A 113,752-nucleotide genomic window follows, 5' to 3' on the forward strand; every position below is an offset into this window, starting at 1 on the left:
GTAATCCTGTTATACCCAAAATAGCTCACATTTTTTAATGCAGCATTAAGTGTATTGGACTGTTACAAACACTGATTTGATTTTTGAGAGCAGGCAAAGGAAGAAGATGATAAAATTTACAATTTAAATCTCTGAGTGTATGCTCAGAGAACAGCCTGGTTAACAAATGGTATTTCCTTCTTAGAAATGAGAACTTGATCAGACTTTTTGATGTTTTCTTCTCATTTTTAGTGCAATGAGTCTAAAATCCTTCTGATTGTGCCATTTAGGGGACCACAAAAATACCGTGCTCATTCTCAGTAATGTCAAAGACTTCCGCTGTTCATTTTGCAGACAGAGAACTTTTTCCAATTTACACACTAAACAGACTTGGGTATTCAAAAAATCAAATTAACTTTGATTCTTGTGGTGGTGGTGGTAGGGCTTCAGTTCCAGAATAAAGTTTCTAGGCACTATTTTTACTTTTTTGTGTGTGTGTGATTTTGATTAAACCTATGTTTAGTTGAGGGCATCAACAATGATTTTGTTTCTGGCCTGCTCCTGTTCCCTATTTGTATTTGCTGTTTGGTGACTTCTGCCTTTCCCCCACCTTTGTCGGTGTTTCAGAAGAGCACAGTAAGTTACAGGATAAAACCCGGGCAAGGAAAACAACTTGACCAGATCAACTTGCTGTCCGAAGTTATGTTACCAGCCAAAATTTTATGAGTCCGCTGCTATGATGAAGTGGCAAGCTGAGGTGATTGAGTGTAAGTAAATGACAAATGTATAGGAGCATAAATATCACAGTTTCTGTCTTCTATTAGCTGGGTAATCTCCAGTAGGGAACGCCAAGCCCCACAAAGCATTCATTTTCCCTTGGTGAACCCCAGTACTGTTTCAGTTTTAGGCAAGACACAGTCTCACCCCTTGCTTTGTCCTTGCCCTGCTTCCAGAGGGAATTGGAGGCATGAATTGGGAAGAGGCTGCAGGGTGCTGCAGTAGTTCTCACTGTCCTTTTCCAAGATTAGCACGTATCTGCTGGATATTACACAATGCATGAGCCATCCTGGAGTACAAATACAGGTGCAAAGACAGAAAGGACTGGAAAGCACTTCTGCTGTACAGTGCTTTTAAAACCCTAATACACGTGTACATAGAAGAACACAGAACCAGAGACGACATTATGTAATGCAGAAGATCAGGAAGTGCTAAAGTTACACTCTGGCTGCTGTCTGGTAGTTTGTCATTGCTGTCAGATACACGCTACCACCTAGAAAAACAGAAGGAACTGGCTTAGGACAGATACTAAACTAAAAGCTATAGAAATATTAATCTCTTGTAAGTAAATTAAAACTTGAATGGCAATATACATGTAAGTGAGAAACTTTCTTCTATTTCATTATAAAACAGTCCTACCTTGCATTTAGGAAAAGCTAAAAGAGGTCAGAATTCTTCCATTCCAATATTTGGTAATTTCCATTTAGCCATTTTACAAAAAATATCTTCCAAGATGACAAAGCAAATTTGATTTCCAGGGGTGTATGGCAATACATTAATTTTCATTAATGTTATTCTTACCCTCATAAATATATACACTTATCTGAATGCATAAAAGTTATGTTGGAATTGTACTGCCTATTTGGCATGTAAAGTAAAATAGTCAACAATTTTGATAACTACTTTTCCCATCTGTGACATAAACAGATTATCATTATCTCAGTCCTGAGAAACATGAATGCATAGTTTTAATGTGGATGAATTTTCATTCATGCATTCATTCATTCATTCTTAGTTTAATATTTTTAGGACCACAAATCTTTCCTACCTTTTCTTCTGCTTTTGTTAATACAAAATATGAAATAGGCAAACAATAGACATCTTGGTGTTTTCTGCTTGTCTATGGATGTACTCCTTCATACACAAACGTAGTTAAGCTGTTAGGAGCAGTATAGCAGTTTTCCATCTCTAGGATCAACAATCCCATGACATCTTCCACATTATCCAATGCAATTATACCAAAATGAAGCTCTGCATCTTAGATGTACTCTCCACATGCTAGCTCCTTCAAAAGAGGTAAAGCTTAGCATCCCAAAACCAAAAGAGCAACTCAGAGAAGTGCTGGTGTGGCAGCAGCCCCTGATGCTCATGTAAAACCCGTGACATAACAGATCCTGCTGGTTCCATTGGCATTTCTGCCTTCTAATCCTCCTGCCGGTAGCTTCTGGGATCTCCTCTGTGAAGCTGGAAGTGCAGGTGATTCTCAGAGCCTACAAAATAAGGTCAGCTGAAATTGCGATGTTCAGTGTCTACAGTCATTGAGAATACTCAGTTCATACAGCTCTGAGGGCACCGTTCAGTTTAGGTTCTGTAATTTAGGTTCTGTAACACTGAAAATGTTTTTTCCTTTGTGCTGAATTTACTTTGAAAGAGGCTTTAGAAATAAAAATCTCACCCGAACAAGTAATGCTAAATAAATCATAGTTACATATGCAAATAAACTGATTGCACTTGGCTGCACAACTGATTGACAAATTACACTGAAAATGTCTTTTTAAACTTGCAGCTACAAGTCTGCCTCCAGGCTAGTCTTTTCACTTAAGCACAAAGACATTACTTTGCTACTACCTGCCATCCATTTGGAAACTAAAATCACGTAAATTACAATTACATGCTCACTTAGATGTGCAATTGCTCATTTTTACACATGCAATATGGATATTGTCTTTCATAAATGTTTTATGTTTTCTTGAACTGTATCTACTAGAGCCAGTAAGTGCGATTGTGTGATCTGCAGACTTCACGAGCACAAATGTTAAAAAAATAAATAATAATCTATTAGTTCACCTAGTTGAAGCTATATTTTTCTTTATATGTGAATTTTGCTCACACCAATGCAAGCTTTATTTTTTCTACTTTGCTATATATAATTATTTTCTCACAAATAAATCTGTCATTGTTTCTTCAAATTAATCACTGTGTATATCGGATATTTGAGAGCACAGTGGCTAATCAACATGTAATGTAAGAACATAACATCACAGGAAGTAGGAATTTCTACTAGGGTGGAACCAGCACCAGGAAAACTGGGAGGGACTGGACAAAGTGGAAAAAGAAAACATTCACTTATGTTTTCAGTTGCCACAGTCAGGAGCAGGATGCTCTCTAAGCACAGGCAAAGTATGACAGCGGGTTGCTGGGCTCTACAAAATGGCTGTGGTCCAGTGCTCCCTCTCTGCCTATGGCAGAAAGCAGGAAAGCTGGTCACGCTGCTACTGCTGGTACTGCCAAGTCACGGGTGGCAACGTGTGAGGTGATAACTGTTCCTGCTGGGATGGTCAGTGCCTCAAAACAGCCATTGCCAGCCCTAATATTCCCATCTTCCCAGCAGGACCAGGAGCAACAAGCTTTCAAAATAGCTGTCGCACACAACTTCTTTCCACTTCATGCCCTATTTCTGCTCCTGCCAGTTCTCCTTCCATTATACACTGACAGCAGCAGCACAGCCTACAGCCCCTGTGAAATATACGTGTAAGGTCTTTACTGTTTAATTTGTCCTTAGTGTATTTAACCCTGCAAAAATACTAGAAGGCTATATGAGACTACATCACTGTCTGTGTATCATTTTGATACATCAACCACAGGAAAAATTGTGCTGATTGTGTGGAAATCTGTTTTGCAGTGCTTGACACACTTACAAAAGCACAACAGCCCTATGAGAAACTGTACCTTCATCTTTGTTGCCTCATTGATTTTTCTGTCAGGAGCTGTTCTGGAGTAGCAGGAGATATTTAATATTTATTTGTACATACATATTAGTAATTAGTGCTGATTTAGGTAAGGGAGATGGTTGACATGAGTAAAGAAGTAATTGTTTTACATGATAATCTTGGAAGAATAGATGACATGAGTCAGAAGAAACATGTCTGAGTATAATACACTTGGAAGAAATGACTTCAAGTCATATCAAAATGGCAGCAAGTGGGTTAGCATCAGTGTAAGAATGAGATGGTGCACTGTGCACCAGGAAATGAGCTGGAAGATGGTGTGTTATGAGACAAGGCTCCAAGAACACAACATCTTTATCTATCAGCCTCTACTTCAGGGACAGTATCCAATTCCACATACCTGATTTCAGAAAAACAAAATTCAGGGGTTGCAGCAAAGAAAAAACAAGATGCTTGGTGAAACAAACAAACACGTCTTTATATATAAAAACTAAGATTTTAAGTATTAACAATAGATATTAGTAATTGAATGACTAATTTAATTTATTGAAATGCCTATATATACCTATATATACCTGCTATATATGTAATGAAGTTGTATACTCAGTGTTACCTATTCTGAATCTCTGGAGTCAGTAAATGTTATGTTATATATATATATATATATATATATATATATACAACATAATATATATAAATACATACATATAAATATATATAATATAAATATATAAATATAAATATTTATTATATATATATATATATATATATATATATATATATATATATATATATATAATATGTGTATATATATGCATTAAAAAAAAAAGGATTTTAAATTAAGATCGTGTACTTAAGTAACAAATAAGGTGACTACCTGGAATGGAGGAAATTAACAACAGTGAATTTTAGTCTGCCTCCTTGGTAGTTAGGCCTTATCCACTGTTGCCGTTGATCACATGCTGCAACAAAAATATATTTAAATTTCAAAACCCTGCAGGACACCGTCACTTGTGTGCCTGAGAAGCTGGTGGCAGCTCCCTGGTGCCCTGTACCTGTGTGAGGGGCTGGTGCAGGTTGGCACGGGCAGTTTCCAGGCTCACAAAACACCTGCCTGCTTTCTCCAGCCTCTGGATTTTGCTTTTCTGTCTGGATGGCTGTAGTTAGGGAGGATGAGTCACTCATTTTCTCCTTATTTCTACTGTTAACCTGTAATACCTGAGGAATGAGAACTTCATTTTGTAGGGGGGATGAGTGACTCGAGGAGCAAACAGACTGCGTTTCTGAACGAGTGGGAGACCCCATTAGCTGCCAGCACCCCGAGGCAGCACCATATGAAGAAACCCTTTCTGTTCAGCCACATCCAGACTCCAACTGACCCCAAACCTTGCTTTTTATTGTCACCACGGCAACCTGGCCAGAAGCCGGGGGGGTGTACACACGCCCCACTCCCTCCCACCCGGGGCCGGAGTTCTGCCCCCCGACCGGCCTCGGGCCACCGTTCAACGGCTGGCGGCGACCCCACAGCTGGCTGTGGGAGCACCGTGGGGCCGGGGGCGCTGCCTGAGGCGAGGGGCGAGGGGAACTGCTCCGGGGGGCGGCCACAGCCCGGCTGGGCATCCCCAGGGGGCCCGTGGCCCGAAGGGGAGCCGGGGATTAGGGATGGCGGCTGGGCTGGGGCAGGCTGAGGTGGTGCTGGGGACAGCGTGGGTCCTGGGGGGCTGTGGGGTCAGGCTGAAACAAGGAGCCCCTCGGGGCAAGGTGGGGTGGTCTCTGTTCTGTACTTGTGTGCCCACCTCGGCGCTTGGGGATTTTTTTATAAGATTTTTATTAGTGCTCTTTTAGGGAAGCATTGAGCCATCCTGGCCCTGTGGGGGACATGTTTGTGAGCTGGTTGCTGAGAATGCCCAGCTTCTTCAGATGCTCAAAAAGTAATCATACAGAAATCCTCCTAGACCTTAGTGCTTCTGCAGAGGGCTTCCTTCATGATGGGCCTTCATCTCTGGAGATGAAAAAAAGGAAATAACTTGGGAGAAAAAATGTGGGCTTCTCTTGGCAAGGGGAAGGCCTGGGGCTGCAGCAGGTGCCCCAGTGGCAATAGCCTCTCCTGAAGGCAGTTTGTTTCTCAGCTATTAGAGCTGATTTCTCACCACTTTTCTTGATTTTACTAGGACGTTATATTGCTAGGATAATTACTAGGATATTGTATAAATCCAGATCACGCTAGATTATTTGTTGAGAGCTCATCTAGCCTCCTCCTACTGAAAGGTCTTAAAAAGGAGGATGTGGAACTATTTCAATACCTTAATGGATTTCACCCTTTCCCAAACATACTTCTCATATATATTTTTTCTTCTTCTGCCTGTTTTGGGAGTATGTGGCTTCCTAGACATTGTCCCCTCCGAAATCTGGGAGCGGAGATGAGGGGGAGAAGGAGAATTGTGTTGCTTTGTCATCACTACAAGTCATCTTGTTTCCATCTACAGGAGAAAGCTGAAAAAAATGCAGGTCTCCTTCACTGGAGAAGCTACCCAGTCTCTTACACATTTTTTGCTGTTCTGAAAAAGTGTGTGCATGTCATTTACAACCAGGATATGGAGGAAAGCTTGTATTTTTTTCATCTTCTGATGCAGCAAACATTACTGTATTGCTTTATGTGGAAATGTAGTCTCTAGGATAAATGTAGTTTAAATAAGCATTCCTAATCTGGATAAAATGAAATTTATCTTCCAGGTCAGTAGTCTCAGTTCATTCACCTGCAAGAATTTTCCTTGTTGCTTTGACTACAGCTTTCAAGCCCTTCTTTTTAAGTTGAGAAGGTAGGGAAAACAGGGAATCAGATCTGTGTTTTTTTTTTTCTTTTTTTTTTTCCTCTCGTTTCAGTTTAATTGTTTTAATTCAGACGGTAACTGACAGTTGGTTTGCTAGATCTGGATGCATTCAAATTGTGTATGTTGGAAAACTTACTTGAAAATAATAAAAGATCAATGTTCAAAAGATTGTAATGTACTAAATGAACAGATTATTTTTTTTTTATAGTGCAGAGACCATATGAAATGAGAGGGAATACTGACTGATTCATATTTTAAATAACCTAACTTTTACTTTCTGTTCCATATCAGAATCGGATAATATCTCTATAGTTTCCCTTCTTGAACTTTATCGTTTCCTTTGAATCTTTTTTTCTTGTTGTTGTTGTTTTTGCAATTCTTTGTGTTATAAAGTCTTTTTGGAAAAAAATGTATTTCAGTACTGTTATTAGTATATGTGCTATTATGTATATGTGCTGGTTGTTGTTTTAGTGGCAAGGAGAAGGACTAAACACTATTTAAGAGTAGCCATTTATTTACAATGGCAAACCTCGGCGGCTTTTGGTGTTTCTATAGCAGCTAAATTGAGTAGGAAGATGCAAATCTGTATTAATTTAACTAAACCAGACAGAAAAAAACAATTATGGAAGTACACATATGTACATATAGGGAACATAGCCAGCAGACTGTAAAGGGTAGACCAATGTTAATTAATTCACCCCCGCTTTGATTAAGTTAACTGTTAGAAAATGCCTGTGTTTCCATTGTGTGTCCTCATCTTCTGACATACCTACAAAAAGTCTTATTGAGAAGCAGCTATGGCAGCTCAGTTGGAGGGAAAAATGAGGGAAATGTCTGATTATGTCTTTGCAAATTTTATCCAGTGCCTTTTGTTATCTAAGAAAGGTTCTGTTAGGGCATGCTTTTCTTTCCTGCCTGATTACTTAATAAATAGTATATGCTCTTGTCTCACGTGACTAACAAATGGTAGACAGATCTTCTCTCGTAACATCCATATGTGAAGCTGAATACTTTGTGTTGATTTCTGCTGCTTTTTTAAAGTGTGGCGCTTCAAAATGCTAAAGGGAGCTAAAAAGTTTGTTGGTAAATCCCTTCAGCCAGCACGACCTGTGCGTCATTTGCCTTCAAAACAAGGTGAGTAACTCACAAAGCCAAAACTCTTATTTAAAGAAATAAGAATGGTGTGTAAGGTTTCTTGTCTTTTTCATTATTATATTTATTTATTTATTTTACTGCTTTGTTCACAATACAGTGATGCATAACTGTTGTGCTCTGTGTTGGTCTCACTACATCACCTCTGTGATAAAATCTGATTTTAAAGTACATCAGGTTTATGCAGAACTCTTCTTGGTGTTACTTTTATAGTTTGGCATCTGAATTTCTAGCATACTTCAGGAAGCTCAATCAGTCTTACCTATTAGATTTAGATTTCTTGGGTTAGTTGACTCCTGTTGAAAACATTAAATATGCATAAGTTAACAAATGGATTGTTTAATTCTATTGCAAATACAAAGTACTGCACCATACCATTGTTATCAGGCCTTCATAAAAGTTTTTTTTTCTATGTCTGACAAAGACCACACAGTATTTATATAAGATGTATGTGTTATATATTTTTTTAAAATTATCTGTTTATGCCTCTTTGATATTACATATTACAGCTGTTATTAAGTTAGAAATCTTTGGTAGCTAGAGAAATAATGCCAGCATTGCTGATGTGGACAGAAGCTCAGTGGCATCATAAACTTTTACTTCAAATTTGTGGAAGAAATAGAAAGTTCTATGATGACATTCATGGAACTTTTAACATGTGAATAGATGCCTGTAAAATCTCCTTGCAGTTGGATTTCATCCTGCTTGCAGGTATCATAGAGTAGAGTCTAGTTACAATATTTTTATCTTAATGTTTTCTTTTATCTTCACCAGCATCAACAATTACTTTCGAGTTTCAGACTGAGTTACCTAGCAACAGTCAAGTATGTTTGCAGAGTAAGGTTGACTGGGTGAGTACTGAGTAAATACTAAATGATGAAGTTGATGAAAGAGTGTGTTCTGGAGTGCCATAAATTGGAGGTCAGCTAATCCTTTATGTTAGCAAATTAAAGGTAGGGGGTATTTCCCCAACTAGCGATGTCCTTGAATCTGTATGTTATAAAACTGAAGCATTAGAAGTGTTTAACAAGAACTGAGACTTTGAAGAGTTCCTCAGTATTTGTGTAGTACCTAAAAAATACATCTTATGAATTACTTATTTTTGAAAGTCTGTGTGGCTTTTGTTTCATCTTCACTGAATTTAAGAGAGAGCTCTTTTAAAGTACACAGAGTCAGTCTTTCTTCAGTCTGTGTAAAGAATAATACCAGAAATATATATACATATGAGTTAGCACAGGCAGAAATTAATTTGAGGCAGCAAACTCAGAAAACTAGGTATTTAAATTGTGTGTGTGTTCTGAGTTCAGTTTCACTGGCTGTGCCGGACTGGGCTACAAATGGGGCTTAGCATTCAAAAAATGAAAGAGCTCTAGTGCTTTACTGCCCCCAAATAATTGGTTTTAGTACAAAATGTCTTTCATACATGAAATTGGTTGTAGCTGTTTGCTGCAAACTGAAGTTTGTAGTATTACAACTGCAGTGCTTAATGTTCTGTAGTCTGAAGTTGATTTTCTGTTGATAACTGCTTTGAATGTCTCTCAGAGCATACTAGAAGTGTTGAATTATTTTGTTTTATTTATTTTATTTATTTTTTGTAGGGCCTGTTCCTTCATCTTTTGTTTGAGTAACAGATTAATTATCCAATTGTCCTTTTATGTATTGTGTGAAGCTTCTGGAAGATGCCTTTGGCTTTCTTTTTTCTTTCCTTTTTTTGGGTGTGTGTGTGTTAAACTCAAGGTGTTGGCAGACAATTTTACAAACTCTAGAATTACTACAGCTACATATTTATCTTTGATCACAGGGAGGGAAATGAACTGTTACACTTGTCTCTTGAGCAATGTGGCTGTAGGAGAACAAACACTTAGAATGTCCTGGGGGCAGCAATGCTGTAGAACTGAATTTCAGTTTTATCAGTGTTTGGCTACACGTAGCTACACACTGCGTTTCTTTGATGATGGTAGAGGTTTTTTTGTTCTTTAATTTCAACTTTTTTCTCCGGCATAAGATTCTGAGAAGGCTTTTAAATAATGCTCACTGTCAGCGGTTTTGTAGGTACTTCCAAATACCAGCTGATTCGTAAGTACCCAGTGAACTTGTTGATTTTAGTTGACAGGCAGCATTAGACTAGAGGCTGGCATAGAAGCTTCACAGAATGATTTTCTTAGAAAGGACTATGCAATAGCCAGTTCTGAAGATACCAAGACCTGAATCATGATGGCATGCAAATTGGTGTCTTGCCAAATGTTCTCCTGTGTTTTAAAAAACATCAGTGACCATCTGAGAAGGCTGTGTGCTGTTACGCATTTGCTTTTGTCTGCTGATATGGTTCCCATTCCTAGAGCAAGATACATATTTCACTTCAAGAACCTGTTCTTCAAAATTATAATTCTATTAAAGGTGGTTTAAATCTTTTGGCAGGATAGTAATAGTGCTCTGTCTGTGCAATCATAAATCTTTAATTTTCCTTATCCCTTTTCACCCTTCCCCCAGTGCATTTCCTTTTACACAAGATAAAGGAGCACACCGCAAGGTACCAAACAGGAATATGTTGACGTAACACTTCATATTACTAAATGGTCTTAAGTAGTACTGTCCTGTTAAATATCAGAGAATAAATATTCAAGTTGGCATAGATTAGGATACAGGAAAATTAGTTTAGCTTTGCAAGGCTTGGTGAAAGATGAAGTAAAAAATAAAGCAAATTGTATTTGCCACTAACGTTGATAGATTTTAGAAAAATAAGCTGTAGAAATAAAAATAAGCCAGCTCTGACAAATGAGGTACCTAAAGCAGTGAAGGAACTAGGAAGAATATGGCAACAAGCTGCTTTACTCAGGGGTATTTAATGTGGACACTTAAAGCTGTTTAGATACCTGCCAGGAAAAAATAAAATAAAAAAAAAACACAACACATCATTATTGCACATCAGGAGGTATAACATAAACTCTGAGTAATCTAAAGAACAGTGAATTACAGTATTAAAGCTGCCATCCAAGGAACTTATTACTGTCTAAGTTCTAGGAATGTAGAGGATATCTACTATTAAAAATGAGTACAGTGACAGTGCTTGTGTAGAAGGTATTAGCCTTGATTCTATGCAATTTCCAGTCAGTTTTCTAGTACAGGAGGCATTTTAGTAATAAGACTGCAGCAATTTTTCTGTTTCATGTGGATGAATGGAATCAAACTGTTCTGTAGTCAGTTTTTGAGTAGTCAGAACAGGTAACTGTGAATGAAACAATTTAAATTTGTTAGATTTAACAACAAAATTAGTTGAGAGATATAGCCTATGGAAAATTTCCAGGTATTCATGTGCCACAATGCAAGTAATATAGAAGTTTGGGCCGTCTCTACAGGTGCTGCTTGCAACAAATTCTAGCTGTGAAACTACCTTTTGCTTTTGTACAGTTTTACCACCCAAACTGATACTCAGTGGGTGGAAGTGTCTGAGCATCTGGATGGGACTTCTCCTGCATCTTGTACAGTGAATAAAGCAAAGAATTCTTTTTATTCCTTTATGGCATGCAAATAATTTTCAAAGAAAAGATCTGGAGAGTGTTGAGTCGGCTACCTCATGTCTTTTGGAGGTAGAGAGAAAGGCTTGAAAAGCCAACAGTCAGTATCAGTTCTAACTTGCTACTCCTTAAATACCATTTTAAAATGATGTTGAGCTTCAGAAAGACATGCACTGCTCAAGGGGTATTCCTTATAGATAAACTCCATTCTTCATAGATTTATTTTGGATGAGAACGTGTTTGGGAGCGTTCTTGTGAGTGATAGTCAAATATTTAAGTTTTGGGTTGAAAACCAAAAACAGTATAAATCTTGATATTATAAAGCAGTTGGCAGAGTTGGGAGTGTGGTGCAGGAAGAAAGACAAATCTGTTGTGGTGACGTCTCACACATTGCTGTTAATTATGCATGCCTTTTTCTTGTATTAATGCATTCTTTGAGAATGTATTAATACTCTTTCCTTTATTGTACTTGGGAAGGTTTCCCTTTTTAATATCTAAGACTCACCAAGACTGGTTGAACATTACAAAGCAGTTAGAATTAGCAGTATGTGTCTCTATTAGCTGGATCATCTGAAATTCCTAAATGTTTCAGATATGTTGTTTTTTTTTTCTTCCCCAGAAGTTTTAGACAAATCAGGAAAAGATAACTGTCAACCACAGAAGTGGAAGTATGAGCAGAGTGGTGATAAGCTGATATTCTAGAAATATTTTACCATTTCACAGTTCCTACTCTCTGACTGTACTGTGGTCAGCTCACCATGAAAGCTAGGTAGTGCAGTTAAGATACAAATGTTGACTGCTATCTCTGCCCAGAAAATTAGCTTTGCTTTTGACAAATGTAGGTGTTGGAGAGAAAGTGAAACAATGCCTGTCCTTATTTGTGTGTAACCAATAGTAACAAATGTCCTACAGGTTCACAGGAAACCTCTCAGACATTTTGCATTAACTCTATTCCTATTTACAGTTCTTTTCTGCATCTGGACGAGACCATCACCTTTCATCCATCACCTGTTATTAATAACTACAGTTCTGATTGTGGTTTAATTTGTGCAAACCTGTTTCCATAAAGAGGATAGTTATGAAATTATGAAAAGTAAAACAAAAACAACAAAAACCCAACCCTGAATCCTCTTTTTTTTTTTTTTTTTTTTTTTTCATGTTCACAGAAAGTGTAAAAGGTCTAAGATCTTGGCAGCTGGTAAAAGAAAAAAATTAGAATGCTAAAACTCTGCTATAACTTCTTTCAACTAAGAAACCCAGAAACATATATCCTCATTTTAATAACTTCAACAAGTTTCATAACATGTTGGTCAAATATATTAAAAAAAAAAAAGTTTACATAACTTTTTCTTTCCTGTTTTAGTTACCTGAAATGACTGAAATGCAGATCTTAACTCAAAACACGATGCCTTGTCAACCAAACCAGCATGAATTAGAGACAAAAAAAGGTAAAATATTGCAAGCAGGTCATTGTCAGATTTGTATTTTCTGGGTGGAAGACAAAGGAAATTTGCTGCATATTATTTTTTTCTGATTTGAGAGTTTGTCTTCCTTCTATACAATATGCGAATGTTATGAAACTTGACTGTTTTTCATGCGACATTCCAAAGTGTAAAACTTGGCCATAACTGAGGTGGGAAACCTCCAATGGTAGACTTGGCTTGTATATAAAGATGTGTCTGGGCAATGTTTTGGGAGTTCCTGTCTTGTAAAAATTGAGCATAAACATTTTTTCACGCAAGTCCTGGTTTTGTATAAGGTGCTTCTGTGTGTGGAAGTACAGGCCTGATTTGCATCCTCTGATCTGTTGCAGAGGGTCAGTCCTCTGCTGTCCTCAACAATCTTTAAGATTATGGCATGCAAGTCATTTAAGAATTTAAGACTTTGGCTTCTTCCTGCTCTTACTACAGTGCTTCTGAAGTACTAATATTCTGATGGCTAGAAATCACTTACTTTCTTCCATGATTTAGTCCCATCAAGTTTATTCTTTTGTCAACACTGTCCTTAAGGTTTGTTCCTCTTTTTTTCAGTGCGACTCTTTTCTTTCTGTACTGCTTGTCACTCAGTAGTCATAAAACATACTTTTTTTTTTTTTTTCTTGGTCACGGTTTGGTAGGATAAAGCCAAATGTTTACTTTTTGTTCATTAAGGTATGTTCTCAGATTCCAAAATTATTCTCACAGCTGTCATCTGCACCATTTTGCTGTTTAATTCTTCATTCTTAAACATAACACAGGAACTGAGATAGTGATCCATATTAGGTCATCCATTCACTGAGATAATTTTTTCTCTGAATGTATGCACATAAACAGGCATCTAAATTCTTCACTTGTAATCTACAGTCCTTCAGCCTGGAGACATCACTTGTTCTGTTCTTAATACTCAAGAATTGAAAGAATTATGTTAAATTCTACTGAGTCTTTCCTGTTTTTCCTCAGTCTGAGTTTATTGTCACCCAGGTTCTTGAACCGTAATTCTCCGCTGATGTGTGTTACTGACTTTAAGGTAAGGTTATTAATTTCGATCCTGGTAAATAAAATTACCTGCTCTTTAGATCTAACTTGAATCATAGAATCATAAAATGATAGGTTATCCCAAGTTGGAAGCAGTCCATCAGGATCATCAAGTCCAACTCCTAGCTCCACACAGCACCACCCAAAAATCAGACCATGTGTCTGAGAGTGCTGTCCAAATGTTTCTTGAGCTCAGAGCTGTGACCACGTCCCTGGGGAGCCTGTCCCAGTGCCCGACCACCCTCTGGGTGCAGAACCTTTCCCTAACCCCCAGCCTGACCCTCCCCTGTCCCAGCTCCATGCCGTTCCCTCGGGTCCTGTCACTGTCCCCAGAGAGCAGAGCTCAGCGCCTGCCCTTCCGCTCCCCTCGTGAGGGAGCTGCAGGCCACCGTGAGGCCTCCCCTCAGCCTGCTCTGCTCGGGGCTGAGCAAACCAAGGGACCTCAGCTACTCCTTGCAAATCTTCCCCTCCTGACCTTTCACCATATTTGTAGTCCTCCTTTAGATGCTCTTTAATAGCTTTATGTTCTTCTTATAATGTGGTACCCAAGACTGTACAGTTCTGTGCTGGATTTGGCGATTTCTGTCTGATGGTGCGGGCTTTCTGATCTCATTGATTTTGCTTGTGTGTAGAGACTATTCTGTTTTACAAGATCTTAATTTGTTTCTCATCAGATCCTGGTCTTTATAAGCCATCACTTTTTCAGCCTTTTGTTAAATGTTGTTATCCATTCCTTCAGAGTAACACAATTTTAGAGGTCCACTTTTTCAGCTACTGCCTATAAATGTCTCCTTATTTCTTTTTTCTTTTTTTTTTTTTTTTTCCCTCTCCTGCATCACAGTGTGTAATTTCCACTGCAACTCATTTTTTATGGAGTTTTACATTTTTAGCTGTACCTATAGCTGTCACCTAGGATAAGAAGTAAAGTTTGTCCCTTCCTTGCCTCATATGTTTAAAGTATGAGCCATGGGTAGATATATCTGAGGCTGTGCTAGAGATAGTGGTACAAACTTGAGTTCTAACATGCTCATTCTAAGCAAATCCCTTAACTGCTGTTGAGTCTGTAAAACTCTCAGAACTATTTCACTGGTACAAATTTGTTTGCCAGTTTATGTATGGCAGATTTCGTATTTTTTTTAATTGTTGAAAGACAACCAAGTAAAAGCTCCAAGAAGAGAGTGACTTGGGTCTTGTTACCTGTCTCACAGAAATGTGGCACTTTGGCGTAGGTTACAAAGAGACATACAAAGAGATTGTCTTCTAGGGCTTAAAAAACAACTTGCGGTTATAATTAGAACAAGCTATAGGGAGTCTGTCTGTTGCATAAAATTGGATTCACTTTTTTGTGTTCCTTTGTATTAAAGCAACAAACCTTTATTAGCTTGGAATAGTCCTCCTGATTAACTAAGTCAGTTTAATAGAAGTAAGAGCGAGATGCTCTGTAATTTACTACAAACGTCCAATGTCAGACTTAAATTAGTATTGCTTTTAATACTGATTTTTACATACATACATACAGCATTTCCATCCTTTTAATGAGAAGCCAGATCAGTTCTCTGAATTCCAAACTTGAGTGGATTAAATGTTAACATTGAACTTAATTGTGTGTATTCACAGAAAGGATCAAATACAGCAGAGATTTCCTTCTGGAGTTGTCAAGTGTTTCACTCTCTCAGAAGAAGCCAGAGTTTCTGCCTGATCATCCAATTGTACTTGAAAAACCGGTAAGTGTGTTTTTCCTGTTAAGTTACAAAAAAACAGTCATGGAGGTTTTCACTAGCCATTTCTTATCTTGTTAAGTCTTACTGTTTGCAAGGTCTGCTTTTAAACTTTTTACTCTGCTTTGCGTTGTATGTGCATAAGCCCCACCTGCATATGTCAGTTTATCATACAGATGAAAATAACTGAGTTCTCTGATTCTACTCCGCTGCAAATGGGGATGTAAATTATAAACCATTATTAGCCAGGATTTTGTTATGTAACAGCATGAAGTGTATCACTTAGCTATGGTTCTTGGTGTCTTCAGCACAAACTATGGGTAGATGAACAGGAAACCAAAGTGACGTGGTAATAAGCATTTATGACCTTCTGTAAAAATGTTTTTTATTATCCTGTTTTTTATTATTTTGATGTGCTGTTTTAATAGAAAACTCTTTTCAACTTGTAGCTATGCAGAAATATTAATACTGTCTTTCTTTAGTTGGTCCTTTTATTCTCTGTCTTCTGAAATGGACAGGTCATTTCTTCAGATCATGGTTTCTGGTGGTCTCCATGTACAGCTACGTTAAGACTTTTAGGTGTCAAGTCAGTTGCTATTGCAGCTATATTTTGTCTTTTTTTTCCTTCTTTTGCCTGACATAGCACATACCAGTAATTGTTCTCCTTGTAAAGTATTTTATTTTTTGTGGGTGTTTGTTGTTGTTGTACAGTTTTCCTAGGTACACTTCTATACAGTGTCGCTAGTCAGGGTCAGAATTTTCTTTTTCCCCTTCAATTTCATTTAAGGAAGTGGTCTAAATAAATCTCGTGAGAATTCCTGTTGTCATATACTGAAATAAAAATTTTGTGGTATGCATGTGCCCTGCCCAACTAGTCACTTTCTATTAAAAATTTTTAAGTACTTGGGGATGTGAAGTTGTTCTATATGGGAATCCAGGTATAAGAACCTGAATAGAACAGCAGCTGAATCCTATCCAAGGAATGCCTTTACTCTGCCTGTTGTGAGTTAAACATCAGTTGGCAGCAAAACATCACAGCTGCTTGCTCACTGCTCCCCAGTGAAATGGGAAGGGCAAAAGAATTGGAAGGGAAAAAGTGAGAAAATTCGTGGGTTGAGATAAAGGCAGTTTGCTATGTAAAGCCAAAGCTGTGAGCACAAACAAAACAAAATATTTATTCACTACTTCCCATCAGTAGGCAGATGTTTAGCTATTTCTAGAAAGGGCTTCTTCATGCATAATGGCTATTTAGGAAGACAGATGCCATCTCTCTGAATGTGTCTGTTCATGTACCTGTCCCCCACCTCCCACCAGCTTTGCTGAATGTGACATAATGTGGTAGGGAATATCCCTTGGACCAGGTCGGGGCTGTTATCCAGGATGAGGCAGGCCTCTGCCAACTTCTTGTGCACCCTCAGCATACTTGTGGGGTGGCAGGTTGAGAAACAGAGGGCTGTGATGGTGTGTAAGCATTGCTCAGCAATAGCTTTAACAACCACAAATCCAAACCAGCACTGTACCAGCTACTGTGAAGAAAATTGACTCTCTCCCAGCCAAAAGCAGTACATCTGTCAACTAATAGATCCTACTTTCAGGTCTCAGAGGTTACTGTGAAAAGGTGCATGTTTAACTTTAAAATAAGGAGTAATAAAGTACATTTCAAAATCAGAAGAAAAAAATAAGCATTTTAAGTGACAGGCAAAGACCTGCATTATTTCCTCTTCTGCGTTGACTGCTTCTATTGGAAAACAGTGATAAGACTTAAATGAAATATAAAATTGATTTTTCAGCATGGAAATAGAAGAGACTTTGGTCTGATCAGAGTGTGGGAATCATTGGTGTGTAGGTCCCCTTACAATAGTGACACTGAGTAAGCAATTTTTCTATCCAAGTGGGGATTTATCTCAAATAAGAATGCTCAGAGCCCAATATCCCATAAACGGATTGAGCCTGTTAAAGATTTTTTTTAGTGCTTCTTAAAATGTATGAATGGGAGAAAAGCATTTCATACTTCTCGACCATGTAATCTGAGAAAGTACCTGGAACTGAAGAAGTAAAGATAAATTCAAAACTATTTTAGCCAGTAAAGTGAAGGAATTTAGTCAGTGATTTCAGTCTCCTTCTCATGCAAAGGTGTGAAAGCTGTGTCTCACTTTAGATCTTACAGAATGTCTAAGTCTAAATATATGTGTTTTTAAGTTCCCATTAGTTTAAAAAAAATAATTCTTACTCGTAGCATTTGTGATTTCTAGAAGAATGGGAGAGACACAGACTGATTTTAAGGAGCGCACTGCAAGACAGTTTACTTAAACTGAACAGTAAATGGTGTTCAATTATTTCATTATCCATCCTCAGCCCTCTTCACTTGAGTTTCCTTCATGCAGCAGACCCTGTAATTACATGCAAAAATTCCCTAGTGTTAAATGATCCCACAGCACTCATTTTTCTATGTAGAAATCAGAGGGATTGATGAGATGCATGTATAAATTAAATAAATGATGTTTAAAAGGGTCAGAAGGAGCCCTCCAAATACCTGATGAGAAACATGCAATACTGCAGCACATCAGTAGCTTGTATTTCAGGAGCAGGTGGCTATCAAGAGTTTGCTGCTGAGTTGAATAGTTAAATAGCTTTTACCCATCTTAAAACTTTTGGTCATGACTGAAGTATATGCCCATATATAAGTGAAAGCCATAATTTCCGATGGAGGAAGCTTCCTAGAATGACTTTTACAAGGGAGATGTGTTGTTACAGTTAGTTACCTGCGGGTTACATTTGTCCCTAAAGGCGCTGTCTTTTTTTGAGAGATAGGATCAGCCCTACATGTACATAGCTCAGCATCTGCGTTGTACTGACATAACCGTGTTGACAAATTATGCCAGGAAGATTTCAGATCAAGTCTCCACTGCTAATGGAAGTAGAACAGTTTGAATGCCCCACCCCTGGAAGTGTTCATGGCCAGGCTGGATGGGGCCTTGGGCAACCTCAAGTGGAAGGTGTTCCTGCCCATGGCAGGGGAGTTGGAATTAGGTGGTCTTTAAGATCATTTCCAATCTAAGCCATTCTATGAATTAATCTGAAAAATATCAAGTTGCTAAATGTATATGGAGTAGAAAAGGCTTATAAAAGTAGACTTGTGGAAACTTGGTTGAAATGATCTCTTATTGCTGAACTAACTTGAGGGTTTGTTTGTCTTGCAGGAATACAGCAACCCTTTTGACATATGCAAGAAGTGACAGGTGGTTTGGAAGATGAGAAATCCGTCAGTGAAGGAGCTACATATAATGTAGAAATTCAAGATTCTTAAAGGTGCCTAGAGATGAAAACAGGACCTTACAAAATCTGTGGAAATGCCTGTTTCTATCTGTAATTTCCAGAATGCTCTAAAAGGCAAACTACTTTGTAGTACCTGAGGTGGTCATACAGTTGCAGTGAAAATAAATTATTTTACACTTTGGTGTGACAGATTTTTTTTTCTGCATTTGTGTTATATAGCTATATGGTTTGTCTCACCATAAACTTTAAACCAGTACTTGACTGAGGCTTCTTGCTTGCTCCTGACTTCCTTTCTTACCAGTAATGATGGAACAACAAATACTGCATCAAATCTCAAATGTGTTAGGATATGCAGTCTTCTTTTTTTCTTTTTTTTTTTTTTCCTTTTTGTCAGAACTTCACTTGCTTTCTCTCTTCACTTGAAATCTCTCTGTTGACAGAGGAGATTCCTTAATATTCTGTGGATGCACACAGTCTTTCAAGGTATGGAGTACCTTGTTGCTAACAGTTTCCCTAAAATGAGAACTCTTCTTCCCACAGGTCAGAACACAGGAACTAGCTAAGCACTGTGTTTCTTGAAGCTCGTTGTAAATAATTGCCCAGTGTTCTTGACTTTTCAAAGAGGAAGCAATGGGGCAGCATTGAGGAACAAGACAGGTTTTCATCACTTGTGTCAGTAAACTGTATACCAGAACATAGCAGATGCTGTAATTTATTTTTGTTCAATTAGAACAGTATTTAAAAGTGATAGGACTAGTTCATTGCTTTACAGCACCCTTCAGTTAACAAGCATCAATAATTGTTATTTTGTGCAAATGTAGTCATCTTCGAAACCTGCATTCAGACCTGCAGTAACATACTTTGGGTGGTGAAAGCAATTTTTAAACTTCTGTGGCAAATAGAAGCTAAATCAGATTATGTTGAATAGTGACTGCAACAGTGCAGAAAACTTTCACGTTGACTTTGATAGACCCTTGATCTTTTCCTAGAAGTATGGAATTACGGTAATAAACTAGTTGTCTTTTTTTTATTTAATATATATATATAATATTTAGCATTAATTGTTAATTAAAATAAGCTTGCAAATATGTTCTGTTTGTGTACTGTTTGCAAGTGTGCTGGTTTAATACCAGCAGGTAGCTGAGCTCCACCACTCTGCTCTCACTCCACCTCCGTAAAAGGACAAGGGTAGGAAATAGGATGAAAAAAAGCGCGTGGGTTGAGATAAGGGCAGGGATATGACTCACCAATTATTGTCACAGGCAAAACAGCATAGGAAGATTAATGTAATTTACCGTGTATTGATAACAGACTAGAACAGTGAGAAGTAAAAGCAAATTCAAAACAACTTTCCCCCATTCACCCCCTTCTACTACCACCCCACAAGTGAGTGGCGCAGGGGAACAGGGGAATGGGGGCTGTGGTCAGTCCCTGACGCTTCATCTCTGTGGCTCTTTCATGGTCCATCTCTACCCCTGCTCCACGTGGGGTCCCTCCCACGGGATGCCGTCCTTCCCAAACTGAGCCTGCAGGGGCTGCCCAGAGGCAGCAGCTCTTCAAGCACTGCTCCCACACGGCTCCGTCCCACAGGGTCCATCCCCCAGGAGCAAACTGCTCCAGCACGGGTCCCCCACGGGTGGGTGGCAGCTCCCCCCAGCCCCCCTGCTCCTGTGGGGGCTCTCCATGGGCCGCAGCCTCCTCCAGGACACGTCCACCTGCTCCACCATGTGTTTGGAGCTGTCTGGAGCCGGCTCTGATCTAACATGGGGCAGCTGCTGGGCTCTGCTCACAGAGGCCACCCCTGCAGCCCCCCTGCTACCAAAACCTATCAGGTAAACCTGATGGGTAAGTAATGTTACAAAGAATGTTTGTTTGTTTATTTTTAATCACTGGTAGTCTCTTATAGTCCTGTGGGTCTTTTCCCCCAGTATGCATCGAAGGTAATTTCTGTCTGTTGCTCTCTCAAAACTCTCAAATGACAGAAACTTTTCAAACTTGTTCTTGTGAATGATTCATTCAAGGGTTTGTTCGCCAGCAAGCAAATGGAGACCTTTTATTAGGAGGACTTGTGGCCTACTCGAGTGTCTTTCTCTCCTCTAGCACCTGTTTGACACGAAGTTCCAAGGAGATAATTTCTTACAACTGAAAAGTAAAACCATGACAAACCTGAGTGTACCATGTCAGTTTTCTCTTAACAAATGAGCCTGCATCACTGTATTTTCTTTCTTGCTAGATCAGTAGTGACAAGAAACCATATAGTACAAGAGGCTGACATCATGGCATGGTAAATAAATCAGCCAGACCTTCAGGAAAGTGAGGAGTTTTACTTTGCTACAGAGGAGAAAGATTTAAACTCATCAGTGATCTGTCATTTCGGAGTGTAATATGGCTATCGGAGTGCCTTTTCAGGATAAGCAAATTTGCTGGATCACGCAGTATCTCTGTACATAACATTGTCTGTGTCATTAAAGGAACCAGTGATGGAAAAGAAAGCAGCAGCTGATACTAATTCAGTATGGGAAAGTTTTGGACTCAGAAACATTTACTTTTGCTGAGATGCTGTAAGATTTAAAGCTGAAATTTGGATCAAACATGTACACGTAAGTTGAGGTGTGTAGCCATCACTCTCTGACACCCATGTTTGCTCAGAGAACCAAAGCTGCATTGACTTTGTTGCCCAAGGGTTTGATTCAGTTGCCTAAAGGCAGACATCTATGCCTTGTGAGTCAGGTAAGATAGCTGAAGGAGCACCATGAGGCTGGTGTATATGACACACAGCCTATAGGAAACTTGTGTCCTCAGCTAGGAGCTGGAGGCAAGGCGGGATGCCCAAGCTCACCTGCACTACATGCTTTTGTTTAGGCAATTATTTTTAACTCAGAACACCACTGATAAGATGCTTTGGTTACATGCAAGTATCTAAGTGTGACACCTTTCTGAATTTTGGGCTCAGTCCAGTCCACAGCTTCTGGATTACAGAACCATACTGCAATGAAGATTGCCTCTTTTTAGTCTAAATTCCCGAGTTTTAATTACATGTGTCAGCGTGATATCTGAGGTGAAATATAAATGGAGAAACACTACAGGGAAGAAGATATTTTATTGAATGTGACTTTCGAGTTATTTTTGGGTACTGTTTGTAACCAGGGACTGCTAGGTGAGTGGAGAGAGTGGTATTTTAGTGTGTAGAGCTTGCCAACCTGTCACAGAGGTGTGAGATTGGCACCTGAGCAGTACACACACCACCCAGCCCAGGGACGAAAAGCAAGAAGTTGACAGGTGCAAAGAGACAACAGCAAGTCTCGTTAGGGAAGAAAACATTTCTGCTTCCAGGATTGTGGTTGTGTGTGCTGTAGTAGCAGTTTCTCTAATGACTTCTCAGTGCAGTGCCAGTGTTAGGAGCTGATCTAACAGAAGAATTTGCAGAATGCCTAAGACATTGTGTTCAAAGCACTTCAGCTTTGAAACATTAGATCTGCAGATGCAAAGCAGCTAGGCACACAGGCACACATTTCCTCTTGTGAGGAAGGGGAGAGGGCAGGGGCAATAGGGGCTGTGAAAAGAAAATGACATTGCCTTGGTTTTTGTCTTGGGCAGAAAATTTCCTGAATGAGTGTATTAACAAAAAAAGTTGTCCCAACATTTATTCTCTTAATTAATGACTTACAGCTTCCCTGAAGCATCAGACATTTATGAAAATATGTGTTCACGTTTATGCCTGTTTCTTCTGTAAAAGGAAAAAACAACAGCATTAAGTAACCATTGTTTATTAATACAAGACTAAAAGTATTCACAAATACTTGGTCACGCCAATCAAGATGCACTTTTCTGTGATAGCTTGTCTGGACTAAATGTACACCATAAACAATTTAGCATAGTTGTCTTATTTAAGTTTTTACAATGCATTATTTCACTGAACTAGCCACAGCAATAGAAGGCAATAAACATGTTATTTTCCACATTTTAAAATGGAAAAGATCGCATCCATAATATTGAGCAGTATCACATGATAAATCTCTAACCTAGCACACCTGTATACTGCTAAATTGGTGTTACTGTAATGAAAAACACAACACGACTGACGTTACTTGGAGCCACAGCTTCTAGTTGTTGTTGAGGACCCACCACGATGCTGAAAGAGAGAATAATTCATTTATTTGTTTGCATAAGCAGTATTTCTTTTTCTACCTCAAGTAAAAATCCTAAATAAAGTAGCTATAATGTATATATCCCTGCTGGTTAAAGAAATGTTCATTATATATGCAATTCTATGATAGCTGTATACTTAAGAACAAAACTTCTCCATATAAAGGAAGAGTAGATTGGCCTGAAGCAACTTCATCAATTAACAGGTGTGCAGGTGATTATACTAGGTCATGGTTCCTATTAACTGACAGTAAATAAATTTGCTTTAGGATCTAACAGTCCTGAAAGCACACGTCTTCCTGAGTCATTCTTAGCCAGGTAAGCATTCATTAGGATTAATCAGAGGAGTACAGACTCGGGTTGTAGCTTTTGTTGAGTCAGATTTGGATTGTCATGTAGAACTGAGTCAGTTCTTACTTACCAAGATGCATGAAAAGGTGTGTTGCATCTGAGCTACAGTAAATCTGTTCGGAGAATAGAGCCTACCTATGTACTCATTGAACAGGTTGTTTTGTTTTTTCTTCCTGATTTTACGATGATACCAGTTTACTATGTCTAAAACTCTTCCATAAAACCCACTTGTAGCATTGCAGCGAGCATTTGATGCTTCACAAGCACATGCTGACTGTCACATACAAATATGGTTTGTATATCTTAGGTATGGAAAATACTTCCCCCCCCCCAGAAAAACCCCACAGCACCACCAAACAAACAAGCAAAAATATCCGATAGATATCCACAGAGACTTCTACATTATCTATAATCTACAAAGCTGTGAAAACAGCTGCGAGCACATCACTCTGCGCTGCGCCACCCCATAAGGAGCCAAGGTTGGGAAATGGCGTTTCTATGGCAACTGGCAGGATGCAAAGCTGGGGACCGAAATCCTTCTTAGCAGGCAGGGGGCATGCTCTTTTGAATTCAATTTCAGACACCCCTGTATTTAGTCATTTATAAATGATGCATACATTTTATTTTATATTAATTGGATTTTCCCTTTCGCTAAGCAAACCACTCCTGGTCATACCCAGTCTGGCTCTTGGACACAAAGATGTGGTAAAGTGCTGCATTTTTTCCTATAGCCAAGTTTCTCTTAAATCCATCAATTTCCCACTAAGACATAAGATTTGAGGGGATTCTTGGTTCATTAAGTGCAATCCCTTGCTACTGCAGGAACCCCTGACATATAATTGCAGGCTCATGAATTCTGAAAATTTCTTGGCATTTTTTTATTATATATATATAAAGGAAACCTTTAGTATAGGACTAGATATTTATTTTTATTTTTAATTATGTGGATTTTTATTATTTTTCATTTAGGCTGTAGTCAGACATATTGGAAATCAGGGCCCTGCAGTGTGTCTCTTACCTACCATCTCTCTGAAAAGGAAGATGCTGTATGCTCACTGGTTTGCATTGGAAATAATAATCTCAAATCTTTAACACCCTGCTTTTCCAAATTAGTTTTTTTGTTTGTTTGTTTTGTTCTGTTTTTCTCACCACACTTTATGATAGCAGGAAAGATGTACAGTAAATTGGTTAGTAAGTATCAATTATAAACAACTAAGGCTCCCTTCTATCATTGTAAATACGATTAAACTGAGTCTTTATCAAGAGACATTTTTTTGCCTGAAAATCTTGAATTGGGCCTATTTACTATTCACCAATAGTGTTGCATATTCTAGATGTTTTCTTAAATAGAATGTGCAATTGTAATACTTTGCACTGTATGAAAAAAACATTGTGGGTTTTATTCTTGCTGATGCATTTTATGTCTCTCTGCTTAAAATAAATAATAATAATAATAATTAAAAAAAACATTTGGAGTCCCTTTCTCTTGCATATTTTACAAAACTAAGGGTGGTATTATGCAGTAAATATGCACAAGGAACGCAATAGTATAACAGAACTCTTCATACACAATAAATAAAATATTGTGGAAAAAAAAAAGATATTTACCAGGGACTAGCATTGTTGTAATGAGCTCTGGAGTTTCCAAGAAGTCCACGTTACTTCTCTGGAATGTCTTGCTGTAATTCGTTTGAAGGTGGCTAAATCATTGTAAAAATGAGAATATACCAAATTTGAATGGACTAAATATATTTATGTGCATCAGATTTGTTAAAATTCATGCCGTAAGATAGATTTTGTGTTCCAAAAGTTAGACAGTGATGGCAGTGGGAGAGGAGATCACGTTATATGCAATGAAAGAACATGTCATTCTTGCATGTTATGTTAAAAAAGCATTTTTTTTCTGTACTGTTAACTGTTACTCTGATGTTCACCTCTTGGTTTTGACCCAGTATAGCAGTCCTTGTTCCAAATGTGTTGACCTGAAAGACTTCAGTCTTTCTGTCAGTAACCTTACCTGTCTTGAACTGGGGCTGTGCTCAGAAGGGAAGATACTAAAGCTTCTCCATCTGATTTCAGAACAGGGCAGATTTAGGACCTTATGGTTGGTTTTTATTTTTACTTTTTTAATATTAGTTATGGAAAATCTTTTTGTCTCCACTCATTTTCTTAGCTATCTGCCTGCTGCAGGCTAGAAATCAGCTGGTAAGATTTTAGATTACCACAACTTAATCCTTCAGTCCCTAAGAGACATTTTGAGAATCTGTCTGATAAGATTTTATGCTGTGGATTTGGGAGACCTGGGCAGAGCTAATGATTGCTCACATGCTCACATGTGCTGCAGGGTGGTGGTGCACCTCCTCACTCCTTCGTTGGCCCCTGTTGCATCCCGTGTTATCACCACTGAACTATGCTGAAGTTGTTTCCCTACTCGTCTCTGATCAGCTACTACCCATCTGATGCTGTACCTTTCTCTATTCACTTTCAGACTTTTTCTGTCTGGAACTGGCTGTGTCTCTCTGCTGATTTTATCTATGACCTTCAGTATAATAGAAATTGAAGTGGTTTCTCTTTTTTTTTTTTTTTTCTCTCCTGAAGTGTTGTATATTCAGCAAGAGATTGATTGGCAGTAGTTAATTCATATTCAGTTCTTTTACGCAATTGCTCTCTAACCTTCAAAACTTTCCCTCTCCCTCTAAACCCAACAAAACAAAACCCACACAACTTACCTATTCCAGGCATTGCTGTTCTCCCAGAACTCATAAACAATGAAGCGGGAATCATTTGGAAGTTTCTGTATGGAAACACTAGGAAATGGAGGGCAGAACAAATTGAGTCAAGTGTAACAGAGCTATTGCACATATGCATCTTTTCCCACGTGCCTTAAGAGTATGAATCAAATACAGGGATTTTTGAAAGAAAAATGCAACAAAACAACAATTGAACACTTCATGAATTTTGAGAAGAAAGCTGCAAATTATCTGAGCTTTTTTTTTTTTTAAAAAAAAAAAAACATTATGAGATTTTAAAGGGTACTTTCATGGCTTTTTATTTATTAACTTTTAATACTAGTAACTTTTATGATGGACTCATTTATGAAGCTCATTTTTCATATTGCTCCATTAGTGTCATTTATCCAAAGCAATGCCAATCAGTAATACGGAAAATTAATCAGACAACTGGTTCAAAGTAAATCAACTTATATAGCCCATTGCACGTAGAGAACAGTTCAAGGAGGTTTAGAGAGTGACTTGTGCACCTCCACTGAGGATTTACTTTGTGAAGTTTGCCCTGTTCTGTGAGGGGTACCCTAGGTGCCTTGGAAGCAAATAGCAGCAGAGAATAAAGACAGGTCGATGTCTATGGAAGATAAGCTATGAAAATAATAACTTTTGCTATTATTTACTTGTTTTTATGCTATTCAGGTTATTTATCATGAGTAAAAGGTGACCCATTAAATACTTCTCATCCTCTACACAGAATCATCCTGCTTATTATCCTGAGCATATGAGCTTTATTACATGTAGGGTAGTTATGCATTTGGGTACTCAAAGTGGTGTTTAGATGTATAGCACAATAAACATATATATGTATTTCTCCGAGTACCCGAGATTTCTCTGATCTTGCTACTGATGTGCTTGAAAACTGGTCTCTGATTATGTTTAACACCATAATATGTAATGAATTTATAGGAATGACTAGATTTTTCCTGCTATATGCAAAAGTACATTGTAAAATATCAAAAATTATCAAGAACTGTTGGGGAAAAAAAAATCATGTCAAAAGCATAAACTCAAAACCAACCAGTAGGTGGCATTGCAGACTTACCAAATGCCTGTAAACTTCGGAAGGAAAGTAAGTTTTTGCCATCGTTTATTAAGTTGTATTCTGAAGTGGTGTAAGCTCTCTCCCTGACAGGTCTGCATCGCTGCAGCGTTTTGTTGGATGCTCATTTTCAGAAGGATGGCGAGTGTCGGTCTTTGTTCTTCCAGCTAACTTTTATTTTTCTGGTTTGTGTGAACACTACTGATACGATCATCGTAAGCGTGATGATCTCGTAGCAGTAAGACGCACAAATTAGGGATGTGGCAGGCAGCCACTGAAGCCTTTGAATATATAGGAACCATATTGTGTACACACTATAAAAATATCTATTTCATCGTGGTCTACATAGTCATAGTGGTACACATAGTGGAAATGCGTATGTTAGTAGCTTTCTCAAGTCTGTTAAATTTAGAAATTCAGTACAGTGGTGAGTCACTGAAACTTATTCTTAACTCAGTTCTAATATTTTCGTTCATTCTAAAAGGAACAAAGCAAAAATACACTTTGTTTTAATGAAAATTTTGCTTTTTATTTTTTTTCATTCTTTATTATGAATGATATTTTATTTTATTTTTAATGACAACTTAAGGGAAAGATATTGAAAGCTTCCAAGCAAAGAAGTGGCAAACAAATTGCTACATTGCTCACTTACCAGGTGAGCACAAATGCTGGATGGCAAATACAGTTTTCCAGTAAAGGTGAAACCTTAGGAGCTTCCAGAAGCTGTGAACTGGCAACCTGCAGAGCCTTTAAAAATTTTGTAGTATCTTCGGTATATCCTGTATGGCTTTGGTGGGGGGATTGTACACAGAAGCAGGATTTTTTTCACAGCAAGATTCAACATTTTTGAACATTTTCTGATGAAAGTTCACATATCTGCTTCAACATCCCTTTCTGATTTTTGGTGTCTTTGAAAAGTTCTGTCTTAATACACATGCATAACCAGCCAGGAAAGAAGATACTACAGGTTCTTCATTAATAATCCATCTTTGCTTAAAGGTTATTCAAGAAAATAGATTATATCCCTGTGTTTGGCCCCAGGAGAGTAGCATTGTACTTACTGCAAGCAGCCGCCCTGAGCAGAAGCAGACTCCACGTACTGCTTCAGAGCAAGACGAAATTCCTCGATTTCCTCTTCTACCACTGACATTTGACGTTGAACAATCATTATGTGCTGGTGCAAAAATAAATAAATAAATAACATAGATAAATAACATATGTATATGTATGTATATTGCCATATCATCCTATGACACCCTTATACTTTAAACTAAGAAAAGTCTACTACAAAACAACAGAAAATGAAATTATCAAAGAAAACCCACAGAAGTTCCTTTGAAGTTTGCAGTCCCTGTTTTAGACCTAAAATAGAGAAGCAGAATTGCTTGTGGGATTGGCAGTACAGAAGACCTATTTATACTGAATAATTGTGATTATTATTTAGCTGTCATAAGTAGTTTACACACTGATTCAACCACTGAAGCTTGTTAACTTTACCAATGAAGTATATAAAGAAAGTCCATGTGCTTCCTAATTAGCACATCTTGACCTTTTGCACACATTTTGACTCATTTCTGCTTTGATTTTCAATACTGTTGTCTCACGGATTTCACAAGCAATCTGTCTAGCAATATTGTATAATCTCTTTTGGCTCTGAAATTTCAAAAATATTCAAATACATTAGCGCTCCTATATTCAGGGCTTTGAACCTAACAAAATGCAAATCAAATGCATTTGAAAAAATATCCAAAATAGATGATCCATAAAATTCCTTATTTTATCACAGAGTTACAAAGTTGTGGGGTCTCCTCCTTGGAGCCCTTCAGCAGCCGCCTGGACGTGGTGCTGGGCACCCTGCTCTGGGTGTCCCTGCTTGGGCACAGGTGGCACCAGGTGGCTCCAGAGGGCCCTGCCAGCCTCAGCCATCCTGGGATTTTATGTTTATTGCTTTATGCTTGATGCTCTCCCATCCTTCTTGATAAGGTTTCCTATGGCAGATTTGGCAGGAAGGGAGACTGTACTATATTTGAAGTATGTATGTAGTATTAGATGATCAGGAGCAGAGAAGCTTAAATCTCATAGACTCTTTTGCCAAATCTGGTAAATCTTGCTAATGATGCCTTTTTCCTTTTTACAGAAGCTGAGTTTTTGTCTGATTGTATCCTCTGAAAATAATATAAAAAATAGCATGAGATTTTTGCCTGGGTATTTTAAATTTTATTCTGTTGCCTCTTACACAACGTATTCTGCTGACTAAAATGAATTATTTTTTAACAGAGATAGGGTGAGACTGTCATGTCAATACCTAGCATTGAAAATCAAACATTTATTATCTTGAAGAACACTTACAGATCTTGCATTTTCTTCCAAAACTTCTTCTTCAAATGGCTCAAGCTTTAAGTCCTTACAGGCAAATAAAAAGGAAGAAAAAAAAAGTGTAAGTGCTGAAATACTACAGATGTATTCTAGTCTTAGCTTTTAACAAACTATTCCAGTGCTTAGCTTCTGTTATATATCCAGAAATTATAATTAAATTTCTTCTTTATCAGCTGTAAGCCAAACACAAGCATTGCTGAATCTTGTCCATTTCAGTGGTTAAATTCAACCCAGGCTGTTTGTAAAGTTATTTTTATTTTTATTTTTTTTTATAATGCTGAGTAGGTAGCTTTTCATTTGTAGCTAATCCCCTTGTTCATAAATGTACGTTGGACTTCAGAGAAGAGAGATGTGACATGGAGAGGAGCAAGGATGGTAATTTGAAATAAACTCTCAGCTCCTATTATATCATCAGAAAACTTTATACAAATGAAACTTCTTTATGTGTGTTGTTTATACATGTAAGTAACTACTTTCTAGCATGGAAAACACATTCACAATGCTTCAGGTGAGATTTCTGATCTGATGCCTCTGAGGACAGATGGAGCAGCAGCAAACAGATGCCTTAGTGAGGAAGCAGTGTGCTGGCTGAACACACAACTGGGTGCGTGCTCCATGAGTCAGTGATTCATGCAAACACCATCCAGCACTGCACACAAAATTAACGTTTTTGTACTAGGAACTCACAGTACTCGCTAACCCAGCGACATATGGATGTTCTAGTGCCTGAACCCCACACACAACTATTTGCAATAGCAGCTGGAGCAAAAATCAGTGCTAGTGATGCTTCGCTTCTTCTTGCAAACATTTCTTGTGCCACAAAGATTAAAAAAAATGAGCCTACAGCCGAGTGAGGATTGATTTATCTCAGGTAGCAGGCATTTTGCCGGCACAAATCCCCTACTGGCTGCAAAGCCACCGAGAGGTGGGTGGGTGGAATTAAGATGGACACAGGGACTCCAGCAGCGGCAGCCACACATGAGCTGCTGTGCAGCTGTACCCATCCTGCAGGCCTTGCATCGAACATTAAGGAGTGATGGGGAATTTTGATAGCTCATTTGTCAGCGCAGGCACCTCAGATAGTCCCTGAGGGAAAATGCATATTCCTGTGGTTCTCCTATATTTTCAATGCAAACTTTTTCTGGGGAAAGTTATGGAAAAAAGAAGCAAGGAATGACTCAAGTTGTACTGGAAACTGTCTCTTAGGACAGCGAGATTATATTTTTTCGGTATAACTTTAGAATTTGATGGAAAGAAATGACTTATGAGACTTATTCGTGGTTAAGTTCACCTTTGACAGAAGACAGATTGAGTTAGACAGCACTTTTAAGAGGCAGTTTTCCTTGCTTCTTCTCCTGCTCTTCTTTATCCCCCCCCAAACAAACAAACAACAAAAAAACCTCACCACACAGCGACATAAACCGACTTTTAAAACCTAAGGTAGCAACAAATATGAGTGGAAAAAAGATATTAAATAGACATTTTCTGTACAGACTAATGCTACTCATCCTTTTACAAGCCATTGGAAGCCTTGGTATCATTGGATTAGAGGCGGGTCATTGCCAGACTTCCCAGCATAAGTAAAGGCGACAATATCCTCCAGTCATACAGAAATGTGATATCAGATGTTTATAAATAGTTGTGTCCACGGTGATGCAAAAGGGAAGTGTGTGAAAAGCTGCCAGTGGTAAGACTGTGGTGTATTCCTTGTGGTGAACTCAGTTTCTCATGGTGGGGCTTGTGGATGGGGAATAAGTAGTTATGAAAATGTCCAGTAATTTTTTTTTTCAGATTTTTTTATATAATTTTGATTAAATTCATCAGAAAAACTTTGCCTATGGAGTTGGGTTGAGTTTGTGGAAGGGAAAGCATGCACAAAACCCAAACTTTTGGCTCAAGATTTATGTTTTTATTTCTTTTTTAAATTGGAAGCTACGCTTCCATTTTCAAGTTGTTATGTGTTTTGTAGGAAGGGTTAAAATCCCTCAAAGCAAAATAAAATGCTTATTTTTAAATTTGCCATTTTGTTTTGTCAAAATGAGTTATTTTTGTTTTTATCTAGAAAACCAAAAAATTAGTTAATCTCATAGCTTTACATGGAGCCTGAGCTTTATCTTGTATTTTAGCTTTTTTCTTCCAAACTGTGTTACTCAGGCGACAAACTTAACTATCCCTGAATGATGTTTTTGTATGTTATTACTGTTACATGCATGGAGTGTGCTTTGTATACATACAGTATGTGCACATACAACATTAAAGACACTTGACAATTTGTCAACTCCAAAAATAAGTGCTGTAAATATTTAGTAGATCGTGCTCTCACGAAACAGGAATGAAGAAGGTAAAAGGAAAATGTAGGCATATAATGAATGTTAGCTCACTTAGGTAGTGTTGAAGTTTCAGGCATTATTGATTGGGAAGATTGTCACTGGGATGTTGACAAGCATTTGTGGTTTCAGGATTGCACCATAAATTTTTACTGAGAGTGAGCGAACAACCAGAAGAACAGAAATGCACACCTTCTTTTCCAGCCTGTCAATCAGCTTCTGGAGTCTGTTTATCTGGGTCATCCACTGGCTGTCTTCCTCAGTCCAGCCTTTGTAAAACACAAATGATGAAGAGTAAAATATTACTAAATGCTGGAACGTAGTATATTCATTTATTTTGTAGAAATGTTTAACTTAGCTTGCAAATTATTTTGTTTCTCAAAAGAATGTGCTGCAATTATTTCAGTGTTCATTTTGGTGTAACTAAGGCAAAGCATGATTTTGTCTGTATGAATGATTTTCTTTCTTCTTAAGATACAGTAGAAATCCAACACAGAAAGAAAACTGCATGCTGATGTTACTCTGGGCTGATGTTTCCCTGGGCTGCATTAGGCAAAGTATCACAAGCAAGTCAACGGAGGTGATCCTACCCCTCTGCTCAGCACTGGTAAGGCCACACCTGCAGGAGTGTGTCCAGTTCTGGGGGCCTCCAGTACAAGAGAGACCTGGACATACTGGAGAGAGTCCAGCAAAGGGCCATGAAGATGATGAAGGGCCTGGAGCAGCTCTCCTAGAAGGAAAGGGGCTGGGACTGCTCAGCCTGGGGAAGAGGAGGCCCAGGGGATCTCATCACTGTCTGCACATCCCTGAGGGGAGGGTGCAGGGAGGACGGAGCCATGCTGTGATTATTTTCAAATATATCCCACAGATGCTGCATCAGATTTTTTTTTGTATAACCTTTAACAATTTAATAAATGAAATACTTCTTTTCCTTCAGATTTTGTATTTTCCTTTTCTGTTTCTCATTTGTTCCCCTCAGCTGGGATGTAAGTCATCCCATGAGAATTTGCTTCTGTATAAGTTATGTCCTCACTGTTTCTCTCTTATCTACAGGCTATAAATATTACCTAAGAAATGCTGGCTCAACCACCAGCCCCAAAACAATATCCCAATTTGGCCCCTATTTACATATATATATTTTTTTTTTGCTTCATATCTTTGGCTACATTTATTTTCCCTACAGTTTGAGTTAATATCTCCTGTATTAAATTGAAGGTTTCTGCCAGTAAAGCACCTGAATGAGTTCGCACATCTATATTAAAGCTTTGAGAGGAAGATAAACATATATTTTTCTCTGTGTGTGTGTTTATGCATATGTTTTGTATATATTTAAAATGCGACATGCTTTACCTGTGTTAAAATGAGGGCTGTTTGGCGATAGGCTGTTGTTCCTTTGCAGCCTTCGAGCTGAGCGTTTTTCTGGCCACTGAACTGAGAGCACCTCTGGTTTTGTTGGACCTTGTCTACACAGAAACACAAGACAGTTCATAAGGTAATGTGTGTGGGAGAGCATGTCTCCTCTTTTTGTTTTCAGAAATATGTTTTAACATCCTTGTATCTGCTCCTTTAAATTAAAAAAGGACACAGAACTACTGAGGCTACTGAATTCTTTTCTAGATTTTCACTACAAATAATCACTTCTGTTTTTAATGACTTTAATGACTAGACTAGATCACTAGGCATTAAAGATGGGAAAAAAAGGGAAGGTTATGTTGTCCTAAACCTATCTTTTAGGGAAGGAAAACTTGAGGTCTGACAGTGATGTGGTTCTTCCCCAGCCTGAGGAGCCAGTCCTCCAGTGTCTTCTTGTGGTTCATGAGTTTTCTCTCACCTCTGCAGTGGAACTGGGATCATAAGAGGAGCTGAACATGAGAGATGAACTTTAAATTGAGAAGATTTAACTATATTAAGGAGATATTTTAGGATGGTACTTGCTGCAGCACACGAACAGGATAAAATCTCTTAACTGTAAGCCAAATTATGGCAGTTCCCCAGTGTGAAGACTCTTAAATTAGCTTAGGAGTGCCTTAGTGGGTCAGACAGTTTGCCCCTCAGTTAAGTTAAGCATAATTAAAGATGATTTTACAAAAGGTCTCAGGCATCTGCAGTACAAAATAACCCCATTTTCTCCAAAATAGCTGTAGTTAAAGTTCTGACTCTGTCTGGCTTTTCTATTGCTACCTCAGAAAATGGGGATTATATTTGGCTCAAAAGTATCACAGTTCCTTATCCTATACACGCAAGTTGGTGGGTTGAGTTACAAAGATACTTCCCACACTTTTTTCTAGATACTTTTTCTACAGGGACTATCCTAAAAGGCAAGTCAGAGAAGAAGCCTGTGATTACTGCAGAGGATGGTTAAGCTCTAGCTCTGAACTGGCCATTAGAGACTTCTTTCTCTCCTACCAAGTGTGTGGGGAGCCTAGAAAGAAGTACACATGAATAGATGGGTACTTATACTGTGCATACCCTGTACACCCCCATCCTCCAAAACCTGCTTGATCCTGTGGTCAAGCTGCCAGCACAAAACCCCACCCAGCATGTCATCCATGTACTTCAGAAACCTCATATCCAACAGCAAAGCAATCAAGAAAATGTCATTTCCAATAAAAAGCTTTGTGTTTTGAAACATACGAAGCACTGAGTTCTTCTTTGCCCTTGAAAAAACAGTTTGTACTTTGCTTTCACTATCATCTTAAACTATAACATACCAAGGAAAACAAATCCATGAAGCCAAGTTCTTACAAATTCTCATCTATGAGGTGATGCTATTAAATTCAGCTAAACCTGTATATAGATTGCGCAGGTGATGGAGAAATTATAGACTTAAGTGTAAACCAATATTGTAGGCCCCATGTTACAGCAAGACGCTGGCTGTTTCTCAATGTTGGACTGTTGTGCAAACAGGATTGAAAAAAAAAAAAAAAACACAAAACAACAACATAAAGCTGGAAGAAGCAAACAAGGAGGCAGTCAATGATGTTGGTAATTTCAGAGCTCTTCACCTTGCATTGCTCTGGTTTCTGCATTTGATACGAAATAGTCAATGGATTTTACAAGAAGTCAAAGGAGGTAGGGTGCAACAAAATGATCTCACTCAGCAGTTTCTCAGTTCTACATGCAGCCCACTATAGGATCAGAGTGGAAACTGTCTATTCAATTTGAGGAAAACTCCTATTACTATCAATGAGTTCCATTGTGGAATAAAAAATATCCTAATTTCTCTGGTGATTCCCTACATCAGGGTGCTGGATGAAACATTAAATGGTCTCGGAGGTTGGTGGTGACCCCACTCACCCCTCGTGCCCATCACTGCAGTTTGCTGACCTTTCCTGCCGAGTCTGCTCCTCCGTGGTCTCCATGGCACACTCCAAGGAGGTCTGGAGGGACTGAAGCTGGTTCAGTGTCTCCTTCAGAAGAAAGCGAGTCACAAACTGCTCCAAATTAGAAGCTTCCTGATAGTCCTAAAAATTGAATTAAAAAAAGAAAAAAAGAAAAAAAGAAAAAAAGAAAAAAAGAAAAAAGAGAAAAAGAAAAAAGAAAAAAGGAAAAAAAGAAAAAAGGAAAAAAAAAAAAAGGAAAAGGTAAGGATCTGCCTACTGTTAGAAATATGAGAGGAAAGATTCAGGTTTAGTTCAGAAAGGAGGCAGCTGGATGTTTTGGTGTTTATACATGCAAACTGCACAGGCAACCTGTATGCTTATGGATGAAAAGATCTCTGAATTTTCAGGTACGGATGCTGAATCCACCCAAGCTCAGAGAGGCCCAGGTACACACTTCCACAACATTGTTTCTACTAAAAAAAAGTCTACCTTTCTTGCACATTTCCTAACTCCAGTTGATTGCAGTACCACATTACTTCTTAAGTATGGAAAAAACAAGATATGACTGACAGCTATAGAAGTGAATTTAAAATTTTTATTCACATTGACTCTTGTAAAAAGCCATTTATCTAGTCAAGTGGCCTGTCTCTCTCCCATTGATTACAGGAAGATGCTTTGAGCAGGACACGTGTTGAGGGATGCTGCCTTGAAGTGCACCAGCAGTTTGGCTCAAGGACTGCCAGTGCCAGAAATAGCGTCTTTTGAATGTTGCAGTCCTTGACAGACTTTTGTTCCTGTAATTTGCTTAATTATTTTTGAAACTGTATATCTACATATTTCATAATTATATGAAATGTGTCTAAGTGTTCTTTCAGTTGAAACTTGCTTATTATTGTACCTATATTTATCAGTCTGTAATGTTTCTTTGTACAACTACATTTTCAGTATATTTAATGTGTTCAAAAATATTTGTGCCTATTTTGCTTATATAATTAGATAGAGGTTTTGCCCTTGTAATTATTCTTTGATAGAGATATTTTATTTCTGGCGGAACTGAGAAGTTCAGACCGGTCTGTGACTTAAAGCCCTTGTACCTCTTTCACCAGGTTCCTTGTATCCATGATTTCATTTCTTTTTTTCCTTTCCTTTCCTTTCCTTTCCTTTCCTTTCCTTTCCTTTCCTTTCCTTTCCTTTCCTTTCCTTTCCTTTCCTTTCCTTTCCTTTCCTTTCCTTTCCTTTCCTTTCCTTTCCTTTCCTTTCCTTTCCTTTCCTTTCCTTTCCTTTCCTTTCCTTTCCTTTCCTTTCCTTTCCTTTCCTTTCCTTTCCTTTCCTTTCCTTTCCTTTCCTTTCCTTTCCTTTCCTTTCCTTTCCTTTCCTTTCCTTTCCTTTCCTTTCCTTTCCTTTCCTTTCCTTTTTTTTTTTTTTTCTCCCATTCTTCCAGGTTTTCCTCCCTCAGCATTTACAGGCAGTAGAACATTCAGCACAATGATGCCCATCTGGGTTTTTCTTTTAACTTGTTAATGAACCTAGTTTTTGTCTTGTTCTGGGCCAGCGTAAGTCATGCCCTGATTTGAAAGTTTCACTTGATCCCATCAAGATCTGCAACAAAATCAGCTCCATGTTTGAACACAGGCTTAAAACAGAAAAATGTCTTTGAAAAATTCATAGAGCTGCTCTCTCCATCACACAAGGAATCAGATTTTAAGCTCTTCCCTTGTCTTCCCAATGTGAATTACAGCTGAAATGTCTTTCTGACTTTTAGACTTCTCTTTGAATTTGCTTGATTTTTGCATGTACATGTTTGTAATCAGAACACAAATATGGGATGTTTTGAAATTTAAATGTAAAATAAAAGATTGTATGATAATTGCTTCAAAAGCACCTTCTCTCTATTCACAGTACAGGCTATTAAGCTGGTTCTTGCTGCAAGACTGCTACAGAAAACTTACATGTTGAGCCACCCATGAACCATCAGAGTTACTTATGTGACCAGGACCTTCATACTCAGCTATATTTATTTATTCTGCCTTCAAATGAATCAGGTGTGAAGCACTGACTCTATAACCAAAAGAACACCTTGTAAGAACAAGGTGTGTGAATCTGTGTAGTATGAGCAGCTAAGTAAAACCCTGCAGCTGAGATCCCTGTTAAGTTTATTTTCTCAGCTTTCACCAGTGCTTGGAAATGAACAAAACATGATAGAACTGACCGTTTCTTATAAGTTTTTAAATATTAAAGCAATATCACAAGGAGAGGAGGATAATCAGTGTGTCTTAAAATTTTGTGTATCCAAAAAGTAATCCCTACAGATACTTCTTTATAGCTTCCTGCTTGTAGTCATGGGAAGTAAGATACCAGCATGCTGAATTACAGCTTAAATGCACATCATTTTGCAAACTGCTCAGGCAGGCCCTTGCTGATGGGGGATGATATAAACAGTAGCTATGTATTACTTGCCAACACTTGTCTGAAGTTGGCTGCTTCCTAACTACTTCAGAAATGCTTTCCTGCATGTGAAAGCTCTTAATGGATTTTTAATAAGACTGACTTCAGGTTTATGCATACACCAGGATTTAGCCCTTTTTGTTCTGGTTCTGTATTCCTTTAGTTGTATCTTTACAGGCTTCCCTGTGGAAAAGGTCCTTGTGATTTCTGAAAATGGTTTAGGGCTACCTTTTCAGGTGCATAGAGTCTTTATGAAAAGAAAGGTTAGGCAGGATGCTAACATCAACTGTGGGGGTCTAGAATTATCAAAGACTTTTTCCTTTTATTTATATTTTATGAAAATATTGGTGTTTCCAACACATCATACCAGTTGGGCAAATGACTATTCAATATTTTTCTTTAATTACTAAGAGAATTAAAAAAAATAACAATAATTTCTACAGATATCATTTAAATTTCCATTTAACTTTTCATCATATTTACAAACATGGTTAATTCATAGACTGAAACCAGTGGGAATATTTCCATTGCTTTAAATGGGGTGTCTCTGTATACCCCTATCAAAGGGTTCAACAGGCAACATCCGTTCCGCATGGATTTGATGTGGCTCCCATGTAAGTGGGATTTTAAGGTTTGACCACCTTGCTGGTGTCCCAACTCCTACTCAGTGACAGCTAACTACTCCTAATGGTCCTTGTAAAATTCTTTTGTAAAAAAGATTATGCAAGGAAGTACTTTGCATATATAAATCATTAACATTATCATAATTCAAGCCATGGAGGGAAAAAGACTTTCAGTTACAATTCCAATTACATCTCAACTGCAATTCTTAGCAATGAGGAATTACCAACCATGCTTTGTCATTTCACCATTCTCTTTCCTATAGAAAAAGACCTTAATTTCCATTTTGCTAAATGGGCACTCTTACAGCATTTCACCAGATGAAAGAAAATGTTAATTTTGAATTAAGAAAAGTGTGTACCAATTTATTAAGTGTATATTATGTTAGAATCAGCTTAGCTGGCAAGCAGAGCATTTGTATTGTTAGCCTACTGCACTGCCAATTAATAATGGGACACACTGATGGCCTCTGTACATAAACTAGAAAAATGGCCCGTTTCCTGAATGTCATTAACTGTAAATTACAGTTCATTAGCATACACATTATACAGCACAACAGTTTGGGCAGTCCAAATGAAATAAGTCTGTGTTAACATATCGCTCTGGTTGTTGGTTTTACTGATTGTGAATGAATGAGGGCAATTTTCCATATCGCCTTCATCAAGAGACAACTGTGACCTTTGTGAGCAGCTAAGATATGAGTTTCTATTAATGCTAGTGAAAATACATATAATGAATGATTTCCCTGTGGAAAAGGTCACCGTGGTCTTTAAAATTGGCTTACAGCTACCTTAAAAGGTGCAGAAAAGGTTCTCCTTGTACAAAGGCGGAGTAGGCAAGGCTTAGGTGTTTCCTGAGGGAGTTTACATCTCAGAGATGCTACAGATTAAGGGACTCTCTGGATCCTCTTGAGCCCTGGTTCCAGCCCCCAACCTCTTGATAGCCCTGGTGTAGCACTGACCCATTTATCAGAAAAGCAGAAAGCTGAGATGAGGAAGGAGGGGGATGCCTGTGTTCATTTACTTGGGGCAAGCCAACTAAACATGTCTAGAAGAAAGAGAAAACTTAACCCATTTAGAATGGGTGGGATCGGAGGCAAAATCCCCACAAGCTTACTTGTAAAGGCCATCTGGCAGTCATCTAGCCCAGCCTCTGTTCAGAGCAGGGCCAACTTTTAAGCTAGGCTGCTCTGGGCTGTCCAGCTGAGCGCTGAACATCTCTGTGGATGGAGATTTTGCTGTCTCTCTGGGCAGCCTGGTCCAGTGTTGTTCCACCCTCACTGTGAAAATTATTTTCCATACATCTAGTCAGACTTTTCCTTTCTGCAAGCTGTAGCTGTTGCCTCTTGTTCTTTTGCTATGCAGCCCCAAACAATTGTGCTGCCTTCTCCACAGCACTCCTTCAGGTAGAAGAATTATGTCTTCCCTCAGCCTCTTGTCCAGTCTGAACAAATTTAGTTCCCTTGGCCTCTCCTTCCTATATTTGTTTTACTATATATTAGTTTATGTCATATAACACTATTTTACATTTTTGTACCTTATTTGTAGCACTACTTATAGCATTTATTACCGTCATATGGCTGCAATTTTCTATTTCCTATTTTATGTGTCGTATCAAAATAATTTAATAAAAAATTGCTTACATGTCTGTACAGAAAACACCCTCAAGCAACTAAAAAGTTCTTATCATTGAGTCAAAATCAGTAAAGAATAATCTATTTAAATTGTCATTGGTCATAGAAGGGCAGCAGACCTGCCCTGTATGTTTAGAGCCTACATTAATGGGATAGTGCCCCAGGTTATGATTTTAAAATGAGGTTATAAAAGTAAGCAGAGTAGCTGTGCTGAAATGAAGAACAATTCATGCCCTTTTCATTTCATTGTGTTGTCTTATGACTGCACACAAATGCAGCTTTCACAGTATCCTCTTCATAAGAGTGAGTGAATGCATGATATCTCAAACTATTAGGTAGATTCAAATTCAATTTTAAAATGTGGCACAAATGTTACAAGTTTATTAAGGTATTATATTTCAAATAAATTGCATGTTTAAAGTCTGTCTAGAGACATAACAACTTACAATGCTGATGTAAGACCAATGACATATGAATGGCCTCAAGTTGCACCAGGGGAGGTTTAGGTTGGAAATGAGGAGACATTTCTTCTCAGAAAGAGCAGTCAGGCACTGAGACAGGTTGCCCAGTGGAGTCACCGTCCCCGGGGGTGTTCAAAGAAAGGTTGGACGTGGTGCTTAGGGACATGGTCTGGTGACATTGGTAGTGGGGTGGTGGTTGGACCAGATGGTAAGTCTTTGCCAACCCTAATGATTCTATGGTTTTATAAAAAGTATCCACCAGCACTGTCTAACACTCTCCTTTACTGGGATTATTGAAAGGGTAATACAATAGTATCTTTTTACATCTTCTTACAACAATAATATGTACAAAATTCTTGCATGAATAAAAAGTAACTCTTATTTAAATCCTACTAAGACCACCAGGTAGCTTAAAGAAATGTAGCTGTGCTTTTGCTGTGTTTCATATCATCAGGTAGCAGAAATATCTGTAATACTGCTACTGGGAGAAGGTTGTAAGAATAGAAGTGTCAAAGCTGTTGGGGGTTTTGATAGATATTGACAGGAAAATGGCTAGATTTTTTTTTTCCTCCTGCTATGAAGTTATTTCTATGCACTTTCACACTTTCACGCTTAAAGACATGGTTATTAATTTAATTAATATATATATTTTTAAGACTATTAGCATATCTCTACTATCAGGAAAATTTGAACATTGTCTCCTGACCCAGTAAGTATCAAAGATCAAAAAAGATCAAAGGAGTTCCCAAGAGTTTTCATTACACTGATAAGGACCTAGAAAGAGAGGAAAGGGGTGAATCTCTGGAATATGCTTGCACAAGTTCTTAGAATTCATTGCTTGAAGCTTTTTGAGTTAATCTGCGTTTGACTTGACTCACAATAACAATCATTATATTAAATTTTATAGATAGAAAATAGTGTGCAATGAAATTCTAAAATTTCATTTAATAATGTCCCTAGATAAAAATAGCTGTTCAGTCATAGGATCCTCTCTGCCTCCTAGCAGATATATCACTATTCTGATGATATATTTAGCATACATATATATATAGTACTGTCACCAGCATCCTTCTCCTCAGGTAAGTTTACAACAAACAGCTGATAAACAGTAGAGCATATATATTTATGCAAAAAGGATCCAGACTCCAATTCTAACCCCTGGCAAGACTGTATCACAAAAAATTAGGGAATGCAGAGAAATCAACCCATAGAATTTAGGTCATGACATCCATGGTCAAAAGAAAAGATTTGTGGATGGTTCTTTTTAGACTGCATTTAATCAGTTTTATAGCTATATTAGCTGGAAGAAGGAGAATATGAGAACCAACTGTGCCTGCAAAAGGGAACAATTCCTAAAAGACAGATGCAGCAGGAGCTTAGTGACAAGTTAATTTATTACTCTGATATATTGTTGTTACCATTTTCTATCTTTGTTGAGTTTAAAAGGATTGTTGAAAAATTCCCATCAAAATTTTAACTTGCATCAAAGGCATCAGCTTTACTCCACTCTTCAATTTTCTTTTGTTCAAAACTTTTGACAATTCTTCAGGGTTCAGACAAAAAAGTCTAGTCTTTAGGACTTAATGTTTATTCAATATAACAAAGTTTTCTTTAGAATCCTCTCTCCTTATGTAGATGTAACTATGAACACTGTTAATATTTTAAAGGGGATATGCTTGGTCTGATACTACAGCTGAATGATGCACCTGTGAGAAATAGAGAAATTTCTTTGCATGGGCAGTATGTAAGGGTTTCAGATCAATTTTTTTTCCTAGAATGAAAAAAGAACTGGCTTTTATTTTATTTATTTATTTTTACTAAAATTATCTTCTTTTGTTCTTCTTTTGGCCAAAGAATTAACACCCCCCTTTTTTTTTCCCTGTAATGAGGCCAGCTTCTGTCCAGAAGGGTAGGATGTTCCTTCTCAATTCAACTTTGTATTCTTGAGGCTGGCCACTGGCAGTGCAGGTCACATAAAGGCTAATGAGTAGGCAGCCACATCTTTCACTTGCTTCCTGTCTGACTTTCCCTTTGTCTTCTCTGTGAAAACCATGAATTTACAGAAAATCTTTCAACATTCATTCCCCGATGTAGTATTACATAATAAATATTTTGTGAGGTTTTCTAATGTGATATTCAGAAAGGGTTAATTCTTCCTGAAACTCTCTCCTTTGTCTATGATTTTTTAATTGATGTCTTACACCTTCTAGATAATTATGAGATTCAAAACACCTTCTAAAAAATTACAAGAATCAAAACCCCTTGTCACTGTAGCGGAAGGACCTACAATATATGGTAAGTTAAACTAATGTAATGTTAACTGTAATTAAAAGATAGCCTGAAGCAATCAAATATACAAGAAGAATTAACTGTGAGCAGTTAAGAAACGCATTAGGTTGCAGTAATGTATTTTTATCAGTTGCCTTACACTATTAAAAATAGTCATTGCATACTGCCTTATTTCCACAGCTGCTCCCTCTGTCTTGAACTTCACTTGTCTACCTTCAGTCTCTTATGTAATCTTCATCATGAAAAGATTTATCTTTCTTTATAAGGAATAATACAAGGTGCTCCTTTTTGCTCTGCTTTTCACTTCCAATGAAATCTGGTTGCTTTGTCCACTTTAAAACATCAAAATACTAGACAGCTATGGTATTTTAGACTGAAACTGACCTGAAAAAATATAGTGATGAATGTAAGGGACAAATGAACTGGATTCAAAGCAGGATAAGCATGAATAAGCGGGATAAACTAATACCTGCCTGATATTATTCTCAGGTAGCAGGGGTGTAATACAGTTTACATTGATTCTGAAGAAGGTGCATTTGCAAAAAGTGCAATTTCAATGAGACCAAGACTATGATTCTATAAAATCTGATAATAAATTCTAGTCATGGGCAAAAACTGGTGCCAGCTGATTTAACACTAATTTTGATAAAACAAAACAACAACAAAAAAAAAACCAACAATTTGAAACTTCATTTTCACTCAAACAGAATGTTAGACATGGAGTTCTATTGTTGACATTTGCTTATCTATTTTTTTTCTTCACAGTTATTTTGTTTGGGATTATAATTTACATAATAGCTACTGTTACTATTACTCAAATATGCAATTAAAAAAATCAAGGTATTCTGGTTTATAATAGGTATCAACCTACAAAAGAGCAGTGATTTACATAATTACTATAAATGCACCATTGGTTACTAAATTGCATGTCCCTGTATTACTGTTTCAGCTCCTATAATCTTCTCTCTTACTTTGACTGGTTCTTATTTTTAGACTATTCAAGAAGTTTTCCAATAATAAGGCTGCATTGATTTCCTTAGACTTTTTTTTGAGCAAAGCAGAAAAATAAATGACTTCATAGAAGCAAAGAATTAGACTTGCTATGTCTGTCAATGAATGCAGCATCTTGTTCTTGCATAAAACACACTTCCTTTCCTACATTATTATAAGCAACATGTAAAAAGCAGTGTGTTTTGTTTTTCTTTTAATGGTGGTGGTTTTGGTTTTGTTGGTTGGTTGTTTTTGGTTTTGTTGTTTTGTTTTGTTTTTCTTTTTGTCCCAAGTGATTGGCAGACTATTTCAGAACTTGGTTGCTCTAGAAAATAGAATTCATCTTTCATTTCCATCTTTTTTAAGAAATGTTTTACACATTTAAATGCTCGGTATGAAGCAGTCATTTTTGTTGCTGCTTAATAGCTGCTTGCTAGCTCACTGAATCTGGTCCCCAGCTATCAGAGACAGATCATTTGGTCTCCCTCACAGAATTGTTTCAAAGGAGGAAGAAAAGTTCCTCCAAAGAAAAGACTGCAGTTTGAAAAGGAGAAATTTTGCAGCATCCCATCCCTCATTTTGTATGTTTGGCTGCCCTTCCTTTCAATGTAAGTTTGCAGTGCTTTCGTCTCCAAAAGAAAACCTGCAGAACTGTATTTAAAAGAGAACTGTGCACCCAGAGGTCATTTCTTTCTTGATTCAGTTTTGAAAAAGTACTTAGCATCTATTCTGGCCAAAGGACTTTCTGGCTTTCATCTGTGGAGGAAACTTCTTGCTGTACTTTTGAGGAAGAAAAGAGGTATAAGACATGGAATGAAAACAATGAAATAAGGACGATGAAAAGAAGACAAAGAGGTAAAGATTAAGGGGGACTTTTCCAGTATTTGTTTTAAAATAGTCCTATTGTGCTGACAAGTCTGTCCAGGAGGTTGCTATTGTGTTACAGTTCATATAGACGGCAAGTGCCATCTACAGTGTGTGTGTGGGGTGTTCCACATTATTTAAATACTTTTTACCCCGCATTAAAACTATTTTAGAATCTGAGTGAATATGTGTTATGTTGATGAGGCAGCAGTGCCTAAAGTAATATTCTCTTCTTATCTCACTTTTTATGGACTGCATGGAAATGATCAGCCTTGGGCCTAGAACAGAATAGGCTCTAATTAACACATGCTGGCTTTATTGGATTTGCATTTCAGAAAGTTATACAGGGTCAAGCTCCACTCTTACCCACTGGATGAAAGTTTCATTTTATAAGCACCGTTAACTATGAAAGACAGTTGTAATTTACATTTTTTAAAAATATAGGAGCTATTCCATAATTTGCTCTTGGAATTAAAATATCTGATCTAATATGTATACTCAGTATAACATAAGAAACAGCTTAGGTATGAAGCTTTTTATTGCTGAAGGTCAGATCACTCTTACAACAGGTCTAGTGGTCTTAAGTCACTTTGGAGACAGCTCCATGAGTGGTACAGACTGCATTTGTGGGGAAAAAGGAAAAAGCACATGGCCACTTAGGGCTATTCTCCCAAGGAAGCATCTCTGCTGGGGTCAGTTGCTCTCACAATTCCCAATTTCTACTGTTTCACCAACAGGCTGATGGAAAAAGTCTGAATTTTAATTGTCACTCCAGTATGATAAGAGTTGGTACCCTGTATGTCAGGGCCATTGTCATGTCCATGGTAGAGTAATGGGTTAGGAGAGGCTCAAGCCAACAGCCATGGAAATCATGGAGAAGGAAGCATGTCCCATCCTGAAATCCCCCAGCACAGTCACTTGGCCACCTGACACCTGTGATTAGACTTCCAGCAGCACAGATGTATGAAATTGTCTGAAATGGCCCCCGTTCTCTCTAAGACCTCACTGCATGGGTGTTAGTGATGGTGATGGCGACACATGGGAACACATGGGGACCAGGCCTGGCTGGAGAATGACTTCTTGGCAAGGAGGAAGGATGGAGGCAGGAGGACAGGGAAGTGTGCTACAGCTAGTAATAATAAAAAAAAAAAAAAAAAAAAAAAAAGAGAGAGAGAGAGAAAGAAAAAAAAAAAGAAGAAGAAAAAAAAAAAGAACCTAGGATGGGTGTTTTGACTTCTTCTTGTTACAGGAACTGTTGGACCAGGGTAAGCTGTCACCACGTCTTCCTCTGTGTGACATCTCCCCTGGGAAAAATGCTTCAGTAACCTCAGAGCTATTCAGGTACATAAAATGGAGTCTGGTGCCCAGAGAGGGCTTTTTCTACACCTGGGTCTCCTGGAAGTTCTCCTGGAGGTCCTGTGTCCTATTTGCCAGGCTCATGCAAACATCTTGGACATACTGAAGAACCCAGGTATTCTAAATATCACTAGATGCCTCTGTTTAACCCCCGAATACCTCTACATTGTCAACTTCATTTCATATGAAAATGATATTTTTTGTGATTAAATGAACTTTTGCATGTTCACTGAGTCTAGATTAGTTCACTACCATCAGCAGGATGCATTTGCCATAAACTATAGACTACAGGGAATACAAATGATAGAACAAAACTTGTTCTTACTGAGTAACTGACAAATAGCAGCACTTTTATGGCGTGATAACTTACAGAAGAAAGATGCTTTCATCTGTTAGTTTCTGATTTTCAGTATTCACAAGTTGCCCATTGAAGTCAATTGAAACAACATGTCAAGCACCTAGAAATACCTGCTCTATTTTCATCTACGTACCTCTTTACTCAGTGACTGATTGTATGCTGTGAGTTACAATGTTTCTCCTCATAATATTTTTATGTGACTGGAATAAAAATGCAGCTTGTCAAAAGTGATATGTTTATTTGGTTAATGGAAATATTAAGATCAAATATTTTAATTGACTATACTTCTGTGTCTTGTTATAAAAGATGTCAGAAAAAGAAAGAAGCCTTCCAGTGCCTCTGTAAATGTTTGTTGAGTCTTTAAATTTTAATATTTCCTGTATATAAGATGAAGAACAAACAGGAAACACAGAACTATCCCAGCTTGTACTTTGATCAGGAAAATATCAACCTGGCAGGTACAAGAAAAATAAGCGATGAGAAAAATGTCCTCACCACTCCTGGAAAAGCAACTTGCACAGGCTCTCCATCCTGAGGAGAGAAATAATGAAATATTAAATAGCACAAGTTCCTCTAAAAATCCACAGGCGCATTACCCTTCCTTGAATAAAGATAAAACACAAGGGATCAGCACCACAACAGAATGGCTATAGCTACCAGGCATACTCTAGTAAGATGTCTTTTGTATTTAAAGTATGTTGTACACTAATGTAAAGTTTGCAATTACAAAAAAAAAAAAAAAAAAAAAGTATTTTCCCTGCTAGAAGGTGTTCCTTTCTACATCTGCATTTTCTGCCTGCATTTTTAGCTTAGCACCTTGCCTTCAAGCGGCAGAGCACTAGCCATTCATATACCAAGGAGGGTTTCCTGTTCTCCCATCTGATATGCTGGCCTGTAAGTCTTTATCTCAGCAAAAAAGTCTGAAATTTGGATTTTTCTCCCCTCCTACTCATTGTACCACATCAAGCTCTGGGAACATTCACACTTGCTTGAATAAGCCTACCAAAACAGTCAGCTGCTGCTTAGTTTGGTTAGGCTGGAAGGATCTGACCCCAGAATAGCAAAGAAAGCCTGGTTTCAAAGTGTTTTGATATTGCTGGAAGACTGGAATGTTTTGTCCTGCAGATGACTCTGCATATTTTCATTTTTTCAAATATTTTCATTTATCAGATAGTACAGGACTGGAAGACTAGAAAAAAGTTCATTTTAGGAAAGCTGTACTGACAACCTTTTCAAACCACAGAGGTCAATGTAGTACACAGCAATTACACTCTAATTGCCTTGTAGGAGTCAGTTATCTGCTAATCTGTTGGTTCAAAAATATCTACACCTGGAAATAATTTGAAGAAACAGGGCCAATTTGGTTGATCATGATTTAAAACTAAGGGTCTGTAGTTAAGCTGAACTTGAATTGCTCTTTGTGGGAGATTTTTCTGACTTAAGGCTGAACAGGTTGGGAATGTTTGTGAACAAAACCTGAAGTGTTTATTCATCATTGTATATGATTTCCAAGACTCATGGCGACTTAAAAACAAACAAAACTCCACAAGACAATGTGAAGAGTCAAATCTATTTCACGTACAAAGCTCTTTCGGTGTATGCTTTTGTACTAGATTTAAGGATGTGAGTCAAGTAATTTCACACAATTTGGTTTTATCAAATTTAGTTATATGTATGCCAAAAAGTATAGAGACTTTTTTGTTTTAATTTGGGGTTTTATGTCTGGAATAAGGAACACTTATGTATTACATTTTAATATTTTTCAGACATTCTGATCTGCTGTTTAGCTTTTCCTTGAAGACTGACATGTCATCTTTCTCAGGAGTTTCCTTGGAAACGAGCTGAGCAGTTTATTTCAGGCTCCAGATCTGCAGCTGCCTCTAATGCAAAGTATCTACTGAGAACCAGCAATAAAAATTGATTGGAAAGCAGAGATTTCCTATAGGAAGGACTGAGTGGTGATTGTTCATCTGACCATGAACTGGATAAATAAAATGAATAAAATACGAAATTGCTCCTTTTCCTTCTAGATATATAAGACTGCCTATGTGAAATGGTACTTTCTCTGGGAAAGTTTAGCAGAGTCTGACAGAGGCACCAAGGTTTCCCAAATCCATGAAAAGTCAAAGGGGACGGAAAGCACACGGCAACCTTGAAGACTAATTTGTAGTCAGCCTCATGTTCTGCAGAGTGGAGTTCAGGTTCAGTCTGAGCTTTTGCTGTCAACCAAAGGACACAGACATGTATAAATGAAAATGTTTTCTAAATATAGCCAGTATTCTGGTAAAATATTCATCTTTTACTGTGTCTGACAGTATGCATTACCTTTGCATTTTATTGCTGATAATGAGATGTAGTACTGAAACCTCTATATGCCCTTTATTGATTTTGGAAGGACAGGGGCCTGGACTTACCTTTTGGTTTCTAATAGGAGATAATTTGGTCCTAGGAAATTTCATCCTGGTCATTGAAAATGGAGGCAGCCACTCTAGATTTGCCATGTCCTTGTAGCTCTCAAAGTGTGTAGGTCTTCAGTTTTGGGCTTCTCTTCCATATAGGATTCTTCCAGTTAGATTTGATCAGATAAAATCAGATCTGATTTTAGGTGGATGTATTTTTCATTTTTGATCAGTAACTTCAATTAAAGCTTGGAATATTAAAGAAGGGAATTTTAATAGTTGTACTGCAGTGGTTTGATTAGGTAGTCAGGTGTCCTGCTTTCATCTGTGATAGAGTTAATTTTCTTCCTAGTAGCTGGCATCGTGCTGTTCTTGGGATTTAAGATGAAGATAATACTGATAACATGCTGATGTTTTAGTTGTTGCAGAGCAGTGCTTGCACTAAGCCGAGGACTTCTCAGCCTTTCACAGTTCCCTGCCAGTGAAGAGGCTGGGGGTGCACAAGGAGCTAGGAGGGGACAGAGCTAGGACAGCTGGCCCAGACTGGCCAAAGGGATGTCCCATACTATGTGGCACCATGCTGAACAATAAAACTAGGGGAGTTGTCTGGGGTGGGTGGGTGCTGTTCAGGGATGAGTTGGGCATCGGTATGTGGGTGGTGAGCAACTGCATTGTACATCACTTGCTTTGTGTATTCTTTGTGTAAACTGTCTTTATCTCAGCCCATGAATTTTACCTTTGTTCTGGTTCTCTCCCCCATCCCATTGTGAGACTGTGTGGTGCTGAGCTCCCTGCCACGTGAAGCCACAACAGCAGGTTACACAGTATATCTTTTTCAGACATCTCACCTGAGAACTGAGACCCTGTTATGACTGCTCCCAGGACTGAATTGGGAATTTAGTTTCTGTATGAAAACATAGTTGCTGGGTATATCCTTGGCAGAAAGCTCTCCTTTAGAATATTCAAGAACACGTTTCATATTTGGTGTTCACATACTGTGTCTACTAAATGGAATTAAAAGTATTTTTTTTTTTCAGTGTTAGCTTTGCTTTAGTTCTACTGCCCTTAAAGTATAATCAATTGGGATATTCCTGTAAGATAGAAAACTCGTTAAGCTTAAATCTTCAGTCAGGAAGATTAAAAACCTAAAGTTCTTTTCTTCTTTTTTTTGGAGGGGTGGGGGGTGGGGAGGAGGATCCTCAAACAAGTGTAACATTTATTGATATTCCAGATTTTCTTGTCCACTTTCTAGTCAGGCCAATACTTACTTCTTACAACTGATCACTGGGACTCCTCCTCTGTAATTAATTTCTGAAGTAATTCTTAAATGCTGTGCTCTATTTACTTCCAGTAGCTATCATATGATGAGTCCTGCCCTTTAGCAGCATTTTATACATGTGGCTAATCAAGCAATTTTGATTTTTATTCTTGTTGTTGCTGTTTTTTGAATTCTGTGTAGCTTGCATGAACTAATCTGTTCCTCTTTAGCATCCAGCCCAACGAGGCGGTGAGTCAGTGCGCGTTCACTTCATTAGGAATGGAAGATGCACAGTGTGAACTGAGAGACATTCAGCTCACTGGCTAAAGCTCTAAATAAACAAGCTACACTTCCAGGGTTTTATTTCGGCAGTTCATGTAAAATGTATGAGTGCTGTACTCTTGCAAATGCCTGAATGCCAAAGATAACAGCTTCGCTAGAGAAGCACAGCTTTCTCCCCATTGATTGCTGATTGACTGAAGGATACAGACTTTTTCCCCCATGGGATCTCAGCAAATACTTAGGCTAAACTTTTTAGGCTGTTGATGGCTTGCCTTCCAGTCAGTAGCCTTGTGGTGAGGGTAGCCAAGGAAAAAGAGCATATTACCAGAGATCTCTTTAGGTACTTATAATCAGACACCTGCCTGGGATATGGGCATGAGCAGGTATGACCACAGTGAATTGAGCCACTACAGTCCTCTTAAATCTTTTTAAAACTATACTGGAGTCTACATTTAACAATAACACTAATACAATGCCCCAGTATGTCTCCAGGAGTCACTTGCCTACCTAATTTAATGTCAGTTAGTAGCGTAGTTTGGTATTTAATTTTTTTACTGACATTTTCTATTTCAAAAAACTTGGATTATTTTTTCAAATTCAGACTATTTCCAAAAGTTGATAGTACTTTCCCAAATTTGGCCTGGGACATGGAACCCTCTCCGGGTACTACAATATGAAAAACATCCTTCTGATCATTCACAAAGATAATTTTGATTATATCCAAACTATACTTTACAGCTGATACTTGACCATTTTGACAAGCCTTCTCCTCCTGGACTTTGCTACAAAACCAAGTATATTTGGAAGAACTTAAGTATGAATTATCAACTTTGTCTAGATAAAAAAAAAAAAAAGGACACATATTCAACTAAACAAAATGAAAAGACCTCACCATTGTTACTTACCTTCTTTGTTTTGTCCATTGCCTTCAGTATGGTAATGTTTAAGTCTTCCAAGACAGATAGAACATTTTCATACTCTCCTAAGTGCTGGGAAAAATATTCTGAAAGAAGAAACCCAAGTCACCTACTCATGACCTGAAAAATTGATATTTCCTTAAATATCAATTTAATCAATTCTGAAATCAGTTATAATTTTACTGTTACCTATCTAAAAATATAAATTGTGCAAAACTTACAATGAAAGAGATGATTTTACTTTGAAATTTTGTTAATACTTCCCTCAAAACAATTTCTGGAGTACTTAAAAACAAACAAACAAACAAACAAAAAAAACACAACACCAAAATCAGTCTTTCAAATCTTTTCAATTCAATAGATGAATTGCCATATTGACAAAGATTAAAGTATCAGTTTGAGAGCTGAAATAGATCTATTTTCAAAATGCCTACAGTTTATTTCTAAAATGGATTTTTAGTTTAGAAATCTACTTCATAGTTACTAGAAGGAAATTAAGTTTCCATGTATATGTACTAAATCTCATTATATTTACATTATTACAAAAATGAATAACTCTTCTAAAGTCCTTAATGGAGGTGAGATGAAGCCAGGGCTGTTGTGAGTTGGGGTCAGCTAAGACCAGTTGTTTTTCACTGAGAAGTGAAGAGACTGAGTTGGTCAGTTAAGCTTTTGGACCCAGGTATATTTTCAATAAATATAATGCATACGAAATATTTTTAGCAAAAATAATGTAAATAAATAACACATTGTAGAATGTCCTTGTATACCTGTTCCATTTAAAGGATATCTCATCAGCAAGACAATATCATATCATAGGACATAATTCAAGTAGATCAAGAATAGAACACACGCAAAACTGTGTAAAAGTTGTATTTACTAATGTCCTACTTATATTTGTATCTGACTAAAATATCATAAAAGAAAATACAATTTCCTTTTTATAAATAGGGTTTAGCGATTCCACTATGTAAACTAATAAGCTTTTAAAAAGGCACACAAGCACAAAGTAGGTCTGACTGATATTTATGGAATAAATCAGGGCCAAGGAGACATACTATCAGACAGTTAATAGTGTGTGGAAAAAGGGATCTATGTTAATACAAGGAATCTACTAGTCAAGAGAGAAGACCAATGTTGCCTGTAAACACAGGTGATACTAAATCAGAGCATGAGGGAGGAGGAAGTTTGGTATGACACCTGTGAGGCATCTCGGGAGGATACAAACCAGGAAGGTAGCTCAGAGTCAGGGGGTTACACCAAGAGGAAGCAAATCTCATTTGGTCAGTGTCAAGTGAAATACAGCAGAGGGAGGCACAGGAGGGAAGATGTAAGAAAAAAAGAAAGAAAACCATGCTAAAGATAGTGATTGTGTTAGATGAGGCATTTAGACATAGATTGTCTAGACGAAGATGAAAAATAATATCTAAATGACAGATAGGAAGAGCAAGCTTAGATGGGAGCTTTTTGAAATAATGAATAGCATACTTTGAGGCTTTTAAGAGGTCAGAGCGTTTCTCTGGGGAGTCATGAAAGCATGAGGTTTCAGAAGCACTGGTGACAAAACCTGGTATTGCTGAGTGGTTGAATAAAATGATTTAGGGAGAAAATGTGTCGTGCATTAGTATCCTGGAAATGAATCTTTGTTTTGGAGGAGTTATGGAGATGAGTCAGAGAAAGATGGAGACTAAATATGTGTTGGGTAAACTCAGTACCAGATTCACAAATGAGAAACGCCCTAGTGGCAACCTGGGAAAAGATTTACAAGGAAGCTGAAGAGATATCAAGAGGACTGCTGAAGCTGCACATCTTTAATCAAAACAGTCAGAAAACAAAGTCAACGCTGGGCTGAGACCCTGCCAAGCCCTCTGGTGAACTGGTGGTGGGGTGGCGGTACTGAGCAAGCCTCCAGTGCAAAAAACAAACAAACAAACAAACAAAAAAAATCAAACCCAAAGCTGTAAATCATTTGTGGAAAAAGGCCATGTTATTCCTTGGTCAGGCTTGCCTAATTTTGGTCAGGTAGATTCTCAGCTAGCAGAAGTCACTGCAGCCCAATTGACTTTATCAAAGTGATTCTATATTTATAAGCCACACAATGAGATGCCTCTCAGTGGGTTCTTGAGCATGAGCAGAGTCACCTTGTGGGCAAGTAAATGAGCTAGCACTCAAATCTACAGCATTTTCAGCTTTTGAAAGTCTTCAGCATCATTGACCTTGGGAAAATTCAGCAGGCCACTATTTGCCACTTTTCCCAGAAATAGGCTGTTTTTGACAAGTATGACTTTTTTTGACATTTTGTGGGAGGACTTGCAGAAATTTTCTGTGAATTCTTTCCGGCTGCAAGCAGTGCCCCTAAATCACGTGCCGTAAAACCAGGGGGAGAGAAATCAGGGTCTCAGGGAGAAAGCTTCATTACTCACAGCCTGGAACAGGGCACAGAGGTAGGTCAGTGGGCCAAACATGAGGACAATCAAACTGCTGTTCTTACTGGACCGAGTTGGAGGAAAGTTCATTGCTTTCCTCCAGTTGGATATTAATATGGAAATCTTTTTCTTTCAAAATTACCAAAACACTATTACCTTTGAAAACAATGAACTAACTAGAAAAAAATATCCCATATGACAGGGAAACAAGGTAAAGATACCTGTCCTTTCATCAGAACAGAGACAGACATTTTTTAAAGCTCAGCTAATGTGAAGCATGAATTAAGAAAAAATATTTTCAAGGTGCTATCTGCATCTAATGGATGACAGTCTGAAAAATAATAAGCCATCTGCATTCTTCCAGTGTAGTTCTTTCAGTGTAATTTAAATATTTTCTGTCTGAGCTACAAAGGTTAAACAGAAAAAAGTATCATAACACATGGTATGTTCACTTGCACAGGGCTGCTGCTGGCATAGATTATGTTCTTGCTCATCAAGGAACTTACCACAGAGCTCTTCTGTGTCAAGATTGCTGGAAAGATAAAAAGATAGAGGGTTAATGAGCAAAGTAATGTTTTTTGTTTGCATCACCAGAATTTTTTATTTTTTTTTTCCCCCACCTGCACTCTTCTTCTGTGTCTGTCATGCTGGACAGCACAGCTCATTGCTCAGCCCTCCATGCTAAACGAGGGAAAACCCAATGTCTTTCTCCCATTTGTACTCATCACCAGGCAATAGTCCTCCACAAGACAGAGTACAACAAGAGGTCAAAAACAGACACAGCCTCTCACCACAAAATCTTACTAAGTCTTTCTGGCCATACAAAACAGTTTCACCAGTAGTAACTGCAACAAAATGTAGCAGCAAAATTAATCACGTGAAAATAATAATTGTATTGCCATATTGCTAGGAAACACATATAAATATATGATATAAATACATAAATGTATGCAATTATTCTATAAAATTCAAAATTGTTTATTTTACATAGATTTCATCCTGATCAACTTTTAAGCAGTCTTTCTCTCTCAGGTTTTAATAGTCAAAAGATAAACCCTCTGACCTACAGCTCATTTCTGAAAGTTATCATATTGACTTTTTTCCCAGGGAGGAGAAGAAGCTGATTATTAAAGAAACTTAAAAGCATGAATGTCCTTTCTGAATCTTGCTGATGGGTGAATATTGAACGGCTGATTGCACTTAGTATTTTTTCACTTATCTTTTTAATGGGATTTTTTATTGACCTTTAATAAAATGATGACACAGTATTATCTTAAAGTCAATTTCTCCAATGTTAACTTTCATGTATTTGGCTTTTATTCACAAGAAAGACAGAAACAGACAAAAATTGCAGGATCCTGGGTTCTTACAAACTTGCATAGTCAGGGCTATAAAAACTTCTGAGCATTTTTAAGTGATGAAGTAAATGAACCTTTACAAAAACTTTTATTAGCTTAAGGTCATCATCTGAACTGAATTTGTATGGGCCAAGTGGAATGGCTACAAATGGGTCTTGCATCTGTTTTTTCCAACGACCTTGGTGGCAGGTATAGTGGAATTCATAGTCTTTAAGAATCAGTGCTGAAGCTGGGGAACTTAACCTAGGTCAGCAAACTATCTGATGGAAGAAGGGTCTACGAATCCTTAAAGCTGTTCACCATGGGCCACTATGGCATCAATGATCAACCAAATTGCAATCACTTCCAGAACTCAGCAGTCATTTTTGAAACACCCCAGATGTTCACTCCTCAAATGCAGACTGAGATTGTGAAGGCTGGAAAAATACCTGAGTCAAAAAACAGAAGCAAAATGCTACTATTACATGACAGGTTGTTATGTTGCCCACATTTTATTCACTGTCCCTATATTTTCTGCCTCTTCACGTCTTCACGACTTCTCTTTGTACACAACACTTCTGAATTTTCTAATTTGCATCCTGATAGCTGAGTTTAAATCAAATTTTAAAATTGTTAGCCAGTCAAATTTGCTCTCTGTTTTTAAATTTCATATTAAAATCCATTCTGGTCCCCCTTATTCTGCACTATCCTCAGCAGTGTGGTAGTGGTATAGCACCATGATATGGCTCATAGGCTTTCAGCATTACTGTCATCAGAACATCTCTGTTAGTTCCACTGACAAAAGCGATACAGCTGCAAAATGGACTGAAAATGGAAATGTATTTAGATGCTGGATTGGTTTTCATTTGGAATTGGGCACCTGAATAATTAGAAAATTACCATCCAAACTGATTTGTGCAACAGCCTTCAGGAAGCCTGTGACAGAACATAGAAATAACAAAAAGAGCATGGATTTCACTCTAGCAAACTCTCTGTCTTTCCTTTTATATTATAAATATCCTTTGAAGCTCCATTGTTCTTGGCATCCTGTTTGAAGGGGATGCTGTTCTAGGCAGGGACACTATAATTTTGTGTGCCACTGATTATTTCATTCTTTCAGAAATAATAACATGTTTTTTCAAGCAACACAGTTGTGAACAAACTCAGGCATTCTTTTTCTGCACACAAACAACTTTGAGCACCCTGCAGGATGCTACAGAAGCAATTAAATAAGTTTGGAATATATTTAATAGTACAGGAGTGAGGTACACACCAAGGGGCTGTTTCTGCAGCTCAGTACTTACAGTGGGCACCTGTTCGTCACTTCGGTGAGTATATATGCCAAGGATGCTTCTGCTTAGACCTATAATCTGGCAGTGCTGAACATGTAATTTGCAATATTTGCTGGATGACTCACATCCAGGCTCCAGCACTCCACTCTTGATAAGCACCCAAAGCACAGGGCGCAGCCAAATGCATTCACGTCACGTCAGCACAATCATTTTTTCTAAACCTCTGCTCTCAATTTGCTTTCTAACTACTAAATGCAGTCCTTTTACATGTCTGCCTTTTGTTTACAATGCTCTCTACCTAACAACGTGAACCTTTTTATGGGACATATGCCACTGACACAAGGTTGATATTACCTGTAGCTCTGTGGCAGACAGGTAAGCAAATTCACCTGAATGAACTTTGGCCAAAATGCCTGTTTGTGGTACCTCTGGCAGAGGCCCCACACGTAGGCATGCAAACCAGCTGTGAGCACTCCTGGGTTCTGCCCACATTGGTCAGCTGTGGGGTGGGACCAGCCAAAGTGGGAAGGTCAAAGCCACTTGACCCAACCACCAATGCGAACCCAGTGATCCACAGCTCCAGCAGCTGACCCAACACATACTGACCCTGGCATGAAAGGCACCTCTAGGCAGAGGTGCCAGCAGATCTGCGTGTTTTCCCTGGGCCATGAGAGGAGTCACTGCCATGTCTTCAGCACAGGAATGATATGCAGTGTGCACTCTGTCTAGAGCTGTGATACTATTGAAGAATCCAATACTATAAGAAAGATTTTATAAACTAATTTCATTTAGGAAATTCATTGCTACTCCTGTCATAGTTGGAGGAGAATAAAACTTTCTTCTTCAAGTCTACTCTCAAGACTGAGAATGATTGATTTCAGAGGCTTGAACCAACTCTTTTTTTGGTCCCATTTGCATGTCTCTGATAAATTTGGTTTCAGGGAGGGAAGTTGGAAGCTGGCATCTACTATTGTTAAGTAGAAGCATATAATTTGTGAATGAAAGGAATGAAGTGTTACTTAGACTGCGCAAGGGCAGCTGAACAATCATCTGTGGACACTCTCAGCCAAAAAGCTGTATGCTCTTTGCAGGTCTTGCATCCCATTCTGCTTCAAGTCAGCCAAATGAGATAAATGCTCCAACACTGCAGAGAGTATTGTGCAAAGACTTAGAATATGTGCCCTTCCATTTTAAGGATATGCTGCTTCACAGCTCCTTTGCAATACCAAGGACATTTTTTGCTCAGGTTTGCTCAAGGTCTCTTATTATTGGAGGCAAAACTGTCTTCTGCCATTAGGAGGACAAGGCATTGGCATCTTGCCACAGAAAAGGGAGGGGCGGAAGAAGGGGCAAAATGGGGCAGAGCTCCTGGGGCTGATCCCTGGGAAGCCAAATTTCTTGCTTCTGCAAGGACACTGCTGCTCTTCACCCCAGGGCTAACCAGACCGTACACCCTCTGGCCTCTCAAACATAGCAGCCAGCTTGGCTTTCACAGCTCTGACATGGGCAGTGGGGCTGATGGCTGGTTTACTGTCCCATATTTTTCTGTACTAAATAATTATCTAGTTTGCTTATACTTAGCTCCAGACCAAGCAATAACTTCAGAGTTGTCACTTAATGCTCTATGTGTGGCAGGACTACAGGAGAGAATTTATTTTTTTTCCCTGACAAAGCTCACCTAAAAATTCCTTAGTCCGTTACATTAGGCCAGGATACAATGAACTTGTCTAGCCACCTTAATGATCCTAGCCGTATCTCTGTTTTTAAAAGAGTCTTAATAATACTATTAAAAGTTGTGGATACTAAAATCTGTAGAGAACTGTGCAAGGGGTGATTTTTTAACAGATTCTCAGTCACACAGTCCAAAACAGGGAGATTTGAGGCACCATCATGGTGGCTTTTTTGCCACAAACTAGGCAAATTTCAGAGTTGTCACCCTCCAGTAGATGATAATGATGTTTCAACTTCTGATTTTGTTCCAAAATGATTGTTTTACTTTTTTTTTTTTTTTTTTAAACTGAGATTCAACCATTCATTGTTACCCAAAACATAATGTTCCATATCGGTTTATTAAAGTGTTTATAAATGCATGTGTTGATAGAGATACTGAACTGCTGTGGTTCTCTGGGAAACTTGGATTTATGGAAGAGACCAGGCCCTCAAACTACACCAACAATTAAGTAATGAGCTCAATACTAAGACGCTAATGCTGTCTCCTGAAGAACTGATCTGAAATGAAGCATTCTAGGTCAGCTCCATTTAGGTCAGTGCAATTGAAGCTATTCATTACATTTTGGTTTTCCCACTGTGAGCGAGTCTCTTATTTTCTGCAGAAAACTGATTTTTACATTATAAATAACCATTCATATGAAAAATTTCCTAGCAACTCTATTTCCAGCTTTTTTTGTCTGAGCAGAGGATATGTGTTAATATCAGAACTGTGTAAGCCGTTCTCATTAAACTTATTTTGTTCAGTCATGTAATACTAAACTGTATCAGCTCCTTCTGAACAGTATCTGTACTTAATTTTCAACCTTAAATTCTTATCTGTACTTAATTTTCAGACTGATTTCTGAAGCTACTGTCTTGAAAAGTCTGAGAATTAAAGCCAACACCTTGAATTATCTCTTTTAAATAGTAGCAAATACACCTTCCTCACGTCAGTGCTGCACCATGTAAAGATCTAGCTTTAGAAGATGGTCAAAACTTGATGTATTGTTTCCCTCCTGCATTGTTTTTCCCCATGGAATAATTATTTTTTTGAAAAAATACTTTTCACTCTTTTGCAGTTCATGTAATTATAGAGTTTGTCTGTATCTCATGCTGTTTTTTAATAAATCTTTTTTGTTTCCTGATTGTATTTCCAAATTCATTATTTTTTCTGTGTACTTGCATTGGACAGTGATAAATCGTCAACAGCATGAGACCAAAATATGCCTCTCAACTGAAACAAAAGCACATCATCCAAGGGACAGATAATTACTATTCTTAGACTACTGTCAAATTACTGAGGACTCGTCATTATTATCTTTACAACCAGAGTCCTGAGGGAAGTTCTATGGTCCCATATAGCATGCATTTCATTGGAGTTACACTGCTCAGTACTGGGTTGAAGGCTAGTGCAGGTGGATGGGTTCCCATGGTTGCAAGGATAATGCTGACCAACACCTCTATCTCAGGCATCAAGTTGGCATCCTTTTGGAATGTATTGTTAGAGCATATAGTCTCAGCACTTCTCTTTTGCCCCAGTGAAGGAAGTAGAGCTCTGCTTATGAAGACCTGGACAGGAGGAGGGAGGAAGATTCACTTTGGGGCTCAGAGTCCTAAATGTAGACATCCACATATGCAGTGTGTGTCACAGAACCATAGAGTAATTAAGGTTGGAAAAGACCTCCAACATCATCTGGTCCAACCATTTCCCTACCACCAATGTCACCCACCAAACTGTGTCCCTAAACTTCATGTCCAACCTTTCCTTGAACACCCCCAGGGACGGTGACTCCACCACCTCCCTGGGCAACCCATTCCAATGCCTGACTTTTGAGAAGAAATGTCTCCTCATTTCCAACCTGAACCTCCTCTGGTGCAACTTGAGGCCATTCCCTCTAGTCCTATCACTGGTTATCTATGAGAAGCCAACCCCCAGCTCCACACACTTTCCTTTCAGGTAGCTGTAGAGAGCAATAAGGTTTCCCCTGAGCCTCCTCTGCTCCAGACCAAACACCCTCAGTTCCTTCAGCTGCTTCTCACAGGACTTGTGCTCCAGGCCCTGCAACAGCTTCACAGCCCTTCTCTGGACATGCTCCAGGGCCTCGATGTCCTTCTTGTAGTGAGGGGCCCAAAGCCGAACACAGTACTCGAGGTGCGGCCTCACCAGAGCTGAGTAAAGGGGGACGATCATCTCCCTGGTCCTGCTGGATACACTATCCCTGATATAAGTGTCCAGCCTACCCTGCCATACAAAGGAGCCCTGGTGCATTCAATGGAGTGAGTGACTTTTCAGCACACCAGCCAGAAGGAGCTTAATTGGACATAGGCACCTAGTGTTGTTTCAGATGCTCCAGCATCTTTCCCTCACCATTTCCAAGTGCACCTTCTGTGTCATGCTGTCTGCCTTGGGCAGGTGTCTCAGGCTGACTGTGAGATAGACTTAGGCACTCTGCTGACACATACACATGCAATTGTAGATGTGTCTTTATAGTACCAAGTCCCACCCTTCATGTGCAGTGTGATGGACTCTCTCAAATGCCCAGCATCTGCTGGGAGCTGTTGGTGGCCAAAGCTCTCAGTCCCTCACCAAACTTGTCTCTGGTTTGTGAGTATTTTATCTTCTTTAGCTTGTGCCACACACAAAGGCTTAATGCAATACCTGCCTTCAGGAAGTTGTGTGCGCCCCAGGTCTGCCTCAATAGTCCTAGCACACCTTGTAACAAAGACCCTGACGGAGGACTTCATTTTGCCAATGAGAAAAGTGAGAAAAACAAGTTTGATTCCCCACTGATTCATATGAGTCAGTAATCAGCGAAGCATTTATCGCACTATCTCTCCGGCAGTGCTGCAGACTGAATCCCCTCGAGATCTTCTGCATATCTCTTAGTTTGTAACTTTGCCAAATATTCTCATTATCTTCTGACACCTTTTCCCTGAGGATGCCATTATGCAAAAAACAATTTCTATGAAAGTTATGAGTGGGGGGAGGGAAAGCAGAAGGGTAAGAGCAAAAGGGAGATGTACATTTGCAAAGACTGCTAAAACCTATTCACTGAGCCATTAACCATTTCAAGGATTCTTGCTCTGCTGAAACACGGACTTGCCACAGCTGAGAGAATTTGTCAGGGGCAGATTTACCAGGGAAATGAGCTGTAAAAGCATTCACCCCACTAACCCCAAATTTCAAAATTCTCCTGCTTAATTCTAACCATGTATAAAAAAATCTGTGCTAATACTTTCCTCTGTTTTAAGGACAATAATACAGGTAAACAAAATAGATGTACTTCTGCAGAACTACTCTGAAACTGAACTGTGCTCCAATACTCTTGCATAATCAAACTGTTTAGTGTTCAGTAAAGGTAGATGTGAATGACAGTTAATGGAATTTATTAATTGTTGAGAACATGCTAAGCCCACAAGAAAGGATTTTCTGAGTTAGGATGATTGTGTTTAAACAGCTTCTTCAGCAGTATTACAACCCCCAGGTAGTTGCACTGAACATATGCACGATTAGATTTAGAAAACATATGAGTGCTCATAGAAGTACTAAAATATAAACTAGGTAGTAGAAACAATGCACACATTATTGAAATACTTCAAATATCAAGATTATAATAAAAATACCACTTATTTTCCTGATGCAGAAGTAAAAAGGTCTTCAGATCTGGGTTTGGTATTTAATATTATATATTTATTATTTAGTATTGGCATTTAGTAATATGTATTTACTGTTATTTGGTGATATAGTGATTCAAAAGGGCCAAGAAACAAAAGAACAACTGAAATGTCACCAAAAATATTATTTAATATTTTAAAGTTGAAAGTCAGCAAAAGCCAGTCACATTCAATGATTTCTCATCCTAATTAATCTGTAAAATATTCTTGTGCTCCAATTTGCTCCTAAGTATAGTGCTTAGGAGAATATGTAAGAACCACAATACTTAAGGTGGCAAGACAACTCCACTCTTGTCAGCTTTATACTTCCCAAATATTGCCTTTGTAATTTTTATAAAGATAAAATGTCTCATACTTAACATCACCAGCTTGCTTTCCCCATCTTCAGATAGTTTTTAGCATCAGTCTCTGATAGCCTTTGGCTTGAGATGTATCTAGTCATTTATGCTTCTGCCATGACAGTACAAACTGAAACCCAGTCAAAATGAACATTTCATGGTCATTTGATAGAGGAGTTAAAAAAAAACAGAATGCTTCAAGACAGCAGAACATGTGGGTATTCAGCTTCAAAATTTCTCAAACTATGGCCTTCAGACCACGTCCTCCATGAGCTGCCTGGTGTCACCCTCCTTGTCAGCCCTGAAAAAACCTCTGATGCCTTTCCAGCACCTCTATTTGCTTCCAACACCCTCTCCAAATATGTGCCCAATTGGGAGGCAAAGATAAGCTCTTTCTCTTGCTCCTTTCCTTCACACATCTGTGCCCTCATGTTGGCCTACGTCATGCCATGGTGAGCTGGCTTCTACCCTGCATGCTGCAGGATCTAGCTTGGCCTCCTAACAGCCCTCAAGAGAGCTTAAGATGTAGCCCAGATGCTCACAGTATGCTTGGTACTGGGGTATCTGCAAAATGTTTAAAATGTTATGAATAAGGGGGAAAGGATCACTGTACAAGCCTAGGCTGAAGCTGAACTCCTGAACAACCACTGCTGTTGATTTCTTGCCTATACTACTTTTTTAAAGGGTCTTTTCATACAAGAAGGGCCCCATTTAGCAGTAGATGCAAATGCTAAGTGCTGCACACTAGGAAACAAGAACAGGCAACAAACCAAGACATTCTATGTCACCTCTGGTGAGATGCCTGATCCGTCCTTCAGGGTCAGCAGGAGACCCAGCTGTGACTTCCCAGACCTAATCCCTGCTGCAGCCATGCAAAGCTTTGTCTCACGAGGGTGGAGTGCGGGCATAAGAGCCAGGACTCACTGTAACAACTGCTTTACACAATTTAATGGTGTGTGATTGAGTAGGCATTGACCAAAGGTTTCGTGAGAAAGCAGAAATACAGGAGACTTTCAGTTGAAAGTCACTTTTTCAATGTGTAAGTGGTCCAGTCTCCTCTGGTTTCTGTGTGGTCTTTAAGGACACTTAAAACAAAACAAAACTAAACTAAACAAAAAACCAACAACAACAATGACCATGCAAACCAACAACAAAAACAACTATGTGAAGCCCTTGTGAACAAGTATGAGCTGCTCTGAGCATGGGGAGAAATATGGTGTAACTGTGCATCTATGGGCACAGTTTAGGGATGTGTTTTAATTGGTAATATTGGTGGTAGGGGGACAGTTGAACCAGATGAACTTGGACGTCTTTTCCAACCTTAAAGATTCTATGATCCTATGATCTAGTAGTTGGCCTATGAACTAGTTATTATATTGCTTTAAAGTTCAGTAGACAGAAGAGTCCTCCACAAATGTAATTGTTTACTGTTTATATTTTTGATTGCTAGCTCTTACAAATACAGTTCTTGTATTAAAACAACCTCAAGAAAGGTAAAAAATATAGAAGTACTAAAATATGGGGAAAAAAGACCTTCCTTTTTTCATGAACACACTATTTCACCCAATCTGGCTGTCTAAATAATGATGGCATCATTATTTATTCCTTATCTATTATCTATTCCTTGTATTCCTTATTTATTCCGTATCTATTATCTATTATCTATTCCTTTTATTCCTTATTCATTTCGTACATTTGTTTCCATCTGTAAAAAGAAAAAGGTAATGAAAGCTAAAACAGTCAAGGTATCAATTTGTATGGTGCGTCTTTCCTCATATTTACTTAATGGTTAAGATTTTATAAAAAACATACATAGATTTTATGAAATAAAGAAAAAAGTCAGCCTATGTATAGCACACTCATTGATCGCAAGATAAAAATTCCAAATTACGTACTGAGGAAAAATCCACATAAAATGTAAACTTTCAGTAAAAGCAATGATCTCCCCTGGATGAATGACCTGTACTGCAGGTCCTAGAGAAATTGTAAATATAAATTCATCCCAGCACAGTGACCTTCAGTTCCACCTATCTTTTGGAAATTTTATACAGCGATATCTAATTCCAACTCAATCTTTTTTTTCCTGGTTATTATGGTCAATTTAGCCTCAATTGACTCTTTCTAAAAAGATAAGACCTCTCTACACCAAATAGCAAGGTGCAGCTATCATAGTCAGTTAGGCAGACACAACCTTAATTACCAGAAAATTAATTCCCCGTATTTTTGTCCTACTATTACTTTGAAAATGATAACCACTCATTTTAGAGGTACGCCATAGCCTATCTTCTTTGTACCAGGTGTGTTGCATTAGCTTGGTTTGTTAATAATAGCTGGTTAATTTAGGTCTCTTAGGGGTGTTAAACCCGTGGAAGTCCCTTATATTTGTGCATCTTTTCTTTTTGAAAGAAAGAGTGTTGTAACAGAGTTGAGAAGGGAATTCAGGTTTCCTGAGGTCCACAGAAATCACTTCAAGGCCACCTTCCATTTTCTGTCTTCAGGCTTTGAAGCACAAAGATTCATGCACACAGAAAGTAAGGTCTTGAATTCAGGCAGAGTTAAAAGATTTAGTGCAGGTAGAAACAACCTGAAGTCTGCTCTTGTGGCAAATTGGCTATGAGGTCTTGAGGTACTCCAGAAATGATCTATCAGATTGTGACATACTTCCTTAGCTATCTGTCCTAGGCACTTACATGCAGTGTAAATCACTGCAGTATATGAACACTGCATAACCTCTGGGTTAACACTGAACACTGCATAACATTCCTGGGATAAAGGAGCTACAGTCTGCATTTTGTTAATAAGGACGTGAAGTACAGAGAAGATATATGATTTGCCGGAGTTTGAAAGAGTCTGTATTTCAATTAGTAAGAAAGACTAAATAATCTGTACAAATCTTCTACTAGAGACATAACTGAGTAGTTTCTCATCTCTTCCTGACTGAAAAAAAGCCACAAACTACTTGGAGATTACAAGCACACACAAAGATTATCATTTCATTCCCTTGGGCAATTTTCAAATGAAAACATCACATAATAGATAGTTTTAGGATTATTTAATATGTACATGATTCTTCTAATGCTTGCATTACAAAATTTTCCAAGGTTCAATGAACATTTTGCTGCTTTTCCTAGCCAGCTGGTTAATTTAAGACATTTTACATAATCTGCCCTTTTCAGCAAATGCCAGTGAGTAAACTTTCAGCCTCCTTATTATATTTGCTTCATGTGATTTTTGTTGGAAAGCTATCCTAATAAGGAATTCCTATTATACTGCCAAAGCTGTCTCTCTTTGCTGTATCCATCTGATATTTGGCATGCCTTATCTTGCTGCCTGCCTGATGACAGGGTTTTCAAAAGCAAAAAGGTGCTAAGGAAAGCCTTTACAAGTTCTTTTTAAAGCCTTCCCTCTCTTAAAGAGAGATCAAGTGGCAGAGAATGCTCTTCAGCTCCAAAGTCAGGCATTAAGCATTTTATCAGTTAAAGACTTCAGAAAAAAAAAAGAAAAAAGAAAAAAAAAAAAAGCTTCTTATTACTGTTTAAATCTAAGCATGTTTTCTTATCATCTATAGATAGGCTCTACTCTCTAATAAATGATAACCAGGCAAAAGAAAGCACCCTTTCTTCTGGTTGGAAAAGGTAATTTAGTAGGTTTTCCTACTCTTTCACCTCTTCAACCCTCTGAAATACATGAAAATCTGATCTTTCACAGCACATACTCTCTGTGACTTTTGTGCCATGCTTTTTGCGAGACTTTTCCCAGTCAGTGAGACTTCTCTTTCTCTGATGGCTGCTGTGCCCCTTGCATTACCTACTCTCAGCTAATAACTCCAGCCTTTGCAAAGCCTCACCACTTTCCCAGGAGGAAAACCATGTTATTCTCACTTTTCTACACATTTTTCATATCCAGATATTCTCCAGTACAGAGAAAAAGCTTTACAAATAGTAGTAACACAAATGTTACAAATAATTTTTTTAAAGGCATTACAAATAAAAAGAAAATAAAAATAGGCATAAAGCATCTATCTTTTTCTCAGAGTTCTTACATTGAGGATATTTAGCCCATTCAAGATGTTCCCTGACAAATGCAGATGTGCAATCATGGTAATGTAAACCCACTCTCATGCACATATGTGGTAACATGAGGAAGTCCTGCCCTGTATGAATGAGTCTTTAAATAACAGGGATAAAAAATTATGAGAAAGATAATAGACTAAGCAAATTCCCATGGTGTTCCAAGAAGCATGTGATTTATTTTGCCAGGATTAGGTAGACTGCATACGTTGTATTTGTTCCTCAGACCTGGTCACTGGTTTTAAGAATCCTGAAGAAATTAAAATGTTGCACTTATTTCTCCTGTACACAGTACATAATTACTCAGCAGTAATTTCTGCAGCCTTTGGCCTTAAATTTATAGTACTTAAGTACTTTAGGGTAATATGGTAAATTAGGTAAATAATGATTGGCTTCTCTTATTTTCTTATGCTAAAACATAACCTGTTTATATTGCTCCTTCTCCTGTCCTGTCTACAAAGGTGAATGATATATCAGGGAAACCTGTTTCTCTGTAGCATCACAATACTGAGAGTCTTCAATAATGGATACTTTAGGATGGTCTTGTGATAAATACTCCAATGTTTCCATGTTGTGTGGGCTGAAACATAATGATTCTGGGAAGGCTATTCCTGATTTACAGAAGCATACATAACTGAGCTAAGAAACAGATCCACAGAGTTGTATAGACATTAATTCCTATGGGATATATCCCTACGTTTATATCAGTTAGGTACCTATGTGAGTGCTATTAGGAATGCATAGAACAGATCCCATGAAGGAATCCTAACTATAGGCATTTCATGTCTTCATATAATCACACTGAAATTACTGCAAATGAAAAGCACTTCATACACCTTTATAAAAAAACAAAAAAAAAAACAAAAAAAAAACAACTAAGCCCTTTAGACACCAAAGACCTGTGCTTCCCTATGTAGACTGCATATTTAAATAGCTTGAAGTAAGCAGCACTTTGAATAGTTAACGTGAATTCATTTTTTTTCTGTTTTGGTTTGGTTTTGTTCCTTCCACCCCTAATAAACATTTTTATAATGGCTAATGAGAACCTATAAACTTATTTAGAATTTTCATGTTTATTTGCCTGGAAGATGTCCATAAAAGATCAGAAACTAAGATACATATTTTCTAGCATACACTTGTGAAATATTTATCAGATCTCAGACTTCAATTGATTTCCTTGCTTTCTTTACACTTTCTTGAAAAGAAGAGTAATTCCACCTAGACCAACAGGAGGCAAAATTTGTAGGATGATACATTTTATTAGACTAATAATGGTGGAAAAAATAGACAAGATTTTACGCACACAAGGGCTTGAGTGAGGCTGCTTTGGAAGAATGAACTTTGAAATGTTTCCCACAAAACTTCTGGCCTTATGCTGCAAGGGCAGTTGGAAAGTCAATGGCCAGCATCACATCTGGTCATTTATAGGTCTCCAGGGCAATGGGCCCTTATATATGAAGGGCCCATTTAGGGCTAATGATTCATAACAGCCATGGGAACTGGATGTTTGCAGAGGAAGAGCAGCAGAAGCTGAGGACAAGGGGAAAAAGGAAGGTTGCAGTGATATAATACAGATATCCAGGGGAGAAAAAGTCACAGGAGAGTGCTGTCAGGAACTAGCCAAGGGGAAAGGCCTGTCTGGAACTACCTGGGTTAATGTGCAAGTCCTAAATATTAAAGTGATTGCTGAGTTCATGAGTGTGAGGAAGAAAGGTAGTAAAACCTCACTCTGTGTTAGTGTCTGGATTTTTATGAAGTACATGAATTACAAAATACCAGCCTGTTGGTTTTGTTTGCCTGTGGAAAGTAAGATAAACCCCAGGGATACAGCAGAGTTTGATACTGGATGAGATAAGGTCCTATTACACTGTCCTGGGTTTTCTTGTAACAAACATAGAAGGCTGAGCTGTGATAGCATCTTCATACACGTTACTCCACTGAACACAGATGGGAAAAGCAATACTGACTTACTATGTAATCACTGCTTGTAAAGAGAAACACAACCCATGCTGTGATTGCTAACTAATGTCTCCATAACCTCCAAGAGAAAGAAATAAACAACCTTCTTTACCACAAAAACAGTCCAGTGTAAAAACCACTAGCTTAATAACACCCTCCTAATTAAGAAGAGCTGTGAGACCTGCTGTGAATAACTGTTGATGACCAGAAAGGGGATAAAAGGAAATTAATTCTCTTTTTCAGTCACTGTACATAAGAAAAAAATAGCACAAGAGAGAATACAATGGCACAATTTGGATCTACTGAAAGTAATGAGCAAGGTTCTTTGTACCCTTAGCCTGTTGCCTTGTTTAGCCCAACTGTAATGGGGACATCCAAATCTCCTAAGTGTTGACACCAACACTTGGTATCCCATGTATCACTTGGTATCCCCATTTTTTTTTCTTTTTGCATGAGTTTCTCAATTCTTGACCATGGTTCACAGAAATGAGTACTTGGACCAAATGTTGAGCAGGGAAAAAATAACGAAAGCAATAATTGTCCAAGTACTTATTTCTGTGAAGGTGGCTCAAGAGCTGAGAAACTCATATTTAAGGCTGTAGGAAGCCACAGACCCACTTCCTTATTGACATGATAGGAGAACAGTGAAGGAATAAAGTTTCTACCCCATGTTCTTAGTGCACAAATCTCATTTATTGGAACATACGTGTATTTCTGAAATGTTTAGAAATAGTGAAGTTGTAAGGTTTAGAGCAGTATGACACAGTCTAGCTTCCCAGAAGCAGCTTTCTTCTTAGGCTTGTTTTCTAAAATCATCCTGATGTCTTTTTTCCATTCTCAGGTGCAGACAGTAGCACTTTGATTGTAAGAAGTGGACACTTACTCAGTATTGTGTGTATCGATTGTATGAAAAAGTTCATGCAGTTCTTCTCCACTCAGAATTCCATCAGCAAAGTAAGCTTTGAATTCATCAAAGGACAGTTTTCCATCATCTGGAAAAGAAAAATTCAAAAAAAGAAATGGAATGTGCCATTGTTTCATTTGTGGTTTTGCTTTTTTACTTCAAGCAATAGAAGAGGGAGCTATTAAAAAAAAACAAACACTAGCTCTTCAGATTAAATGTATAAACTTTATATATTTAATCAAGTCTTGTAAAGAACATGTTAAATGCATCAGCTGTTGTAGTTTCAGTTCTCAGTTTGTCTGGTAATTCTGTCATTCTTCCTTTGAAATTCCGTTTGGATTTAGTAAGTCTTTACTGACAAACACATAAAGACAATCCTCCTGTCTTTGCTCTTAACCCATTCATTGTGGCTTCTCCCCACGCTGTCCCACACTTGCTTGCTCCCTGTCCTTGCTTGCTCCCATGCTGTCCTGCTTGTTCCCTGTCCATGTCTCTGTCCACCTCTGCATGGAAGATAAACAGCTTCTAGAGAGAGAGAAACCCCAGGAAACTGCAAAACCAGATTTCTTGAAGGAACATAGTATATCAATGAAGCTGTCACTGAAATAAATAGAGCTATCTATTTATTTCCCTTTCCTTTTTAATTTTTTTATTGTTTAATATTTTATTTTTATTTTATTTCTTTCTGCTCACTGTCTCCTGCATGGCAGACTGCAACTCAAGTGCACAATTCAATAGCAGCATGGACCTACATGTAACCCTGGCTCTTCTGTCTGTATAAGGATGTTAATAAATACACAGTGCTGGTTTGCAGCATTTTGATTCTCTCTTTCTTCATAAAACATGTTTTTTCTAAAAGCTCTGTGCTTGGAGTGGAACTAACAAAACAAATTTAAAAAGCTTGACTGGAATAGGAGTGGAATAAGAAGCCAGCTTTGTGTCCTCTTCCACTACAAAGAATTTCAATTATTTTCCTTGGTCAGCACAGAAAATACATTTTATTTTCCAGCATGTAACTAGTCTGGTGATTACATAAAACTTCAGGAATGAGAAAACTATTTTGGACATATATCAGAAGTTAGTCAAGATCTGCAGATGGATTTTCACACAGAATTCAAATTGACCATGTAATATATAGTGAAACCCAACTATGAAGAAGTTGACTTTTTATTGTCTGGTGATAGTGTTTGTTTGGGACAAAAACAATCTCCACATGGATCCTGATCATCATCAATGACATGTTCATGTTTTTTGGAAGTGCCTACAGGACTAATGGAATTCAGAGGGAGGGGAAGTACCATATGATAACATTTAGAACAGGAAACAGCTGTACACCGAATCAAGAGGAAAGAATCCTTATTACAATCTCTACTACATTATTTAGCAGAGTCTGTTTCATCTTTGTCTTAATTTAGCTTTAATTATAGCAAGCCCTTGACTACATGTGACAAAATCCTTGAGTTGAGATGTGTAAAGACAAGATTAATTATCTGGTATTTCCAGGCTGTTACCACTGTATGTTGAGGTTCTACCCTGCTTTTGTCAGACCAGTCTGTGCACAACCGCAAAGACTTTCCAAAGTATCTATTATATTTTATACTATGCTATCTATTATACTAATACACTTTCTAAAGTAATCTAATGAATACTGCAGTGTTTCATTGAAGTAAGGATCATATATGTACTTCACTTCCCTTAGGCATGTCTGAAATTCCAGAGAAGACACTATGCTGAAGATACCCTTTAATAAACACAGATTTTTCATGGTTTGTTTGGTTGGTTAGTTTTGTTTATTTGTTTTGTTGTTGTTGTTTGATTAATGACACCAGAAATGGATAAAAAGTACCACAATTTGGACAGCCCATCCCACCCATAGGCTGGCCATAGCTTCAGTGACAGAAGAAGCAGACTCAGGCTATTGTTTGCTCTGGGATGCAAGGAACAACTCTATCAACTCAGATCTCTGATCGTATCAAAGTGAGTATTTAAACAAAAAATGGTGGGCAGCACAATTATTTTATTTATTTTGTTTTTGAATATATAATTCCAGGCTAAGGCTAAGGAACCAATTAAAGGAAAAAATGTATGATAATTCTGGTTGCTGAAATGAACTAGAGTCTAGATGGGTCTTTGAATAACATTGTATAGTGGGTCTTTGAATAACATCGTATAGAAGATGATGCCAGAAACCAACCAATGCTTGTCAGCAGGGAGAGGATATTTATTAAAAAAAAAAAAAAAAAGTAAAAGAAAACAAGTTATAAATTAAAAGCTGATCCCTTTGAGGCCCATGAGATTTCATCAGGGATCCCTCAGCAGCAGCAGCAATTTGGTTCTGCCCTGAAGAGGCAGTGTCCTCTTTTCTTCTCTGGTCAGGGGAGACTTCAGAAGAAGTCCCTAGGTCAGGCTGAGACAAATCCATGACCCCATGTAAAGAGTTATGGCGATTTGATCCTTGTTGACTAGTGTATCTGACTGAGGTTTAAATGTAAGATTGATAATGAATAAACAAAAGCCACAGAAAGAAGATCCACCTTTTGCTATACTTAGAAATTGGAATGGTTAAGCAGTAACTTAAAAGTTAAATGTTAACCTATCTAAGTTATCGAGCCTTTGCACGAAGCACAGACAATAATTTCAGAGCCTAACAGTTTATAACTGTTTGGGTAGCACTAAATTTACGTTCACTTGGCTCTTTTTCTTCATTCAGTAACTTAATGAATCATTCATAGGCCACAAAACAACTGTAGAGGATAAGGCTAAGACGCTGTAAGCACCAAACAAGTTCCCAATATTGCAGCTTAATTTTATAGCGGTGAAGATTCCATTGTAAAGGCAATATCTGAACCCTGTAACTACATGATGCATGGCAGCATGAACATTTGAAGAGTAGAGATGAGGAGTTTCTTCACTCTTTTACTTGTTCTTATTTCATAATTTCTTTGATTTGAATATATGGCTTCAAGTACGTAATATTCAAGAGGATTCAGATTGGACTAATTCAATGTCTGCTTCAACAAAAACATTTTGAAATGTTTCATATGAAAAGACAGATTGTAGCTGGAGATAATCATCATTATGATCAAAATATAATGGCAAGATCTAGAAGAGCTATAAACCAAGATGGCACAATACTGTGCTGAAGGTAGGCAATTTTCTTTGACAGAACTGCTATGATTACCTAATTGGCAATCTAAATACATCTGCCATTTGGCACTGGTTACAGAGAACGAATATTAAATACTGAGTGTACTGAAACAAGCTTATTTTCACAGCTATGCTTCCCTTGGCTTATTACAGATATAATCAATTGCTTAATCAAACTGCCTCTGTACCTGTAGCCTCTGCTGGGCAGGGTGTTTTGCACACACCCAAGAAACCGGTGATTGTTGGCAACTTTTCTGAGGTAAACATATGAGTTTACTCATATAGCAGACTGGGTATGACAAAAAATAAAAACCTGAAACATCTGTCTATTTATCTCTTTTCTTCAGGATCATTGGCTTTACATAAATCCACAAAATCATTGATCTGCCAACAGCCAGATTGGGCACGTCAGCTATCTTCTTCGTATTTTATCATCCAAAAGCAGAGACTCCCTTTGGCTTTGTTGCTATTTATTCTCAATAGCACTTTGAAAGGCCTATCTCTGACACATCACTAAGGTTATTGCTGGCAAAAACTAAGGAGCTTTGAACCTATTTGCTTACTTACAGACTTCATGCAGTTGTGTTTACCGAAAAGAAAAAAAAAAAAAAAAGGAACTGATTTTTCAGGTTATTTCTCTAATTTTGTGTAACTGTATAGCTACAGTAAGTAGGGTCTGAGCTGCTGGAGGTCCAGGCCACCCCAGCATCTCTTTGCTGTTCAGATGAAGCTCAGACCCAATCTGCTAGCAAGTATTCCTTGTACTGTTTAATTGAAGACATGCTTTCCTAGATGAGGTGCTTTTCTAGTTTCCAACATGACTTTTATTTTAAAGGCTGCATTACATCCCCTCAGCACTCTCTCCCCATGGGCACGCTTTGCTGCTCAAAGCAAAGTCCCAGATAAATCCTGTCCGGTTTAAGCGCTTCAGAGCAGCTGAGCTGGAACGTCTCTTACAGATGCTTCAATCTTTGTCACTGGCAAAATGACAGGGGATGGATGATTTGTGAAAGAGAAACTTTCCTGAAGCTAAACATCCCTTGGACAAATCAGCCTTCAGCAATGTTTGCGCTGGCAACATTATCTCCAAGAAGCTGTTTTGCAAGCCTTGCTTGCTCTTGCGTGTCTTTGATGGTTTTCAAAAGCATAATTTCTTCAAAAACAAGCACAGTTCCCTGACTTCCTTGGAGCTCAAAGGCTCACAACTGGCAGACAGAAATATAAACAATAAAATGTTATCTCTCCATGTAGCACTTGCAAGTTTTATATTTACATGGTATTTCGGAGGAGGCTTCCTTCAGGATTCAATCGTGTTCTTACATTTATTCCCTTAAAACTCATCCTTCTGTTGAAAAGAGTCTGTGCTATGAAAGCTTTGCCTTACAATACCCATTTTATCAGTACCAATAGAACAATTTGGGAGCTCAAATCTGCACTGAAGCTATTTGGAGAACTTCTGTGTTCTGACTCCAGTTCAGGATATATTTTCTTTGAAATGATCTGTTAGACATACAGCTCATACAGGGCCACTGTGATATTAAGACCTGGCCGTTCTGGGTATCATGTCACTTAGAGCTTCACCAAGAGATTCCTGCATGTAGGCGTTTTTCTCAAAGAAAGGCCCACCGGACCTGGGTCATCCTGTCATGCTGTGATATCTGGTCAGCCCATGTGTACAGAGGGGAGAACCCATGCACTGCTGCAGCTAACACTGAGCAGAGCTGCTGGGGCAGTCTGTGGGCAAGCTGGAAATCTCATAAGATGCCAGGACACTGGGGCTTCAGATTAGGAGACGCTGGACTAGGGAAAAATACTGAAGTCACGGACATGGTATACATCGTTTTGGTGTAATTCTAAAATTTTCCTTAAAAATAAAATTTATTTATCTAAGTGGAAATCTTCATAAAGCCTCCAGACTGACTCTGACGGTCCACATTTGAGTGATTCAAGGGATCAACTCCCTGGGGTGCTTCCCCAGCCTCTCTCCAGCATATTCACTCTGTCCTCAGGGATGGTTTAAGTTAGCACTCTGGGTTACAAACTAGACCTGCTAAATCAGTACCTGAGGACTGCTGTCGGGAGACAGCCAGACAGGCAGGGAGCTGTGCCAGAGCCCACCTGCAGCCACCAGCTGGCACAGCTGCCAGAGGACTCATCTGCAGAGCCAGTGTTTGTTCTTCAATGACACTGTCAGTGAATAATGAATATGAAAACATCCACTTTGACCTTTGCCAAATTGAGTCTAGACTGAGAATTGTGAGATTTCCTCTTGATCACAGTGCAGGTGCAGCGCTGTGGCTTTTTGGCTATTTTGTGGAAATCTTGGCAGGTGACTCACATGTGCACTCTGTGAATCAGCCCCGTCGGTCACTGAAGATAGCAGAAGCCGCAGGATGTCACCACTACACTCTGTTACCTTATTTTACACAATCCTTTACTGATGACTCCCAGTCTCTTGTCAGGCTATCGTTTCAGGCATGGTTTCAGAGCTGTACTGAAATTCCCAGGCCACTGCAATCCACAACAGTTTTGCTCAAAGTTTTTTGCAGTGGGCACTGGAGGACTTTTCATCTATTTCTTACGTTAAAGGCAGGAGAGAAGATGCTGTTGATATTATGACACTATTTTATACAATTTGAATTCTACACATAAAAAGAAATGCTACGTTCCTGCTATGTACCATGGACATTACTGGGTGCTGAATGAAGACATATGACAGAAAAAGACTAGCTTCATCTGGCTGCAGTTTATATTTTACAGGTTCTACTTCAATGAAATAATTAAAATTTATATATTTTAGGGGGGAAAAAAAGCTTTGAGTGAGTGCTTGTTTGAAATGCCAGAGGAAAAAAATAAACCAAACATAAATGCTTTGATTTTGGTATTATAACATTTTGTTGTTCTGTACTGGGTGTTTGATATTTAGGTTCAGCCTTCTCTGGAGACTTAGTCTTGCTCTGTTGTCTAGTCATTTTTTAAATTTCCTCTCATCATTTGGTTGCAGTTATTCTTGACTGCCTGCAGCATAATGTTTGCTGTGCTCCTTCCAGTTAAGGCCTTTTTTTTTTTTTTTTTTTTTTTTTTAAGTCTCTGCTTCTATAGAAATTATTAGCTTTGGTGTTTTCAAATATTTTCCTCTTAGGAGCTTAAAGATATTTGAGATACAGCTTATACTCAGTGTCTCAGTGCTTGTTCATAACAGTTGAGCTGTATTTGCAAATCAATGACAGCAACTGCATACAAACCATCTTCTCTGAGCCCCTTGTATTAGAGCTGCCCCTTTGAGTTCACTCCTGCTTGGGGCTGATCCAAGGGATTAGGGGTGGGAGCTATACACTTGGAAGGAGACCATAAATATCAACTCGTAACTTGTGGAGCACAATATGCTGGTGGGCTTGTGGTCATTTTTTTCCCACCTCCATAGGAGTTTAGATCTGAGGCAGCCAGGCTGCCATCAGGAACAAGCTGGAGATGATAAAAGTAGAAACACTGCCAAAAGGCAAGAGCAACCTCCTTCTCCCACAGGAGGATGGGAACAGAAATGACCCCCTATGACACAGGCAAAGGGAGACATGGGCGTTGTGACAGCCAGACTGTTCACAATAGGATTTTTGCAAGAGAGTCTGTACCTAAATTTCCCTTCCTGTGCTAACAGGAAGGAATTATTGTATGAGGCCATGCTAGCAGGGTGCACATCAAAGCTACAAGGGCAGAAGGGGTCCCAGGGTGACCTTTACCAACAACTGACATTGTCTCATTCATTGCCAAATCACTGCAAAGCTCATGGGGTGCCTCAGGTCCCTTTTAGCATATCAGAAGGTCACACACATGTGGCAACCATTGCTGACTGTGAGATGAGGGTGTAGGGTTTTTTTTTTTTTTTTTTTTTTTCTTGGTTAGGAAAGACTGAATTTGGCAATTCCAGTTTTGCATATTTCTGTACTTCACCCCTGCTAGGTGGGGACAGGATTTTACTTTTTGAAAGGAATTCAGTGAGTTTAATTTTGCTTGAAATAGAAAAAGTAATTAAATTAAGATCTTTCTTTCAGCTGATTTTCTTCCAAATTAATTCTGTTCAAATCCACATTGTCTCCTTTGAACACACGGAGTTTTGTAACGCAAACCAGACCAAAACTTCACTTTGACACACAAAACCGAAACTTCTCCTTTTATAAAAATGTTGATGTGCAACATCTCACCTTTACAAAATTGCTTTTTTTCCTCAGGGTTTTCTGTGGCTTTTGTTAGTATCTCAAACCATATATTTCTTAGAAATGTGATATTCCTTCTGTGTGCCATGATCTCCCTCTAAGAAACTCAAGTGACCTTTTCAGCTGCTGGAAAAGTGTTGATCTGATCCATACCAAGTGGAGCTGCTCAACCATGAACTACAAATAGAGTTTATGAAACTGATCATCTTGAGAAAGCTGTTGATATTTCCAGAAATTGACTGGTAACAGAATGATACACATACCTGGGCTGGCAGAGAAAGAAGCCACCACCACGAAATAAATAGATTTTGTATGGCTTCTTTTAAATGGGGAAATGACTATTTGATAGTTACTCATTTAAACCCAGTTGTCATAAATCATTGTGATATTTTTGAGTAACAGCAAATCAGCAGGACTTCTTGGCTCTGGAGCTCTCATTTTATTTTCTTCCTTGCTGTGGAAGGCAAACCTGAATCCTTACAGTCCACACATTCATGGTAAGAACACTCATAATGCTCCCATCTTTCAGTTTGATCCAACTTTCTGAACGCATTTTTTTCTTGTTGTCAAACAAATACCTAGTAAGGTTTTTAATGATTAGCTGCTTTGGGGGAATGATAATCTCACAGGAGAATGAATATGGCAGCTCTGAGAGAGTCCTATTAAAAGTGTATGGGAGAACTTAACAGATCATGTCAGGGACAGGAACTTAGTATTTGTTACCGTAAGCCAATACTTGTTTTTCCATAGCACAGAAAGGTAACACTGAAATTGTAAATAATCCATTAATTAACAAGAGCTAATTATCTGTGTTGACAGCAGCACAAACATGTTAGGTATGTGTTCAAATTTCCAATAACCTTTCTGAGAAGCTACTTAACATCCCAGCCTTAAAGCCAATCTGCTCCCTAATAATGTGGCAGGAGCTTGTGCAGTGCTAGATTAGCAAAGTGGAAGTCCCACAGGCAATTGATGGTTGAGCAAACACAATTAAGCACATAAGAGCTGAAACCATTTCAAGTTTATGGACTCGAATTAATTGAACTAAAGCGGCTGATCTCAGCCACATTTCCCCCAGTAAGATGTGTATAGCATCCGTATGTAGCTGTGAACTCCAGTGACTCAAGTCTCTAGGGTTGATGTGGCATCTGGAGCAAGCAAATTTGTCAGTGATTGTGCGAACTGTTTCCCCTATCTTAGTAGTAAAGTATAAGTAATAAACGGGGGTAAACTGAAATAGCGCTGGAAGTCCTCCCCACTGAAGTGCTGTGGATCCACCAGGGCTGGGACAGAGCACTGAGCTCTCAGGATGGGCCTGCCATGGTTTATTGGGAAATGCTGGGTGCTGCACACAAGCTGGGGCAGGAACACACCGTCAGAGGTGGGCTGTGGGGTGGGACTGCCCTCTTGTTTGACAGGCTTGGCTGTACCACCAAGCTGCTTGGTAGCCCCTTACTGCCCTGTGCGGCCTCCTGGAAAGCTAGCCTCTGTATGTTCTCAATGGCATTCATTGTGCCTTCAAATAATGGGGTGAACTTTATCAAAACTGCCCAATACCTGACTTCTGAGGACTGACTGAGAGTTACTCACCTTGGTTAAACCTGTCTGCACTGTGGGTTCAGTGCTTCAGGAGAAGACCAAAGTCTGGCACGTGCTTTTGCAAGAAGTGACATCTATCTTCTTCCAGTACTTTGGTATTGCAGGGATAAATATCAGGGAGCCTGTATTTCCTTCCTATCCTGTAAGATCTGTCTCTGGTTATCTGTGTGATAGGGTAAGGTCTTCTGTGGTAGTAGCAAAGTTCATAACACTTCATCTCACACTCTCTGTGGCAGTGGTGTCATTTCTCTGGTATGGACGTGGCACAAAATGACAATGTAATTTGTCCAACATTGGGTGGTAATTCTGAAATGGGATAAGGAGTTAAAGTCGGGTTCAAGCCCATGACTATGCTTACCAGCCAGAACTCCAGTGGTTCCCTGTGTGGCCCTTACAGCAAAGCCCTTCCCCTACTACAGCCAACACAGGAGAATTTGTGCATGCGAAGACTTGTATGATCCAACTCAGCATGTGAATAAGGGACCAATACATGTGGAAAGGAAATCAGTCTGTAGCACTAGGGCAAAACTTACAATTAATATCATAGTAAGAAAGCTCTGTCTTGTAAATATACAAGTTGAATTCAAGGCTTTACTCTGCCTGCTGACATGCAGAACAAACATATAAATGCAAAATGTAGGAAACACAAATGTGACTGCCGGATACAGCCTCTGGTGTTTTTAAAAAGTAGTAAGATGGAGCTACTACCAAGTATTTCAAAACTTCTTAGGAACATAATGTCGCTAAAAAAACACCCACATGCAGCCAAAGTGCAAATCAAACACACATGCCGAATTGTGAAAGCAAGAGATCTGTCCTTAAGGAACACATCAGGAGGATCAGTGCACGACAATATACATTGCACTGAACCTACAGAAAGCATCAAATGAAATGAGAGATGGCTGTTTTTCCTGTGAGGATGTTTTAAAGCGTGATTTCAAAGGCTGTATCAATGATGGGTATTTTTTCCAAAGGAAGGGGAGAAGACAAGTGAGTAGTCTTACCATTCTTGTCTGCTCTTCTCAGTATCTAAATAAAAAGAGAGAGAAAGGAATCACTTTTTTAGCATGGGTTAGTAGCACACAATGCTGTGTTTAATGGACATTAACGGTTTGAGTGCTGCACCATGTTTCACGAGGCTGCATAAAACTGAAAAGCCCTTAGCAAGCCTCCATCCTTCTCTCACAGTATCACTTTCTTTAACTTCTCCTGTGCTGTGTGTAGAGAAAAACAAAACTATAAGAAACAGCTTTATTTTCTATTTTGCATATAGCTTGTGAGGGTGATGTCCAGGCACAAAACATGATACCATATGGCCACGGTGATTCTGGACTTGGGGCTGAGAGAAGCAGTGTAAGGAAGCATAGTGAGGGCAATAACTGTGAGGATGCTCTGTGCATCTGAGATGGTGAGAAAGACGCAGGGCCTGGGTGGGTGGAGGAAGCAAGGGGAGAAGGCAGGAGAGGAGTTGGGTGGCACGAAGGGATCAGACTGGGGGTGGGAGGCAGCGATGTCAGCTGTGTGGGAGCAAATCTCGGGTTGCTCTGATATTAGAAAAAAGATTTAGAAGAAAGGGGAGTGGGAAAGAAGGAGGAAATAGCAAAACTGTGACCCACTTCCATAATTTCATTTATGGCCCCTGTGCTGAATTTTTCACTAGGCCCAGTTTATGACATGTGCAGTGTGACATAACTTAGCAAGATGACACCTACCCACCCTGTATTTTCAGATAAATCAGTTTTCAGGATGAGGATTGGACTGTTGAAAGTTTTTAAATATTTACTGTAGGCTGGAAATTTCCTCCTAATGCTAACTAAAACCATTTGGCCAAAAAACTAAATGCAGAGCAGAAGAAAGAGCATTCAAAGCATTTTTATTAGAATACAATAAAATCTTTCTAGAGTCTTTAACGCGTAAAGTGCCATCTTAGATTCATGGTTTGGCTGGATTTTTTTTTGGGGGGTAGTTGTTAGTCATTCTCCCCTACCACGGGCAAACAACCTTCTTTCCTTTCCTGTCACCCGAAGGAAAAGTCAGAGTGCTTGGCAGTGTGCCCACCAGCCAGGACTGCACGGTGCTCCAGAGGAGCAACTCTATGTGAGCTGGGATGGCAAAGGGAGCTACAGCACTGAAAAGTTTGAAGGTTTGGCATGTTTTGCGTATGTGCAAGCATCTCTGATAGGAAATGGAAAGATGTGCTTCTGAGAGGTAACAAATATGCCCAGCATGGAACCAAGCATTCTTAATGGATTAAAAGTGGGTGTGCCACAAGAAACAATGGCCCTTGCAGAGCCAGACCATGCATTACAGCCACACCAGGTGATGCAGCTCACACCTTGGGCTAGCCATCTGTGTGAGCAAGAGCACTAGCTGCTCCATCTTATGGATGTGTAGGGTTGGGAGCTTCAATTGACTAGAGGTGCCCTATAACTATGGGTCAAAGGTGGCAAAAAAATCTGGATAAGTACATTTTTGGTGAAAAAATAGCACTGCCATCCTATGGAAATGTTAAAATTATTTGGACACTTGGTAGGAATTTTGACACAAAAGCAGGAAGGAGGTTGCATTACAATCAGGACTCGTTCCCATTAGGTCTCTGCTTAACTCCCAGTGGGACCAGGACCTCAGCATTTGCCCTTTCTGTGCAGCCCTACCAGCAATCTCTTGCTGCTGGTCTAAGTGCTTCTGCAGGTGGAGGTAATTCAATGAGGGGTCATCAGAGAGCTGCAGACCCCAGCATACCTGTAATACAAACGTGCTCCCACAGGAGGAAGGGCCTCCAGCATCCAGTCCCTGCTCTCAAGCAGGCAGAGCTGGGATTTCAATTCAAGCATTCAAGCTTTTCTGTTGCATTTAGGAGCAGAAGTGCAGATGCAGCCCCCCTATCCCTTTTCTAGTTTTGTGAATGGCACAAATCCATAAATCAAAACCTGACAATGGTTTTAAAATTGCTAAAATCACACAAGTGATTTTAATTTGAATGAAATGTTTTATTTTGGGTGAAATAAGTTTTCAGTTTGTCAGATATTCTGCCCATCTGCAGCTTCCCAACCCCGTGTACTGAATTAAACTGGGTGCAAGCTCCACTTCCAGGTTTTTTAACTCTTTCATGGCACCCTATGTTTCTCTTCTGTCTTTGCAATCTATGCTTATAATTTTCCTGTTTCTCTTTAAAGAAATAATTATAAGACTAAAAAGCTGCGCTTTCATTATACACTTGAATGGAAATAATAAGTCAACAAAGAGTCTATTTTAAATTATTTCTTACAGAGGCTGTAGAAATCAGTAGGTGAGCAGACATGGCTTAAGTAAGATGCTGTTTGAAATAATTTGGGGAAAATCCTTGAGAAGTGAATGTGATTGCATTAGATAAAAATTCTAGACAGAAGGCCCTTAAGACAAGCTTTAATACAGAACATGCCCTTTCCAGCTGAAGTTCTGGACTAACCCTGGTATAAGAGTTGGTCTGAAGTAGATCAGAGCTATTGGTAGGCTGTGAATGGCATGAAGGGACGTAGGTACACACATATAAGATTTTGAAGACTCCTGAAGGACAGAGGATACTTTAGAGATTGTTGGGCTGGAGTTTGCCTTTTATGCTGGACTTGCGTTGGACCAAAAAAATGCTCTGTACACAGCAAAAAACATTGTGCCTGCACCCTGTGAGATGCTGAGCCCTTAGCGATGGTCCAGCACAGCACCCCTGAGGGGTAGGATGGACAAGTGCTGTGGCTGCTGCCTCACTCAGCTCCCTTTTACAGGGCTGAGGGCTCAGTGCTGCTTTGCACATCGACCCTTGGCAGCTCAAATCCACCAGGGTCTAACGGGACGCTTTGGGAAAAGCTCCACACTTCTGCAGGGTGAGAAACTCTTTAGTGAAAAGCTCGGGGGAAAAAAAAAAAAAGTATAAATCCAAGCAACACATTTTGAAAAATGACAGCGTTTTCACCCAGTGCCTCTCCTAACCAGCCCCAAGTTGCTAACCTGCTCTTCTGACGCACGCACACTGTTGGAAAGAAACTCATTCCCCAACATAGATATTGGACAAAAAAAAAAAAAAAAAAAGGAAAGAAGGGGAAGGGGAAGGGAAAGAGAAAGAGGGGAAAGGGAAAGGGAAAGGGAAAGGGAAAGGGAAAGGGAAAGGGAAAGGGAAAGGGAAAGGGAAAGGGAAAGGGAAAGGGAAAGGGAAAGGGAAAGGGAAAGGGAAAGGGAAAGGGAAAGGGAAAGGGAAAAGGAGAGGGAGAGGGTGAGGGAGAGGGAGAGGGTGAGGGAGAGGGAGAGGGAGAGGGTGAGGGAGAGGGAGAGGAAGAAGGGAAAGAAAAAGGAAGAAAGAAGAGGAAAGAGAAGTGAAAAGAGAAAGAAGGGAAAGGAAACAGGAAAAGGAAAAGGAAAAAGAAAAGGGAAAGACACACAGCCTTGCCTGGCTTCACCCCCTTCCACCCTGATGAGGAAATCAAATCCCACAAAAGGAAAAAAAAAAAAAAAAAAAAAAAAAAAAAGAGAGAGAGAGAAAAGAGACCCTCATCCGTCAAACGCCTGCAGTCGCTGCCTTTGGGGGTCATGACGGCAAGGGTGCCCCGTACTCACATCGCGGAAGATGCGCAGCCCCGCGCCCAGCTCCGCCGCCATCCGCCCGCCGCAGCCGCCGCCACCGCCCGGAGCGGCGGGGCCGGGAGGCGAAGGGGGGCGGCAGCCCCGGCACCCCCGGCCCCCTCCCGGCCCCGCCGCCGCTCCCCCGGCCCCGGGGATGGCTGCTTTGCCGGGGGGCCGGGCCGCAAGCTCCGCCCGTCGGTGCCTGGGTCCTCGTGTGCGTCCTCCGGGCTGTGGGGCAAGTCACTGGGAGAAAGGGAAGAAAGAAGGAAGGAAAGAGAATGGGTGCAGGGAAGAGCTTGTCCTGTTCTGTTCCACAGCTGCCTTTTAGCTTATTGAATGTGCTTTCATGGCTAAACCTGCCTTTTCTCGAAGAAAGAAATGTGGTTCTTGCAGATTTCCTTTATCAGGGCACGTTTTCTGTTTTCCCCAACATTTTGGTTGATTTCCCCTCTGATCTGGTCATTTGAGGGAGGTCTCACTTCAGCTACGAGACCCCAGACTGAACATCCTTTGGGATCTTGGCAGCACAGACAGACAATTGGGACTAAGTGTGTTCCTACTTCTCCATCACAGGCATCACGATGAGTTGAGTTCAGCAAAAGCACATGGTCTTGAAAATAAGGTTCTTGACTGTAATATGCCCCACAAGATGGCTTGGCCAAAATCAGGGGCAGAGACCTGGAAGCACTGAGGTCTCTTGGGTGGAGCAAGTGGGGAACTGTGGGACAGGACAGGGTGGGGGCAGGTCAGGAGGATGCCAGGGTGATGGGGAGTGCATCTTTGGGGGAAACTCCCCCTGTGTAATTTCAGACACATGCTGAGACATTATTCGTGTAAAGGGGGAATTCACCATGTGCTGCAAGCTTTAACTTCAATTTTCACCATTCCTGTCAATTAAAGACAGGGTCTCAATGCTATTTTATCATGGCTTGCTCTGTGGAGATGCTCCTGCTTCTTCCACTCCTATTTTCAAGTTTCAAAAGAAAATCTGACAGAGCAGAGAGATTCGTCCAAGAGGAAAGACAAGGCATTTCACAGGGTGAGAAATTTGTATCCCACTTGCTACAGATGGCTTGAAAGAGATGGAAAATCATCTCAGGTTATTTTTGCCTTTTTAATAATACTGAAGGGCTTTTATTTAATCTGCTTCTTCTGACAGAAGTATGGATTGCCATTTCTTTCCAGACAGAGAAAAGAAAAAAAGGCTGAAGGCTGTCTCTAGAGCCAGGATGGTGAATGGAGATAGGGAAAAGCTTCTCTAGACTGTAGATGGGCTTTTTTTTTGTTAAGTGTTATTAGAAGCAGAGGAATAGTGATGCATATTTAATTTCTATCTTGGAATTAAAAGACATTTATTGAAGAAATAATATATTTCCCCTTTATATTTCCCCTTTGATTAGTATTAACATTCACTGTGAATATTTTATATCTGTCTAGAGAAACTATTCTTAAAAGCAGTGCAAAAAAATATAGATTTATCATTTTTTAAAGTATTATCTCAATTTTAATAGCGCAAGCAGGGCAAAAGCTCTGAATTTCACTGGCTTCCCCAATGCATTCAGTGATTCCTCTCCATCTCTGAGCAAGAGGCTACAGGGAGGAGGGCAGGGGGAATGCAGCCTGTGCAGCTGTGGTTTGTGCTGCGTGGCATGGTGGGCTGCTGAAATATCCTCGTGGGGTTAGCAGAAGTCAGCATGCAATGATCTGGTCACTTGGGCAGCCACAAGCAGCCACAAAGCCGTGCTGTTGGTAATCTATTAAAAGAAATGGAGTTGTTTTGTGTGTGTATGAGGATAAAGCATAAAGCTGTTCCCTCTTTTTCTTGCTGTGTGCCACATCATTAAACTTTCATTTAGAAACCAGCCTACTGTATCAGCATCTTCACTCATGTGAAAGGAAAAGAACTGGCCAGCCAGTACCTAATGATTTTGCCCTTTTATCTGGAAAAACAAACACATGAAAACCCGCAGCAACAGCTACCTTACACTTAGTGTGCAGCGGGCTATGCAGCAGGAGCTATCAGCACTGAGATAAATATAAAAGCTTCCTTTATACCGAGGAAATGTAAGCTGTCTAACTCTCTAACACAGTTTCTAAATCACTCTCTGATGGGTAGCTATGTGTGTTGCCTTTAAATGTCAGGAAGAACACTATATAATCCTCATGCCAAAGTATAACCTTTCCGACAGAAGAGCAGCTCGCACGCTACAGTAACCCATGGGTCTGTAATGAAAAGCACTCTGGGTCTGTAATGAAAAGCACTCTTTGTCCCTAGCAAAGGAAACGGATCCTCTCAATGGTCCTTTTTTGACTACAGGAGTGGGATGGTACTTACCAAAAGAGGTCAGTTAGCACAATGCGATGTCCCTCTACCTCTCAAAACATGTTGTTTCATCTTGGATTGAATGCCTGGTCTGGTGCCCTGTAGACCAACCCCCAGACAGCTCTGGTTTGATTGTGCTCCCTCATGGCTTTTCTTGACTATAACAAGCTATAACAACAGAGAAGTTTCATGTTATATGTGTGGCCATGGCTTGTTATGTGAGTGGTAGCAGAGGATGTTAGAGGCCACTTTCCTTTTCCATCACCTTGCGTCCTGAATATGGACTAACTTGACCTTACTGAGAAACCAATATCTTCACAGCTCCATGTTTCCATGGGTGAGAGTGTGAGGATGGAAAAGTGAGTCCCCTTCCACAGGGATGTGACAGTAAGGATAAATGAATTAAATCACATAAGCAGTGATGATGTGCCTGGCAAAATGTTGTGTCCATTGCCTGTAGAGGGGGTATGTGGCTATGTCTAGCTCATCAGATGAAAACTGCCCCAAAGTTCCCAGCCCCAGGAGCTCACTCTGCCCTGATCCCCCCTGGAACATGACCTGAGCCTGGCCCCACAGCTCACCCCTTTCCCTCTGGTCCCATGCCCACTGTTTGCTGAAAAGGAAACCCAAACACAAGCTGGACCACTGCCACAGTGCTCTGCAACAGGAATCTAGCATAGACAAGTAGGATGCGGGGCGTATATCAGCAGGTGAATCTAGATGCTCTCTGTATTGGAGCTCTTTTCTAGTTCACCAGGGAAAGAAACTCAGCATAAAGCCATAACTAAACACGGGGAATTGAGGGAGATGCTGGTTTCCATGTTGATAAGAGCTTCTGCAAGAGGAAACCATACAGCTTGCACTGTAACATTATTTTGCTTTTCTTATTTATCTTCTCTTGTTTATTTGCTGCTCTTCCTATACCTGTTTGGGAAAATCACTGACAGCCTACTCATTCAATCCAGTTTTCACATAGGTTCCCAACATTGTTTTTTCTTAACTGTTCAGTGCCTTTGACTGACTTACCACCGACAGGAAATGCAAGGCTTGGAATCTTGGGCAGACTTTGGAGCAGCAGCTATGGATCTTGCTCTGTGCCCCCTCCTTTCCATCTGTAGGAGACACAAAATACTCCTGGGATGGAAAAGGATCATTATAAATATAAATGTAGTAAAGGATGTAATTACTGAGTCCTGCATTACTGGATCAGTAATGCACAGCAGTGCACTAAAAGTGCCTGGGTAAACTACATGGACATCATTGTACATGGAATATTGGTTCTGCATTACAAGATGTAAAACACATGTTTTCATTTATTTATTTATAACTAGCTAACTAAATACATATATCTTATTTATTTATTTATTTATTATTTTCACACACTTTCACATACAGCCAGACAATTTGGTAGCTTTCAGGACAACTTTTTAGGGACATGTGTGAAATGCACAAGATGGGTGATGTTAATTAATATACCACATTGACTGCTCTATGCACATCATTCTGTTTATGACCAGCCCTGCAGGAGCATTTTGGAAGCAAACAGTGCAATAAAAATGACTGTAATGGGGCACCCAACAGAGACTATAGCTCATGTTGAGAAGAAGCCTGCTGTGTGACTGGATGCCTAAGCCAGATATTTACTTAAAAGATCTAAGAAAAGGAACAAAGGAAAAGATCAAAACATGACAGAGTCAGAAGCATAACAGCACAACAGCACAGTGAAAGAGAAACACTTTCATTCCTTGTATTTGCAACATTCCCAGGAAATAAATAAAAAATAAAGTAGGAGGAAATGGCTATTGACAGTCTGCAACTATAGATAATTTCATTTTTGATCCAAACACAAAAGAATCCAGTTCACAGCGCTTGTCAGACTCAGATATAAGTAACGGTCCTGAGCAGACCATAAACCACATCTCCTTTCTCCTTCAGAAGGGGGATCAACTAGCAAAAAAGGAGTACTTCTTTTGGAGACCACTGCAGATACATCTATGTCGATGGTCTCAGGCAGCAGCCCCCAAGGACAGGACAACTTTCCTGGGAATGGCATATCTTTCTCACCTGTGTGTGTTCAGCAAGCCCAAGCCGTGCTGTACCAGGTCAGGGGGTGAGGTGGTCTCACCCCGCCATGCACAGCTTTCTGGCCAGGCAGCTGCACTCCTGGGCTTCTGGAAGCTGGGAGGAAAGGAAGAGAGGTCAGGCAGTAGGTAACAGAGGAGAACAGAACAACAGAAAACCATGCCTCATTGGCTTCTGAATTTCAGCAAGCACATGTGAAGATTGGACTGGAGCAACTGGACCACTTCTGGTACCACTTGTAATGGCAAATGCCCACTCCTACAGAAGATGTTTAATGTGCAATACGGCAATCTGGATCGGTGTGTAAGAACTATGACACAAAGTCACGCCCTGCTTGTCCTCTGAACCTGTGTCAATTTTGGATTCATTTATTTATGACTACTTATGCTAGAAACTTTCAAAGGCAGGTTACCCTCAGCAAAGGCTATTTTTTCAGGAGGTGAGAGCAAGGTGAGTCTCCTTGGGGTGAGCAAGAACTGAGACAGGGTTTTTTAGGTGTGTTTGAACCATCACTTCGTTGGCGTGCAGTTGGTGTGCTCTGATATTACCATGCTGTTGTATGAGACAAGCAAAAGGTTGTCTTGCTTCTGGATTTACATGTGAGCTTGTTTTTGGACTTTGGCAAAGCATAGGTGCATAACTTCCTGCCTTTGGTGCCCAAATATTTTATTAGGTGTAAGCCATCATCCTTCATATGCAACAGTGCTTTAAATACATTAAGCTAACAGCAATGTCATGCATCTGGGTTTCTCAAATATAATTCTCTAGCTGGATTTCAGAAAATTGGGAATGTTTTTAGCAATATAGTATTATTACAGTGGTTTTGTGAAATGAAGAATTTTCTCTACCTTTGCCAGGCTGCCTCTGCTCATGAGGTACATATCTCCCATGAAACAGTACCGGATGCAAGGATGCCAGCTCTATTCCTTGCTTTTCAGCTTGATCTCCCTCGGCAGTTGTTGATATTCTGCAGCCAGGAACAGCCACCTGGCTTCTTCCAGCTCAGTGATTTCATCCCTTACAATCACGCGTAGAGCTCAGTGCCTGCTGGCAGGCCCCTCTCTTTCCCTCCCAGAGCGCAATGCTCACAGCCTGGTGGCATGTCCTATGGTACTTCTTACCTGAAGGAAAGCCAAGAGCTCTTCAATATCTTAAGACTGATGTTTGTGATCCTACTATTGCAGTGGTAGCTGACACTCTGTTTTGCTTTCAAAGGATTTTTATTTTTTTTTTCCCAGGGACTGATATATTTTTTTCCAGTAAAAGCAGATAAGGAGCCATCTTATTTCAAAAAAATCTCTAGCAACTTTATACTGCCAGAGTATTCAGTGACAAGTGCTCTGCTTGCTCCCCAGCTGTTACCATGTTCAATTCTAGGCTAAGGAGAATAACGCAACAAAAGACACAAAAAGAAGGGGGTGGAATTAGGGTGTGATGTTCTCTGCTGCTGATTTTAACAATAATGAGTGCAATTAATAGGTGTCTACTTGAAGAAATATATGTTTCAGTTCAGCTAAATGACAGAAACACAATAATTAATCCAAACAGAGTGCAGCTTTGGAGGAATTAGTGTCCTGGGTAAATTTCTACTCAACTGCAACTCTGGGTTAGAATTCAAGATAATTTCTAGCAATGAAAGTCAAAGTTTTGGCCTGCTTCTGCATATCATGCTTCTTTGGAGAAATTATACACAAATTATTCCCAGAGAGATTCGTCTTACAGATGGAATTTGAAACTGAGAATAACAGTAAATGATTTGCAGAAACACATCCCAGTAATGCTGTATTTATCCCAGAGCCAGGCCAGTGAAGGGTGGTTCTATGCCACCAGGCTAGCCCAACACCAAAATAACCAGGTTACAGTCCTGGCCATAAGACAGACTTTCTGTAAGGTCCTAGACCACTAGCTTAGTGGCACTGGTATGCCTAGGAGTCAGGAGCAGGAATTACCCTGTCCCATCATCCAGGTCATTAATGAAGGCGTTAAACAGTACCGACCCTGGTACCTGGGTACACCACTAGTGACTGGCCTCCAGCTGGCCTGGAGAGGCTGAGAGAGCTGGGACTGATCCACCTGGGGAGAGAAGGCTCAAGGGGGAGTCTCATCAGTGTTTATAGATAAACACAGAACGGTAGGGGCAGGAAAACACATTTCTACAGATACATGATCTCAAAGCGTGCTCCCTCTCTGCAGTGCTAGCAGGGAGCCATAAACAAGACTCTCAAGTGTGTGTTCTCTACAGAGGCCAAAATAGACAAACCTAATCATCAGAGGATGCAACAAAACAACAGTGACACTACATGTTTTTCATTGTGAGAGACATTTTTAGCATTCAGGGACTGATTGTACAAAAGACATTAAAATTAATGGGAATTGCAAGACTGAGTTTTCTACATGGGATACTTATCCTCTCTGAAATTTTAAAGACTCTCTTATCCTCAGTTAAAACTAAATAAGTTACACTTCTTCAGTCTGTTTCAGTCTGAGTTACATTCATATAAGAAAATAATAATTACATCCTTTGGTGTCAGTTTGTTGATCTCTGGAGAGTGCCCTGAAACAATGCTGCTGGTGTGATTGCAGGATGTAGTGGTACAAGATAAGAAGTTGGCTCCTTTCATTTCAGTGAGCATGAGACGTTTAGGAATCAATCAGTCTTCCCTTCCCTTCCCTTCCCTTCCCTTCCCTTCCCTTCCCTTCCCTTCCCTTCCCTTCCCTTCCCTTCCCTTCCCTTCCCTTCCCTTCCCTTCCCTTCCCTTCCCTTCCCTTCCCTTCCCTTCCCTTCCCTTCCCTTCCCTTCCCTTCCCTTCCCTTCCCTTCCCTTCCCTTCCCTTCCCTTCCCTTCCCTTCCCTTCCCTTCCCTTCCCTTCCCTTCCCTTCCCTTCCCTTCCCTTCTCTTCCCTTCCCTTTTTCTACCCTTCCCCTTTCCTATCCTTTTTCTACCCTTCCCCTTTCCTATCCTTCCCACTCTTACCTTTCCCCTTCCCCTTCCCTTTCTCCCCTTACCCTTCTCCCCTCACCCTTACCCTTATCCTTACACTTACCCTTCTTCAGAGCTTTACGTATGCATTGCTTCCCTGGGAAAGATTTTAATCTGAAGCCTCACCCCCCCACACATTATTATGGGATTCCTGGAACTGCATTCTCTGTTTGGAGGATTAAGCCCTAAAGTAGATATAATGCTGCCATGCATGGAAATGACACAAATATGGGAAGACCCAGAGGGGGAAGAGCATTATGTGTTCAGATCCCTCAGGTTGTTCTGAAAATTTTATCCATGATTACCAATGAATGTCAATGACTCATATTCTTACACTAGGATAATACTTACAAATATCATGCCAGGCACAGCAATAACAGTCACAGGCATTTTCCAGTTAAAATAAGGGAGGCTGTCAACCCAGATGAAAAACTTCCTAATTAAAGTTTCTGATCTCATTAAAAAAAAAAAAAAAAAAAAAAAAAAAGTAGCCTTTTGAGAATCATCTCACTTTCCAAGGCAGAGAATGGTTTGCCTAGATGAAATGCAGCAACTTTGGAAAGGAGAGTTTTTCATTTGGATGCTAGACAGAATTCTGATTTTCTATAGGAGGACCTGACTAATAAAGTTACTATATTCCTCCCCTTTGGATAAAGATTAGATGACTAGATACAGATATTTCTGACGAGCATATATTGATATTTAATGAGTTTATACTTAGAATGAAATTATTTTGCCATTATGAGACCTCTCCAAATCTCTGGCATTTGTGACAATTAGCAACGAATATGACAGTATACAAATGGATAACAAGAATATTCTTATTGCAGACACTCCTAGAAATCTTAATCAGGGATCATCACCCTATTATGCTAAATACTGAACAAGTACAGGACAAATGGCAAAAATAGCTGGTGAATGGTACAAACCACCCCAATAATATTAAAAAGAACAATATAAGTATAATGAAATTCCACCTCCTTGCATAGTCCTCAACATATGTCTGCTTCTCTTTACCTCCAATCATATCTTCATTTGTAAGGGAGATAATAAAAGACATATGCTAGAGATAATAAACTACACCATCCAGTTCCCTGAGATACATTGCTGGAATAACTACTGGGTTAAATTTCCATAATATTTTCTGGGTCATTCAGAGCAGTGCATTTATATCCCATAAACCCATGTTAGTAATACTATTGTCTCACAGAGAGTATTCATTGCCTTGTGGATTGTTTTATAAAAAGACTGTTTTCAAAAGTTCATTGGTATCTGAGATTGAATTAGGGATTCCTCTCAATTTCTTTTGCTATTCAAAAGAGGAAAGTAGTTGCAAATGGTGTTGTCTATGGGATAGCAAGAGCCATTGGTATTAAGCAATTTTGCAGTTTAAAAAAAATGCATCACTAAAAATCTATGTTATAATTATTGTAAAATTCCACTAAAAAGTATCTAAAGTTGTAGGAGTCTATCACATTTTAAATGAGACTGGTTTCCTTGTTCAAAAATCCTTTCTGCTTTGAAATGTTATTTTTTGGTAAATATATAAGTAGATGGTTATTGAAAATAAAAAATTTCAGATTTCTCTGTAGCTTATGGGCTCGAAGATAATTGCTCTTCAATTAGAAATAAGAGCTTTTTCATCAAAATAAGATATATTTTGTTTCACTCCCCTCATTTATCTCTAATTGGTATCAAATACTGTGTTAATATTTAATTGTAATCTGTTCATGTTGGCCTGACTTATGCAGTTACATATAGCTACTACAGCTGTGCCATCTTGTGGTCTGCACAAAACTTGGAAGGTTTTGTGGACTGGGAATTTATCAAAAGTGAAACAACTTGTCATCACTTTGGGGCCCTTTACTACAAGAAAGATATTGAGTTACTGGAACGCATTCAGAGAAGTGCAACAAAGCTGGTGAAGAGAATGGAAAACAAGTTATGAGGATTGACTGAGGGAATTGGGGTTGTTTAGTCTGAAGAAGAGGAGGGGAGACCTCATTGCTCTCTATAACTGCGTGAGAGGAGGTTGCAGAGAGGAGGGAATTGGTCTCTTTTCTCAGGTGACAACTGATAGGATATGAGGAAACAGCCTCAAGCTGCACCAGGGGAGGTTTGGATTGGACATTAGGAAGAATTTCTTCACGGAAAGGATAATTATGCATTGGAGTGAGCTGCCCAGGGAAATGGTGGAGTCTCCTTCTCCAGAGGTATTTAAGAGATATGTGGATGTGGTGCTTAGGGACATGGTTTAGTGGTGGACTTCGTAGTGTTAGGTTGTTGCTTGGACTTGAAGATCTTAAGGTTTTTACAGCCTAAATAAGTCTATAATCAACCACAGGCAAGAAAGCACAAATTAAATGATACACCCCCGAGCAATATTCCAAATGCTTTGTTAAGCAGAGAATCCTTCACAGACAGATATATACGTCCAAAGTTTCAGGTCAGCAGGATCCTTGCTTGGTGTGCAGGGAGATCAAGGATTGTCATTGTGACAACCTGGTCCATCATGACCCCAATGGTCTTTCCATCTTCAAAACGCATACATGTCTTGCTTAGACTCTCACAACAAAAGTGCATGTAGACTTATTTTCAATGTACTGCTTTTTTTTTTTTTTTTTTTTTTTCCCCTGAAACACAGTTTTATTAAGACATCCTTTGCTATTGTGGTTCAGCTTAGGTTGGATCCGAAGGTTGTTTGAAGTTACTTATCATGGTCTCCTTGCTCTTCAGCCCATTCTTTGTTTTTAGGAGAAGCAGCAGATGGGTCTACAGGGGCTAAACAGAAGACTTGATTCCAGTTTCGCTTATAACTCCAGAGCAAAGAAATTGCCTGTTTGGGTGTAGGAATAACTTTTTAATTTCAGTGTAGTAGTCTGTGCTTAGAGAGGAGCTTTTCCCCTTAAGAGGAGAAGAGGTGGTTTAATTTATCATCAGAAAGTTTGGTCTTCCTTGGGTTTCTATGCAGCCACCAACAAAATAGAAATACCTTATGGCTTCTTTTTCCTCCTATAGCATGGCAGTGTTCAAGGTGGGGCTTTTATATGCTAATGACATGCTGTCCTGAAATTGCATAAGCTTTTATTTGCCTCTACTTGGGAACAACCTGGCTCACTGATGGCTGGGAATCTTTCCCTGCTTTCTAGCCTAAGCATATTCATGGCCAGTTTATACCCATGTCAGCTAAAAAGTCCTTTTCCTTGTTGAGGTTTGGTCTTGATAGATTTACAGAGAATGATTGATTCTTATTCCAACCTTGATTTTGCTGGACTAACCAAGCTAAATGCTTGAGTGTTCCTCTCATTAAGAGAAGCTGTCAGCTCTCTCATTCTGTCTGTATTCTCTGCACTGGTTCAGGTTTGCTCCTCTTTTTTAAAGCAAGGGACAAGGATTTTATGCCATCTTCCTGAAAGAGCTTACAAGGAACCATTCCATGCTTCCTCCTCTTTGCTAGAAGTAGCTCAGACAATAGTATCAAGGTACATTTGCCTCTTGAAAAAATCATCTCCAGTGATGAACTCATGATCTGTAACACAAATCCTAGTGTAGGTCCAAAGGACATGATTTTACAATATATTTGATAGAAAGTCATTGCTCTGCTGTGACTCCATGCCCTAAGGTCCTCCATTACTCCTGAATGATACTGCAGTCTGCTGTTTTGTCACATCTGTAATCTTAATTAGAAATAAAGTTTTAAGGGTAAGAATGAAAGCCATATCTCTGTGTTCATTATTAGCCTCCATCCAACACAGGAACCAATTTTCTTTATCAATTCAAAGCTGACCTAGCAGTGCTATCAGCTGAATTTAGGACAACAGGTTTTGCTGTGTTTGTGCAGTCCTTTGGAGCTCTTCTGAAAGTGTCTATGCTTGAGGACAGTGGGAAGCATTGCCACTCCTGCACTTGCTGGGTACTGAAGCACTCCCTGGAGCACCTGCAGCCCAGGTGAGGATTCCCCAGTGAGGAAGGAAAGGGGATCACTATTCCAGCTCCCACCGGCTGGGTGACACAGCCCAGGGTCCAAGGCAGCATTGCATTTGTTTGCTGAGCAGCCCTTGAGCATCTGCTAAATAATAACCCAGGCACCTCTACACAGGAAAAGTATAAATACTGTTACAGATGACTGAACCCACTACAAATCCTTGGGGATCTCTACCAATAACTTCCTTCCCTTATACATGTAGTTATTTTCCTTTCGGCAGAATCTGATTGTCATTTTTCCTCTTCCGAACCACATTCACTTTTATAGTTCCTTTATGAGTTCCTTTCCCATTCTTCTAGCAGACATGGTCCCATGCGGCATTGTATTAAATGTTTTCCTAAACTTCAGATAGATGAGATCTGCATTCCCTATGCAGATCTGTTTGCACATCAAAGAAGCTTAGTCTGGCATGATCTACCATTGGTAAACACATGCTGCCTTTGATCTCATTTTCTATTAACCTCCATGAGCTAAAATGATAATAAAATGATGTGCAGTGTTTCTAACTAGAAATCAGAGTTCCCACGAGTCTCATTTTTATTTCTACTTTAATGGTTTCCTTTTGTTCCCTTCACTCTTGCTTTTATATTCATGAGTATCAGTTTGAGGATAAACAAATATACATATAGTGTTCCTGAAAAGCAGGGGATTAACAGCTGGGCTGCTGAATACCATTAAACTACAGATCAGGTACAGCACAGTCTACAGCCTTAGGAATTGTGCTCACATCTGCCACAGACTGCACTAGAGAATCTTGGACAAAAATATTGGGTGCAAAGGGTCCAGATGACAGCATCTGCAACAGCAAGAGACTGGGTAGCTTGCAGGCTGAGCTCAACAGCCATACACCAACTTGGTCGTAAATAGTCAATGGAATTTGGGGTAGGTCTGTCTTGCCTGTGAGGTGCCACTGCAGTGTATGGGCTTGTACTGAACTTTGTCCCTTGGGCAGAGCCACCAGCTGTCCCCCAGCCACAGAAATAAACACTGTCTCTTACGGGCCACACTATCAAGTCTCTGAAGAGCAGAAGAGCATGTAGTTCTCAGATTTTCCTTTTAGTCTACTCATATCTTGGATATCTGTTATTTATTTTTTTTTAATCTCAGTTGTAGTTTTGCTGTAAAAAGCATATGAACTCAAGCTGTTTTCAGCTTAAGAGCAGAATGACCCAGGCTGCTACCATCTACCCTCTAATCTGCCATGGAAGGATTGCTCTTCTTTTAATTTAGATTTTATTTGTTACACTGCAGCTTAATACTGTCTAAGTGAAAGCTTTAGGGAATTTTCTCCAGTCTGTCCTAATTAAAGTGCTAGAACAGCGTATTTTCAGCAAATGTGCCTTATTCTGGCTCTTAACCAGAGCTGTTGAATGGAATATTTGAGTAATCTTTCCAACTTTCCACATTAGAGTGTTTGCTCAGATCTAGACAAGTAAATAATCAAACATGCTTGTGAATAATACATTTGATGATATCTGTAGTACATTAAAATTACATTGACAAATACGCAGATCATTCTCCCTTAAAATGTAGAAGGAACAAGATACTTATTTCACCTTATTTGAAAATAGTTTACAAATCTCTAATTTATATTTAAAAGTATAAGTATGGTGCCTATATTAATTTTAATTAATTAATTTTAAATAAAAGTCAGAAGTGTGATCATTTAGCAGCACAAAAGTGGTTTGAACAACATAACTTATTTATTGACTTTGTCATTCCCAGTGAGTGTCTGAAACTGAACACTTCAGAAGAAATTCTGAATCTTCTCTACCAAGTCATTAAAATAAGATTTAAAGTTGTGCAAAGCTAGCCTCATGTTCCCATCTGCATGACATTCAGTGGGGTCTTTTAGTCTTTAGAAAGCCATGGTGCACAGAAAGAGATTTACCAGTCACATCTGGTTCCCATCTGATATTCTTTTCTTTCTCTCCGTTTTGCATTTATATTTCTACCACTGGAAGGACATGAAAAGGTTAGATCAGAGCAGTGGAAATTAAATGTATACATATACAAGCTCCATTTGCACAATGAACATTGCCCACACTTACCTTTCTCACAGATAAGGATTTGGGATTCAAAGTACTTGAGGTGTATTTGACTAAACCATGAAAGCAGTGAACAGGTTTATGACTTAATATACCTGCTAATGAATGATCAAACAATGTCTACAAACAACAAATTAAAGCAGGGAAAGCACTCTCTCTGTTGTCATATGAAGACAAGGATGTAAACTGTTTGCAGAAGCTGGCACGGTCTGATGGACGCACCTCTCTTCTCAGCGACACAGTGCATTCAGTTTGGTTATCTTTAATAACTCAAAGCTGCTGGCTCCTGATTCTTTTTCTCAAGGTAGAAAGAGAGTAAATTATCAGGAGTTATTACAAGGAGGGAGCTTCTATTCTGGTGAATGTAATAAGAAAGCCTGTGAAGGATGCAATGCACAAGAAAAACTAAGGAAGTGCAAGATTTAATCCTTTACCAATCTGTCTTTACTCAGCACTTGATTTGCCAGTGTGAATATTCTTAGACTATTCCAGTGTCTTGGCTGAGAGGGGATTTAGTGTCTGACACCCCCGTATAGATGAGAAAGTTTGTGGAGGTGTATGGCATATATATATATATATATATATATATATATATATTACCATTTTCAGGATCCCAGCTGGTGCCACTTTTATCTATAACAGGCAAGATCCTCACAGATCTGGACTTTGGTCCAGAGAACTCTCCTCATTCATCTGGGTCTGCAGGTCTGCAGGCCCATGCCAGCTTGCTTCCTACAGATCTTTGTTCTCCATGCTTTTCAAAGTATTGCAGTATCATAGAATCGTAGAATGGTTTGGATTAGATGGTCCTTTTTAAGTTCACCTTCAGGACCACCTAATTCCAACCCCCTTCCATGGTCAGGGACACCTCCCACCAGACCAGGTTGCCCAAAGCCCCATCCAGCCTGGCCTTGAGCACCTCCAGAGATGGGGCACTCACAGCTTCTCTGGGCAGCCTGTGCCACTGCCTCACCCCCCTCAGAGTGACGAATTTCTTCCAAATATCTAATCTAAATCTACCCTCTTTTAGTTTAAAGTCATTCCCCCTTGCCTTATCCCTGCACCCCCTGACAAAGAGTCCCTCTCCAGCTTTCCTGTAGGCACTGGAAGGCTGCTGTAAGGTCTCCATGGAGCCTTCTCTTCTCCGGGCTGAACAACCCAACTCCCTTAGCCTGCCTTCTGAGGAGAGATGCTACAACTCCTTGGTGGTCCTCCTGGCCTCCTTGGGAATCATTCTAAGTGCCCCACATCCTTCTTGTGCTGGGGGCCCCAGAGCTGAACGCAGGGCTCCAGGTGGGGTCTCAATAGAGCAGAGCAGAGGGGGACAATCACCTCCCTCACCCTGCTGGCCACGCTGCTTTTGGTGCAGCCCAGGACAGAATAGTACTGACAAGCCTGGTCCTGACCATCCTGCCTACTTACTAAGCAAATGTGTGTGGAAAATAGGAGTCTGCCTGGGGGATGGCACAGACCAGAGGAACATCGACACTGAATTTAGTGTTAGCTGATGTATGAGTTATATAAATGTCCTTTCACATTTTGTACGATGAAATGGCTTTTTGGGGCAGAGTCCTTAACTCCCAGCATAGCCTTAAGAGACAGCGTAGAGTTACTGTCCCATTTTGCTTTTTGTGAGATCCTGGGAATAACTCCTCTGCTAACTCTGGACTGTCTCAAGTAAAGTCAATGCTGTGCCTGCTGAAGATGAAGATCCTGGACTCCAGCCAGATCTTATTCACCTCACTGAATTGGTGACATGCCAGTGCTGCAAAGGGAGTGTACATCCTCTCCTCCACCCTAGGACAACATGTACTATTTACTAAGTAAGTGCCACGTGCATGGACAGAGGGTGTCAGTTCCCCTATTATAAACAGTGATTCAGCCACTTCTTGTACTAGCATCCTCTTCCAGTGGGTAAGCCGCAATGTTTGCAGAGTGTGTACTCTGATCATATTTTCACAGCAAAGGTCAGATGTCCACGTGTGTGTTCAGTAATAAATGCCTGTGATTTCTAGCAATTCAGCCTTGATTCTTGTGTTGGTTTTCCATTTGACTCATTCCTGTCCTTCAGAACAGACGTTGGGTCTGAATCTACCCCAAACAGCCCAGCAAATATATGTCAGTTGCTACCTTTGACTTTCCTGTTCACAAATCTTTTGCTTTGACTCTCTGGTTCTGCTGCACCCAGCCTGCACCTATGGCTGAACAATATTTCTTACATTTTTTCTTTATCTTCAGGACTAAAGGAAACTTCATCGACTTCGTTTTCAAGAGCAGACAGTGAAATTACACAACTGGTCCCTAGTGCTACTTCATCCTCTCTCTAATTCCACATTACCTAAAAGAGAACCAATTAATTTTTTTTTGTTCACCCTGTTCTAAGCACACCCACTCTCTAGAAAGCTTTCCATGTTAATTGAGAGACAGTCTGTGTATTTTGCAACTTCAAGCCTTATTCTCCCCTCCTAATTTTTTAGTTAAGCTTCTTTTCCTAATCTACCAATTTTCTGTGATCATCTCTCACAAAGAAAGAGGGCCTCATTTAGTAAAAAATTGCTTCCAACATACAAAGCTAGATTTATAATTTGAAGATTGTCTAAGGGTTAATGTCTAAGGGTTAAATATTGATGCCAAACTATAACAGTAATTCTGTAAATCTACAGCTCACCTCAGCTTTGAATCTAGCTTTGCCATAAAAATAGAGCTGTAGTGCCTGTGTTGTAATACACTTTTGTACTGGCAGATGGAGTAAGAGACTCACACCCAGAAAAAGTAGTAGAAAAAGAGACTCACACCCAGAAAAAGTGGTAGAAATGGCTGTGCTCAGTACATTGTACAATTGAATTTCAGATGAACAGAGTTTAGAAAACAAAGAATTAAACTGAAAAAGTAAAAAATTAATCGCAGGAAAATTTCTCCCCTGGGAAAGGAAAGTTTGTTAAAAACCAAACTTTCTGAAAAAATCTTTGGTTTTCATTAAATGATACAATGAAAAGAATTGACAAGTGCTTTAATAATGTCTGCATGCTTAATTTGGATCTTTTCTAAAACAAATTTTCAGTGTTTGAAACTCACAGCTATTAATTAGCTTTGCATTATCTTATGCATTATCTTAGGGAAATGCATTTGAATTTTCCTAAAACAGCATCTCCTTCAGAAACTTGATTTTAAGAAACTATAAAAAGTTCCCATTCTGAATGAGAATATCATTCAGAGTCAGAATTTTCCTACAAATTCCAATTGTTGAACCACAGAAAATAATTGGGATGATGAAGTAGTCTGAGAGTTTCAGTGGAGACAATAAGAATGTTTAGAAATCAACTCCAAGCTAGTAAATAGATAGTCACATTCTTCCATCAATTCTGCCAAAGTATATTTTCATTTATTATTATTTTCTTGCTTTGGGTCTTATCACTAAATTGTATGATCCTGATGTGAACTGTTACAGATGCCCACATTTCAAAGAGATACTCAGTTGAAATGTAATTTCAGGGTTAATTTGTTCTTTACTCAACAAGCATGATGACACAACATAGGAAGTTATAAAATAATGAAAATCAATAATTAATTAACTACCTGAAAAGATATAACTATATTCTGAAAACCCTAGAGGACCTTGTAGGAAAAAAAAAAAAAAAGCGTTGTGGAAATTTTTTTTATAACAAATGCTCACTTTGTAAGGAAAATGTTGCTCATAAAGAGTACTGACTTCCTAGGAAATGACAAGTCATTCTCTTGCTGATCTAAACTTAATACTGATGTTAATCTAGATCTGTACTGTTGCAAGTAATGACTGAACCCAAGTATTTGGTCTTCATTTTAACTCTGGGGACCTATGTCTTACAGGAATGTGCTGGTGTTAAACAGTGCATATCATAGAATCATAGAATCACAGAATCGTAGAATGGCTTGGGGTGGAAGGCACATTAAAGATCACCTAGTTTCAACCCCACTGCCATGGGCAGGGACACCACTCACTAGATCAGGTTGCCCAGAGCCTCATCTAAACTGGTCTTGAACACCTCCAGGTAAGGGGCATCCACAACCTCTCTGGGCAACCTGTTTCAGTGCCTCACTGCCCTCTGAGTGAAGAATTTCCTCTGCACCTCTAATCTAATCTCCCCTCTCTGAGTTTAAAACCATTCCCCTTGACCTGTCATTATCTGATTGAGCAAAGAGTCACCCTCCGTCTATTTTATAAGTCCCCTTTAAGTACTGAAAAGCCACAGTAAGGTCCCCCTGGAACCTTCTCTTCTTCAGGCTGAACAGCCCCAACTCTCTCAGCCTTTCTTTGTAGGTGAGGTTCTCCAGCCTTCTGATTATCTTTGTAGCCCTCCTCTGGACTCACTCTAATAGGTCCACATCCTTCTTGTGCTGGGCGTCCCAGACCTGGACTCAGGACTCCAATGGGGCCTCAAAAGGGCAGAGCAGAGGGGGACAATCACCTCCTTCTACTGGCTGGCTATGCCTCTTGTTGATGCAGCCCAGGATGCAGTTGGCCTTCTGGGCTGCAAGCACGCACTGCTGGCTCATGTTAAGCTTTTTGTCCACCAGAACCCCCAAGTCCTTCTCTGCAGGACTGCTCTCAGTGAGTTCTTCTTCCAGTCTGTACTCATGTCCGGGATTGCCCCAGCCCAGGTGTAGCACCTTGCACTTGGCCTTGTTGAACCTCATTAGGTTCATGTGGGCCCACTTCTCAACATTTTCCAGGTTCGTTTGGATGGCATCCCTCCTTTCTGGTGTATCAGCTGTACCACTCAGCTCAGTGTCATCTGCAAACTTGCTGAAGGTGCACTCAATCCCACTGTCTATGTCATTAAAGAAGTTAGTAAATAGTAGTGGTCCCAGCAATATTCATTAATGGTTTCACCAGTGGAATACATCACTGGGGCACACATCAGGGATAGGTATTTCATTGTATATCTTACAGCCCACAGGTCACTTCTGTCCCCTGCATCATCATTGCTTAAAACCTCTGCACTTGGAAATCTGCTGATTTTGGGAATGTTACGGATAGTTCATGAGGCAGAGGAAAATGCTGCCTAGTTCTGCTGCTTATACAGTTTTAACAAATGAGGGTAAATCTTTGCTTTGTTTCCAAAACAAGCCAATTCAAGCAAAGCTATACAGAGGAAGGGTATGGTTAGTCTCTGATGAGAGTTGCACAAATTCTATTTGGGTTAGCACATCACCAGTTATATTACAATTAGGTGATAAAAAAAAATTCTTTTTCATTATCAAGGTGGTGACTGATTATTCATTATTACACATTGTACATATCACATATACTATACTGTATATATATATTATATTACATATATACTAAATATATATACTGTAATATGTATACAAGTACATATACATATTATACATAATACATATTACGTAGCATTTAATTTTGTTAGTGGGAATTGCATGGCTGGGTGAAGTTTTTCTATTGCTCTGATCACCTCACCTCACCATTCTTTGAGATGTCATGCCAACACAGGTCCTCCCTCCCCTCTGCATAAGTTTCAACCTGTTTCTCTCTCTGTCCACGGCTCTGTTTCACTTAATTCCTTCCAAAAACTTTGCTACTGTTGTTCTTTTTCATAACCACTTAGAACAGCATAAGGAGAGTACTGCTTACTAAAAGCTTTTCTCCGAATGGCCTATTTTTTTGGGCAGCAGTTCTAGTTTTAGCCAGAATTCTGGATCCAAGTACAAGTCTTTGTTTTGATTTTATACTTCAGAAATAGCAGCCAGAGGTGTCCTTGGTGCTTATGAAGTGCTTTCCACAAACAAACTCTTCCCTTTCCTCCTTCTCCTCCTGCCCTCTTCCTTTCCCAGGTCCCACTGGCAAGTCCTTTGCGTAACTATGCAATATATTTAGTACCAATTAATATCTCCATCTTTGGTTTGAAGGATAAAAATGGTTCTTGATGACAGAAGGAAGAGAATATGGGGAAGGATCATTTCATCTAGAAGATGGGATCTGAGATCAGGGATGGGAAAGCCTCAACCCCCATCCCTGTGGTGGACTGCATGAGGTTGTTTGGGAAAGCCAGTTCAGAGCTGAAGACGACATTCTGATTCATTGGCAAGATCTCTTGTAGACAAGTTGTCTCACTTTTGAAATACTGGAGTTTAGCAGAGTATGAATTTGGTAGCTGTTGACAATTAAAAGAATAGAAAACAAGAATTCAGACTTCCTTGTTGTACAGATATTTTTTGCCATCAAAGCAGGCAAGAGATTTCTATTTCTCTCTTTTCCTTTGTGTTTATATTTGAGGAATTAGAGTTTGTAAACTCTCAAACTGTCCATAAACGCTGAAAAATGCTCCCTTGTATGGTTTGGCAGAGGTTCTGAGAAAAAAAAAAAAAAAAAAAAAAAAAAGCAGTGGTGGAAAGGCATTTGATGCACATTTGTTGGCACAGCAGTAAACATGAAAAAAACAACCTGTACCTGGAAATATCTTTTGTGAGCAGGGAAATAGCTTCACAACTGTCCACTTCACTGAGAATTTCATACTTAATCAGTGACAAAATTACAGATTTATTCATTTTCTGCTGTGCTAAAGAAACCATAAGGGCTTGAGCTTCCCCTCATTTGGCTGTCCTGTGAGATTTGCTCTGCCAGTCCTTCTCAGCTGAGCAGTTACCAAAGCCCCACATATTCATGGGCCAGAAACCCTGGTCTCTTGTGGGCTTCAGCTGCACTTGGAAGTGCTCATAAACCCATTGCTGAGTATTTTGAGTATTTCTCAAAGCCTACTCCCCTGTCATTTTACCTATGCTTTCCCTTTCCAGTGTCCATTATCAAAAAGAGTCAAGCTTAATACTTTATTTTTGGTAAACAGTAAAGAGAATATTCCAGGTGTTGAATAACCTGAACTAAACAGATTATTTTAAATATAAATAGCAACAAAATCTAAATCAAACATCAGCGTATCTTTTATTGCATGTGCTGTATTTGTACTGCTTTTTCTCTTAGGCTTTCCAGCTCTGACTATTCCTATTTTCTTTTTCTTTAGCTCTAAAGCTGGTTATTGAAAATTTACTATTCTATAAAAAAACTATAGTTCTGCTGAATTGTAACTACTGTGCAAGCTTACATGAAGGTAAACTTTCTCAAAAGTGTCTAGGAATAGGCAAGAGACTAAAGGTTTGTACCAAGATCTCATACATGTTTCTCTCTGCTTACAACAGCCCAAATCTCTCATGATAAGGGATTAAGGCTGCAAAATCCTAGTGTATTTTTCCACCTGTGCACCTGGCCCAATTCAATTAGAAGTTGAACTCCATGAATAGGTGAGTGTCTGTACCCACTGCAGTGTACACACCCAATCAAGGGCATCATAATGGACCCAAACAAGGAAATCACAATGGACATTTCAGTCTCCGAAGATCCAAAGTTGCTGGGCTGTGGGAGATCCATAGAGGATGCGTCCTTGATGGGCTCTTGGGCTTATATTGTATACAACACAGGTAAAACCAAGACTTCATGAAGGGCAAAGACTAATAATACATGTATGCTCTCTGAGAAAATCTGACTGGCATGCTGATACAGTGAACACCACATGAGGACAGCTAGAATAAATTATGGAGGAACACAACAGCTCTAGCAGATTAATTTCACTTTGAGCCTCTTCTAAAAGGTATGCCAGCATCTTTCAATTGATTTACTTTTAACGCTTTTAAAGGAGCCATACTGTGTGCTGTGTCTGTCACGAAAGTTGCAAAGGAGATGGCCTTCAAATTTATCTCTTGATTCTTGTCCAACTGTTAAACAAGTGTCTTTTTCCAGGACCTGCTCTGCACTGGCTAGCTAATAAAAGCTCAGGAAACAAGAGAATCATTTCCTGTTTCTTATTTTTAACCTATTCCATTACTGAATTAACGTCTTATGATGATAACGTCATAACTTAATCTTATTTTTTTCCTTTATTTTTGGTTATGCTTTTAGCTGTACTGAAAAGTGACATCCAAAACAAGCTCTGGGAAAAATGTCTTTTCCACTGCTACCCTTTGCTAGAGCTGTACAAGATGTACAGGCTCTTTTGTATGACTGCTATAGTAGCCTTGCAGCCTCCAGCCAATTTTTACAAGTCATCTCAATTTTTTGGGAATTTATTTCAGTGCTACATCTGTAGTTCAGTACTAATTTTAGTCTGTTCCACACTGAAACAAGACTATGTAGTTCAATTCAGAAGGCTGATGAGGTTATTTCCTTTGCAGGAGGCTCTGCTGTCTTAAAGTCTTGTTTGGGAAAAAAACGAAAAGGTGAGGCAAAGCTGCAAGGTGTAATAACATTTCCAAATTTAATCTCTATGAGTTAGAAAACTCAAAATAAGTTTGAGCACTTCTCTGTAAGTTTTAATTGCTCTGTTGTAGAAATATAGGGAATAAAGTGTAACTGCTACAATAGGAGCACTAGTTGTGTTAGTTTGGAGTACACAGAAATTTACTTTAAAAAATGAAAATGGAGAATCACATTGGATGGTAATTTATACCTGAAAGGACTTCAGTGAGACTCAGTGTGGTACAGCCCCTGCAGAGAGGAAGAACCGTAAAGTTCAGCCATTTCCCAAGTTTCCTCAAAAGCAAAGATCTGCTAGAGGACTGGCTGGCTGGCCTCCCTCCAACATGATTTTCTAATGCTCACACATGGTTGTCTTCTGCTCTGAGAGATCTTGGTATTCAGTGTCTTCACCATTCTTTGGCACATTTTTTCTTATTCAAGCTCTGAGATAGGAGAAATCTCTTGATTCTATAGTTTGTCCCCTCAGTTGACCAGACTTTCCTTCTTTTCTTCTCCTGGTAACACAGATTCTGTTCCAGACCACATAGTGGTGACCTTTGCCACAAACAAGCTGAATCCACAAGGGTCTCATAACAGCAGGGCAACTTTTTCACTCTTTTGTAGACCTGCGGGCACATCAGTACCCTGTTGCCACATTAAATGTCTCCCTTGTATTGTGCTGCTTTGAAATCACAGCTTCCTTCTCTGGTTTGGTTTCCAAACCACAGGGACAGTTGCATTCTGTGAAAAGACAGGAAATAAGTGGAGAAATATTTTGTGGCTTCTTACACTTGCTTTGCACTGATCAAATGCTGGTATGTGGAGGAGTAGTTTATTGTCCAGTTATACAGGGTATAAACCCAAAACTCAGGTAACCTACTGTATACTTTTCTTAACAAACTGCTTGAAAACAGCTGCTTTTAAGTTATCAGAAGGAAATGCAGGTTACATATGTGAACCTACTTTCTTGGGAGTTCTGGGTGAACTGTGAATCCCACACTTGTTTCCAGGGGTGGCAAGTGCAGACTGTTCCCTCTCACACAAAAAGAAGGGCCTTCTAGGCTCTGAAAATAGCCCTGTCAAAACTGTGCAGATCAAAGTATATCATGAAGGCGTTGGGTGCTTGTGCCAAAAAAAAAAAAAAAAAAAATCTCCTTAAAACTCTCATTTTGTTGAAGTTCTCTCTTGTGTGCTTCCCTGGGACTTCTCATTATTTTCCCAGCTTCAGTCAATCGTATTTAACTCATTCACTCACCATCCTCCCCATGTAATTTCCCAATGAGGTTAGCAACAGTAAGTTGCTGTAATGATAAATAATAAAAAATCAACCATTTTATGATTCGGTTGTTGCTTATTTTCCCTAGAGTATACCAATAAAACAAAAAGAGGTCCCCTGAGCAGCACACATGAGAATCTGGAATGCTTTTAAGTGTGACAGGTTAGAAGGGGCTCTTAGACAGAATGTCCGGCAATTTTTGAAAATAATTCCTTTGGGAAAATTCTAAATAATTCTTCATAATTAGAAATTTCATTACTTGCTGCAGTGGAATTAAAGCTACCTTATTACGCCAGTTGTTGAAGTGGCCTTTTGTTACATTAAAGACTAGTAAGCCACCAAACTGGTGCTGTGTTTCCTGGCTTTTCTGCTCATGCAAAACCACCAACGTCAAAGAGGATAACTTGTCCTAGAGCTGTCGTAATACTCTATTGAATAAGATCAAGTCTTCAGCTATGTAACTACTTGTTTCATAGTCTTTTTATTAACCTCTATCCTTCATTTTGTTATCTGTTTAGGGAAAGAGTTGTCTGTGAGGACAACAGCCTGCAGGTAGGGCTTACTGGGAGAGGCAGGATGGCAAAGAGGGAGGGGGAACAGCTTGTGTGGCTCCTGTCCTTCTCCGTCTCCCTACCCATCCCTCCTTAGTTTCATCCTGTGTGGCACACAAATTCAGATGCACAATGTGAGGTCTCACATACAGCCCAGTGCCCAGATCTGGATGGATCAGGGTTGGATCCAGTCCTCCTTATGTTTGTTTTATATTGTTGAAATGATTTATTCATAGTTTATGTATTGTATCACAAAATATGTGATGAGAAAGGTGTAGCAGCAATGAAAAAAATATACTCTGATGAAATACTTTCTGCATATTTTCTAAGAGGCACACAGTGCAAATAAAGCCCTCTGGGAACATGAAGGAGAAGAAAATGACTTGGAGCAGTCAGCATTGATTTACCAAGGGTAAATCACGCCTGATCAACTTGATTATCTTCAATGGACTCCATCTGTGGTTTATGAGAGAAACGAATACCAACAAAGATAGGAAAGGGTTGCTTAAACTAAGCTAAGTAACATGCTAAATAAAGCCTAGACATGAAAAAATAAATGACTCTCTCATGGATTCCAAAAGGCAATGCAATGAGTTGTTCCTGTATTTGGTGTGTCTGTAAAGGATAACTGCAAAAATCTTCTTGCATCTCTCAGGAAGCTACTGGGATCAACTTCATCACTACCCACTGAATTTATGATCAGTTGTCTTAATTCTGAAGCCATATCCATAGGTGTTGCCTAAGTCAGCTTTGTAGTCAGCTATTTAGTCAGCTGTTACCTTTGGCCAAATGGACAACTGAATATTGAAATAACAGGAACACCCGAAGGGTTGAAAGTTTAAAGTGCATGACAAATTTTAAAGGAAGGTGCAACTAGGCAAACATGAGGAAGAAATCACAAAAACTGAAGGTCTTAAACAGACCCAAAATACTTGACCTCTGCAGGAGCTCAGTACTTCACATCCAGTTTTCTCCTTTCTTCATGGAAATTCTTCATAATACTTTCATTTCCACCTCCATGTAAGAAAGAAAAAAAAAATCCAGGAAAATAATAATAACTACTGCAAAAGAAAACAAACAAACAAACCAAATTCTAAATCTATTTAATGACATGCATGCAAATAAGAAAGGCATAATCCTCCTCCACACTTGCCAACCTCTATTAGCACATTAACCAAGTGTAAGCCAGACATGTAGTTTGCGTTTGTAACACAAAATGCATAGGAATTAGCAAAATAAATTGAACTGGGTGTTGACAGCTTGGGACATCTGCACATGTGACGTCACTGCCCCTGAGGGTAGCAGAGGTCCTGAGGGACAGCAAGTTAGTTTGCCCATGAATTCAGAGCAGAGGTAATTTATGTCTCTGTCATTGCTGGAGTGTGGGTCCAGATACAATCTAGAAAATGATTTAGGAGAAAATGGCTTACAACATCTGCTTTGTGAGGAAGTAAATGCTTTTGCAGCAATCCAGCAGTTCTTTTGGCACCTTGGACCAATGATACATAAAACATTTATAACTTCATAGGTCAAGAAAAAAGGCACCACCGCCTCTTTGATATAATTGCAGTATGTTATTGTGGAATGGAAATGCTCATAATAGAGCATGCCATAGTCTTATTCCACTCATAATTAGCAAGTAGCATACCAGTTCCTTCAATAATACAATGTATTTCAGGTTATCATGGCAGTATATATACTCGGTTTAGCAGTGTAACTTGGTCTGCTTTGTATTGAGGGACGCTGGTATCCCACATTGTAACTATTTGCTCAAATTATTAAAAACAAATCTAAATATATTTCAGTGATTTTTCATCTTTTTGTTTTTCCTGTCAAATGATTTTTTTCATGGATATTTTGTGCATTTTAGAGGAGGTGAGATCGACTTTGTGCTTTAAAATGTAACTCCCATAGCAATTGTTTTTTAAACAACATTCTAGTATGTCTTTCTAGATGTAAAACTAATCTGAGAGGTCCTGCTGCACAAATAAAAAATTAGGAATGCTTCAGATTAAGGCAAATTTTGTACTGAAGTGGTGTGGAGTTGCGTTCAGGACCCATTAAAGAATTATATGTACATGTCTTTGTAATGGCTCTTCAGTATTTCTGTTGGTACAAAATTAGTCCTGTCTCACAGACAATTATTATTACCACATATAAAGAAGAGTGAAACTAGATTGTAATTAAAATAAATATATCTGGTTAGGTTATCCAGTTTCCAGTGTGGAATTTAACAGTGCCTCTGCTGTAAGGATGGAATGGCATCTCAGCTGGTCCTGGCTCAGGACTGGTGCCTGCTGTCCATCTGGCAGTAAAGTGATAAAGAAGCAACAGCTGCTAAGGGGCATGGAGAACTTAATTGGAAGGGATATGCATGCCTGAAGTAGCTGGTATAACTGCTTGAAGAAGTAATATATGCCTGCTACCCCATGGCCATAGGCAGAATGCCAGGAAGGAGACAGTGGAGGAAGGAAAACATAGAACCACCCACTGTTAAGTGTAAAGAGGAAATAAAGGATGATGTTGAGCGTTACTACTGGGACCACACATAATGGTGAAAGCTAATGTTTTCCTAAAGATGGAACAGTATGACATATCTGTATGTTACTAAAGAATGCTATTTCACGAAAGAATACAAAGTACTTTGAAACAGAGATTTCAGAATATTTAAAACCAACTGAGAAATATGAAGAAATTTGGGGGAAGTTTTCTTCTTGCACAAACTTATCATGGAATCATAGAATCATACAATATGCCAAGCTGGAAAAGACTCACAAGGATCATCGAGTCTAACTCCTGGGTCCCTATAGGACCTCCCCAAAAAAATCAGACCATGTGTCTGAGAGGGTTGTCCAAACACTTCTTGAAGTCCAGCAGCCTTGGTGCCTTGACCACTGCCCTGGGGAGCCTGTCCCAGTGCCCGACCTCCCTCTGGGTGCAGAACCTTTCCCCAACTTTCCCTAACCCCCAGCCTGACCCTCCCCTGTCCCAGCTCCATGCTGTCCCCTCGGGTCCTGTTGCTGTCCCCAGAGAGCAGAGCTCAGCGCCTGCCCCTCCACTCCCCTCGTGAGGGAGCTGCAGGCCACCATGAGGCCTCCCCTCAGCCTGCTCTGCTCTGGGATGAGCAAACCAAGGGACCTCAGCTACTCCTCACATGTCTTGCCCTCTAGAGCCTTCACCATCTTTACAACCTTCATTTGGACTCTCTCTAATAGTTTTATGTCCCAATACTGCACACAGTACTCAAGGTGAGGCTGCACAGCACAGAGCAGAGCAGGACAATCCCTTGACCAACTAGCAATGCCGTTCTTAATGCACCCCAGGTTACAGCTGGCCCTCCTGGACACCAAAGAATGCTGCTGGCTCATGTTCAACTTGCTGTTGACCAAAATCCCCAGATCCCTTTCTGTGGGGCTGATCTCCAGCATCTCATCCCCCAGTCTGTACACATAGCCAGGGTTGTCCAGGTGCAGAATCCTAAACTTTCTTTTGAAAGAAAAAATATGTTCATCTTTGAACTTGTTATGGAAAATAACTCACAAAAATTAAATTTGTATAATAGAAGAAAAGAACTACTGGGATTTCAAATCCCAGTTTTTGTAATAACTAACTTTGTGTCTAACTTAACCCCTCTGCCTTATTTCTATTTCTGTTCACAAGAAGTAAACAATCAAGCAAACACATTACCTCCTACATAGAGGTTTTTTAAAGACAGACGGGTCAGTGTTGGAGAAAGCTTTTAAGGTGCACTTTCAATGAAGAAGAAATTATCCCCCTGAGTTAGGACTTGCTACAATGGGTCATATAATAAATTTATGTTGCTTTGGGAGGAATAACGTGGAAAGACTGCATTTTGTGGCTGGGAACATCTTCCTGGGCTATCTTCGATATGCTGCTGATGCGTTTATTTTCTAAAGAGGTAGCTGGGTTTGCAGGCTGCCTGTTTCATTTGACGACTTGGAAAGCACTTTAAAGCACATTCATTCAAATGTATAATGTGCTTAATTTAATGCATGCATATTTTATAAAAGTAATTTTAAGTGCTCCAAGGGACAGATGGATGCAATAAATCCAACAGTAAATGCTTATATAGTGTTTTGGGAAAGCAACATACGGGAAAGTCAGACGGTTGAAAGATTTGTTGTAGTCCAGTGGAGACTATTGAAGTTTGTTAAATAAAGATTGAGCAGCAATGGTGCAGACGGCTTAAAACTCCTACCAGCCACCTACACCAACAAACCCCAAATGCAGGTAAAGATTTGAGCTGAGGAAGAGATAAGCTGTAAAGCTCAGCAGTGGAAACCTCTGGATGCTTTCAAGTTTTGCGGAAGTCTATGCCCGAACATGTCTATCAGTGACATGCAGCTTTTCTGTTTGTTTAGTAATGCTGTAGCCAACTGCCTACAATTTTTATTTGAATTTTATTGGCTGCGGAAAGAGGGTAGACCAAAGTGCCTCCTTGTATGACTAAAATTCATGTCATGCTAAGTCTTTGCAAGAACAGCTTTGGTATCCTTTTTATTTTTTAGTTTTATCTAACAACATCATTTAAACCAGGTTTACTAAATAACCTTAGTTTAAACAGATGCTTTCAGGTATCAGTGTTAAAGCAGTTTAAGTCAATCTTAGAATCAATACGTAGTTTCAACATGTCATAAGTTTTTTAACACAGTCATTCTAGCTCTGTTGAGCTGAGTAAGAGGTTCAGTTTGGGAATGTTTGTTTCAAAAGTCCAAATTGCCATGCACCTGGACTCCTACTTGCATAAGCTGTGTGCCCTATAGAGATCTGCTCTGTACACAGGTTTCATACTTAGCAAACACATTAATCTTAATTACTGTGTATAGGGTTGACTCTTTCAGCCTTAGAGTTTCCTCCTCATTATACAAAAGCTGCCCTCAAGTGTAGAAAAGGGCACAAGGATGGTGCCCTGGACAAAGTACTTTGGGGCTGGAGAGAGGGACACAGCCCCTGTCCCTCTGTCCTGTCTCTTGTAGCCTCTCATGTGTGACTCCATTTAGAGTTACCAAAGAGCATTTCTGTGTTTTCAGCACCTTTTATGTCTTAAGGAGGATGGGGAAGAAAAAAAAAAAAAAAAAAAGAACACAGCCCTTTTTCACGTGGTTTACTATCAACATATTTTCTTTAAGTCCTGTTGGCTCTCGCTCACTCATCTATTCATCTATCAATCATATTTGTTTATATTCTCCGTCTGTCTCCTAAGCTGCTTGATGTGGAGCACCTCTTAGGAGTTCCTGAGTGTTTGCTAAGCCTGCTGTGGACTACGGAATGCTTCAAAAGAAAGAGAGGACACTCCAAGCCTTTAACAAAATCTTTATTTTGAGCCTAATGGATTGCTGCTCTTTCAACTATGTGGTGTTTGTGATCCCAGCTGTTAGAGGAGCTGTGTGGACACCAGATCACAGAAAAAGCTGGCAAGAAGAGGAGTCTTCCACACTTTCCATGTCTCAGTCTTAGCTCTTAAGAGGTGAGACCACTTAGAACAGACTGGGAACCATTTTCTGAACTCAGCCATAATCTGCCACTCCTCTAAACACAGCAGAGGAGGGTTGAGCAGTGTGCCAAACTATGACTTACAGGGCTTCAAGTTAAAGTGCTATTTTGCATGGGGCTAGGACCATAATAACTAGAATGGGAAGCAAATTAGGCTTCAATTTTATTTTTTTTTAATTTATATTTTTTATTATTTTTCCACTGGTATCTAATGTAAAATATGAATGTACCCTCAGAGGAAGTTTGTACTCATTAGTTTGTCTGGCTGGAAACTAAGGAAAACAAACAATTTAATAGATATACTACAAGCAGGATTGTAAACATGTAGATTGATGTAACTGTGTTTTGTTGCAGTAACAGCGCCAGATATAGTGTAATGCTTAGACAAGAATTCTGCCATTGATTTTAGAAACTGGAAGTTTTTCAATCCTTGTCCTTCTTCAGAGGCATAAAAAAAAAAAAAAAAAAAAAAAAACACAGCTCAATGCCTGCCGGCATTTACCACATTGTGGTTTCTCAGATAAAGGAATAACAACAAAGATGGGAAAGAGCGGCTTAAACTTCACTACTTAAAAGCTAATTATAAATCAAGACAACGTATAAAAAATAAATCCATTGAGCTTCTTTCTGATCTTTGACTACTGCAGCTGAGATCAATGGCCTGCTTTGTACCAGCAAACTTTTAAATATGTGTTTGTTTATCCAACCCACAAACTCAAATACGATGTTCTGCTTCAGTGCTGCCTTGAAACTAATGTTAAAGCTGCTTGACAAAGCTTAACGGGAAAACTCAGTCAAATATTACTGTGCTGTTAAGCCAGAATCTTTGGATCTTGGGTTAACCTTTAATGGTAAATACTTTTACAAAAATCACTAGTCCAAAAATGTAATGAGAAATTGACCTTCAGTTGATAACCTGCTAGAACTATACCCTTGCCATGAAAACAGTAAAAATGCAGTCTATTTTTCTTTGCTTTTCAACTCAGTCTAGCATGCTCTAAAATAAGATAGATATATCTTTTACTCCTGGGATTGGGTTAAAAGTGTTGCAGATGTATCAAAACAAATGTGATAGCTTGTTGTAAGGTATGCTGCTAGAAAGCCATGGAAGCATAGGAATGTGGTACTAAGGATATGTTAACATTTCCATTTTCCTAAAATCCTCCCATTAAAAGTGCCCTGACTGGGTACTATGGTATGTATTTAGGTATGTTTCTTCTTTTAGTTACTTTTAAGTGGAGAAGAGACTGTATGTAAGCAACCTCACCAAATTACTTTGCTAAAACAGTTACCTATTTCTTAAGTATGCTTTACTCACCATGCATTATTTCATGTCATCTAAAACGCATTTTGAAAGAACACCTACCAAACAAAACAGCATTTCTAAATATTAGCACTCTCAAGAACTGCATCAGGTATTGTGCTGCATGAGAACATAGAGTTCCCACTTGTGGCCCCAGTAAAAATAAGTAATTCCACAGTAAACATTGTGAGGTACATCCCACTTCTGCACAGTGCAATTCAGGAAGACAGTACGAATATAATAAGGGGTCTTTCTTCTACAGCTTACCTCTTTCCAGGGCTGCCAATGCTAGCTTGGTCCTCAAGACCATTTTCATGACTTCCAAACTTTTGGCTAGCTATACTACATTGCACCAACTGCCCCTGACTAATGTGGTCTTTTGGCAACAAAGCAGTCATCTCATGGAATGAAAAATAGGCGGAAGTTTCTTCTATTAACCTAAGGATATCCTTTTATGAGAAAAAATCCCATGTGAGTCTTTAAGAAGAATTATCTTAAGTTTTCTGTTACTGAAACTGCTGAAAGCAGATATAAATGTACCAAGCATATTTCTGTATTTTTGCTTTATGTACAGGAAAGTTTTAGATTTCTCATTTACTCTTTCTTGGGAAGGACACTCCAAGGAATATCCTGTAAACCCTCACAAATTTCCATAGTTCGACTGAAATGGACTTGTTTAAGCTCTGGCACTATTTATAAAATATCTAATACCAGAGTGATGTCTCAGAATCTTCCCTTCAGTGTAAATATGTCAGCACATTGCTTAATGCATTTAATTTTCTTCATGCCTTACATACAGCTCTAGAAAATCTGTTTGTACTGTGTAGCTTTTTTTTTTTTTTAATTGCTGTATTAACCACATTTTCTGTACAAACGTATGAAAATATATCAAGTTTCTAAATTATAGGAGTTTATGACAGTAAATCAAATCATTGAATGTTTTTAACATGATTGTATGGCACTCAGCTGGGCAGCTGGGACTATAAATAAAGTAATAAAGTTTCTAGTCCTATATGTAGACACTTAATCAATCAAGCTGCAAAATAACAGTCTGGATTCCCACTCTACGACTTAACAAATAGTACTCTCTATGGGCACATTCATTGAGTTTTATGGGTATTCCATTTTTTATGTTTATGTCTTTTATTTAAAAATTTAAATAGCTCCAGGTGAAAGCCATGCAAACTTTGTTACATCTCGATCAATATTTGTCCAAAA

At 39.2% G+C, this 113,752-nt stretch overlaps 2 protein-coding genes across 5 annotated transcripts; one reads left to right on the forward strand and one right to left on the reverse strand.

Moving 5' to 3' along the window:
• The first annotated feature begins 4,801 nt into the window (after positions 1-4,801).
• On the forward strand, positions 4,802-18,900 carry C2H8orf88 (chromosome 2 C8orf88 homolog). Of its 3 annotated transcripts, none has more exons than XM_072034468.1 (7): positions 4,802-5,272; positions 6,438-6,523; positions 7,577-7,669; positions 8,462-8,538; positions 12,566-12,650; positions 15,333-15,439; positions 18,634-18,900. In XM_072034468.1, the coding sequence occupies exons 3-7, from the start codon at positions 7,591-7,593 to the stop codon at positions 18,667-18,669; spliced, it is 384 nt and encodes a 127-aa protein (XP_071890569.1). In that variant the 5' UTR covers positions 4,802-5,272; positions 6,438-6,523; positions 7,577-7,590; the 3' UTR covers positions 18,670-18,900. The 3 variants fall into 3 exon arrangements, with proteins under 3 accessions (XP_071890569.1, XP_071890570.1, XP_071890571.1); XM_072034469.1 differs by lacking the exon at positions 4,802-5,272 and adding an exon at positions 5,345-5,393; XM_072034470.1 differs by lacking the exon at positions 4,802-5,272 and adding an exon at positions 5,441-5,465.
• Positions 18,901-22,460: 3,560 nt separating this feature from the next.
• NECAB1 (N-terminal EF-hand calcium binding protein 1) lies at positions 22,461-82,334 on the reverse strand. 2 transcript variants are annotated; one of them, XM_072034471.1, is made up of 13 exons: positions 82,186-82,334; positions 78,603-78,627; positions 68,621-68,729; positions 53,863-53,888; positions 50,919-51,016; positions 35,032-35,198; positions 33,085-33,197; positions 31,927-32,003; positions 29,381-29,434; positions 28,093-28,205; positions 25,936-26,013; positions 24,815-24,906; positions 22,461-22,841 (listed from the first exon to the last, which is right to left on the reverse strand). In XM_072034471.1, exons 1-13 carry the CDS (start codon positions 82,225-82,227, stop codon positions 22,813-22,815), a joined length of 1,023 nt encoding a protein of 340 aa, XP_071890572.1. In that variant the 5' UTR covers positions 82,228-82,334; the 3' UTR covers positions 22,461-22,812. The 2 variants fall into 2 exon arrangements, with proteins under 2 accessions (XP_071890572.1, XP_071890573.1); XM_072034472.1 differs by having other exon boundaries at positions 35,062-35,198; positions 82,186-82,330.
• Between the last annotated feature and the right edge of the window lie 31,418 nt (positions 82,335-113,752).

The sequence above is a fragment of the Anas platyrhynchos genome, chromosome 2 (assembly GCF_047663525.1).
Source record: "Anas platyrhynchos isolate ZD024472 breed Pekin duck chromosome 2, IASCAAS_PekinDuck_T2T, whole genome shotgun sequence".
Classification (NCBI taxonomy): domain Eukaryota; kingdom Metazoa; phylum Chordata; class Aves; order Anseriformes; family Anatidae; genus Anas; species Anas platyrhynchos.

What these genes read in the sequence shown, in the direction of transcription:
- NECAB1 (XM_072034471.1), bottom strand. Translation starts at nt 82,227, where the DNA reads ATGGCGGCGGAGCTGGGCGCGGGGCTGCGCATCTTCCGCGAT. An exon ending in TGACACAGAAGAGCTCTGTG is followed by an intron (nt 51,017 to 53,862) that starts GTAAGTTCCTTG and finishes TTCTTCTTTCAG; the next exon opens with AATATTTTTCCCAGCACTTA. An exon ending in TGCAGTGATGGGCACGAGGG is followed by an intron (nt 33,198 to 35,031) that starts GTGAGTGGGGTC and finishes GTTTCTGTGTAG; the next exon opens with ACAAGGTCCAACAAAACCAG.
- C2H8orf88 (XM_072034468.1), top strand. Translation starts at nt 7,591, where the DNA reads ATGCTAAAGGGAGCTAAAAAGTTTGTTGGTAAATCCCTTCAGCCAGCA. An exon ending in TCATTTGCCTTCAAAACAAG is followed by an intron (nt 7,670 to 8,461) that starts GTGAGTAACTCA and finishes TATCTTCACCAG; the next exon opens with CATCAACAATTACTTTCGAG. An exon ending in CAATTGTACTTGAAAAACCG is followed by an intron (nt 15,440 to 18,633) that starts GTAAGTGTGTTT and finishes TTTGTCTTGCAG; the next exon opens with GAATACAGCAACCCTTTTGA.